The sequence below is a fragment of the Pongo pygmaeus genome, chromosome 20, assembly GCF_028885625.2.
Source record: "Pongo pygmaeus isolate AG05252 chromosome 20, NHGRI_mPonPyg2-v2.0_pri, whole genome shotgun sequence".
NCBI lineage: Eukaryota > Metazoa > Chordata > Mammalia > Primates > Hominidae > Pongo > Pongo pygmaeus.
In genome coordinates, this window is record NC_072393.2 from 19,271,298 (window position 1) to 19,405,280 (window position 133,983).

Here is a 133,983-nt window from a genome sequence, read left to right on the forward strand (position 1 = left end):
ATATGTATATATGTATGTATGTATGTATATATGTATATATGTATATATGTGTATATATCTATATATATCTCAGCAGCAACCATATATCATATAAGAGGAATAAATGAGCTACTAGTCACTCTATTAATATATATGAACATAAATAAATATATATTAATATACACACACACATAGGATCTCTGTCATCCAGGCTGGAGTGCAGTGGCACAATCATAGCTCACCACAGCCTCAAACTCCTGGGCTCAAGTGATTCTCTTGCCTCTACCTCCTAAAGTGCTGGGATTTCAGGAAAGAGCCACCTTGCCCAGGTTTCCTAGCCCACCTTACTGGCAACAGAAACCCTAGGCTCAGAGAGGTTAAGCCACTTGTATAATTTCACACAGCTGATAAGTGGTCAGGTCTAGATTCCACCACAGGCCATGTGCTTCCAGTTGTTTTGCTGTATATGTCCACTAAATAATAATCATAGCAAAAATAGTAATGGTATAATAACAGCGGCAGAGGCATCAGGAACAGCAGCAACCATCATTTCCAAGTGCCAGGCCCAGTACGTAAGACTATCCCCATTCATTTATTTTTACTTATTTATGAGACAGGGTCTTGCTCTGTCATCCAGGCTGGAGTGCAGTGGTGCAATCTCGGCTTACTGCAGCCTCAACTTCCCAGGGTCTAGCGATCCTCCCACCTCAGCCTCCCTAGTAGCTGGGACTACAAGTGTGAACCACCATGCTTAGCTAAATTTTTTTTTTTTTTTTTTTTTGAGACAGAGTCTCACTCTGTTGCCCAGGCTGGTGTGCAGTGGTGCAATCTTGGCTCACTGCAACTTCCGCCTCCTGGGTTCAAGCGATTCTCCTGCCTCAGCCTCCCAAGTAGCTGGGACTACAGGCTCGTGCCACCACGCCTGGCTAATTTTTTGTATTTTTAGTGAAGACGCGGTTTCACCATGTTAGCCAGGATGGTCTCGATCTCCCGACCTCATGATCCACCCGCCTCGGCCTCCCAAAGTGCTGGGATTACAGGCGTGAGCCACTGCGCCCGGCCTAATTTTTGTATTTTTTGTAGAGATGGAGTCTCACTCTGTCTCCCAGGCTGGTCTCGAACTCCTGGGTTCAAGCAGTTCTCCCGCTTCAGCCTCCGAGTGTTGGGATTACAGGTGTGACCACCGCGCCGAGCCCCACTCCCTTATTAAACCAATGCACAAGGAGCATCTACTATGTGCGAGGCACCCTCCATTTTACAGATAGGGAAACTGAGTTCCAAGCAGCTTTTGTCAGGAGTGGGAGCGAACCGTCCCCGCCCAGCCTCTCCAGTTGGGCGTTCCGAGACCACCTATGTAGGGTATTCGGCTAGCGCTCAATTAAACCGAAACACTGTCGCAGCGACCACAGGTGCAGACCACCAAGTCCACACCGCCCGCCGCCCGGGAGTCCCCGATTAGCAGTTGGGGCGGGACCAAGTCCTCGAGCTCCCGCCGCCACAGCGGTTGAAAGCCCCACCCCCTGCGCGTGCGCGGTGCGCGTCCCGTCCTCCTGCTGGGCACCCGGCGTCCGCGAAGAGCGCGCGCGCTTCCGCCGGCGTCGGGCTCGCGCACGCGCACGGCGACGGCGGCGGTGGCGGCAGTTCCTGCTCTAGGCTGCGAGCGGCGGGCGGCTTCGAGGGGAGCTGAGGCGCGGAGGGGCTCGGCGGCAGCGGCGGCGGCTCGGCAGTGTTACCTCTCGGTCCGGCTGGCGCCGGAGCGGGCGGTTCGGTCCTTTCCGGGCGCGCGGGGGCGACAGCGGCAGCGACCCGAGGCCTGCGGCCTAGGCCTCAGCGCGGCGGCGGGCTCTAGTGCAGCGCGGAACCGGCCCGAGGGCCCTACCCGGCGGCACCATGAGCGTGGAGGCGTACGGGCCCAGCTCGCAGACTCTCACTTTCCTGGACACGGAGGAGGCCGAGCTGCTTGGCGCCGACACACAGGGCTCCGAGTTCGAGTTCACCGACTTTACTCTTCCTAGCCAGACGCAGACGCCCCCCGGCGGCCCCGGCGGCCCGGGCGGTGGCGGCGCGGGAGGCCCGGGCGGCGCGGGCGCGGGCGCTGCGGCGGGACAGCTCGACGCGCAGGTGAGCGGCACATGGCGGCGCCGGAAGCCCGGGCCCGGCCTCGGCGCCTGAGACCTTTCCCGAACCCGCCTCGGGCCCGGCCTGGGTTTGCTCGGAGTCCCCCATCGCGGCCGGGCTTGGGGCGACCTGTCCCGGGTCCCCTACTCTGGCTGGGCCTGAACTTACCTGCCCCAAGTCCTGCAATCTGCCCGGGCCTGGCCTGATCTGCCCCGGATCCCCCGCTCCGGCCGCGACCTGGCTGAGTTCCTTCGGCCCTCAACTCCTGGGCCGGGCAGACTTGCCTCGAGTCCTCCACTTCGTTCGGGTCCGAGCTAACCTGACCCTTTTCCTTTACCCCGGCTGGGTTTGCTCCCCGCCTGGGCCTGGGCTGACCTGCCTTGTGTCCCACAACCAGTCTGGCCTGGAGTAACCTGCTGCCTGACTTATCTGAGTTCTTCCATTCCATCCGGGCTAGGGTGACCTGCCCTGGTCCCTCTTTCGCAGGTCTCGGTATTCTGCCTCGAGTTCCCCTAAGACCTGGGCCGGGTCTTGCTCAGGCCGGATCTTGAGTGACTTCCCTCAGTCCCCTTCCGGGAGTATCCAGGGTGACCTGCCCTAATCCTGTCTCTGGCCTGGTCCGGGGGTCCCGCCCGGTCTCCCCACTGGTGGGTCCGGCCGCCTGTCCCACCTCCCCCATCTGTGGTCGCAGCCATCTGGGCACCCCCCCTTTCCCAGTCACGGAGCGTAGGTTCGACTTTCCCCATGCATAGGGGCGCTGGCCAGCGGAAGGTTGAGGTAGAGAAGAATTTTTGCCTCCCATGGAGGAGCACATATTGGCTGGCTATTAAGATCATTCAGGAAGCAGGTTGTATTTTGTTTTTTCTTGCATCGCCTGTTGCTGAAACCGACCTGTTACATAACTCCACAACTCTTGCCTTGGAAAAGTTGGGTTTGAGTTTTGTTCCTCCAATAAGACAGCAATAATGGGTTTACATAAATGAGTCTGCCACGTTGGAAACTTTTATTTTTAATGATGTGGATGTTTAGAGAAGGTGACTTAGGTATTTTAAATGGGGGCTTGGGTTGGGAGAAGTATCGGGCATGCATTTCCTGGTCCTGGGTGCTGCTTGCCTGGGGTGGGAGAGGGGCTGGGGGTGCGCGTGTTGCACCGGGGTCTTGGGGAATGTCCTCATCACTCTCTGGATTTCAGGTTGCTTTCACCTTAGGCTTGCTTTGTGCCTGACCTCTCGCTCAGGTTTATTTTCTGAATGCTCCGACAGGGAGAAGCTCCGAGGCTCACCTTGGCACAGGTGTCCCTTGGCGTATGCTGGTGTTTCAGAGCTGAGGGAACCACTCCTTGCTCATCCAGAGTGAGCTCAGACCCTGTCCTTGCATGGGGGCTTACGTGGTAGTCGATTGAGTCACTCCCGTGGGTAGACCACCCACTTGGGCTTTCTTTTAGCCCCTAATGGAAGCAAAAAACATTTGACTCATTCTAACCCCATATTCCTTAAAATAGAAAGTGGGGTATGAGGAGAACAGGTGTGCACGTATGGGTGTTTTTTTCAGTTTTGTTTACATTTTGTGAAGGGAGGGAGGGAGAGAGGAGAGTTCTCCTGAAGAAAGGAGCCTGAGCTGCGGAGGCCCCACCTCCTTGTAGTTTTCATGCCCTGTAGACCTTTCTGCTTCCGCAGCTGTGAAATGGGGGTGGCAGTTAGATTTTTATTCCTTTTAAACATAAAGGAAACCTAGATCCATGTGTGAGTCGACTGTAAAGGCTGTCTGTAATCTGACGTCCAGCCTGTCGGGGAGACTCGGTAAAGATCTCTGTGGAGCAGTGAGCCATGAGCGTGACAGCGCGGATGGGGGGGTTGGCTGGGTGTGAAAGGTAATCTTTTTCTTGTGAATCCTTTTAACTGTAGCCAGCATAAAACAGCAAACCTGGGGCAGCCTTTAGTTCTGCTTTTGTTTCTGGCATTCCGTTTGGGATTAATTGTGGGGCATGTCCTTCTCTTTCAGTTGAAGGAATTGATTTTTTTTCCTGCACCTGAACACACTGGGCTGTACAAAAGGAGAGCATTAAAACGCTCCCCTGGAGGTAAACATTGCAGTTGAGCTCACTAGAGTTCTGACGACATCAGAGGGTTTGTCCTGTGCTACTTTTAATTGACCCAGATGCCCCACCCACCTGTTACCTGTAATTTGGATTTGTTTGTGGGGAATGGGAGTGGCACCCCTTTGCATCACAAGGGGAAGACCGGAATTTGGGGGCAAGGAAGTCTATGAATACCATTCAAGGGAAAGCGGAAGAAAGTTATCTCTTGTGTGGATTGATGGCAGTGTCTGCTAAGACATTTGGGAAGACTTTCTCTGTTTGTCCTCAGGAGTTGGCCGTGTAACCAGCTGTTAAGTTGGGGGCTCTTGGAAGGACCCAGAAAGCCTCTCATTCTGCTTTTTTAATTTTTATTTTACTGGGCAAGTGGCTATCGGCTGTCAAGTGCCCTGCAGTCACTTTTGCTTAACGGCTTTATTGAAATAGAATTCACTTGTCACAACATACAGTTTACCCATTTAAAGTGTACAGTTCGGCGGCTTTTATTTAGTATATTCAGAGTTGTGCAGCCATTACCACAGTAAACTTTAGAACATTTTTGTCACCCCAGAAATAAACCCTGCACCCCTTAGCCCATCCGTCTTACCTCCACAGCCCCAGGCAACCACTCACCTGCTTTCTGTCTCAAGATGTGCCTGTTCTGGGCATTTCAAATGAACGGAATCATATCATATATGGTGTTTTGTGTCTGGCTCCTTTCACTCTACCTGATGTGTGAGAGGTAGCTACAAGGTGAGCTTCGTAGCTGTTCCCTGGCCGAGCATTCAGGAAAATGAACCTGATCGAGGTTCATCCACGCTGTGGTATGTGTCATCATTTCATTACTTTTTTTTTTTTTTTTTGAGACAGAGTCTTGCTCTGTTGCCTAGGCTGGAGTGCAGTGGCGCGATCTCGGCTCACTGCAACCTACGCCTCCCAGGTTCAAGCGATTCTCCTGCCTCAGCCTCCCCAGTAGCTGGGATTACGGGTGCGAACCACCACACCCGGCTGATTTTTGTATTTTTGGTAGAGACGGGGTTTCACCATGTTGGCCAGATGGTCTCGATCTCCTGACCTTGTGGTCCGCCCGCCTCGGCCTCCCAAAGTGCTGGGATTACAAGCGTGAGCCACCGCGCCTGGCCAGCATTTCATTCCTTTTTAAGGCTGAGTAATATTCCATCGGTGGAATGGTCCAGATGGATGGACCATGTTCTGTTTATCTCGTCATCTGTTGATGGACATTTGGGTTGTTTCCACCTCTTGGCTTTTGTGAATAGCGCTGCTGTGGCCATGCGTGTACGGGTTTCTGCATGGATGTGTTTATAGACGTACTGGGCCGCGTAGTAACTCTGGGTTTAATGGTTTCAGCAACTGCGAGACTATTTTCCAGTGTGTAGCCACTTTCCATACCAACCCTACCTTAACTGGTTTTGCACAGTTGGTTTTCCCTTAATGTGTGTTGAAAGAGAGTGTGTCCCCACCGGGATGGGAAAGTGGCAGCAGGGGTGACTCCCTGCACTCAGGGCTGGTTCAGATAACACTCCTTTTCTTGTTTATGAAATGAAACTGATATTTATCAAAGCCCTTGAGATCCTGAGATGAAAAGCACTGACACAGTATTGCCAAGTGTCCTTAAGATAAAGGGACAGTTTTCGAGCATCTGTCCCTTTCCTGGGCCCTTCTCTGCCGCCACTTCTGCTCCCAGGACAGTGAAGGTAATTTCAGAAGTCCTTTGCATAATAGCTGGTGTTACAAGCCTTTTGGTCTGCCTGGTTGGAATATTGCCTCTTGACTGTAGCTTCTGCCCTGCATCCTTCAAACGGGAATTAGAGTGAAACTCTTTAAGAGTTGGAAATACTGCTCAGTATTAAGAAGGAACAAACTGTTGATACCTGCAACAACATGGATGTGTCTCATAATAATTACTTTTTTGAATATGTCATTCATCATATGATTTAATTCATAAAAAAATTCTAGAAAGTGCCAGCTAGCCTACAGCAATAGAAAGCAGACCAGTGGTGGCTGGACAGAAGGGTGGGAAAGGGGAGGCAGGTGACAAAGGGCACAGGAAACTTGGGGGTGATGGATGTTTTTATTATCGTGATTGTAGTGATAGTTTTATGGGTGTTTAAGTACATTGACGTATGTCAGTTTCTAAAATGGCACACTAAACATTTGCAGCTTATGGTATGTCAGTTATGCCTCAATGAAACTGGAAAGAAAAGTCAGGGAGATACCACTATCCACCCATGTTTTTTTTTTTTTTTTTTTTTGAGATGGAGTCTCGCTCTGTTGCCTAGGCTGGAGTGCGGTGGCACAATCTTGGCTCACTGCAACCTCCACCTCCTGGGTTCAAGCAATTCTCCTGCCTTAGCCTCTCGAGTAGCTGGGACTACAGGTGTGTGCTACCATGCCTGGCTAATTTTTTGTATTTTTATAGAGGCAGGGTTTCACCATGTTAGTCAGGATGGTCTTGATCTCCTGACTTTGTGTTCCGCCCTCCCCTACCTCCTAAAGTGCTGGGATTACAGGCGTGAGCCACTGCGCCCGGCCTGGCACACTTTTTTTAAAAGGCTGAAAGTGCTACTTGGGTTTTTTGTTTTTGTTTTAAGGCAAAGTCTCATTCTGTCACCCAGGCTGTAGTGCAGTGGCGTGATCATGGGTCACTGCAGCCTCGACCTCCTGGGCTCAAGCGATCCTCCCACCTCAGCCTCCCAAGTAGCTGAGACTACAGGTGTGTGCCACCACGTCTGGCTGATTTTTCTTTCTTTGTAGAGATGGGGTTTTGCCATGTTACCCAGGCTGGTCTTGAACTCCTGGGCCTAAGAGATCCTCTCACCTCAGGCCTCCCAAGTGATGGGATTACAGAGTGAGCCATTGAGCCTGGCGAAAGTGCTGCCTGGAACTCTCATGCCATACACCTACCTGTGACCTTAGCAGAGATGAAGGTGTGCGTACATAGGGCTGTGCCAAATGCTGACAGCATCTCTATTCATGAGAACCCCAAACCGGAAGCAGCCCCAGTGGCCATCAGCAGATGAATGGGTAAACAAAGCATTGTGTACATTCAGTGGGAAAAATGTGTGCCTATTGGTTTGACTTGCTTTTCTTAGCTCACCTGAAAGTATGAGGTCTGTGGGTAGGTACAGACCTTTTAGGCAGCAACACGCATGTTTTTGTGCAGGTGCTCTGGGTGACCTTGTAGATAGATGCTGCTTGGTACTGGTCCCACTTTGTTCCTTCATCCTCAGGTCAGGTCTGCACTGCCTGTTCCCTCTCCACTCCTGGTAGCCTGTGGGAGTCACAGCTGAATAGTCATCTCGTACTGGGATTTTACTCTGAGTGCATGAGTTGTTTCCCCAGGAAAAACATGCTGTCTTTCTGGATTGTAAGGGACAACTAGCTAAAGCTCCTAGCCGACCTATTGTCCAGCCCTCACTCTCCTCCTGCCAGACTTCTCTGTATTGCCTCCACTTCTCTTGAGTGTATAAACCTGGGCTCATTTTTCCTTTTGAAGTGGTAAAATACTCAGGATAGAAAGTTGCTACTTTGTCTTCAAAGCCATTGTCCTGACCCATCCTTGACTGTCCAGGTGAACACACCATCTTCTGCTGAGCCCTGAGATTATGACCAAGGCGGGGTGAGTTCCATGCAGTCTTGGGTTCCTAAAAGTGGTGAGTTTAAAATTTGCACATGTGGCTGGGCACAATGGCCTATGCCTGTAATCCCAGTACTTTGGGAGGCTGAGGCAGGCAGATCATTTGAGCTCAGGAGTTAGAGACCAGCCTGGGCAAAATGGTGAAACCCTATCTGTACAAAAAAAAAAAAAAAAAAAAGAAAAATTAGCTGGGCCTGGTGGCGCCCGCGCCTGTGGCCTCAGCTACTCAGGAGGCTGAGGTGGGAGGATCTCTTGAGCCTGGGAGGCAGAGGTTGCAGTGATCCATGATCGCACCACTGCACTCCAGCCTGGGCGACAGAGTGAGACCTTGTCTTAATAAAAAGAAGAAAATCCAGGCCAGGCTTCGTGGCTCACGCCTGTAATCTCAACACTTTGAGAGGCCGAGGCCGGCGAATCACCGGAGGTCAGGAGTTCAAGACCAGCTTGACCAACATGGAGAAATCCCGTCTCTACTAAAAATACAAAATTAGCTGGGTGTGGTGGCACATGCCTGTAATCCCAGTTACTTGGGAGGCTGAGGCAGGAGAATCGCTTGAACCCGGGAGGTGGAGGTTGCGGTGAGCTGAGATCGTGCCATTGCACTCCAGCCTGGGCAGCAAGAGCAAAACTCCATCTAAAAAAAAAATGCTCATGACTTCATTTTGGCTTTTTGAATCCTCGGGTAGCCCGGGTGTGGTTTTAGGGTGCCAGAACATTGGAGATAAGATGCCATTTACCTGGAGGAGTGTTGGCAAGTGTTTGGTTAGCACTTACCCCTTAGTAGACTTATTAGTGTGTTTTCAAATTGTTAGGAGTCTCCCAGTGATTATGTGAAAGTGACCTGAGCTGACACTTAATAGTTAGTGGTGAATACACGAAACAATTTCTATTTTTATCACAATTAATTACCCGGATTCAGGATGACGGGTTGGGGGGTTATGACTAATACTATACCAGGACTAACTAAAAAAAGAGTTCCCTCTCAGCCTAGCTACCACCACCACAAAAGCTTACCACCATCAGCTACCACCACATTTCTCTCATTGCTTGATTGAAGTCTGATGACCTACCAGGGAACCCCCTTCTTTTCTTTTTAGACGGAGTCTCGCACGGTCGCCCAGGCTGGAGTGCAGTGGCGCGATCTTGGCTCACTACAACCTCTGCCTCCCGGGTTTAAGTGATTTTCCTGCCTCAGCCTCCCGAGTAGCTGGGATTGCAGGTGCGCACCACCATGCCCAACTAATTTTTTTGTATTTTTAGTAGAGACGGGGTTTCACCATGTTGGCCAGGCTGGTCTGGAGCTCCTGACCTCAGGTGATCTGCCCACCTTGGCCTTCCAAGGTGCTGAGATTACAGGCATGAGCCACCACACCTGGCCCCTTTAAGTGTACAACTTAGTGCTGTTTCGTAAATTTATGGAATTGGGCAGCCACCACAGCAGTGCCTTGCTGTCTCTGATTTCTCTGGTTTCTCTTTTGCTCCTTTCCGCTTCCTCCCCACCACCCCTTGTCAGACCCTGTGCTCATGCCCAAAGTCACCACCCGTTAGGGAGGTATGTCCACTGCCTCAGATTGAGCCCTGCCCTGGGGAGGTCAGAAACATGGCCAAGCCCTGGCCCCATGCTCCCGCCTTTGAGCCCCGTGTCTGTTAACTTTTGCACCTTCTGTGAGCTGCCGGGCAACCTCTTCAGCCTGGCCCTGGACTCCAGGCATCCCCTGCTGTTTTCTTACTTCCTGGCCTTGCTGTGCTTGTGGGACTGAGGGCAGTGAGGCCAGCAGAGGGAGAGTGAAGCCTTTGACCCCCGCGGTTGCACTGTTAGAAGACAGCACATGCCGCCTGGCCAGGGTGCTGTGAGGGCCCCAGGAGTAGGAGTGGGCTCCCCTGTTAAGGGAAAGCCTGTGGGAATGGCGCCTCTGGAGTTGTTCAGAAGCTGCACCTGCCAGGCAGAGGGGTGGGCACAGCACTTTGCCTAGAAGGAGGGAGGGTGGATGTGGGGCCAGTGGGGCCAGTGGGGCCAGGGCAGGGGCCGGGCTGTGTCCTGGAGCCTTTAGGAGCTGCTGGGGTGCCTTGACCAAGGCTGGGAGGAGGGCTCTGAGATGGCAGTGGCGGGGGTTAGGGGAGGGGCTGTGGTATTGGAGGTTGGGCAGTGTGGCCCAGGTTGGACCCCGAACGGATGGAGGGGCCACGGGGCAGTGGAGACGGAGGACACCGGGATCAGGGCTGTGTGTGTACATGTGTGTATGCATGAGTAAGTGTGTAAGTGTGTGTGCCTGTAGGAACCGCCAGGGTACCGGGTGCCCCCTCCCAGTCCTCACAAGGAGCCACAGACTTAAAAAGCAGCTCCAGCTCCTGCCTGTGGTCTCATCAGGGTCCATAATTCCCCAGGCTGAGCCGGGGCTCTCTCCACTGGGGAGTCACCGTCCTGAGGGCCTTGTGAGAGGGAGAGGCCTCCCCAGAGCGGCTGCAAGGAAGCTAAAGGGCACATGCTAGGCAGCAGCTCACAACTGAGGGGCAGTTTGTGCTTGTCATGGTGGTGAGAGTGCTTTCATGGTGGTGGGGATAGTCTAGCTTGGCAGAGAAGGGCCGTGACACCCAGCTATGCTCTGTGGCATTCAGAGCCGAGGGGCCTGGCTGGAGGGGCTGGTGGGAAAGGTGGGTCCGGGCCCTGGCACCAGTGCTGTTCAGGGCTCCGCTGTCACGGAGGGTTCATGGCCTTGAACTGTCCTTGCTGGAGCACGTACCTATGAGAGCAAAGTTCTGCTTTCTCTGATACGTGGAGGGCTGCTGGGTCCTGGAGTCCGGTGGCTGGCAGCAGGTCCTCGTACCTTTTTCTGTGTTGGTCAAATAGCAGCTTAAGAGCCAGGTAACTCAGCCGGGCTTCTCAGGTCCTGTGGGCCTTTGCCAGGATGGTGTCTAGATGTGTAAGGGTGGCTCATTGGGCTCTGGAGAGCCCTTGAGACAGTGAGCATGGCATCTTCCTGAAACATCAGCTCCTTGCAGAGCGAGTGCAGGCTCCTGGCGGCCCCGGGAGAGGGGGCTGCAGATCCCAGGCAGAGGTGTTTGGTCAGAGCTGCGCTGCCTGCACCGTCCTCACCTCTTTTTCAGTATGGGGATCCATGGCGCATAGCTTGCAGCCCCGCTGCATCCTCGGTGTAGAAATGTCTACGATGAATTCTTTAACATACAAGAGCTGGTGAGCCCTGTGCCTCCGTCTCCCTGATGTGACAGTTGTGAAGGTTTTCTTCTCCCTGTTTTCTTTTTTTTTCTTCACTGGTGTGTGTTTTTAAAGCAAGTCTTTTGTGTCCTTTCACCTTTGCGTCTGAGGTGGAGCCCTGTGAATTGGCGATACTCAGCCATTTTGACCTGCAATATGTAGTATGCATTTCTAGAAGCAAAAAAGGGCGCCTATCCTGAATAGCTGCAGCGCCGTTATCAGACAAGCAGCGTCAACAATGGCTTTTCACGATTGTCCGATATGTAGGGACAGTTGGCCTCTCTCCATAGTCAGATTCTTTCCTGGGATCCTGGAGGTCCGCTGTTGAGATGACGGCTGTCTCTGGGCCCTGCTTTCTGAGCGGCCTCTCCCGCTGCTTTTCATCCCGCAAAGCTGCAGTCTGGTCTGGGTTGTTGTCCTGTGAGGTGTGCAGCTTCTGGACTGAACCCCTCATTGTCACACTTCAGCTTCTTGCTGCAGGTGTGGAGTGGATTTCATCTCAGGCTGTGGGCTCCTGGGAGAGTGGCTGATCCCTGGGCTGGGAAGGCAGGGGCGGCCTGAGGTGAGCTGGGGATGCCTTGCACACTCGGCCCGTTGACATGAACCTCACGCGGACTCTAGCACACCTGGCTGGAACAAGGGTCTGCCGGTCCACACAGGTGCCATTGGTGAGAGGGGAGGCAAGAGGCACTTCCTCTTTGGGAAGAATAAACGTGAGCCTAGGCAACATATTGAAAAATTAAAAAACTTTCCAGGCGTCATGCACACCTGTAGTCGCAGCTACTTGGGACGCTGGGGCAAGAGGATCTCTTAAGTTCAGGAGTTTGAGGATGCGGTGAGCTATGATTCTACCACCACACTCGAGCCTGGGTGGCAGAGCAAGACCCTGTCTCAAAAAAATAAAGGAATGGAGAGCCTGGGGACCGCTCTGTTGGGTGGTGGGACTATGTGAAAGATGGTCAACTCCTAGCAGTTTCACGTGGTTCAAACTAATAGATTAAAGGAGGCTAAAGAGACATCACAAATCACGTGCAGTCATTAACTGGGACTTGGATTTTTAAAAACCTGTAAAAGACATTATGAAGACATTGGGGTGATGGGTGAATGTGTATTAGCCAACAGTGTGGCAGGCTGGGTGCGCTCATGAGCCAGCTGTTTTGTGGGGATGCGGAGAAAGCCCTCCCCCTGGGGCCCGCCACTGTGAAGTGGGTCAGGAAAAGATAAGTGTGTGAGAGCAAGAGGGGGAGTCGGAGTGCAGGGGGATGTGATGGAGAGTGTCCAGCTGGAGGGGTGTGGGGGTCCGATTTCTGTAGCTTTGGAATTTTTCAAAATAAGAGGAAATATCAGGGCAGAATCCTTCCAGTTTGGGGGCCAGACCTCCTGGCAACCCTCTGCCTTGAGAGGGCTCAGAGACCCTGCAGCTTCTTGGCAGTCATCACTCTGAGGGTGTGGTGAACTTCCTATTCCCTCCCCTTTTTTTCTTTTACAATTTTTTTAATTAAAAAAAATTTTGGGGGGGTGCTGGGTGCGGTGGCTCACACCTATAATCCCAGCATTTTGGGAGGCTGAGGCGGGTGGATCACCTGAGGTTGGGAGTTCGAGACCAGCCAGACCAACATGGAGAAACCCTGTCTCTACTAAAAATAGGCGTGGTGGCGCATGCCTGTAATCCCAGCTACTTGGGAGGCTGAGGCAGGAGAATCGCTTGAACCTGGGAGGCAGAGGTTGCGGTGAGCCGAGATTGCGCCATTGCACTCCAGCGTAGGCAACGAGAGTGAAACTCCGTCTCAAAAAAAAAAAAAAAAAAAAATTTAAATAGAGATGGGGCCTCACTATGTTGCCCAGGCTATTCTCGAACCCTGGGCTCAAGATCCTCCTGTCTTGGCCTCCCAGAGTGCTGGGATTACAGGTATGAGCCACCACGCCTGGCCTCCTGCCCTCTCTTTTATTTAAGCCTTGGACTTAGAGAATCACAACGAGCTGCTTTGCCTTTTGAGCTTGGCCTTTAGCCAACAATGTTGAGGGCCTCCTGGGGTGCAGGCTCCATCTAGGTGCTGGGCTCATGGCAGGGAGTAGGACAGACAATGCCCCACGGGGGCCCTGAGGTGGGGTCAGAGGATGCCTGCCTGAGAGGCACCCTGTGGACCTCACCCTGAGGCTGAGGGAACAGCAGGTGCAAGGCCTGCACGCTGGCAAATGCAGACAGTGGTGCAAAGGTTGGAGTAGATGTCTGTGGCCTGGGAGTTTATGATGGCACATTTGGGGGGATTTTTGAGTTTCTGAATTTGAATTTCTGTGGTTTTCGTCTGTAGGAATGAAGTGACTTTCTTTTTTTTTTTTTTTTTTTTTTTTTGAGACAGAGTCTTGCTCTGTCACTGAGGCTGGAGTGCAGTGGTGTGATCTCGGCTCACTGCAGCCTCCGCCTCCTGGGTTCAAGCGATTCTCCTGCACGGGGATTACAGGTGCGCATCACCATGCCCAGCTAATATTTTCTATTTTTAGTAGAGACGGGGTTTTGCCATGTTGGCCAGGCTGTGTGTGTGTGTGTGTGTGTGTGTGTGTGTGTGTGTGTTGTTAAGAGAGACAGGGTCTTGGTCTGTTGCTCAGGCTAAAGTTCAGTGGTACCATCATAGCTCACAGCAGCCTTGACCTGCTGGGGTCAAGCAATCCTCCAGCCTCAACCTCCTGATTAGCTGGGACTACAAGTGCGCGCCACCACACCTGGCTCATTTGTGTATTTTTTTGTGGAGACAGGATCTTGGCTGTGTTGCCCAGGCTGGTTTCAAGAACTCCTGGGCTCAAGCGATCCTCCCAAAGTGTTGGGATGACAGGTGTGAGCCACCATTCCTAGCCTTGAAGTGACCTACTGTTGTGCTGCCCTGATGCATGGTCTGAGTTCTGGAGCGTGTCTATGGGCAGAAAGCCCCTGTATAGCTCTTAGATGGACTTCCAGAATGTGGTTTTAGTCGTAGCTAGGTTCACATCCAGAACTAAAGGAGTTAGAGACCCCAGTTCTGGGGCCTCGTGTATGACTAGGAAGTGGGAATTCTAGGATATGTCTTTAAATACTGTGTCCAGAGCAGAGGTGATGGGAGAAGCTGCTGTTTTTGTTTTTGTTTTTTTTTTTTTTTGAGATGGAGTTTCGCTCTTGTTGCCCAAGGTGGAGTGTGCAGTGGCACGGTCTCAGCTCACTGCAACCTCCGCCTCCTGGGTTCAAGCGATTCTCCTGTCTCAGCCTCCCGAGTAGCTGAGATTACAGGCATGTGGCACCACGTCCGGCTAATTTTTTTTTTTTTTTTTTTTTTTTTTTTTGTATTTTTAGTAAAAACGGGGTTTCACCATGTTGGCCAGGTTGGTCTCGAACTCCTGACCTCAGGTGATCTGCCCTGCCGAGGAGCTGCTTCTTGGGCTTCCCAGCCCAGTGGTGAATGCCTGGGATGGGTACAGGGAGGCCTTGCCCCTCCAGAGCCTCCCTGGTGAGGGGATAAGTTGACAGCCTCAAAGGACTTTATTGGAGTGGCAGCTCTGTGCCAGCTGAAGATGATGACCCTCTTGTCCTTCACCCATCATGTCCCCTGGTGTGGGCTGTGGAACTTCTCTGTGCCAGGCACTGTCCCCTACTGCTGTTTTAGCTCATTTCATGATAGTTCCTAGGGTCAAATGTATTTTTGAAATTAATGTTTTATCTTGAAACTTTTCAGAGAGTGAAGGGAGAAGTTAACCCAGAAGTCAGCTTGTGTTGTGACCAGATCACTGCAGGGCAGCAGTGGGCCCAGTGTGCATCTGCGCGTGCAGGTAGCACGTGCCCACGCACCCCAGCCAGGCGGGCTGGAGGGGCCTCTGTGGGGTGCTGCTCCCCATGAGCACCTGTCCCTAGGCTCGCACAGGTGCTGCATCACACAGCAAGGGCATTAGGCCGAGGGGCTGCCTGGGGTGCCGGGACTGGCAGTGGGGAGATTTGGTGCCGTCCCTAGGGGAGCTCCCATCACTCCTCCCTGGCCCTTAATTTTGTGCCACCTTGTGTTCCGCCATGACACAGTGCTCCCGCTGCCTGACCCCGTGCTGGGGTTAGGTGGCCTATGGGGGCCATGCCAGGGACTGTTGGCCATGTCATTTGAGGTGCTGGTACTTGGGAGCGGCATGAGGAGCCCCAGTGGCTGTGTGGTCTCCTTGCAGGTGTCCTGTGCAGTTGTGGCCTGATGACTTAGAGCCATGCGCTGTCTGCCTTTGCTGAACATGGAAGAGGCGCCTTCAGTGAGGGTGTGGCCTGGGTTGCCAAGGGTATTTCAGTGTTCAGTTTCTACTTCATCCTCAGGAAAGGGCTGCCTTGAAGAGATGGGGAGGGTGAGGTGGCAGTGGATGTGGCCAGTAACATTTCCACATCCGCATGGGTGGCAGCCTCGTAGTGTTTGATGAGCCTTACACCGTGGTGGGTCTGGCATCATGAAGCTGTCCTCAGGGCACACTGCTGTCAGTCTGTAAAAGTCACCCTGCTCGTTGTGGTCCTCAGTCATGGGAAAGAAGCGTCTTCCTAGGCATCCTGGTTGTGGGCATGGACGTGGCTCTGTGGCTAGGCGGGAGTTAGACCAGCTGTGTGGGGGACCAGGGGGTGCAGGAGGCCACCAGTGGCCCTTTTTTGGCCAGGTAGATTTGCTAGAGAAGAGTGAAATCCAGTCAGAACAAGGGAAACTGTCACAAAGCAGAGATGAGGCCAGGGTGTCACACCAGACTCATCGAGGCTGGTTCTTCTGCACTGAGTTCTGGAAGCTGCAGCCTCACTCAGGTGACACTGCGTTCTGCTGCAGGTTGGGCCCGAAGGCATCCTGCAGAACGGGGCTGTGGACGACAGTGTAGCCAAGACCAGCCAGTTGTTGGCTGAGTTGAACTTCGAGGAAGATGAAGAAGACACCTATTACACGAAGGACCTCCCCATACACGCCTGCAGGTGAGCTGGGCTCAGCTGGGCCTGGGCATGTGCTGGACAGGTGGGTGCCTCTGGCACGAGCCTGGGACACTCACCTCCCAGGTACAGGGTGGCGCCCTTGTGCTGTGACTCTGGGTGGCGGTGTCCTCAGGAGTAAGGAAATTGCTCAGGCCATGTGCACAGCCAGGGCCTGTTACCGGTCGGAAGGTGGGCTCAGCAACCTCCGACACCCTGAATTCACCAGCTGGTGGGAAGTTTTCCTTCCTTTGGCCTCCTCAGACCCTGGGGGCATTGCCTGGTACCTGCGCACTCACTCATAGAAAGAATTTGTCATGGCATTGGGTGAGCATCTGGGGTGGGAGAGTGAGTGGAGCAGCTGAGATACCCTCACAAAGCGGTTGCTGCAGGGTTCTGGGGCATCCCTGCCTCCCGCTGCCTTGGCCGTGCCTGGAGAATTGGACGTGAAGACAGTAGTTAGTGGATAGACCTGCATGTTGACAAATTTAGAATTCTCATCTTGAGTGGGATCGTCCCTTGTTGAGGCTTATTTCTGTATTTTTGTGACACACAAGTGAGGAAATGTAGATTAGAAGAGGGGAGAAGGTTTTGGCCAGGCACGGTGGCTCACTCCTGTAATCCCAGCACTTTGGGAGGCCGAGGCGGGCAGATCACGAGGTCAGGAGATCGAGACCATCCTGGCTAACACGGTGAAACCCCGTCTCCACTAAAAATACAAAAAATTAGCCAGGCATGGTGGCGGGCACCTGTAGTCCCAGCTAGCTACTTGGGAGGCTGAGGCAGGAGAAGAATGACATGAACCCAGGAGGCGGAGGTTGCAGTGAGCTGAGATCACACCACTTCACTCCAGCCTGAGCGACAGGGCAGGTTTGGGCCTGAGCCCTGCCTCTGTCTGTGGCCACCCACCTGGGCCCCTCCCTGCAGCTCCTCGCCCGCGTGCTGCCCAGTGCTCCGGGAATGAGGCTGCTCTTCGCTAGGCTTGGTGGGCAGGCGCTCTTTCCTGCATCTCAGCTCTTCACTCATTCTCATTTACAGATGTTTTCATGTATGTAATTGTGTTCTCTTAACACACAGAGATGGCTATAAGTCCTGGTGCAGCTCTGGGGAGCTAGCATTTTGGGGTTTGGTATGTGGATTTTCAGAAAACCACAGCCAGTGGTGGGGTGAGGCTCTCCTGAGGCTCCTCGCTTGGGCTTCAGGGCCTGAGCTTGAGGGCGCTGCCGACCCAGGGTCTGTGCCCAGCTCCCTGGGAGCACAGTGCCCTCTGCTGGAGCCCAGAGCTCACCATGACCACTGGGTCTGAGGCTGGGTTCCTGAATTTCAGGCCAAAGAACGGGGACTAGAATGGCCCTGGAGGAGTGAGGCCTTCCTCCAGCAGGACTCTCCTTGGAGGTGGCTTTGCTCCTCATCCCCTCGGAGTTTCTGCCACATACCCAACCCCTTCCCTGCATTCTTGGATTTGGGAAGCCCTGGTTAACTGGTTTGATTTGGTTACTGGGATTGTTGGGGTTGAGTATGTGTTTAATGAAGAACTTAAAAATGTTGTCAGAGGAAAGAATTTTACATCTTGCCAAATGAAAACCAGAGAGCAAGCTTCCAGCTGTGACTGTCGCTGTTTTGATTTTTTAGTTACTGTGGAATACACGATCCTGCCTGTGTGGTTTACTGTAATACCAGCAAGAAGTGGTTCTGCAACGGACGTGGAAATACTTCTGGCAGGTAGATAATCAGACCATGCATGTGTCTTTAATCAGTGCTGTGCTCAGATTTGTGTGTAAATTATGGAAATGTTGAAGCAAAGCGCAATATAAAATCACGCTAACAAACCTGGTTTTTTTCCTCCTCTGTGACTGGTTTAACTTGAAACAGATGGTGGTGTGTGAATGCCTTAATGTATTTACCCTTGATTTATTCTCTGTGGCTCTTTTTATTATGCAAGTAGGGTTGGCTTAATTCTCCTTCCCAGTTTTTATTTCGATTTTTCTGCAAGATGAGCTCTTGGCACACCCGCTGATCTTCATTAATGGGAGGATGTTCCCAAGGCAGTAACGGGCATCCAGGGGCGCTGGTTCCTGAGCAGGCTCGCTCTGGCCTGAGCTCATCGGAGCTGTCCGGAGGCTAATTCAGGCCAGATCCTGAATCATCGGCTTCAATTAAGTTCACTTGACCGTCGGCGCTGGGCTTGCCTTCCTGATGTTGATCAGCTGCAGCTGGACTGGGTCGCTTGTTCTGTGTTTGGGACAGGACAGTGTTCTCCTGGTGCGCAAATTCCAGGGGGGGGAGTTCGATGGTCTTGCCCGAGTGGTGGGACTCTCGTCCTGGTGGGTCCCGTGCCAGCGGCTCCCCTTCCCCTCCAGGTTGCTGTGTACAGGTCACTCCACTGCTGGAGAGGATGGAGCAGAGCCTGGGAGGCAGAGCTCCGAGGTCCTAGCAAGGAAGTGTGGGGTCTTTTTCTGAGCTTCACGTTCTGGAGAAAGAAAATGACCAAAGCCCAGAGGCAGGCTTACTTGCGCTGACACAAGCCCCTCGTGTGCCTTTGACAGCTGTGGGTCTCGGAGGGTTACAGATGGAGCAGTCAGATCTCATGGCATCTCTGAGTTAGTAACTTGAAATATGGTGTTATGAGCAAGGCGAGAAAGGGGCTGCTGTTTTTGAAAAGATTTTAAAGAGGAGTATCTTCTGGATAACCAAAAGACGTTCTTGTCCCATTTTCAGAATCTTCTGGGTAATTTAAGTGTTGCTATGTTTGCATTTAGTTCCTCTTGTGCAGGAAAAGCAACTAAATAAAACTTCTCTTAGCTGGCAACCCCAGCTTCCGGTCAGCATAGCCAAGAACAGGGAAGTGAGCAAAAGGGCCTCTGAGAAACAACAGGCTCGAGCCAAGCACCACTGAGCATTCTGTGCGAGGCCCAGGGGAAGGTGAGGAAGCAGCCGCTGGCCCTCAGGGAGCTTGGCTGTGACAGGGTGAGGATGCATGGGAAGACACGGAGACAGCTGATTTTACCCACGTGGCCGGCAGGGCTCCAGAGTGGAGTCGGGCTTTGGAGATGCCCAGAGCGACCATGGCTGGTTAGAGAATCCTGGGCCTCGTGGCAGGGAGAAGGGTTAGAAGATTAGCTGAGCTGAAGCTTTTGGCAGGAATGGTTTTCCAGAGGGGAAGAGAGAGGGCGCAGTGAGGAAGGCTGGGAGGCCCTGCAGGCGTGTTCAGAGCTGCTGGAGACACCGAAAGAGCCCAAAGGCAGAGTAGCTGGGCATCCTTGTTGGATACGGCAGATAGGTGCTGGAGGGTGGCTGGCTTGGGCCAGGGCAGGGTTCAGCCCAGACTGCGGTTTAGGTGAGCAGTGTCCTGGCCACGTCGCAGCAAGGAAGGAGCCGAGCCAGCCAGGGCTTCACACACAGCCCTGGGCTTCCGCAGAACAGCCCCTGCCTCTGCTCAGCCCTTTTATGCTTTTTATGGGGGTTTCCAGTCGCCTGCTTATCAGATTTCCTGGCCTGCAGCAAAGCAGGAGGGACTGTTGCTCCTGCAAGTAGGCACAGGGCCTCTGAGGAGTGATTTCAGAAGAAGCCACAGAAGATGGCGGCGGGGGGTGACCTTGGAAAGAAGGGGCCGGGGCCTTGTGGGAAATGTCTCCGACCCCACGGCAGCCCTGGGCCAACAATGGGTTAAATTAGGCCTGGTAAGTTGGATTTAAGAAAGCAGGATTTTTTAAAAAGGCAGGAACTATGTGAACCGTGTTAAGGAAGTTTTCCTTAAAAGTGGTTCAAGTTGGGATTGATTTTTGTGCTCAGTGGGGAGCTAGTTTGGGGGAGGGCTGGTCCCCAGAGATGCCAGATGGATGAGGTGTGACTGCCTCTGCTAATGGACCGTGAACGGTACCGGAACTTTTAACAGGGGCCCGAAAATTGGAAGTGGTGAAAAGCCAAACTTTGGGTGTTAACCGTTTATCATTTCCTGGTTTCAGCCACATTGTAAATCACCTTGTGAGGGCAAAATGCAAAGAGGTGACCCTGCACAAGGACGGGCCCCTGGGGGAGACAGTCCTGGAGTGCTACAACTGCGGCTGTCGCAACGTCTTCCTCCTCGGCTTCATCCCGGCCAAAGCTGACTCAGTGGTGGTGCTGCTGTGCAGGTGAGTGGTCCCCAGATGTCTCCTGGGGGTGACCTTTAAGCTCCAGCCGTCTCCTCACAAGCCTTGGCCCAGCCCAGCCCAGCCCAGCCGTGGCTCTAACTCCAGGGAGTTGTCCTCCAAAGATGGTTTTTGCTGAAGGGTGAGGCATGAGAGCGTTTAGGGCTGAGGCTTGTTAAGGAGTTGGCAGTGCCGTGTAACTCTTTTGGGGCATTCTGGCTAAGTCATAAAAACAATTCTGTAAAAACAAAGTCTGTTCTGAGTTTTAAGAGTTCAGAGCTCAAGTGCACGGGGAGATGCGATTTATTACTAACAGTTTGAAGGTAATGTGATCACATAATAAAACGCAGGGCACGCCCCTTTGGGTGAAAGGTCAGCATGGGAGGGGGCCCTCCCTGCTCTGGGGCTTCAGGGAGGGGAGCTGGTCCTCACGGCCCCCTCCCGCTCTGCAGGCAGCCCTGTGCCAGCCAGAGCAGCCTCAAGGACATCAACTGGGACAGCTCGCAGTGGCAGCCGCTGATCCAGGACCGCTGCTTCCTGTCCTGGCTGGTCAAGATCCCCTCCGAGCAGGAGCAGCTGCGGGCACGCCAGATCACGGCACAGCAGATCAACAAGCTGGAGGAGCTGTGGAAGGTGGGGCTGCCCAGCGGGCCGACCCGTGCCTTCGTGTGGTTTCTAGTTGCGGGGAGGGGAGTGTCTTCAGAGACGGCTTGACCCAGTGAGACCGCTGGAGATTCTCTGAAAGGAACTCAGGCAGACCTCTGCCACCTCTACGTGGAATGACCTCAGGGCACCTTGGTCACCTTCCATCCAGGCAGCCTTACCTGACCGAGAAGATCCTGGCCTTGGGGAAAGGAAAGCTCTGGCTGCTGGAATTTTTGTCTTGCCGGGGTGAGGATGGGTGGTGGGAGGGAAGAATGGGGCTGGCTGTGGGCAGAGCCTGGACCTGCACAGACAGGTGGGCTGCGAGAGTGTCCTGGGGAAATAGGTTGGTGTCGAGATCGGCACAGTCAGCTGAGACAGAGGGGAGAGGAGAGGGTGCCGGGTCAAGTAGTGGGTGCCTGGCCCTCCTTCAACAGACAGCCCTCACTTTTCCCCCACGGAAGCCTTTCTGTGATTCCAGCTGTTTAGGATTTTGTGATAAAGTAGTTCTAATAACTAGGCTAGAAGTTTTCATTTGCCTCCCATTCAGTCAGAAATCTCACATAGGAACCGAAGTGCAAGTTAAAATATTTTTTTAAGCATTGTTCAGCCGGGTACCTTTCCACTTGGATTTTCGGGTTGCCAGATGATTTCATCATTCCCATTTATATCTGAACAGACCAGAAAATGTCCTATCCCCACCAGCTTGGCACTCACTGAGGGAGCTGGCCCCCAGGGGAAGAGCTGCGGGCCCATGTTGGTCTGGCTCAGGATTAGCAGACGTGGGAGACAGGCCTCCCAGGCTGTGGACACAGCGAGAGAAACCGGTGGTCTTTGTGGCAGCCTGCGAGGAGGGTTAGCTGCTCTCGTTCACAAGCTGGGCATGCTTGGAGGAGGCAGCTGGCTCTGAAGGTGCCTTCTGCTGTGGACAGTGTCAGGCTGGCGCCTGGGGCTTTGTAGGCAGGTTCACCCAAGTACCGGAACCCCGCTGGGGTGAGGAGCAGCAGCTGAGGCCCAGGCATGGGCCAGGCCGGTGTGCAGCTCCCTGTGTGGCATGGAGTTCCCGTTCCCAGGGTTCTCCTTGCAGGTGGGGCTGCGCCAGAACCCCTCCATGCCACCCACCATGGCCCATTCTGAGAAGTGGCATGTGTGCTCCATCCCTCTGGTGCCTCTGCGCCCTCGTTCATTTGCATGTAGGGAAAAACAGGATGAGTGTGGCGCGGTGTTGTTGTCTTCTAGGAAAACCCTTCTGCCACGCTGGAGGACCTGGAGAAGCCGGGGGTGGACGAGGAGCCGCAGCATGTCCTCCTGCGGTACGAGGACGCCTACCAGTACCAGAACATATTCGGGCCCCTGGTCAAGCTGGAGGCCGACTACGACAAGAAACTGAAGGAGTCCCAGGTGATGTGTGCAAGAGGGCTTGGCCTGGGCTGGGCTCTGGCTCTCACAGCTCTCTCCTCAGGCTTCCAGAGGGAGGTTTTCTCTCCAGGCTGTGGGAGCTGATGTGGGCTGCAGCCGCGACGCCTGAGAGTTGGAGCTTGCGGATCCGGGCCTGGCAGCCCGGTGGTCTGGACCCCCACCCTCAGATCTGACATCAGCCTCAGTGTTTTCTGTTTAAATCCAACACATCTTTCCCGGTGGGGTCCACAGCTTTGCCCACAGTTGCAAGAGTTAGACTTGGGCGTGATCCCTGTGAAGACCACATTTAGGCAGCGGGAGCCCTGGAGCGCTGACCTCCCCTCCCTCCCTCCCCTCCTCTTTCTGTCCCTCCCTCCCCTTCTCTGTCTCTTCCTCCCTCCCACAGCAGCTGCTCCCTGGCCACGGATGCCTCTGGTGTGCGGTGAAGCCTTCAGACGGGATCGGCCCGTGTGTGTTCCGGGGACTCCTAATGGCTTCTCTTTCAGATGTGCCCTTGGTGGCATTTGGGGCTGTCAGGTGCCACTCACGGCGCCTGCTCATGGCAGAGGCTTGCTGTAGGGCCCGCTTCATGGGGCCTCGGGCATCTGGAGGCCAGGCCCGGGCCTGTGCTGGAGGCTAACCGGGGCTCTTGTTTTTCATGTGCTCAGACTCAAGATAACATCACGGTCAGGTGGGACCTGGGCCTTAACAAGAAGAGAATCGCCTACTTCACTTTGCCCAAGACTGACTCTGGTAATGAGGATTTAGTCATAATTTGGTTAAGAGGTGATTTTAAGTTTTAAAATATTTGTGACCATAAGTAGCATAAAATTCCTAGTTCCACCCTTGTAAAGTGCCCCTTAATTTGAACTCTCCCTGGTGGAAGCGACGGCATGGGTTAAAATGGCCACCTCTCTCACTTTTTTACCGCAAGACATGCGGCTCATGCAGGGGGATGAGATATGCCTGCGGTACAAAGGGGACCTTGCGCCCCTGTGGAAAGGGATCGGCCACGTCATCAAGGTCCCTGATAGTATCCTTCATGTGAAGAGGGTGGGACCGGCTGGTGGGAGAGGAAAGTGGGGGCATCACGTGGAGGCCACCGTGGATTTGATGCTCACTGCTGGGCCAGCATCTCATGCTCTGTGGTGGGTGCTGGTTGGCATCGCCCTCCACTGCTCTTAGGAGAATCGCAGGGCCTTCACCTTCAGGGGACAGCTGGTTATATGGTTGTTTCCCCTCTGCCCGAATGGTGATGTTGGTGATGCCACTTGTGTGGTGCGTCCCTGGACTGACTCGAGATTAATGTGGCTGCAGGAGCGCCTTACCTGGACGCTGACCCTGCACACGGAGGTTCCAGAAGCCAGTGGTCACATGCAGACCCTCTGAGCACACACTTGCTCCCAGGCCACGTTTGGGAATGTGCAGTGACCTCATGGTGACGCAGGCTGCCGGCCAGAGTGGTGCAACTATAAGGCACAGGTGCAGTTAGAGGCCTGGGGCGGGGATGGGTCCTAGGAGAAGACACCGCGGGTCGGACTGAGGCTGCCTCTTGGTGACTGGCCAGTGCTGCTGGGGCCTGACCATTCAGCGGTGGGCTCCACAGGGGTAGGGAGAGTTGTCTCCCACACCCACCCTGGGCCTGACAAGCTCATCCTGAACACGTGAGACCAGTTTTGGGGCTCGGGGTCGAGGGAAGGGTGTTGCCTACCCGCCACAGCCTCCTGGAGGGCAGGTTGCTTGTGTATGTGGAGCCCTGTGCTTGGCCGTACTGGGAGAGGCGTTGTTTCCGTGGAACTGTGAGAAGAGCTGCTCTGGCCAAAGCTGGGTTCCCCGAGCTCTGCCTGCCCCTGCTGGCCACATGTGCAGGAGCTCCTGGCGAGGTCCTGGGGCCCTGGATGTTGCTGCTCCCTGCTGGTGAGCGCTGCTGGCTTCACTGCCGCCCTCTGCATCTCTGAAAGGGGCCTAGATGGGTGGCTGGGAGTGGCAAGGAGGAACTCCAGGCTGGCTGGGGGTGGGACACCGGCTCATGGTGAGGTAGAGTCTTTCCTCAAGGATGCTGTCCTTCTGGTCTCTGGTCTGGTGTTGGCTGCACGTTTTTAGCGTTTGGTGCAGAGCCAGCGGTGTCTTAAGTAACTAAATTTTAAAAACGCTGTTTAAAGAGCGTGTACCAAGGGCGGCCCAGAAAGGTCAGCCCGGCTTTTGACAAGGATGCAAACTTAACTCAGCACACAGATTATGGCGATGAGATCGCCATTGAGCTGCGGAGCAGCGTGGGTGCACCTGTGGAGGTGACTCACAACTTCCAGGTGGATTTTGTGTGGAAGTCGACCTCCTTTGACAGGTAAGTCTTCTCATCGCTGCCGCCTGTTCCCTGGTTGCCACCCGTGGCATCTTTATGAGCCCTCCCCATCACTGTGGAGTGGGGTTCCCCACCCAGCTCTGCAAACTCAGGATGCCGGTGAGGCGGCCACGGCTGTGCATGTCGCCAACCCCAAACCCTCCTCACAGGATGCAGAGCGCATTGAAAACGTTTGCCGTGGACGAGACTTCGGTGTCTGGCTACATCTACCACAAGCTGCTGGGCCACGAGGTGGAGGACGTAATCATCAAGTGCCAGCTGCCCAAGCGCTTCACGGCGCAGGGCCTCCCTGACCTCAACCACTCCCAGGTGCGCGCCGTCCTCAGCGCGCGGGGCCTCGCCCACGGGCCGGGACACAAGCGGAGGCTGCCCCTAACGGCCGCTTGTATTGAAGGTTTATGCCGTGAAGACTGTGCTGCAAAGACCGCTGAGCCTGATCCAGGGTCCGCCAGGCACGGGGAAGACGGTGACGTCGGCCACCATCGTCTACCACCTGGCCCGGCAAGGCAACGGGTAGGGCTGACACAGCCCCTGCGGGCAAGACCTGGGAGGGCTTTAGGGTAGCCAGATAGAAGGCCTGCTGCTGGGAGCCTCGGGCTCTGTCACACCGAAGAGAGCACGTGGCGGGTAGTGTCGCTATGGTGCCTACCGCTCTCTATGTGACATTATTCGTGTCAGCTCCAGCCTTGGGATTGCATTTTAGTAACCAGATCTGCTACTGGTTTAGAAAACTGGGGGCAGGGGGGGCATGGCTGCAGCAGCATGAGTTCCATGTGTGGCACTTTATAGCATGGCGGGAGGGTGCAAGTTCCAGCCTTGGCATTGCTTGCAGTGGGTAGAGCTGTGAAGGCTGGGCTGTTTGGATCTGAGCTCCTTCAGTATCGTGTCATTACTGCCTGTTAAAAATGACAGGAGTTTAAGGCCAGCCTGAACAGGGTGAGACGTCTCTACAAAAAAAAAATTCAGAAATTAGCTGGGGGTAGTGGCGTGCACCTGTGGTCCCAGCTACTCAGGAGGCTGGGGTGGGAGGATCGCTTGAGCCCAGGATGTTGAGGCTGCAATTAGCTGAAATCACACCACTGCACTCCAGCCTGGGCAACAGAGCAAGAAAGACCCTGTCTCAAAAAACAGAGTCTTGGCTTATTACGTTCACCGAGCTTCCTCTGGGTAAGCACTGAGCCGCCCCAATGGTGTTGCAGGCCGGTGCTGGTGTGTGCTCCGAGCAACATCGCCGTGGACCAGCTAACGGAGAAGATCCACCAGACGGGGCTAAAGGTCGTGCGCCTCTGCGCCAAGAGCCGTGAGGCCATCGACTCCCCGGTGTCTTTTCTGGCCCTGCACAACCAGATCAGGAACATGGACAGGTGTGTGTCGAGGCCATCCCTCCCAGTTGGTCCCTGAGCTTCTGCGGGTGACGTGTACAGAGCTCAGGCACCCTGCTGACCCGCATGTGCTTCCAGCATGCCTGAGCTGCAGAAGCTGCAGCAGCTGAAAGACGAGACTGGGGAGCTGTCGTCTGCCGACGAGAAGCGGTACCGGGCCTTGAAGCGCACCGCAGAGAGAGAGCTGCTGATGGTGAGTGCCCCTCCCGCCTGCAAAAGGGCCTGTGGGCTGGCAGCCTGATGGTTTTTGTTTGGGCCAAAGCACCTATTTGAATTGTTGCTTTGCTTCTGGAAAGAGAACTTAGATGCTCTCTACTTGGCCTCTCTGTGCTCAGTTGTACAGTAAATTAGGGACATCTTGCTGCCTGGAACACGGTCTTCTAGGGAGTCTCCACTCCCTGCTAGCCTCCACTGGGATCCGGCAGTGGATCTAGAACACTCCTGCTCTTTCATAACCAACCAGCCTGAACTGGAATCAGCCTGAGTGCAGGTTCCAGCAGCTCAGCACTGCCCCTTGGAGGTTGTCGTGAGGCACAGAGCTCTTGGTGTGGAGGGGTTGCCTTCTGTGAAACATGACCGTTTAAGGACCTTAAAAGTTTGTAATCACCACAGCCTGGACCACGTATCTTGTCCGGGAGGGACAGCTTGTTTTTTATAGTGTCAGGGAGGGTGAGAGACAGGAGAGCTTCTGTGTCCTGTCCCACCTGCCCTCCGGGGTCTGGTGGCGTTTACAGTGCAGGTGCCCTGATGCCTCTGCACCCTTCCCCAGAACGCAGATGTCATCTGCTGCACGTGTGTGGGCGCCGGTGACCCGAGGCTGGCCAAGATGCAGTTCCGCTCCATTTTAATCGACGAAAGCACCCAGGCCACCGAGCCGGAGTGCATGGTTCCCGTGGTCCTCGGGGCCAAGCAGGTGGGCTGCCTCCCCTGCCCTCTCCTGTGTGAAAACTCGTGTGTGTGATTCTTGGTGTTTGTCTTTTAAAACACCTTGTATTGACGCAGGATGCCCAGCAGAGTGTGCACACATGGGGCTCCCTGAGGGGTTTATAGAGGGTGGGCTCTGCCAGCTGCACGTCCAGTGTGTGTGGTGAGCAATGCCCCTGTGGCCAGGTGGTGTCCTGTGCACCCTGGGGCCCCTACTTCCTTGCTAGTGTGTGTTAAGGCCGATTCACACCTGAGCTTCTTGACTTGTGGGGGCCCCTGTTCCTACAGCTGATCCTTGTAGGTGACCACTGCCAGCTGGGCCCAGTGGTGATGTGCAAGAAGGCGGCCAAGGCCGGGCTGTCACAGTCGCTCTTCGAGCGCCTGGTGGTGCTGGGCATCCGGCCCATCCGCCTGCAGGTCCAGTACCGGATGCACCCTGCACTCAGCGCCTTCCCATCCAACATCTTCTACGAGGGCTCCCTCCAGAATGGTGTCACTGCAGGTAACAGGGCTCTGCCCAGGGCAGGGGCTTTTACAGAGAAGTGGCATCAAGGGAATGTGGACTGGGGAGAAGGAACTGGCCCATCAGTTTCCCCTGAGTGGCTTCACATAGCCACTGCTTGAGTTCAGGGCACTTTGTGCCCAAGGTCTTGGTGGTATGGTCTTGGATCAAGTGGTGTCTCTGGGGCATGTGGGGAGCCTGTGTTCTCTGTAAAACTCAGTCATTGCCTGAGAATTCATCCAAGCCTCATGTGGCAGCATGCACAGCAGCCAGGACAGGCTGTTAGGGGAGCTGAGCCCAGGCCTTAACATGGGCCATGTGTTCAGTGCTTCATGAAGAACAGCTGTTCTCAGGGCCTTGGCCCCTGGGGTCCACAAGACTGTGTCCGGCTTCCCTGGATAACACAGAGGCCTCACCTGCCCTTTTTCACTCTGCCGACGCTCGCACTGCTGGTGACCCACTGGTGCTTCTGCAGGAGTCGGCCCAGAGCAGCCAGACTGTGCCTGGATCACAGTAAGAAACGCCCTGGATGAGGAAGTGAACAGTACATCTTACTAAGCCTCGAGTGTTTCACTGTGACCAGATAAAATTTCTTGTGACACCTTTGGGTATGCCGGCGCTTGAAGGAAGGCCTTGTGGACACACCCTGGGTATTCATCCCAAGGCGTTGGGCAGACTTTTTCCAAAAATGATCGAACCTGTCGCTTCATGGAGAACAAGTGGCAACATCTGTTACAGTAGTAAAATTCAAGTGAAAACCAGAATTTTGGAAAACTTAACGTTGCTTGCCATGAGCTTGGTGTCTTCCCAGCACCTAGAGACTTTTCTGGTGAGGTCTTTGGGGGTGACAGATGGAATGTTTCCACCATTGCCGGTGAAATGTGTCAGCCTTTGGAAGACCTACTTGACTCAGTGGGAGATCCTTCCTAAAAATGACCAATGTAGTGTCACGAAGTCACATGGGGATGGAGCGGCAAAGAGTTGTCACAGGCGTGCGGAAACCCATCTCTGTCCAGCTTGATGTGGCTTCGGGGCTGGAGACTCCCAGCCGTGCAGAAAGGCTGTAAAAACAAACCCATCTTCCTTTCCAGCCACAGGCATCCATGAGGCCTGGCTTCCCCACGGCATCCCCAGAGCCCAGGAGGGTGGACTGAGCAGAGGCAGACCCCAGGGCCCAGCTGCCTCCGATTCAGCCAGATAGTAAGGAGATTTGCAGAAATGTGAGACAGGACCACTTTTCTTACTTAGCTTATTTTTGGAGAAATAACTAACATGTAATGGGTTATTTTTAAATGAATTAATATATTTTTTAAATTTCCAAGTTTAGAGAATACAGTTATCCTTATAGCTGTTTGGACTCCCTAACTTTTGAGAGTGTAAAGGGTCCTGAAAGCTGCCGACACAGCACCTCATGAACTCCAAACCTGTGGGGTTGGTATTGTCAGGCCTAGTTACAGGAGAAAGTGAGGCTCAGAGCCCACCACCCGGGTTGGGCCGCACCACTCTGCCGAGTGGCAGGTCGTGGGAGTTGACACCACTGTTGACATCGCAGGGACACCGCTGTTCCCAGCGCATGGCAAGGCTGAAAACAAGCCCGCAGAGACCTCGCTTACGCTCTGGGGTGTCTGAGCACTGGCTGGGAAAGGCGTGGCTCGGCGGGCGCAGGCTCAGACCCCTGATGGTCCCCAGGGCATCGGCCCAGAGGGCAGACGCTGGTGCACACTGCTCTCTAATTGATGCACAGCACATAGTTCACACCCAGTAAGTACATTTTAGGAAATTCTCTATTGAAGTGTAAACATGTGGCCACATTACAAGTGTCTGGCTCAGTGAGTGGTTACTAAGTGAGCATATTTGGATAGCCAGCACCTGAAGCCAGAACCACCTGACCAGCTGTGAGAAGCCGCCTCATCCCTGCAGGTGGCCACCATCCAGGAGTGCGCATCCACAGCAGCCCTTGGGCTGAGGGACTTCTGAGCTCATCCGGCGGCCCCTGCGCTCACCGTAACAACAGTGATCCACTTACAATGATCCACACATACGGTGATCCACACATAACGGTGTGTCCTGGCATGTCTGGCTTCCTCTGTCCATGTCAGGCTGGTGCTGTGCAAAAACACCGGTTTTCTCACACTGATCGAAGCTCCCAGTAGAGTGAGGAGGGCACCTGTGAATTGAGAAACTGAATTTACCGTTTTAAGGAAACGCAACAGGGCCCAGAAAAGCCAAGATGAGCACGAAGAGCCCGAAGAAAGTGGCTGCTCACACAGCAGGACGCCCCGGCCCCCCAGCTGCAGTGTTGGGCCCCGGCCCAGGAGGGAGCCCAGAGACAGAGCCACCGGTCCACAGGCCCTCAGCAGGAATGGACAAGGCTGAAGGGCAGGGGCACACAGTTGGCTCAACAGTGTCACACACAAGTCAGTTGTAGGGGCTGTGGCGCCTTTAAGGCAAGCTTCTGGAAGGAAGCAGGAGAATAGCCTGTATCCTAGGGTTGGCAGAGATCCAGGCTGCAGGAAAGCCCTGGCTGAGACCCTGTTCCCTGTTCAGGGGCTGAGCCAGCTCTGTGCTGGCCATGGTGCTCTCGGTGGCCTCTCCTCAGCCTTGCCCAATCCTGGGCATCTCTGGCCGGGGGACCGGCTCAGGTGACCTCACCAGGGCCTCACAGATCGAGGTCTCCTGCCCCAGGACCTGCAGCGCTGTAGTGTAGCATCTACATTGCGCTGTATCTGAACTCAGTTGAGGCAGGCTAGGGCTTTTGAAGTGTTACCTCTTTCCCTCCCCTCACAGCGGATCGTGTGAAGAAGGGATTTGACTTCCAGTGGCCCCAACCCGATAAACCGATGTTCTTCTACGTGACCCAGGGCCAAGAGGAGATTGCTAGCTCGGGCACCTCCTACCTGAATAGGTGAGCAGGGACAGGCCCACCAGCATCTGCAGGCCTTGGGGACAGCTTGAGAGGTTGCTGACTCATTCTACTTATTTTATTTTTAACATGGGACTGAAACTTTTTTTGCCTTCATCCCCTGTTTAGACTCTAAACCATGTTGTTTCTGCCTCCTTTTCCATTGTACTTGTTTTTTATTGGGCAGATACTTGCTAATCCCACATGGCAGCCTTTTCTGCCCCTCGAGACTCCCCTGGTGAAAGCTGGGGAAGCTCAGCCGTGCAAACGCCAGTGATGGCAGCTGCCTTCCCGCAGGGTGTCATGTGTCTGCACCCCTCACGGCCTCCAGCCTCAGGGCTCGGGATCCCACAGGTGGAGCCCAGCACTGAGAGCCTGGGTTTCTTAGGACCGAGGCTGCGAACGTGGAGAAGATCACCACGAAGTTGCTGAAGGCAGGCGCCAAGCCGGACCAGATTGGCATCATCACGCCCTACGAGGGCCAGCGCTCCTACCTGGTGCAGTACATGCAGTTCAGCGGCTCCCTGCACACCAAGCTCTACCAGGTGCGCCGCACCCTCGGGCACACTTGGTCTCCTGGGTCATGCAGGGGTATTGACCCTTGACCTTTAAGTTACCTCCCCAAGAGGGGCCCATCCTGGCTGGAGCTCAGAGTGGCCCAGGAAGCACCAGCTGGCCCACCCTCTGGGGAGGGCACAGACAGCACATCCCCACGGACCCTGCGAAATTCCACATGGTCAGGACAGAGACGTTGAGAAATATGTCACAGGGATCAGAAACACGGGCTAAGATTGGCACATCAAGGTGTTTTCTCGGGACAGTTGAAACAAGTCCAAGGTGGAACGGCAGTGGTCTGTGCCTGCTACGCAGTGGATGTTGTGCTGTGGAGACCATGGTGTTAACACCTTTATTGACACCCGGATGAAACACCCACCGCGGGTGTGTGGGGAGGAGGCACAGCTCTGCCTCCACGGGGAAATGAGCCCAAGTGCTGAGTCTCAGTGGCTACATGGCAGTGGTTTCTGTTCTGTTTTTGAGCACGGCTCAGGTGCTCTGGGATGAGCACGTGTGCTCTTAGTGCTGAGAAACAAATCCCTGTGGCTAAAAGAGAACAGGCTGGGTGTCATGGCCCACACCTGGAGTCCCAGCACTTTGGGAGGCCGAGGTGGGGGAGTCGCTTGAGCCTAGGAGTTCCAGACCAACCTGGGCAACGTAGGGAGACCCTGCCTCCACCAAAAAAAATAATAACTGGGTATGGTGGCATGTGCCTATGGTCCCAGCTACTCAGGAGACTGAGGTAGGATCAGCTGAGCCTGGGAGGTCAAGGCTGCAGCGAGCTGAGATCGTACCACTGTACTCTAGCCTGGGTGACAGAGCAAGACCCTGTCTCTAAAGAAAACAAAACAAAATGGCAGCAGAGCCAGGACAGCCCCTAGGTGCGGTGAGCAGGCACCAGGCCCCAAGCTCCCGGGTGGGATTTGAGGGTGGGTCTTGGTGTGTTTCCTGCATTTTGGGGGGACTGGGAAGGCAGCCTGCTGGCTTATAGTGACCACAAAGCTCCCTTCCAGGAGGTGGAGATCGCCAGTGTGGACGCCTTTCAGGGACGCGAGAAGGACTTCATCATCCTGTCCTGTGTGCGGGCCAACGAGCACCAAGGCATTGGGTTTTTAAATGACCCCAGGCGTCTGAACGTGGCCCTGACCAGAGCAAGGTAGGGAGGCTGCCTGCTGCGTGCTGCCCAGCCGCTCTAATCGGTCCTCACTTCCCAGGGAATTTGGGGCTAGGGTTTGGGGGTTGCCAGGGCCAGAGGTCAGAGGACTCTGAGCAGCAGTTGAGAAACAATGTCTCACTGCAGAGATCTTTGTTTCCGTGTCCTGGGGGTGTGCTGTGGCCCCTGTGCCTCAGCCCAGCAGGATGTATTTTTCCAGGCCCTTCTGGTCTGATTCAAATAAATCTTGTGTGTGTCTGTCAAGTTGTTTAATCTGAGAGCCTGTAAGTTTTGGTCCTGTCCACTATTTTTGGTTCTAAAATACGACTTTTGTGAACTGCTGATAGCAGAAGGGACCCCGAGAACAAGGTGTCCATTCTGTCATCCCACATAAAACTAGACATCAGGCCGGGCGCGGTGTCTCATACCTGTAATCCCAGCACTTTGGGAGGCCGAGGCAGGTGGATCACCTGAGGTCAGGAGTTCTCGACCAGCCTAACATGGTGAAACCTCGTCTCTACTAAATACAAAAAAATTAGCCGGTCGTGGTGGCACATGTCTGTAGTCTGAGCTACTTGGGAGGCTGAAACAGGAGAATCGCTTGTACCTGGGAGGCGGAGGTTGTGGTGAGCCGAGATCGCACCATTGCACTCCAGCCACTGGGCAACAAGAGCAAAACTCTGTCTCCAAAGAAAAAAAAAAAAAAAAACACTAGACAGCAAGGACCCATTCACCAGCTGGAAGTCGGGGGGACCTGGCCCGTGGCTCCACCCAGCACAGGGAGAGAGCCTGGCGCTCCTTCCGGCTCACATGTGCGGTGGTTCTCCTCTAGGTCACCATGGCTTTGTCATTGGTTACTCCCTCTTTCTAAGGCGCCCTCTTGTTTGGTGGGCAGTATTGGGTGGGTCCCCCCACAGCTGCGTGAGGTGGGCTAGAGGAGCTGGGCATCGGGTCAGTGCCCCAGCCTGCTGGGGGCCCTGTGGGGCCGCCTGTGCCCCGGTGCCTGGAAGGCCGACTCTTGACAGCAGGTCTTCTCTTCAAATGTATCCACCCAGCCAGTTGTCTGCCCTGGGGCTGCTTAGAGTCGGCCACAAAATCAACCTGTGTGCAGGGTCAGTGGCTTGGCATTGGGCTGTGGGGCCTGTCCCTGTGGCTGGCAGCCTGCCTGCTGCCCGGTCCATGCCTCTGTTGCCTTGGATTTGGGTTCTGAGTGAATGCAGCCTTGCCTCTTGGACCGTCCTGTGAGACGGGCAGCTCTCCACCTGCGTTCTCAGCACTGCGCCCTTGTTGCAGGTATGGCGTCATCATTGTGGGCAACCCGAAGGCACTGTCGAAGCAGCCGCTCTGGAACCACCTGCTGAACTACTACAAGGAGCAGAAGGTGCTGGTGGAGGGGCCGCTCAACAACCTGCGCGAGAGCCTCATGCAGTTCAGCAAGCCGCGGAAGCTGGTCAACACCATCAACCCGGTGAGCGCCTGCGCAGGACAGCAGGGCAGCACGGAGAAACCCGGGCCCGAAACACTGCTGGGAATGTGCCAGCTTGGCCCGTGTGCCCGTGAGCTGAGGGAGGGCTCTCCTAGGGGAGGGTGGGCCAGCCCACTTCCTGTCACCCAAGCTGTGTGTGGCATTTTTGGCTTGGGGCTGCTAAGTCCTGGGTGGCCTCTGGGAATTGGGCTCAGGGTTGCTGTGCTGCATGCAGCAGCCTGGGACCTTGGACACGGGCAGTTGGAAGCTTTGCAAGCCCAGGGTGCCTTGGTAGTGAGGGGGTGTGAAGCTTCCTGAGCTGAGGCCCAAGGGTCAGCATCAGAGCCCAGGTCTGCCGAGGAGGGCAGGCGAGACCCAGAGGCCATGAGACAGCAGCTCCCTCCTGTCTCCAGGGAGAGCCCCTGGCACAGTGTCAACATCCCACAGCTGCATACCTGCCACCTCCCAGGCCACTGGGCCCATGGGAAGTTGTTCCTTCTGTTGAGATGACAAATTCCTCACCTATCTAAACCTTCGCAGGGAGCCCGCTTCATGACCACAGCCATGTATGATGCCCGGGAGGCCATCATCCCAGGCTCCGTCTATGATCGGAGCAGCCAGGGTGAGTTGCTCAGCAGGGGACCTGGCCGACCCCTCGTCCTCACACCGGGATGCTGGCCATTCCCACCGCTGCAGCTTTAGGTGCCCCCATCTTTCCTCCTCTTCAAGGGCGGTGCCTGGCTCCCTTGGCCTCCCCGCCCCTAGGGCATCTCTAGCCCCGGAGCACCCCTAGGGTGTTTGTCTTTAGCTAGAGTTTATTCATTTGTGTTTCCTGGTGATCAAGCTAGTTAGCTTTTTCTTGCCTTTTGGTAGGGCAGGGACTGCATGTAGTACAAATAGAACATTTACATAAAAAGGATTTTTTTTTTCCTTTGGTAAATGCAGGGTGATTTTCATTTATTTTAGTTTTTTTGTTTAGAGACAGGGTCTCGCTATGTTGTCCAGGCTGGTCTCGAACTCCTGCCTCAAGCAGTCCTCCCGCTCAGCCTCCCCAAGTGCTGGGATTACAGGCGTGAGTCACTGCACTTGGCAAATTTGCAGGTTGTTTTTTTTTTTTGTTTGTTTGTTTGTTTTTTTTTGGGAGACCGAGTAGTATCGCTCTGTCGCCCAAGCTGGAGTACAGTGGTGTGATCTTGGCTCACTGCAACCTCCCCCTCTGGGTTCAAGCGATTTTCCTGCCTTGGCCTCCCGAGTAGCTGGGATTACAAGCACCCACCACAATGCCCGGCTAATTTTTGTGTTTTTAGTAGAGACGAGGTTTCGCCATGTTGGCCTGGCTGGTCTCAAACTCCTGATCTCAGGTGGTCCACCCACCTCGGCTTCCCAAAGTGCTGGGATTATAGGCTTGAGCCAACACGCCCGGCCCCAATTTTCAGTTTTTAAGATCTGTGTAGGCCAGTGATTCCCAGCAGACTCTCCTCGGGGAAGGTGCCTACCCAAGCACCCAGCCCCAGGCAGGCTGCTGTAGTTAACATGGAGTCCTGCGAATCCGCATCTTCAGCCTGGGCAGAGCCAGGACAGGTGTGCAGCTCCGGCAGACTGGCTGGTGGGGTGGGTCGGGCATCGCTGGGGTTTGACCGAGGCAGGTGATACCTGCCGTGTTCCACTGTGATTTGCAGGCCGGCCTTCCAGCATGTACTTCCAGACCCATGACCAGATTGGCATGATCAGTGCCGGCCCTAGCCACGTTGCTGCCATGAACATTCCCATCCCCTTCAACCTGGTCATGCCACCCATGCCACCACCTGGCTATTTTGGACAAGCCAACGGGCCCGCTGCAGGTGAGCATCCATGGCTGCGGCTGGGTGTGGCCCTCCCGAGAGCTCTCGAGGGTGTGCTTGTCTATGAGGCGCTGACCTCCTTCGGATCACCCTGGACTGCTGTCTTTCAGGGCGAGGCACCCCGAAAGGCAAGACTGGTCGTGGGGGACGCCAGAAGAACCGCTTTGGGCTTCCTGGACCCAGCCAGACCAACCTCCCCAACAGCCAAGCCAGCCAGGATGTGGCGTCACAGCCCTTCTCTCAGGGCGCCCTGACGCAGGGCTACATCTCCATGAGCCAGCCTTCCCAGATGAGCCAGCCCGGCCTCTCCCAGCCGGAGCTGTCCCAGGTGAGCCCACCCCACGTACAGAGCCCTGGGACGGGACTTACCTGAGTGAGGGTGGGGCTATGCACCTGAAACATGCCCTCTGAAGAGCCCCAGAGAGCTGGCCTGGCCCATGTCCACTGTCTGAATTACCTGTCCCTGAGCTGGGATCATCAGAGTGGGTCTCCTCCTGGGTGTTAGTTTGGGGACGGGTTTTCCATTCTTTTCTCTGGGGCTGCTGAGGGCTGGGTGGATGTGAGCACCCTTGGCCTGTGGCTTGCTTACCTCCCAACCTTGTCTTTCAGGACAGTTACCTTGGTGACGAGTTTAAATCACAAATCGACGTGGCACTCTCGCAGGATTCCACGTACCAGGGAGAGCGGGCTTACCAGCATGGCGGGGTGACGGGGCTGTCCCAGTATTAAAAGGCAAGCCCCCCTGGAGCAGGCCTGGCCCCACCCCAGCCTCAAGGAGAAGGATGGGAGGGGGCTCTCCCCAGGGAGCTGCACTGGAGGGGTGCTATCTGGAAATGTGTGCTGTGCCTGGTGGGGGTCACAGGCCTCCAGGGTCAGCTTGGCCTGTGCCCTTCACCGCTAGTCAGGGTGGCTCCCCACGGAAAGGGATGTGGAGGCCCCTCACCCCACCCTACCCCATCCTGTCTGCTCCGGGGATCACCGCAGGACCTCAGTTTCCTCATCAGAGTTGGGGAGGGCAGCTCGGGCTCTCCCTCACTGTCCTGTGTGCTGGGTACCTGTGGGGCTCAGGTCGCAGCCTCTCACCGCCTCCTGCCCTTCTCCCTCCTGACAGGTGGCGGCGGAAGAGCTAAGCAATGTGGCTTAGTCCATCAGCATCTTATTCTGGGTAATAAAAAATAAAAATAAACGGATACCTGTTTTCCACTGCTAAAACTGAAGCACCACTGTGTGAGCGACAGGAAGGGAGAGCGCACGAGGGAGAGGAGCCGAGGCCGAGCGCCCCCTGCTGGCCCGCGGCGGCGAGGAGCAGAGGGAGCGGAGGAGGGGCCGGCCCGCGGGAGCCGCGGCCACCAGGAGGCCCCGCTCCGTCCCACCGGGGCTGCGGCCAGGGCGGAGGGAGGAAGACCCTCATCTCAGAGTAGCCCTTTCCTCTGTTCTTTTATTTCTTTTTCTCTTTGATTGAAAGGGGACTACGTCTTAGCAGGAAAAAACTTCGCATTTCTGTGCCCGAGCAGGCTCCTTGCAAAGACAGCAGCGTGCGGGGCAGAGCCCCGGGAGGGCGCGTCTGTCCACGCCTACCGGACGCGCGTCGCACTGCCTGTGTTCTCCGAGGGCCTTCATTTAAAGAAAATAAGGGTGTTTGGGGTTTTTCTGTTTGTTTTTTTCAAGATTCTTTTAAAGGAGTACTGAAGAATACTTTCCTAAGTTTGTCTCTCAAATCTTAGCGGTGGACCTGGGAGATGTGAGAAGCTTCCAGAAACAGTTTAAATAAGCCAGCGCCACTGGAGAAGAGGAGCAACACCTGTGCCGTGGCCGGAGGAGGATTTTTGTTGTTGGTTTTAGCTTCCAGTGGCTTCTTGCTGCGGGGCATCGGGCCGCTGGGGTAGCCGCCCGCCGAGCCTGGAAGCTGCTCGTTCTCCGCTGGACTCAGAAGCCAAGCTGCTTCCCACCTGGACTCGGCGCAGGGCCCCGCACCTGTGAGGAAGGTGCTTTTGGCCCCATTGCGAGGGGCCTTGGCCAGGACTGGCCCTGTGGCCAGGAGGCGAGAAGGTGGCTGTTCCCGGATTGACGGCTTTTTCCTGGGGGCCTTTGTGGAAGATTTGGTGGAAGGACAAGAGGGCCTGTCCCTGTCCCCATCCCCAGGAGGTACCGACGGTCCCTGTGCTGGTTAGACACACGGAGCACTGCATACCGAAAGCCCAAATTGGGAGCTCTGCCTGCCGGCAACTTTGCTGATGGGGTGATTGCTGCTTCTAGGGGGTAAGGAAACAAGTTACAGAAATTACCGCGTTCTGTGTGAAGGGGCTGAGGGTGTGGTGTCATTGGCAGAGGGTCATTTTAGGAGAGCTGCCCCAGCCCCTCGAACGCCTGGCTTGGGGTGTCATTCTGCCTGGCAGCCAGGCCTCCAGCCTCCCCTGGCCCGGGCCTGGGGCCGTCACTGGCCCTGATCCGAACACCTCCAGATTCCGGCTTCTACATGGGACAGACGGGGACGCACAGGCCACCTTCCTTCTGGCAGGGACTCTTATTTATTCCCATTGCTCTAGGGCTTTCGGTTTCCCCTTCTTCCGGTAGGCCGCGTAGAGGCATGCACTGGGTAGGTTTCCGCGGTGACTCCGCGGCGGCCTGAGGGACGCCCCCTGCCCCATCCCGGCTGTTGGGCTGGGCCGCTTTGCCTCTGCTTCGCCCTGTGCTGTGTTCTCCAGCTTTGTAGCAGCAGCCTTGACAAACCCAGGCGCACTGTACCAAGGCAATGTAACTTTTGATTTTCGGTCAATTTAAGTTCTTTTGTCACCAATAAAATATTAATAAACAGTTTTGACTTCACACCAAGGTTGGATAAAATGCAGGGGGTGGAGGGTGCTGGGGTTGGTGCCCTGGCTGAGTGAGGGGTTGGGGTGTGAAGGAGGCCACAGGGCGACAGGCAAAGCCCAGAAGGGACAGGTCTGCCTTGCAGGACTGAAGAAGGGCGACCCCTGCCCCTGGGCCCCTCCCGTAGGCAGCACCTGGGCCCGTCGGAGCGGCTCCCCGGAGTGGCGCGTTAGGCCTCTGGCAGGTGGCCTGGAGGTGGAAAAGCCTATCCGATCACCAAGGCTGAGGGGCGCCCTCCCCATCCCCAGGCAAGGAGTCCAAGGAGACCAGCGGAACAGACCACGCGGCGTTTATTGTTGGGTCCGCGTCCCCGCCCGCCCCGGGTTAGCGGCAGCCGCACTCGTCCACCACCATGTCCTCATACTGCCGCAGCACCACGTTGTCGCTGTTGTCAAAGAAGAGCACGGAGATGGGCGACAGGCGCGCGGGCACGCAGCAGGGCAGGTCGGCGGCTCCCGGGGCGGCCGCGTGCATGAGCGCGCGCAGCACAGCGTGGTTGAGCGCCGGCGGCCCCCCGGACCCCGACAGCGCGACGGGCAGCGCGCACTGACCCTGGCAGTAGTTGGCCAGGAAGCCGCGCGGTGCGATGACCCAGCGGTGCCAGCCCACCTCGCGGAAGCTCACGTACAGCCGCCGCGCGCGACAAGCGCCCCCAGGGCCGCCGCCCAACACGGGTTCGGCGTCGCGCCGCGGCCGGGCCAGGGGGTGGCACAGGCGCGGGTCGAGGGTCACCAGCAGCAGCGAGGCCTCGGCCAGGCGCGCGCAGGCGGCAGGGGCCCGGGGGCGCAGCGCCAGCGCCAGGCGGAGGCTGCGCGGCCATGAGGCGTTGAGAGCCCAAGCGGCGCCCAGTAGCTCCGCGCGCACTGGCGGCCCCAGGGCGGGCACCAACTGGCGGAGCAGCACCGGCCCGGGGTCCGCGCCCGCGCCCTGGCCCGCTTGCGCCACGCTCAGCTCCCAGCCGCCCTCCGGGGCCGCCGCCGCCGCCGCGAAACGCAGCTCCAGGCGGGCCCGGCTCGGGCGCTCAGCGGGTTCCACAGCCGACAGGTCGAAGACGACTGTCCACTCAGGGCAATGCCCCGCGGCCGAGGCAGGCTCCGAGGCCCGGGTGGGCGCACCTGGCGAGGTAGGGACAGGACTTGGCTCGCGCTGCGTCCCCGGCCTGCCCATGGGGTCTCGGTTAGGGACAGGGAGGAAGGTGAACGCTGGGGCTTGGGGCGCACCGTCCGTGGGAAGGCTGTGAAGCGGCGGGGTGGGCTGATGGAGTGGGGGCAGGGCATGAGTTCCAAGGAAGGCGCCCTGCGGGGTGCGGCGTGGGGGTGGGCTGCCCTCGGCGGGGGGCTTAGGAGGAGGGGTGGCCGAAGTGGGAGACATGAGCCAGAACCTGGGCCCCTGGGGAAGCCATGCTAGGGTGTGGGGGTGGCATCTACACGAAGGCATTAGTGTCAAGAGGTGGGGGTGGGGATGGGGTGGGGATGGGGTTGGGACAGGGCTTCAGCATCAAGCAGAAGGACTGGTCTTGGGAACCCCCTGACATGTGTCCCCGGCGTGCAGCAGAGGACGAGGAAAGGGTGGGGTGCGGTGGCCGAAGTTGCTAGTAGCCTGGACAGGGCGGGTGGGCACCCTCGGAGCCGCTCGGGCATCCCCGGGCCACTCTCGAGGCTCGCCCTGCGAGGTCTGGCCTCCAGGACCAGTGCCCCCAGCGAAAGCCCCACTCACCGCGGTCCGGGATGTGGCGCACGATGTTTCCGGCGACCCCCAGCTCCTCCACGTGGCACGGTTGCAGGGTGACCCCTGGGAACGTCCGCCGCGAGCCAGACCTGGTCTCCTGGGGGTCCCGGCGTCGAAACAGGCGCCACATGACCGGGGGAACCGGCCGGAGCCTGGGGGCACCCTGGGGCTCATCGCGCAGCCCGAGAGCCTGGAGCAGGGCGGCGGCTGGGCCTGGGGGCACGGGGGCGCTGGTCGGGGGCAGCGAGGGCAGCAGCAGGGCCAGGAGGAGGAGGAGGTGGTGGCCGCAGGGACCTTGCCGCGGCGGTGGCATCTTCCTCCCAGGCGATGACCAGAGAGTGCGCAGGGTCCGCGGCGGCCGGGGACCAGTGGGCTGAGGGCGGGGCCGGTGTCCCCGGAGGGGCAGGGGTCCTGGGGGGGCGTGGCCGGGAAATGGAGGCAGGATGAGGGGGCGGGGTCCCAGGGGAGGTGGCGGCGGCCCTAGAGGAGCAGAGTTGGAGGGGGTGGAGGGGCGCCAAGGACGGGGGGTGTGGGCGGGGTATTCGGGGTGGGGCCGGGTCCACGGGGGCGGGGCCGAGGGGTTCAGAAGCGCTTGTCCTTCACTAGGCCGTTCCTCAGTGGCTTCCTGGGGGTCAGAACCGGGGCAGGTTAGCCTGGGAGCCCCACGCGGCCGCCTGGCCCTCTTTCCTGCTTCTTCTCTGGCCGTTTCACACCCCCTGGCTCCTTTTACCTGGCCAGGCCCGGGCCTCGCCTTCACCCTGCCTCTTCTTCAACCTGACCCGTAGGCACGTATGTTCCTCCTGGCACCCTGGCACTTCCTCCTTGCTACCCCCTCTCCAATTAAACCTTCCTCTTCCCCTCCTCCCTGCCTCTCCAGGCCGCTGGAGGGCAAAAGCCACGTACCAGCCTGGGCCTGACAACTCCACCGCCTCCACAGTGGGACCCTGCACATCCTCCTCTCCTCCACCACCCACCCCACGAAGGCTAGTCCTTGACTCCAGTGGCCCTGGCTGGCATCTGCTGTCCCTACTTACTTCCCTTCCATGTTCTTTTCTTTTTTTTTTTTTTTTTTTCGGTCTTACTCTGTGCTCCAGGCTAGAGCTGTGGCACGACTTCCAAGGCTCAATGGATCCTCCCACCTCAGCCTCCAGAGTAGCTGGGATTACAGGGGCATGCCACCACTCCCAGCTTTTTTTTTTTTTTTTTTTTTTTGAGACAGAATCTTGCTCTGTTGCCCAGTCTGGAGTGTGGTGGCACAATCTCAGCTCACTGGAACCTCTGCCTACTGAGTTCAAGCGATTCTCCTGCCTCAGCCTCCTGAGTAGTGTGGTGGCACCTGCCACCACACCCAGCTAATTTTTGTATTTTTAGTAGAGACAGGGTTTCACCATATCACCCAAGCTGGTCTTGAACTCCTGACCTCAGGTGATCCGTCCACCTTGGCCTCCCAAAGTGCTGGGATTACAGACGTGAGCCACCGCTCCTGGCCCCAGCTAACTTTTTTATTGTTTGTTGAGGTGAGGTCGCTATGTTGCCCAGGCTGGTCTCAAACTCCTGGGCTCAAGCAGTCAGCCCTCCTCCGCCTCCCAAAGGGCTTCTGTCACTTTAATTCGCTCTTCTCTTAGGCTGAAGCTCAGCTTCTCTGCATGCATTTCACAGCCAACTGGCTGTCCCCATCCAAGGACTGTTGGTCTTTATCTGAAAGGAGATAAGCCTTGCTTGGACCTCCCATCTGTCACTTGTCTTCTGATTTTGCCTGCGATCCTTGAGACCGTAAGTGGTGTTTCTTCGTCCACCCTTGTGGCTTCTCGATTCTTCCCGTAAGTGACACACTCTCCCCTTTTGGCTCTCGGAATGACTCCAGGGATTCCATTTCTGCATCAACACCTTTGGTATAAGGTGGGGGTTTGCCCTGAGGCTTACGGGAAACAAAGACACACCCTGACTGTTTTCCAGAGGGTTCCCGTGCTTTCCATTCCTGCCCTCCAGGATGGTCTTTAGTATTTGCTAAAGGTTTTAAGGTCTTAGGTCAGTTTCTCCACTCAGTTCCCACAGAGAGTATAGATTCCTCTAATGGTAAAGTTTAGCATCGGCGCTTTTTATCAGAGCTTTCCTGCTGATTCTTGTTTGTTTTTTCTGCAAAAGCTTCAAAGTGTTCTCTACCCACTCAGAAACAGCTGTCAGTATTTGCCTTTTGGGGTGTGGGTGGGGGTGTACCCACCTTGGGGGAGATAGCTTTTCTCTGTTATCTTTTTTTCTTGTTTTTTGTTTTTTTTTTTGAGACGGAGTCTCGCTCTGTCGCCCAGGCTGGAGTGCAGTGGCACAATCTTGGCTCACTGCAACCTCTGCCTCCCAGGTTCACAGGATTCTCCTGCCTCAGCCTCCCGAGTAGCTGGGATTACAGGCATGCACCACCATGCCCGGGGTAAATTTTTTTTTTTTTTTTTTTGAGACGAAGTCTCGCTCTTGTCCCCCAGGCTGGAATGCGGTGGCATGATCTTGGCTCACTGCAACCTCTGCATCCTGGGTTCAAGCGATTCTCCTGCCTCAGCCCCCCAAGTAGCTGGGATTACAGGTGCCTGCCACCACGCCCAGCTAATTTTTGTATTTTTAGTAGAGATGGGGTTTTATCATGTTGGCTAGGCTGGTCTAGAACTCCTGACCTCAGGTGATCCACCCGCCTCGGCCTCCCAAAGTGCTGGGATTACAGGCGTGAGCACCGCGCCCCGCCAATTTTTATATTTTTAGTAGAGACGGGATTTCACCATGTTGGCCAGGCTGATCTCGAGCTCCTGACCTCAGGTGATCCATCCGCCTCAGCCTCTCAAAGTGCTGAGACTTATGGGCGTGAGCCACCATGCCGGGCCCAGATGGCCTTACTCTGATTGACACCTTTCGGCTTCTATCCACCACTGTGGTGAAAAGAGTCAGAGCGAGGGTGCAGAGAGAGAAGGATGATGCAGGCACTTTCTAGATGTTTCTTCATAGATGAGGAGGAGAGGGAGACAGAGGAGACAGGGCCCCCTGGGGTCTTGCAAGGGTTTTGCCCCAAATTGCTGTCAACACTGAGAGACTAGTGTTGACACTAGTCTATCACTAGAGAGGGAGTCTGGGGTGAAATTGGGGGCTGATTTGAGATATTTTAGAAGATGCTGGAAATGTCAAACATGGGAGATGGAGAATGACACTCAGCGGAGCTTCGTGGCTAGGAGAGAAATGTGGGAGTTGGTGTGGATTAAGTGTGGGCAGAGAAAGGGCCCCAGAAGAGGAAGAGGCCAGCCAGGAGGCCAGAGAGACAGAGCAGGAGTGCAGAGCAAATAAAGGGCTTCAAGGGCCAGGAGCAGTGGCTCACGCCTGTAATCCCAGCACTTTGGGAGGCCGAGCCAGGCGGATCACCTGACCCTAGGAGTTCGAGATCAGGCTGGGCAACACAGTGAGACCCCCATCTCTACAAAAATTTTAAACATAGCCGGGGCCAAGCATGGTGGCTCATACCTGTAATCCTAGCACTTTGGGAGGCCGAGATGGGTGGATCACCTGAGGTCAGGTGTTCAAGACCAGCCTGGGCCAACATTGTGAAACCTCATCTCTACTAACAAAAATACAACAATTAGCCAGGTGTGGTGCACAGGCCTGTAATCCCAGCTACTCGGGAGGCTGAGGCAGGAGAATCGCTTGAACCTGGAAGGCAGAGGTTGCAGTGAGCCGAGATCTCACCACTGTACTCCAGCCTGGGTGACAGAGCGAGACTGTCTCGAAAAAAAAAAAAAAAAAAAAGAATAAGAAGAAGAAGGGGAGGGGACTCTCTGGGGTTAGCACCAAGAGAGCCACATGGGAGCTGGACAGGAGTGGTCTTCCGGATGAGGGGAGGAAGACTGGGCACAGCTGGGCTTGAGGAAGACCCAGGAGGATCTAGGAATTCTGCTACAAGGGAGGGAAACAGGCTGATGAGGCCAGTGGTGGAGAAGAGCAGAGAGCACGTTCTCTCCTGGGTTGAAATGTCCTTGAATAGGCAAAGCTGGGTGAACATCCCTAGCCTCAGAGAGAGAGGGACTGTTGTCCACTGTAGCAGCAGGTGGACGTCCTCACCCGGCCACTCCTGCTTTCTTGGGGACATGTTGGCCAGATTATCAGTGCAGGAGATGATGATGATGGGGACAGCTGGTGCCCAGGAACCCTCAGGAGGGAAGATGCTCCTACATGGGCCAGACATAGGCGCTGAAGTTCACAGTTTTCTATTTTTATTTTTTGAGACAGGGTCTTGCTCTGTTACCGCAGCTGGGGTGCAGTGGTGCAGTCGTGGCTCACTGCAGCCTTGACCTCCTGGGCTCAAGCCATCCTCCAGCCTCGGCCTCCCAAAGTGCTGGGATTACAGGTGTGCGTCACCGTGCCCAGCCCAGTTCTTTAGAACTGCTGCAGGGGCGGTGGCAGGTGCAGCAGAGGTGAAAATGGGATTTACGGAGTATTGGGTGCAGGTCACCAGATCCAGAGAGAGGTGAGAGTGTCTCAATGGATGGCTGGTCCCGGCAGCCCCTGAGAGGGCAATGGGGACTTTGGACAGAGGGGCTGGGTCATGACAAGGACATGGGAGTGACCACAAGGAAGCTACGGGCATCAGTGTAGGAGAGAAGGGTACTGGCTACCCACATCACCAGGGGTCCCCTGAGGGCCATGAGGAGGACAGGGAATTCAGGGGAAGGGGTACAGATGAGGGGACCCTGGAGATGAGGCTGCTCAAGAAGCAGCAGTGGGGTGCAATGGGGTGAGGAAGAGATCAAGCCAATTAATTGCTCTCTGATGTGCTTCATGCCTCCTGAGTTATCTAAAAGTGGTTCTCGGTCTTGGTTTTCTGAAGGGTTCCAATCCTGATTGGATTTTCGGAACCAGGCAGTGGCTCATGCCTGTAATGCCAGCACTTTGGGAGGCTGAGGTGGGAGGATTGCTTGAGGCCAGGAGTTTGAGACCAGACTGGGTAATATAGTGAGATCTCGTCTCTACAAAAACACTTTAAAATTAGCTGGATATGATGGTGGGTGCCTGTGGTTCCAGCTACTTGGGAGGCTGAGGCGGGAGGATCACTTAAGCCCAGGAGGTTGAGGCTGCAGTGAACTATGATTGAGCCAGTGCACTCCAGCATGGGCAACAGAGTGGGGCCCTGTCGCTAAAAAAAAAAAAAAAAAAAAAAAAAAAAAAGAGAAAGAAGAAACAGGCTGGGCGCGGTGGCTCACGCCTACAATCCCAACACTTTGGGAGGCTGAGGCAGGAGGAACACTTGAGGTCAGGAGTTCAAGACCAGCCTGGCCAACATGGTGAAACCCCATTTGTAAAAATACAAAAATTAGCTGGGTCTGGTGACACATGCCTGTAGTCCCAGCTACTCAGGAGGCTGAGGCAGGAGAATTGCTTGAACCTGGGAGGCGGAGGTTACAGTGAGCTGAGATCACACCACTGCACTCCAGCCTGGGCGACAGAGCAAGACACTGTCTCAAAAAAAAAAAAAAAAAAAAAAAAGAAGCTTTTGGATTCAACTGTTAAAACGGTAATCCACCTGGAATCCTCTCTCTGCTGTGGAGAGCTTTCTTTTATTAAACTTTTGCTCCAACCTCAGACTTTGTGTCCACGTTCCTTGATTTTCTTGGTCGTGAGACCACAAGCTCAGACAACACCTTAGACAATAAGACCAGTGACCCTGACCTGCTTCACCATTGACAAGTGTCCTTATAAGAGAGAAGAGAGACGGAAGAGAAGAAGAGAAAGCCCTGGGAAGACAGAGACTGAGACTGGAGTGATACAGCCACAAAACAAGAAATGCCTGGAGCCACCAGAAGCCCAAGAGTCAAGGAGGGATCCTCGCCTAGAGTTCCCAGAGGGAGCACCGCCCAGCTGACCTTGATTTTCAACATCTGTCATCCAGAAATATTAGAGAATAAGTTCCTGTGGTTTTAAGTCACAAGTTTGTGTTACTTTTGTTGTTATAGAGTCCCTGGGAAAGTAACATTCAATGCCTTTTTTTCACTGCAACCTCTGCCTCCCAAGTTCAAGCGATTCTCCTGCCTCAGCCTCCTTAGTAGCTGGGATTGCAGGCGTGCGTCATCATGCCTGGATAATTTTTTGTATTTTTAGTAGAGACGGGGTTTCACCATGTTAGCCAGGCTGGTCTCCAACTCCTGACTTCAAGTGATGCACCTGCCTTGGCCTCCCAAAGTGCTGGGATTACAGGCGTGAGCCACCGCACCTGGCCTTCAATGCCATTTTTGATGGTCTCTCATACCTGTTTTTAAAATAAACTTTTTTGTTTGTTTTGGTTTGGTTTTTTTCTTTGTTTTGAGACAGGGTCTTGCTCTGTTGCTCTGGAGTATAGTGGTGTGATCACGGCTCACTGCAGCTCCCTGGCTTAAGCAATCCTCCTACCTCAGCCTCCTGAGTAGCTGGGACTATAGGTGTGTGCCACAACACATGGCTGGGTTTTTTTGGTTTTTTGGGTTGTGTGTGTGTGTATGTGTGTGTAGAAACTGGATATCCCTATATTGCCCAGGCTGGTCTTGAACACCTGGCCTCAAGCCATCCTCCTGCCTTGGCCTCCCAAAGTGCTGGGATTACAGACGTGAGCCACCACGCCTGGCCAAACACTTTTTTATTTTAGAATAATTTTAGATTTACAGAGATGCTACAAAGGGAGTAGAGGGAGCTCATGTCACCTCCATCCAGCTTCCCTGACATTACAGCTTACATTTCCATGGCACATGGGTCGCAGCTAAAGAAACCAACATTGGTGCTTTGCTATTAACTAAACTCTCCATATGATTTGAATTCACCAGCTTCTTGGTGAAGGTCCCTTTCCTGGTCCAGGAGCCCATGCTGCAGGTGGCATCTGTCTCCTTGGTCTCCTCTGACCCTGGATTGTTCCTCAGTCTTTCCCTGTTTCCCATGATCTTGACAGTTTCTGGGCATCCTGACAGGCTCTTTTGGAAGACGTCTCTCAGCCTGACTGCCTTCATCCCATCCTGTTTTATACCCAACTGCGCTAACTCCGGCTGTCCTTGGAGGAATTGAATTCTGCTGGTGGTGCCTATGGGATCAATCATCGCAGGATGTTCCCTGATACACTCTGGCACTTCTGTGCAGAGTCCATGCTTTGCCGTCCTAGAGGACATGCCAGCTCTTACCCTGTGTTCTGATGAGACATCCTCAGCGGGGACAGAGCCAGACACTGGTGGGGCTGGGAGGTCTGGCTTCCTCTTGTTCTGGGTTCTGCACCTCCAAGGATGTCCCCACCATGAGCTCACTGTTCTACAGCAAGAGGACCTTCCTGGTGTCTAGATGTGGCCAAACTGGTGCCCCCTTTAGCCATTGCCACCTTTGGAAGACTCCTTGGGGAGACCTAGCTGATCTCTGGAGAATTCCCGACTCAGGCCAGCTGCAGTGGCTCATGCCTGTAATCCCAGCAGCTTTGGGAGGCTAAGGCATGTGGATCACTTGAGCCCAGGTGTTTGAGACCAGCCTGAGGAACATGAGGAAACCCCAGCTCTACAAAAAATACAAAAGTTAGCACAGCATGGTGGTGCATGCCTGTGGTCCCAGCTACTTGGGAGGCTGAGGCAGGAGGATCACTTCCTGGGCCTGGGAGGCGGAGGTTGCAGCGAGCCGAGATCGTGCCACCGCACACTCCAGCCTGGACGACAGAGTGAGACCCTGTCTCAAAAAAAAAAAAGAATTCTTGACTCATGCTCAAAGGACAGTGCAATCTAACACCCTCAAAAGGAGGCTCCTAATGCCGCATCTGCCAGAACCCATGTGACCCTGCCCCAATCCCATTTCAGTCAATACCAGCTCGAGCCAAAAGTCTTGAGTCGTCTTTGATTCTTTTATTTCTGTTTCATCTACACCCAAGGCGAATCTGATGGGTTCTCCCTTCCAAACAGGGTGGGGGGTCTGATGCTCCTCTGCCTGGCTACAGCCCCGGATGTGTTAAATGTCTGCATCTCACACCTCCCGTTCCAAAAAATGTCACGGAGCTCTGAGCCACTGCTTCCCTGAAACCATCGTTCCCACGTCACTGATGGCCCCCACTGGCCAAATCAGAGGGCCTGGCTGATCAGCACCTTCCAGGGCCTTCCACAACCTCCTGCCCTGGCTCCTGCTCAAACACTCCTCACGTTGCCTATGAGACACTGCACACCCCGACTCTGCTTGTTACCCAATTCGGCCTCCATTCATCCCTGGCCCAGGCACCCACTGCCTGCCCCAGGCCTGGGGCTTCGGACACCATCTGGCTGTCACCCAGGGCTGGTGAGGCTCGTGGGCTGTCTCCTTCCCCAGGACTCCCTCCTGGGCTGGACTGAGTCTGAGCTCCCAGCCCCAGCTCCTGTTTGACTGGGCAGTGGGCTCCCCTGTCAGACTCGGAGGCCAGATGTCTCAGCCCAGATGGAGCCTGGGCTCTCTCTGCGGCCCTTGGCGTTCCTTCCTCCCCAGCCCCACTGCCACCAGCTCCAGTGGCGACATGGGTCAGAGGTCGTCATCCAGCCTGGCCAACAACTACTCCTCACCACCCATGGGGCCCTGGCTCGCCACTCCGGCCACGCCAGCCACTAGGCCTGGCCCTCAGTGTCCCTACCGCCAAGACCCTGCCTGTCGCCCTGCCTGCCCCTCCCCAGCCTCTCCCTCCCCTTCCTCACTGTCCTGTCCTTCAGGGTACTGGCCACATCATCCACGCCTTTATTGCAAGTCTCTGTTTTGGAGTAGGCTTGGGGGGCAGCATCCGCGTCGGCCTCATCTGCTGCTGGGTCTTGGGGGCCTGCCCACAAGCACGCTTGGACGGGTGACACTAAAGGAGGGAACGCAGGGCGCGGGCCCCTCCACACTCACTCGGCTTTGCTGGGCTTCAGGCTCTGGGCCTCGGCTGTGTCATACTCTCGCAGGTCCTTCAGCTCGCGCACCTGGCCTGTCAACACCTTGGCTGCAAATGCCACGATGTACTGCGAGAGGGGAGGGAGGTGCCAGTGAGAAGAAAGCCCGCCACGCCACTGCCCTGCTGACAGCTGTATGCTCCTGTCCCAGGCCCTCCACACAGGCTGTCTGTCACCTAAGGTGCCCCTCCCCGGGACTGCCTGAGGAAGGGACAGGGATTGGGACGAGGACGGGACCGCCACTGTGGAGGAGAGCTGGGGCCAACTCACCAGGAACCAGTAGAGGTTCATAAGGGTGAGCAGCAGCAGGAGCGCATTGAAGAAGAAGTAGAAGGGGATGTCAGGCACTGCCCGCAGACTGCAGTGACTGGTGGCATACAGGACCTTGAGCGGGAACCAGTAGAGGCGGAACCAGAACCTGCGGTGGGAGGAGTCAGGAGGCCGTGGGTGGAGGGGGACGGTGCCCTACCCAGTCCCTGTCCTATCCCGTCCTAGACCCACCCTTGCCCCCTTGTCCCATCCTTGCCCACCTCTGCCCACCTATTTCTTTTCTACTACTGCTCTGTCCCCCTCCCCTGCCATGCCCCACCCACCTTGCCAAGGCCCCACATCCTTCCCTGCCCAGCGCCCCCTTCCCTGCCAGGCCTCACCCACCTCGCCAAGGCCCTACCTCCTTCCCTGACCAGTCCCTCTCCTTCCCTGCCAGGCTCCGCCCACCTCACCATGGCCCCACCTCCTTCCCTGCCAGGCCCCACCCACCTGACCAAGGCCCCACCTCCTTCCCGGCCCAGTCCCTCCCCTTCTCTGCCAGGCCCCGCCCACCTCACCAAGCCCCCACCTCCTTCCCTGCACAGCGCCTCCCTTTCTCTGTCAGGTCTTCCCCACCACACCAAAGCCCTACCTCTTTCTCTGCCTAGCCCTACCCCAACCCTGCTTGGCCCCACCTCTGGCTTGCTCTGTATTAGTCTAGCTCCTCCCCTTCCACGCCTGGCCCAACCCATCTCACCAGGCCCCTCCCCTTCCTGGATCCACCCACCTCACCTGGCTTATCCTTTTCTGCCCAGCCCCACTCCTAGCTCAGTTGGCCCCACCCTAGTCCTACTCCTTTCCTGTAAAGCCCCGCCTCTTCACAGTCCCACCCAAATCATGAGGCCCCTCCCTTGTCATGCCACACCCACCTCACTGGGCCCCGTCTCCTTCCCTGCCTGGTCCCGCCCCTTTTCTGGCCACACCCACCTCACCAGGCCACACCTCCCTCCCTGCCCAGCACTCCCTACCACTCACCAGCTGAAGCCGAAGCTGAGGCAGCCCAGGTCTGCTGCCAAGGCATGCAGCCGATGGTAGGAGCCGCCGCGGGACTTGAAGTAAATGTTGAGCTTGGTGAACTCAAGCTGCACGTCACTGATATCGTGCAGGAAGAGCACAAGGATGCCCACATTGTGGTACCTGGGGGAGCAGCAGGCAGAGAGGAGAGGGCGGCTCACACTGGGGGACCTCCACTCTGCACTAAGGCCCCCAGCACAAAGTCCCTGGGCTACACCTCAGGCTCCCCGTGGGCCTCTTCAAAGCCACCCTTCCTGGCTTGCCTGCCCTGCCCATCTCCACTTCCCAGGATGCCCTTTCCTCACTGTCCCCCACTTAGCTGTGCACCCCCCAACCAGACCCTCATCTTCCTTGCCTCAGTGTCCCCGTGTGGCCCAGGGGGCTCCCTGGAAGTTTATTTTTCTTTTGAGACAGGGTCTTGCTCTGTGACCCAGGCTGGGGTGCAGTGGTGTGATCGGGCCCACTACAGCCTCAAACTCCTAGGCTCAAGTGATCCTCCCACCTCAGCCCCCGCAGGAGCTGGGACTACAGGAAAGCAACACCACACCCGGCTAATTTTTTTAATTTTTAGTAGAGACTGGGTCTCGCTATGTTGCCCAGAATGGCCTCAAACTCCTGGGCTCAAGCGATCTTCTCACTTTGGCCTCCCAAAGTGCTGGGATTACAGGCGGGAGCCACTGTGCCCAGTCTTGGAAGTTCCTTGCTGGCCCCTCCTCATCTTGGTGACCTCTGACCCTCTATGACCTCCGACTCTCACAGGCCTGGGCCACTCTATGTCCAGATCCTCCATGAACTTGTCCCTCACTTTGGACACCACCACCATGGTGAGACTTCCAGGTCTGTACGTGCAGCCTGGCCATCGCTGCAGGAAAGGCCTCTGCCACAGCCCATTAGGATCCTTTTTTTTTTTTAATTTTTTTTTTTTTGAGACAGAGTCTTGCTCTTGTTGCCCAGCCTGGAGTGCAATGACACGATCTCAGCTCACCGCAACCTCCACCTCCCGGGTTCAAGCAATTCTCCTGCCTCAGCTTTCCCAAGTAGCTGGCATTACAGGTATGCGCCACCACGCCCAGTTAATTTTGTATTTTTAGTAAAGACGGGGTTTCACCATGTTGGTCAGGCTGATCTCGAACTCCCAACCTCATGTGACCCACCTGCCTTGGCCTCCCAAAGTGCTGGGATTACAGGTGTGAGCCACCGTGCCCAGCCCCATTAGAATCTTAATAAGCCCAAAGACCATCCCCTGTCCTTCCGCAGAGTCTCCACCTGACAGATGCACTGCCCGAGGGGCCTGGATTCACCCTGGACTTGGGGAAGTGTCTCTCACCAAGTCCCTGTTCCTTGCTCTGTCTCCTGCCACAGGTCCTTTGCACGTGCTGTCCCCATGACCCAGCATGCCAGTGCCTGGTGTTCAGCACCTCCCTTCACTCCTTTCAGTCTCTGCTCATCTGCTCATCTGTCACCCCCAGACCAACGCACCTACACCTAACACCTGCAGCCACAGTTTTTTTTTGGAGACACAGCCTCGCTCTGTTGCCCAGGCCGGAATGCAGTGGTGAGATCTCGGCTCACTGCCACCTCCGCCTCCCGGGTTCAAGCAATTCTCCCACCTCAGCCTCTTGAGTAGCTTGGACTACAGGCACTCATCACCATGCCCAGCTAATCAGCTCATTTTTTTATTTTTAGCAGACACAGGGTTTCACCATGTTGGCCAGGCTGTTCTCGAACTCCTGACCTCAGGTGATCCGCCCACCTCGGCCTCCCAAAGTGCTGGGATTACAGGCATGAGCCACTGCACCTGGCCTTTTCTCCGTAATCCTTATCACCTTCAAATGAACTGTTCCTTCCTTCCTTTTTGGTTCTATCATCTGATTCTGCCCTCTAGAGAGCCTTGTCTGATAGAACTTTCTAGAACTATGGCAACGTTCTAAACCTGTATTGTCCAACATGGGAGCCACCAGCCACTTGTGGCCACTGAGCCCTTGAACTGTGGCTTGTGTGGCTGAGGAATGGAATGGGGGCTTTTTAAAATTATTTTTTAAACTAACCAGACGTGGTGGCTCACACCTGTAATCCCAGCACTTTGGGAGGCTGAGGCAGGTGGATCACTTGAGGTCAGGAGTTCAAGTCCAGCCTGGCCAATATGGAGAAACTCCATCTCTACTAAAAATATAATAATTAGCTGGTGTGATGGTATACCCCTGTAATCCCAGCTACTTGGGAGGCTGAGGCGAGGCGGGAGGATTGCTTGAACCTGGGAGCCGGAGGTTGCAGTGAGCCAATATCATGGCACTGCACTCCAGCCTGGGCGACAGAGCGAGACCCTGTCTCAAAAAAATAAGTAAGTAAATTAATAAATAAGATAAAGTAATTTAAAAAATATATTTATGTATGTGTTTATTTATTTTTGAGACGGAGTCTCACTCTGTCGCCCAGGCTGGAGTGCAGTGGCATGATCTCGGCTCACTGCAACCTCCGCCTCCCGGGTTCATGCCATTCTCCTGTCTCAGCCTCCTGAGTAGCTGGGACTACAGGCGCCCACCACCACGCCCAGCTAGTTTTTTGTATTTTTAGTAGAGACAGGGTTTCACTGTGTTAGCCAGGATGGTCTCGATCTCCTGACGTCGTGATCCGCTCGCCTCGGCCTCACAAAGTGCTGGGATTACAGGCATGAGCCACTGCGCCCAGCCTAAAAATTTATTTATTAGAGACAGGGTCTCCCTATGTTGCCTAGGTTGAACTCAAACTCCTGGGTTCAAGCAATCCTCCTGACTCAGCCTCCTAAGTAGCTGGGGGACTACAGGCATGAGCTACTGCTCCTGGAGTTTTATTTAAGTCTAATTAAAGTTGAAAGGGCCACCTCTTTGTTGCTCTATATTTGTGGGGCGTGGCTACTCTATTATCGCAGCTAGAGTGGCTAGTCCCGTAGGAATAGTATATGAGCAGTGTATTTCATTTTAAAGTTTCTGTCGGCCACATTTAACAAGAAAGAGAAAACAGGTAATATTAATTTTAATAATGCATTCTAATTAATTCAGTATATCCAAAATATTGTCATTTCAATATGGAGTCGAGATAACAAGGCCAGGCGTGGTGGCGCACGCCTGTAATCCCCGCACTTCAGGGAGCTGAGTTGGGAGGATCACTTGAGCCCAGGAGGTCCAGGCTGCAGTGAGCTATGGTCACGCCACTGCAATCCAGCCTGGGTGACAGAGCGAGACCTTGTCTCAAAAAAAAAAAAAGAGAGAAATAAAAGGGTGGATAAGATATTTTCACTCGGTTGTATACAAAGGCTTTGAAGCCGGGGTGGGTTTTATGCACACAGCACGGTGAGGTTTGGACAGACTCCATCTGAAAGGCTCACTGACGGCCGTGGTTGGCTCTAGAACATCAGGGTGTGTCAGCTGCGTTCACAGCCGTGCCCCCATTGCTTGGGCATGGCAGGTACTCAGGAACTCCTGGGTGTGTGACCTGGCTGGTCAAGGGCAGCGTCTGAGGAGCTGGGTGGGTGAGTGGGGTGGGGTGGCTATGGCTCTCTGGGCCTGTTTCACCCCATCCCTGCGGAATCTCCCTCAGGAATCTCCAGGCCCACATCCCCTCCTCAGCCTTCCTCCCTCTGGTCTGTCCCCTCGTCGGACCCCTGAGCACTCCGACCTGATGTGATCCCCTCCACGGCCTCCTCTGTGCCCTGCAGCAACATCATCAGCCTCCGCACTCTGTGTGGGCTGTGCCTCGGCCCCCTGCCACCCGATCCTGTCCTTACCGGAAGGCGTAGGAGGAGACGATGAGGATGAGAGTGACCACGTGGTGGAGCAGCATAACCACCGAGTCCTTGCGCCAGGTGTCCATGTATAGCGTAGCGTAGATGGAGTGGCCGTAGAAGCTTCCCTGGAGCAGGTAGGCGGCTGCAATGTCCCGTGGCACTGCCATGCCCGGCATCCAGTCTGCGGAGAGCCAAATCTCACAGTCAGGGCGCTGCGAAGCCTCTAGACAACCGCCTCCATGACCCGATGACACCCTCCAAGCCACACACGTCCTCCCAGTACCCAGGTAACCGTGAGTGTCTGATTGCTGGCTTTCCATTTCCAATTCTTTTTTTTTTTTTTTCGAGACAGAGTCTCCCTCTGTCGCCCAGGCTGGAGTGCAGTGGCGTGATCTCAGCTCCACGTCCTGGGTTCAAACGATTCTCCTGCTTCAGCCTCCTAAGTAGCTGGGACTACAGGTGCATGCCACCAAGCCCAGCTGACTTTTTGTATTTTTAGTAGAGACGGGGTTTCACTGTGTTAGCCAGGATGGTCTCGATCTCCTGACCTCATGATTCGCCCGCCTCGGCCTCCCAAAGTTCTGGGATTACAGGCGTGAGCCACCACGCCCAGCCATCTTTTTTTTTTTTTTTTTTTTTTTTTTTGAGACACAGTCTCGCTCTGTCACCAGACTGGAGTGCAGCGGCACGATCTCAGCTTACTGCAACCTCCACCTCCCAGGTTCAAGTGATTCTCCTGCCTCAGCCTCCAGAGTAGCTGGGATTACAGGTGCCGGACACCATGCCCGGCTAATTTTTTTGTATTTTTAGTAGAGATGGGCTTTTGCCATGTTGGACAGACTGGACCCGAACTCCTGACCTCAGGTGGTCTACCCGCCTCGGCCTCCCAAAGTGCTGGGATTACAGGTGTGAGCCACTGTGCCCGGCCAGGAGGGATTTTTATTTTAGGAAGAGTTTTGGGTTTCTAGAAAAATTGAGCAGATAGGACAGAAAGTTCCTTTCTCTCTTCTGCCCCAACACACCCACGGATTTCCATTTCCCTGGCTTTAAGTGGCATATTTGCTACAAATGCTGAACTAATATAGACACATTATTATCATTATATACATTTTAAATTTTTTATATATATTTTTAGAGTAGGTCTTGCTCTGCGGCCCATGCTGGAGTGCAGTGGTGTGATCATAGCTCACTGCAGCCTCGACCTCCTGGGCTCAAGTGATCCTCCCAGCTCAGCCTCCTGAGTAGCTGGGACCACAGGCACCCATCACCATGCCTGGATAATTTATTTATTTTTTAATTTTTGTGTTGCCATGTTGCCCAGGCTGGTCTCGAACTCCTGGGCTCAAGCAATCCTCCTGCCTTGGCCTCCCAAAGTGCTGGGATTACAGGCATGAGCCACCTCAACCAGCCCAGTGCCCCTTCTCGTTTTTTTGTTTTTTTTCTTGAGCTGGAGTCTTGCTCTGTAGCCCAGGCTAGAGTGCAGTGGCGGGATCTCGGCTCACTCCAACCTCCATATCCTGGGTTCAAGTGATTCTCCTGCCTCAGCATCCCGAGTCGCTGGGATTATAGGCACCCACCACCATGCCCAGCTAATTTTTTTTTTTCAGTAGAGACAGGGTTTCATTGTGTTGGCCAGGCTGGTCTTGAACTCCTGACCTCAGGTGATCTGCCCGCCTCGGCCTCCCAAAGTGCTGGGACTATGGGCATGAGCCACTGCGCCCGGCCCTCTTCCTGTCTTTGTCTTAACAGGTCCCTGGCTTGCGGGTGTCCTGGGCCCACTCCCTGCAAATCCCTGGCCCTGACAGAGGCGGCTGCCCATGGAGTCTTGCCATGCCTAGGCACACCATGCCACCAAGCGCAGGGTCTCCCACCAAGCGGGTCCTGCCTCACCTTCCCCTCCTCCTGCCTCCTGGTGCACCTGGCCACCACACTCAGGTGATGGGTCACACACCAGCCCACCTCACCACGTCCACCTCCTCCTCTCCTCAGCCACATCCCCAGAGGCTGCCAGACACCGAAGTCAAGGGCTATGCTCTGGATGGGCACGGTGGCTCACACCTGTAATCCCAGCACTTTGAGAGGCCGAGGCAGGAGAGTTGCTTGAGTCCAGGAGTTCGAGACCAGCCTGGACAACATGGTGAGATGTTGTCTCTGCAAAAAAAATATAAAAATTAGCCGGGGCCGGGCATAGTGGCTCACGCCTGTAATCCCAGTACTCTGGGAGGCCGAGGTGGGCGGATCACAAGGTCAGGAGATCGAGACCATCCTGGCTAACACAGTGAAACCCCGTCTCTACTAAAAATACAAAAAATTAGCTGGGTGTGGTGGCGAGCGCCTGTGGTCCCACCTACTCGGGAGGCTGAGGCAGGAGAATGGCATGAACCTGGGAGGCGGAGCATGCAGTGAGCCGAGATCGCGCCACTGCACTCCAGTCTGGGCGACAGAGCGAGACTCTGTCGCAAAAAAAAACAAAAAACAAAAAAAAACCCGGGTGAGGTGTTGTATGCCTGTAGTCCCAGCTACTCGGAGGCTGAGATGGGAGGATCACTTAAGTCCTGGAGGGAGGCAGAGGTGGTGGCAGAAGCTAAGATGTTGCCACTGCACTCCAGCCTGGGAGACACAGCCAGACCCTGTCTCAAAACAAAACAAAACAAAACAAACAAACAAAAAACAAAAAAAGGCGGGAAGCCATGCTGTGCTCTGCTCATACCAACCTGGAACTCTCTGGGTTGCTCCCCGTTCTCTGGCCACTCCCTTTCTGCAGACCCCCGAGACAGACCCTCCAGCCTCCATCTGCGGCTTCCTAGCCCCTGCCTTGGTGACCTGCCCTGCAGCCCAGCTGCCTCCAGATGCCCCATGAACCACCTCTGCGACAACTTTCATCTCGGCCTGGCCCCTTCTGCAGCCGAGTTACACTAGGACCCCCATCCAGGGTCCCCTCTTTGGCCCATGCCACCCCCACCCCAGTCCAGGCACTGTTGTCTCCTGCCCACATCTCTCCAGCGATCCCTGGCCTCCATGACTGTTTGTCCACTGTCCTCACTCAGCCCTGATGGCCATGTACACACAAACGGTCACCATGACCCAGCAAGTCCACTAGGGTGTGTGCCTGACAATGGAAAACAGGGACTCAAAGAGATACTCATGTGTCCCTGTCCACAGCAGCACACAACCAAACAGCAGACACAACCCGAATGTGCATTAGTGGATGGATGAAGAATAGACAGGCTACCTCCACACAGTGGAATACTATGCAGCCATGAAAAAGAATGAAGCACGGATCCATGCTACAATGTGGGTGAACCCCAAAAACATGATGCTGAGTAAGAGAAGCCAAACACAAAAGGTCACACAGTGTGAGACTCCAGTGATCTGAAATGCCCAGAACAGGCAAATCTACAGAGACAGGAAGCAGATTGGTGGCTGCCAGGGGCTGGGGGAGAGGACTGGTGAGTGACTGCTAATGGGACGGGGTTTCTTTTTGTGGGGGATGATAATGTTCCAGACCTAGACAGAGGGGGTGGTTGAACAACACTGTGAATGGACTAAAAGCTGATGAACTGTTCGCTTTAAAATGGTCAATTTTTGGCCAGGAGGCGGAGGCAGGTGGATCACCTGAGGTCAGGAGTTGGAGACCAGCCTGGCCAACATGGCGAAACCCTGTCTGTACTAAAAATACAAAAATTAGCTGGGCATGGTGGCGCATGCCTGTAATCCCAGGTACTCGGAAGGCTGAGGCAGGAGAATCACTTAAACCCAGGAGGCGGAGGTTGCGGTGAGCCGAGATCACGCCATTGCACTCCAGCCTGGGCAGCAAGAGTGAAACTCCATCTCCCAAAAAAAAAAAAAAAAAAAAAAAAAAAAATTGTGGTAAGATTTATATGGCAAAAACTTACCATCTAAGCCATCTGTTAAGTACACATTGTTGTGCAACCGTCACCAGCAGCCATCTCCAGAACACTCTCCTCTTCCCCAATGGAACAGTCCTCTGTCCCCATTAAACAGTCTCTCCCCATTCCCCTCCCCCCTCCCCCAGCCCCTGGCACCCCCCCATCCCACTTTCTGTCTCTATGAGTGGGATGACTTGTAGGAACCTCATATAAGTGGAATCACATAGTATTTGTCTTTTTGTGATTGGCTAAAATGCCTGATTTCAAGTTACATACATTTTACCTCAATAAAAAATGGAGGCCAACTGAGGTGGCTCACGCCTGTAATCCCACCACTTTGGGAGGCCAAGGTGGGTGGATCACTTGAGGTCAGAAGTTCAAGACCAGCCTGGCCAACATGGTGAAACCCCAGCTCTACTAAAAATACAAAAATTAGCCAGACGTGGTGATGCACACCTGTAGTCCCAGCTATTCGGGAGGCTGAGGCAGGAGAATCACTTGAACCTGGGAGGTGGAGGTTGCAGTGAGCTGAGATGGTGCCACCGCACTCCAGCCTGGGTGACACAGCGAGACTCCGTCTCAAAAAAAAAAATTAGCTGGGTGTGGTGGCTCGTGCCTGTAATCCCAGCTACTCACGAGGCTAAGGCAGGAGAATCCCTTGAACCTAGAAGGCAAAGGTTCCAGTGAGCTGAGATCACACCACTGCACTCCAGCCTGGGCGACAGAGTGAGACCCTGTCTCTAAAAAAAAAAAAAACTAAACAGGCTAGGTGAGGTGGCTCACGCCTGTAATCCCAGCACTTTGGGAGGCCGAGGCAGGCAGATCACCTGAAGTCGGGAGTTCAAGACCAGCCTGACCAACATGGTGAAACCCTGTCTGTACTAAAAATACAAAATTAGCCAGGTGTGGTAGTGCATGCCTGTAATCCCAGCTACTCCGGAGGCTGAGGCAGGAGAACTGCTTGAACCCAGGAGGCAGAGGCTGTGGTGAGCCAAGAGCGTGCCATTGCAACAAGAACCTGGCAACAAGAGCGAAACTCCGTCTCAAAAAAACAAACAACAAACAAACAAACAAAAAACCCTCCCCTATTCCACACCCTATTCCAGAATTTCCTTTTTTTTTTTTTTGAGACAGAGTCTTGCTCTGTCGCCTAGGCTGGAGTGCAGTAGCGTGATCTCGACTCACTGTAACCTCTACCTCCCAGGTTCAAGCGATTCTCTTGCCTCAGCCTGCCGAGTAACTGGGATTACAGGCATGCATCCCCACGCCTGGCTAATTTTTGTATTTTTAGTAGAGACAGGGTTTCACCATGTTGGCCAGGCTGGTCTCGAACTCCCGGCCTCAAGTGATCCGCCCACCTCAGCCTCCCAAAATGCTAGGATTACAGGTGTGAGCCACTGCGCCCAGCCCTCTTCGGCCCTCTTCCAGAATTTCAATGAAAATTGTTTGAAACTCTGAAATGCCCTGATCGTCTCCATCCTGACTCTCCAGAAACATGTGAGCCCGAGCTTTTGCCCAGGGCCACCTTGCTGGATCTGTTGCCCACCTTTCCAACAGGGGCCCCTCAACCCTCCTGTAGCTTTACCTCCCCACAGGATAGGGGGGAAGTCCTGGCTTAGTTCAGGGGTCTCAAATCTCCTCTCCCTCCTTTTGTTTTTTGAGAAAGGGCCTCACTCTGTCACCCTGGCTGGAATGTAGTGGTGCAATCTTGGCTCACTGCAGCCTCGACCTCCGGGCTCAAGCCTCAGCCTCAGCCTCCTGCCTCAGCCTCCCCAGGAGCTGGGACCACAGACACACGCCACCATATCCATCTAAGCCATTTGTTAGCTGATTTTATCTTTTTATTTTTTGTAGAGATGGCGTCTCACTATATTCCCAAGGTTGGTCTCGAACTCCTGGGCTCAAGTGATCCTCCCACCTTGGTCTCCCAAAGTACTGGGATTCCAGGAGTGAGCCACCATGCCTGGCCTGTCCCACCATGCCTGGCCTGTCCCACCTCTTCATACTCGTATCCCACCTGCTGTTGGGACACTCAGTGCCATCCCTGCCTTGTCTCCATCCCTGAATCCAGAATCTTGGTCTCCCTGACCAGCCCCCATCTCACAAGACCCTAGCATCATCCTCACCCTCTTCCTTTCATACCACCTGTAGGGTGGCAGCAAATACTATCAGCTCTGCCTTCTAAACATTTCTAAAATTGGCCACTTTGCTCCCATCCCTTCCCCTCAGCTCAGTCCTGGTGGGAGTCCCTTCAGGCTCCAGCTCCTGCTGTCAGCCCCCTCCTGGACCCCTGGGGTAGATGCCCAACCCAGGGTGACATCCCTCCTCTGCTCCCAGCCCACAGATAAGTAACAAATCCTGACCGTGGCCTCCGAGTCCTGGATGGCATGGCCCCCACTCGCCTGGACAGCAGTCCCTGCCTCTCCTGCCTGCCCCAGGCACCTCCAGGCCCTCACTCAGTCCCCTTCAGTGGGGCCACCCCTGTCCCTGCTAAAAACTGCCCCTCCCCACCTCCCCAACACAGCACACTGCCTCTTCTCTCCACACAAGTTTTCTCGTCCACACTTATTGCTGTTGATAGACCGCATACTGCACTGTCTGTCGCCCCTGCCACATGGCCAGCTTCATGAGGGCACAGGGCTTTCTCTGACCCGTTACTAGCTGTGTCTCAGCTGTGGCATACAGTAGTCGCTCAATAAATGCACATGGAAATAATCAGCTAACGTGAGTGTCATTTACAAAAAGCAACTAAGGCTGGACGAGGTGGCTCATGCCTGTAATCCCACCACTTTGGGAGGCTGAGGTGGGAGGACTGCTTGAGGCCAGGAGTTCAAGACCAGCCTGGCCAACATAGTGAGACCCCATCTCTACCAAAAAATACAAAAAAATTCGCTGGGAGTGGTGGCACACACCTGTGTCCCAGCTACTCAGAAGGCTGAGGTGGGATGATTGCTTGAGCCCAGGAGGTCCAGGCTGCAGTGAGCCATGATCGCACCACTGTACTCCAGCCTGAGCAACAGAGTAAGACCCCGTCTGGGAAAAAAAAAAAAGAAGCTAAAGGCAAATCCATTCCAAAATGTTAAGAGAGGCCAGGCACGGTGGCTCATGCCTGTAATCCCAACACTTTGGGAGGCTGAGGCGGGCGGATCACCTGAGGTCAGGAGTTTGAGACCAGTCTGGCCAACATGATGAAACCTCGTCTCTACCAAAAATACAAAAATTAGCCGAGTGTGGTGGCACGTGCCTATAATCCCAGCTACTCAGGAGGCTGAGGTAGGAGAATCGCTTGAACCTGCGAGATGGAGATTGCAGTGAGCCAAGATCGTGCCATCGCACTCCAGACTGGGTGACAGAGTGAGACCATCTCAAAAAAAAAAAAAAAAAAAAAAAAGTTATGAGAGTTTGATCATGGGTCATCCGTCTAGAAGAAAAACTGAGCAACAGCTAACACCTCCCTCTAGGAGATCAAGGTGTGTTACATGGGAAAAGTGGCCCCACAGGTGGCACATCCACTGTACACTCTGGGCTCTGTGCCACCAGGAGCCCTCTAGGCTGTTCCCATCACATGGCAGGAAACAGCTATCATGTGTCTCCCTGGCCCACAGCCCTGGTGGTCCTCGCAGGGCAGAGAAGCCGCAGCCCCCACTGCCCCATTGCGGATGGGGTTTCCTGCATCAGCCTGCCCAGTGGCGATGCCGGCCCTGCCCTGCATTCTCTGCCAGGACAGGTCACACAGAGCGCGCTGCAGCCACCTCCCTGCCCAGCCCACCCGGAGCCCAGGCCACATCCACTCCAATCAACTGGACACAGCCACTTCTTATCATCTTCCCCTCCACCCCCCCACCCCCAGACAGGGTCTCGCTCTGTTGCCCAGGCTGGAGTGCAGTGCCATGACCTCAACTCACTTCAACCTCCACCTACCGGGTTCAAGCAATTCTCCCACCTCAGCCTCCCAAGTAGCTGGTACTACAGACGTGCCCCACCACACCAGGCTAATTTTTGGTAGAGATGGAGGTCTCAGCATGCTGCCCCAGCTGCTCTTGAACTCCTGTGCTCAAGTAATCCTCCCACCTCCGCCTCCCAAAGTGTTAGGATTACAGGTGTGAGCCAGTGAGCCACCACGCCCAGCCCACTTCTCATTCTCATCATCTTTTTTTTTTTTTTTTTTGGAAATGAAGTCTTGCTCTGTCACCCAGGCTGGAGTACAGTGGCACCATCTCAGCTCACTGCAACCTCCGCCTCCCGGGTTCAAGCTATTCTCCTGCCTCAGCCTCCCAAGTAGCTGGGATTACAGGCACATGCCACCATGCCTGGCTAATTTTTGTATTTTTAGTAGAGAAGGGGTTTCACTATGTTGGCTATGCTGGTCTTGAACTCCTGACCTCAAGTGATCCACCTGCCTCAGCCTCCCAAAGTGCTGGGATTACAGGTGTGAGCCATTGCACCAGGCCTCATCATGTTTATCTCCTCACCAAGATGGTGCAAACCAAGGGGACCCTCTCACCTCCACAGGGCAGCCAGAGGAAGCATTTTGTCATCCACAAAACCCAATCCTCTCCATGCTGTGCTTAAAAACATCACATTCAGGCCTGGCGCGGTGGCTCACACCTGTAATCCCAGCACTTTGGGAGGCCGAGGCGGGCAGATCATGAGGTCAGGAGATTGAGACCATCCTGGCTAACACGGTGAAACCCTGTCTCTACTAAAAATACAAAAAATTAGCCAGGCATGGTGGCGGGCGCCTGTAGTCCCAGCTACTCAGGAGGCTGAGGCAGGAGAATGGCGTGAACCTGGGAGGCGGAGCTTGCAGTGAGCCGAGATCGCGCCACTGCACTCCAGCCTGGGCGACAGAGCGAGACTCTGTCTCAAAAAAAAACAAAAAAACCCACCACATTCAGGAGGAACTCAAACTGCTGCCTCAGCTCTCTGCTGCCACCCTCCTCCTGTCCCCATGCAATGTGAGTGCCTCCGGGCCTTCGCACATGCTGTTACCGACACCTGGAATGCCTGCCTGGACCCACACAGGGGTCCCTCCAGGATGTCTTCCCTGAGCTCCAACACGGCCAGATACCCCCTTTCCTGTCCCCAGGGATCACCTTTGTCTTGGGGCTGGCTTAACTTCTGAGACACCCATAGGAGCTCTGATTCTGATAAGCATCCCCTTACACTGTTCTTTTTTTCTTTTCTTTTCTTTTTTTAATACGGAGTCTCGCTCTGTCACCCAGGCTGGAGTGCAGTGGCGCGATCACGGCTCACTGCAACCTCTGCCTCCCAGGTTCAAGCGACTCTCCTGCCTCAGCCTCCCGAGTAGCTGGGATTACAGGCGTCCACCACACCCAGCTAATTTTTTGTATTTTTAGTAGAGACGGGGTTTCACCGTGTTAGCCAGGATGGTCTCGATCTCCTGACCTCGTGATCCGTGATCCACCCACCTTGGCCTCCCAAAGTGCTGGGATTACAGGCGTGAGCCACTGCGCCCGGCCCTCTTTTTCTTTTTGGATACAAGACAGTGTCTCACTCTGTCGCCCAGGCTGGAGTGCAGTGGCATGCTCATAGCTCCCCTTGGCCTCTAACTCCTGGGCTCCAGCGATCCTCCTGCTTCTGCCTCATGAGTAGCTGGGACCACAAGCCTGGCGTCTTTGTGTTTTAAGCAGAGCCCTCCTGGCCATCCCCTCAGGGCCTACCGTGGAAGACAGATGGCGGGTCATGGAAAAAGGGGTAGTCGGTGCCAAACAGCAGGTAGGCACTGTAGCTCCAGCTGCCCAGGTAGAAGAGAAACTTCCAAGCGCTCTCGGGCATCTTGGCGGCATCTCTGGGCTGGAGGCGGCACCGCTTCGCCAGGGGCTATGAGGGAGAAGACGGGCGGGCAGCCATTGGTGCTGGGGGCCAGAGACTGCTCCTTCAGGGTGGGGAAACTGAGGCCCAGGGACTCCCCAGGCCGGGCAGCACTGGGAAGGCCTGTCCCCCATGCCCACAGCCACCTGGAGCATAAACAGAGCCCACAGGCGCCTGCCAAGGCTAAACTTAGTGCCCAGCTGTCCGGCCGCGGCGGTGCTGGGAGGGGAGTGAGGGGGGAGGCCCCGAGGGGAGCAGGAGGGCTCTGGGGGCCGGGAGGGGGACACTTGGGCTTACGGTGAGGGAGACAGATGGATGCGTCAGCCCAAGGGAGTTGGGCTGGAAGTGACCCTTGAAGGGAACATGGAGGGGTTATATGGGGGCATCTTGGGAAACACAGAGAGCCCCATGGGACCGACACATAGGGGAGAGGAAGAACTTGTGAGGAAGCCGCCCCTTCAGTGCGGGAATCTGGAGAGACCAGAGGCTAGGGGGCTGGGAGAGACTGGGGGGAAGGTGTGGGGGGGACATGGGAACTTGGGGGCGATGAAAGGGGAGGAGGGGCTGGAGGCAAAAAAAGGGGACAAGAGACGGAAAAGGTGTCACAGGCGAGCTGAGACCCTGAGGGGGTATTGGGAGTGCAGAGGAAGCTGCTGGCTCCAAGGCAGGGGTTGGGGAGTGCGGTGGGTGGGTGCGGGGGGCTCAAGCTCCCTGGGGGCGGGGCTCCAGAGCTGCCCGGCCAAGCCCCGCCCCTGGACAAGTCCCACCCCCTTCCCAGAGGCTGAGGGGGCCGGAGCCCAGAGCACCCAACAGTTGTCATGGAGACAGCTGGAGCCGGCTCCGGTAACCCCTGGCAACGAGGCTGCTGCCAAGAAGATGAGCTTCGGAACACCCGGCAGCCCCTCCACCCATTTCTGAGGAAGGGCGAGCCTCGAAATGGGGCGAGCACCCCACCCAAGGGGCTGGGGAGGGCCCCCGGGCTCCGCCCTGGTAGTCTACCAGCCGCCACATCCTCCTGTCCAGCGAGGGTGGGGGGCCGCTTGCCCTCCTGGGTCTCGGACTTCCCAGCTGGAAATCGGGAAGAAGGCAGGGGCAACAAGCAGGATAAAGACCACTGCGGACCCAGGGAGGAGCCCTGGACAGCCCTGTCTCCCCCTCCCACAGCAGGGGTGTGGCTGGGGTCTCTCCCCCATGTGGGTGATATGGGGACGGGAGTGGGGAGAGTGGCAGTCAGACAACAGCCCATCATCGACCTCACAAGGGCCAGCCTCTTCCCGGCCAGCAGAGAAAGGCCCCTTTGTTGGCGCTGGGCACACTGTCCCTGCACCCTCCAGCCAGGCGGGCGGGGTGATACCAGCTGGTCCACGGGGGTGTCCAGGCCAAGCTAAAGGCCCAAACACCTTCCAACCAGCTCCTGCCACAGCGACCCCTCCCCAGGGAAGTGAGTGGGGTCAGGCGCTAATGTCACCATCATGGTCACTCTCTCGTAGGGGCGATGGTCTCAGCAGAAACTGGGGAATTCTGCTGTCGCCTCTTGGAGGCAGCACTGTCCAACCCTGAAGCCCCGGGCCATGTCACCTCCAAGGGAGCGACCACTGGCGTGGACAGAGCACCCAGGCCCTTGCCATCCCTGGTCGGAGGGTGGCGCTGACCCCAGACAGGCACAAGGCAGCGACCCGGCAGCTCCTGCCTCTTCCCGATTGCAGCGGGCAAGCCGGCCCCGCCGCCGCACGGACCCCGCAGAAAACCGGCAGCAGACCTCGCTCCAGGCCAGCGCGCAGCCCGCATGGCAGGGAGGCGCATGGCGCAGGCCGCGGTGCGCCGATCCCTCCCGTTCCCGGTCCTGGGCTTCTCAATGTCTGGCTCGGCCCTGCCGGAAAGAGCGCGCGGTGGCCGGAGCCATCCACCGCGCGAGGCCCCCTGGTCCCAAACTGACCGGAAAGGGCCGTGCCTCGGTCCCCCACGTCTCAAACATCCCACCTGTCTCGGGCCCCCCCATGTCCCAGACTCACCCCAGCCCGGCCACACCCCCGCATCCACCCGGTTCCCCCACGCCGCACTGTCTGAAGGGGGCGCGCGGCGGCCCGAGAGACCTTATCCTGGGGCTCCAACGTCCTGGGCCTCTCCAGCCCGAGGCCCCCACCCACGTTCCGGCGACCCCTTCATCCGCAGCAGCCAGCACTGGAAGAAAGGAACGCGCCGGCGGCCCCAGGTCCCCGGTCCCGGCTTCCCCCAGTCCGGGGTCCCCTCGTCCCGGACCCCCGCCACACTGACCCGAAAGAGGCGCGCAGTGGCCGCGGAGCGCAGCGCGGTCCAGCCCAGCGCGCCGAGCGCCAGCAGCAGCAGCTCGGGCGGCGCCAGGTGCGCGTGCTCAGCCAGGCCGCGACGCGCCAGCCCCCAGCCGCAGTCCGTGCAGCCTCGCGCCGCCGCCAGCGCGCTGCCCCAGCCGCGCTGCACTAGCTGCGCGTAGCTCGGCATGGGCTCGGGCCCCGTCGGCCCCGCCGCGGGCCCTGCCGCCGCCATACCGCCCGCTAGCCCGCCGTGCCCGTCGCCTGCGCCCGCCCGCGGTAGCCGACGGAGCCGCGCGCCCCGCGTCACGCGCCGCAGCTGGGCCGGGGGCGCGCGGGCGGGAGAGCGGAGGGCGGAGGGGCGGGACCGGCGCAAGCTCCGCCCCGCCGGGGGCGCGGCTGGGGGGCGGCCGGTGGGGACGCGGGGCGCCCTGGAGGCGGGCCCGCGCCCCTGCCCATTTCCCAGCAGAGAAACTCAGGCGTGGGGAGACGGGGGCCGGAGCTGGGGGCCCGTTGGACCTGGACCCCGAGAGACCCCGCGCACCGCCGTGTCGCGCCCCCATGCCTGCCCCGCGCGCCGCCCGCTCCCCCACCCCACCGCGCCGTGCCCGTGACGGGGGGCACGGGGGACACTAGCAGGCAGTCCCCTCAACTGGCGACTTCCGCTCCTCCCGGCCCTCCAGCACGCCACGCCGCTCCCGCTCCATCGCCCCGGCCCGCTCCGACCTCACCGTTCTTGGAGCCCTCGCTCCTCCTCAAGGACCCGAGGCCTGGCACGCCTTGGCACAGTCTTGGGACCATCCCGTGGCCTTCCCGCATTCAGGAGGCGTAGGCTCAATGAAACATTCTCATTCTTCAAAAGGACACGGCCCACGCCAGGGCGTTGGGAGGCGCACCTAGTGGAGACGCAGCTCTCTGCCCTACACCAGGAGCTTGGCAATGGGGTTCCAGCCTGGACGCGGGGACCCTGGGCACTTCCCAGGCATCTTCTTCTGCAGGTCTGCAGAGCGGGCTACTGGGACAAAGGTGTGATGGGGGCTGCTGAGATGAGGGGGTTCTCTGAGGGTCACTTGCTGCTGTTTGTGACCCTGGGGAACCCGGGGGGTGGCTCCCCAACATCAGGTTAATACAGGAATTGCAGAGAGGCTGCAGGAGTGGCTGCCAACGTGGGAGGGACTCCCAATCTGGATCGACTGTGACATCACTGGGACCACCATAAGTGACTTTCCAATGCACTGTTCATTGACAAGGCCCTATGCCCAAAGCCACTGAAGGCCATCGAGGAAGACACTGGTCACCTCTGTTAGGACCATCTCCCCAGGCACTGCTGCACCCCCCCATCCTAACCCCCAGGATGTCCCCACACCTGGCCTTCAAGGTGCAGGATGCAGGGATGAGTCCTGCAGCAGCCGCGCTGGCTCCCACACACCTGCACCTGACCTTCAGGGGCACAGGTGAACACACCTAGTCCCCACACCCAGTCCCCTACACACATCCAGGTGGCCCTGCATGTGGCCACTTCTCTGCATCTGCACAGCCTTGCCCCACCCCCCACCCCCCCACCACTACCCTCTAGGACCCTCTAGGGTTCTGTCTGGTATCCTGGCTTCCTTCTCACCCCACAGAGGCGAGAAGGTGGCTGCGACACTGTTGGCCTGTTCCTCCTCTGCTTGCAGCCCTCCATGGCTCCCATCCCACCCAGGGAAAGCCCAGGTCCTCACTGGCCGCCCTCACAGTGCCCTGTTTCCCTCTACCTGTGGGCTTTCCTGCTGTTCTTCCAACATGCCAAGCTCTGTCCTGCCTCAGGGCCTTTGCACTAGCTGTTCCCCCTTCCTGAAATGCTGTTCCCCTAGGTACCTGCATGGCTCTTCTGCCACCTGCTCAGGCTGCCCCCGACTCTGAAGTCCCACACACCCCTCATGTCTTTTATGTCTGCTTGGCACTTGTCACCATCTGCCCCTACATACATACAGCTCCTCATTTTTTTTTTTTTTTTTTGAGTTGGAGTCTCGCTCTGTTGCCCACACTGGAGTGCAGTGGTGCAATCTCAGCTGACTGCAACCTCCGCCTCCCAGGTCGATTCTCCTGCCTCAGTCTCCCGAGTAGCTGGGATTACAGGCGACTGCTACCACACCCAGCTAATTTTTGTATTTTCAGTAGAGACAGGGTTTCGCCATATTGGACGGGCTGGTCTCGAACTCCTGACCTCAAGTAATCTGCCCACCTTTGCCTCCCAAAGTGCTGGGATTACAGGCATGAGCCACCGTGCCTGGCCTCACTCTTTATTCTTGAACGTGGACTCCATATGGACTAGGGGCCTAGTGTAGGGGCAGGGCACTAGGCCTGGCCTGGTCAATAGTTCAGGTCCAGCCGGAGGCCAGAGATGTGACTAACGCCACAACCTGCCTGGCAGGCAGAGGGGGACGAGGGGGATATGCTCTCAAAGGTCCAGCCAGGCCTGTGGGGCAGCCGTGGACAGTCCCAGCCACCTCCCTCCACCCTCTCGGCCAGCACTATCTGGTCACCATGGTGCCCATCGGTCATGGGAGAGGCGCCACCCGCCCACCCACTGGCCCCAGCTCAGCCTCGAATTTCTTTTTGGCGGGTCCAGCCAGGAGGCTGCCAACGGGTGGGTGCAGGGCAGGAATGGAAGGTGGCTCTACTGGCAGCTGGGGACCAGGCACCCAAGGTTGGGCAGAGGTCAGTCTTGAGGCCGATGTCCCCCCACCCACCCCAAGGTCTCCTCCCTCCAGGAAGCTCGGCCTGGACCCTTCCTAATGTCCCTGCCCAGGGAGTTCTCTTTTGCCACTTCCCTCCCCTACCAGGCTGGGGGTGGGGGTTGCTTGCTGTCCTGCCCTGGCAACCAGAGACAGGGTCTGGTTTCAAATGAATAGGCCTGGGTGTGTGGCTTGGGGAAACCCAGTGTCTTATCTTTTCCCTGGGGGATAAGCCCAGGCCAGGCTCAGAGGTCAAAGGGCATGCATCCCCATCCAGCGCCCCTTGACCTCACAGCCCTGTGCCACTGAGGGACCTCTGCACCGGTCATGCCCACTGCCGGGGTGCCTGTCCCCCAGAACCTAGCCTGGCAGCTCCTTTTTGTTGTTTGGGTGGGCACAGCTCAATGGTGACCTCATCTGGGAGGCTCCGGCCAGCCCACTGCCACCCACCCACCTCCCTCCCTAAATGGTGTGGCCGCCTCTCATCGTGGCTGGGTGCTTGGCCCCAGGACCCCGGCCACAGCAGGACTCTGCCTTGGAGGAGGGTTTGCGGGGCAGCAGGAGCAGCGCCTGGGGTTAATGCTGACCCCACACGGCCCCTCTGGCTTTGCTGAGCTGAGGCCTGAGTTTTTCCTGCCCTGGCCCCCACTTCTTCCAGGCCACTAGGGGTTCTCATTTTGAATCTTGGTGCCCCTCATGATAGCGGCATGACTTCTCTGTGCCTCAGTTTCCCCCGATGCCAACCAGGGCTGCTCAGTGGCCTCTAGGGGCCAGGGTGAAGCATGGGGACAGGGCTGTACTGCCTCTGGCCTGGCAGGAGCAGGTTGTGGCTGTGTGAGGGGCGGGGTGGGGGTCTGCACAGCTGCTGATCGTCACAGACCCTGGTCTCCAGGAACAGCCCTGGACGCCAGTGCCCCAGGACTCTCCCTGAGCGTCAGCTCCCACATGCCCCCAGCAAAGTGACCAGAGCACATCATCAGGTGGAACACCCTGGAGTTGAGATATTTATTAACAGATGGGGGTGCTGAGGGTGGGCTCCTGCCCCCAGAGGGGTGGATGCCAGGTGGGAAGGGCTGCAGGGCTCCTGGCCTCTGTCCTGGCTTCGTGGTCCTGACAGCTCTGAGCCAGCCTCAGGCGCTGGGAGCGTACTGTAGCACCAGCCTGTCAAAGTCGTTCTCCTTTAGCAAGACACATGGCAACACAGGGTGGGGGCGGGGTGTGGGGAGACAGGTGGAGGGAGAGAGAGGGCGCATGTGAGCATAGGCTGAGCTCCAGATGCCCCCTGGCCTGGCTTTCGGGGACAGGCCACCCCCGCCGCTCACCTTGGCCTGGTACTCCTTGATGAAGGGATGGGACCTGTGGGCGTCCTTCAGCTGGGACAGGTATCGGTTTGTCACCTGCAGGGGAGGCAGGGAGGCAGGTGAGCCGAACACGGGGACCCCACGGTGGCTCTGACCTGCAGGACAGGGGTGGATGGGGGTGAGAGCCACAGTACCCCAGGGGGCTCCTCACCCTGCCTTGGGACTGGGCTGATCTCGGAGAACCTTCAGGGTGGGGGTGGAGGGATGGGCCTGCCCCTGGAGAGGCGCTGGCATGGAGCTGGCCTCCGTACATGGTGGGGGATGTATCGTGGTGTTCAGGGGAGCAGGTTGGGCAGGGCCCCAGGTGAGGATGGGTTGGGGGGCACAGGGTTTGTGAGGGAGGTGGGCTGCGGTGGGCACACTGTATACAGAGTTTTCCCAGGGGCCTAGAGATTAGGGCCTGGACCCTAGGCTGGGGTCCCAGGGTCTGGACATTAGGGTTGGCCTGGAGCCCTGGGGACCGCTTACCTCAGGGGGCTTGCCCAGGTGCTGGGACAGGACGATGAGGTTGACCAGCGTCTCCGGGTAGCCACTATCCTGGTGACACAGGCAGACATGGGGAGGCAGGGTCAGCCACTCCAGCCCCCATGCCTGCCCGTCACCCCCACCTCAGGCAGCACCACACAAGGTCACCTCCTCAGAGGTGGGGTGGGACTGACACTGCCCACCGCTCTGCAAGGTGGAGATCTCAGATGATACGGTGCCAAGGGGCCAGCCGTCTCACTGAGCCTCAGTTTCCCCATCTGTGGTCCAGCCTGGGGTGCGACCCCTTGTTTATAAAGATTTGGGAAGGTTGTATTTGTCCCACACACCTCAAAGCCACGGGGCCCAGACCCAGATGGCTTCAACTCCTGCTGTACAATGAACCCCGAGGCCATGGGCGGACCTGCCACCCCTGCACCGGCTCCCAAGGAGCCTTGAAAGAAACCTCAGCAGGGGACCTTGCCTGACCCACTCACTCTAGGCTCCCAGCACACAGGACCCTAGGAAACATCTAGGCCAGGAGACCCAACCAGAGCCCCGGTGTCTGCTTGGAGCACAGACACACCAACCAGGATGCGCCCGGAGCCCGACCTGCCCACGGCGGCCCATGGCAGGGCACCTTTTTGGAGACTGGACTTTTCTGAGCCTCAGTCTCCACCATGAAGGGGGACACCAGCTTGCGCTCACAGGAACAGCCATGAGGTGGCTACAAAGGGAAGCGGGGGGACCTGAGTGCCTCCCAAAACCCAGCAAGAATGCAGGGTGACGTGAGTCACGGAACATGTCACCTGAGAGGTATAACAAAAGCCCCCAGAGGATGCGGCCATGAACACAACACGCATCCAAGTGTTCTCAGGTGGCAGGGAGGGGTAGGGTGGTGGAGAAGGGTGCCAGTCTCACCCCTGGGGCAGCGAGAGACACACAGCCGGTCTGAGATTGCACATCAGGCTGGGAGTTCCTGACCAGCCCAGACTGCTCAGAGCTAAAGATGGACCCTGCTCAGGAGGAGCAGTACCCGGCCTGTGATGGGGCCAGCCTGATACCCCTTGGCCTGCCCCGCTCTGCAAACAACTTTCTGATGATAACTCAGCCCCTGGAAAGTCAGACAGGGAGGTGGGCTTCACCAGTGTTTGTCAGTAGATTAGAAGTGCTTCTCAGCTGGGCGCACTGGTGCACGTCTATCATCCCAGCACTTTAGAAGGCCAAGGAAGGTGAGAATTGCTTGAGCCCAGGAGTTCAAGACTAACCTGGACAACACAGTGAGACCCCATTTCTAACAAAAAATACAAAAATTAGCCACACATGGTGGCATACCCTGTTTCAAAAAACAAACAAAAAACCCCCCAAAATTCATTTCTCCAGAATGGAAAAAGCTTTGATGTCCTTTGTGATTATAAAAATAATAATCCAGGCCGGGCACAGTGGCTCACGCCTGTAATCCCAGCACTTTGGGAAGCTGAGGTGGGCGGATCATGAGGTCAGGAGATCGAGACCATCCTGGCTAACACGGCAAAACCCCGTCTCTACTAAAAATATAAAAAATTAGCTGGGCGTGGTGGTGGGCGCCTGTAGTCCCAGCTACTCGGGAAGCTGAGGCAGGAGACTGACATGAACCCGGGAGGCAGAGCTTGCAGTGAGCCGAGATCACACCACTGCACTCCAGCCTGGGCAACAGAGCAAGACTCTATCTCCAAAAAAAAAAAAGAATTCCACCAAGCATGGTGGCTCACACCTATAATCCTAATGCTTTGGGAGGCTGAAGTGGGACGATCACTTGAGGCCAGGAGTTCGAGACCAACCTGGGCAACACAGCAAGAACAACCCCGTCTTTACAAAATATATATATATTTCTAATTTAACATAACATAAACTCTTCATAAAGACTGCAGATAGCCAGGCGTGGTGGCTCATGCCTATAATCCCAGCACTTTCAGAGGCTGAGGCGGGTGGATCACCTGAGGTCAGGAGTTTGAGACCAGCCTGACCAACATGGCGAAACCCCGTCTCTACTAAAAATACAAAAATTGGCCAGGTGTGGTGGCAGGTGCCTATAATCCCAGCTACTTGGGAGGCTGAGGCAAAAGAATCACTTGAACCCAGGAGGCGGAGGTTGCAGTGAGCTGAGATGAAACCACTGCATTCCAGCCTGGGTGACAGAGTGAGACTCCATCTCAAAAAAAAAAAAAAAAAAAAAAAAAAAAAAGAAGAAAGGAAAGAAAGGAAAGGAAGGAAGGAAGGAAAGAAAGAAAGAAAGGAAGGAAAGAAAGGGAAGAAAGGGAAGGGAAGGAAGGAAGAGAAGGAGGGAGGGAGGAAGGGAAGGAAGGAAGGAAGGAAGGAAGGACTGCAGACACCAGGCTGGAGATGACTGCAGCCACCCTGGGCAGGCAGCGCTCTCTCAACGAACAGCTCCTGTCCACAGCATGCTCTCCCCTAAATAAGGACTGGGAGTGTCTCTCCAATACCGAATATGTACTCAGGTGAGGGGTCCATGTGCAGGCCCCGGGCAGGCAGCTGAGGTGACAACAAGGTCGGCTCAGACCACTGAGGCCCAGGCTGCCCAGATGCCCCATTTCTGTGAGGCCGGAATCTGGATTTCTTTGCAGGTGAGATCCCTGCTTTGTGGATCTCGCTGCTGACTGGGCCTTAGAAGCCCTGTGGGGCCGCACGCACACCCAGGGGGTCTCTGCTATACTTGTTTCTGTCCGCCCTGACCCTGCCCTCTGGCCGCCTGGCCTTCCCTCCGTCCCCACTCTGGGACAGGCTTGTGCCTACCTTGTCTAGAGCCTCCTGCAGCAGGCCCTCGGCGGCCTCCCAGCGGCCCTGGGCCATGTGGCAGGCTGCCTGCCCATTGAGCAGCAGCAGGGTGGGCGAGCACTTGTCAGCCATCTCCTGGAAGATGTAGTAGGCATCCTGCAGCTTCTCACCGCCCTGCAGGGAGGGTCCCGCATCATCGCCTGTGCCCCTGCTGCCCGGCCCTTCCCCCATCGGCCTCCTCCCCTAGCGGGGGGACTCCAGCACTGCACAGAGACGAATCTGGTGTGCCTGGTTCAAGGCACAGCCACTCCACCATGGGGACTGCCCGTAACTTGTACTCTGCTGATGGGGCCTAAAGACTTGCGGCCGCCTCCCGCCCCACCTCCCATCCAGCTCCCGGAGTGCTGAGTACACAGAGGTGGAATCTGGGGCTTCCAAGGCCTCAGTGCACAGGTGGCTGGGCCAGGGTCTGAGTGGGCACCACTGAGTCACTGGGCATGTCAGAGGAGGAGGAGTCAGCTCTGTGACCAGCAGCCCTGACCTGTCCACTTGCTCAGAACAGCGGGACACTTGCAGGGGGAGCCTGAGGCCAAGGCGGGCTGTGAAAACAGCTCAAACTACCCGAGAGGGCTGGCGGGGCCTGTCCTACTACACTAGACGGTCACTGGAAGTCCGTCTGGGTGAGGCTCCAGTCCCGTGGCGGGCAGGGACGGGGAGCACATTTTTTTTTTTCTTTCCCAGAGTTTCGCTCTTGTTGCTCAGGCTGGAGAGCAATGGTGCGATCTTGGCTCACCACAACCTCCGCCTCCTAGGTTCAAGCGATTCTCCTGCCTCAGCCTCCCGAGTAGCTGGGTTTACAGGTGCATGCCACCAAGCCCAACTAATTTTGTATTTTTAGTAAAGATGGGGTTTCTCCATGTTGGTCAGGCTGGTCTCGAACTCCCAAGCTCACATGATCCACCCGCCTCGGCCTCCCAAAGTGCTGGGATTACAGGCGTGAGCCACTGTGCCCGGCCAGGAAGCACATTTTAACAGGCCCGCACAAAAGAGTGGCTCAGAAGGGGGCCAAGTCCCAGATACCAGGAGAGGGGCTGTTGCCAGGCGGAGGCGCCCAGGCCTGGTAGCTGAGGACATCTCCACCGCTGCTATGGGAACACTGAACTCCGTCCCTGGCTGGTGACCAGGACCCTGGAGAGCAAAGCTGAGTCGCAGAAAACCCCAGGAAGCCCTGAGGGGAGGAGGGCCTGCCAGGCCAACCCAGACCCTCGAGTACCCCCGCACCTCAGGCTCAGGAACCCGTTCCCGCCCCCACCATCTCTTCGCTCTGGCTCTGGCCAAGTCGCTTGGCTGTGAGAAGCCCGGAATGGAGTCAAGGCTGAGTTGTGCCAGGCTGGCAGGGAGCCATGGCCTGATCCTGGAGCCCCACTGGAGTGGCCAGTAGCCTAGGCACAGGTGGGGGTGCCCACAGACCCTGCTCAGCCAGGTGCCCGCAATGCCCGCCCACCTCATGGCCCAGGGCTCACCGTGGCCAGGCTGACCCAGGCAGTGGCGAGCTGGGTGAGGGTGGCATCCTCGTCCAGGTCCTGCATTCTCTTCAGCTCCTTCCTGGGGCGGGGACAGATGACGGAGGGGCTGAGTGGCCGAGGGCCCTGGCCTGGCCATCCCTGCCTTGTTCCCACTTGGGGCCCACCGGAGCCTGGGGATGGTCCCCGCTTTGTGCTCCACTGCATGCTCATACCCCACGACTAAGTGCCCGAGCCACCCTGCCCGTCCGACCATGTGCAGGCTCCGGGAAGGTGGGACTGGCGCCAGCTATGGTCCCCCGGGGTGGCCAGCACAAGGTAAGGCTCGGGAGAGACTCACTCCACGGAGGATGGAACGCAGGGAAGGACGACGGAACTACAGTGTGAACAACTCTGAGGCAGGGGAGTCCTGGACCCCCAGCCATGGCCTCCAACCTGGTGATGCCATGTGCAGGCCCCGCCAGCCCCATGGCACAGTTAAAAGCTGGCCAAGTAACATGCTGCTCCGGGCACAACGTCCACTCTCCCTCCATGAAGCCCACCCTCACCCTGTGGGAGAGGCCTGCCACCTACTGCATAGAGAGAAACTGAGGCACAGAGAGCCATGGCCCTCCTCCCTGGCAACATACTGCAGGGAAGGGCTGAGTGACGGCAAGCTACCCCCATGGAAAGGAAAGACAACAAGAGTAATGACAGCACCACAGACGCTCTGGGCCGTGGCTCAGTGCGGGTGGAGAGGGGCGGGAGGGCTCACCGGGCGAGGTCCAGGCGGTCTAGCTTCAGCAGGATCTGTACTGTCATGGCTGTGCTGCAGGACAGGGCCAGGGGGCGGTCAGCGGGTGGCCACAGACACATTGCCTGGCCGCTCCACACCCAGGGCTCACTGTGTGTGTCTAGGATGTTCCTAAGTCCTGTGCTTAGGACCACCAGCACCCCCCAGCAGAGGGGGACACCCTCACTCCCATATTTCACCACTCAGCTTCCTCGGGCCTGGGAGCTGTGGGCGGGTACCGAGGACAGGGTTCCAGGCCCCGGCCCACTCACTGCCTATCTGGAGAAGCAGCCTCCATGGGCTGTGCTTGCAGATGGAGGGCCCTGCCCGGACTCAACACCCAGGAGGCGGTTGACGCTCAGGAACAAGGCCCTAGCGGAGGGCCACACACCCACCCCTGCACCAGAGCCCTGGGGCCACCCACTCTCTGCAGGTCCCCTCATCCCCTCATCCCTCTCAGCCCCAGGCGGCTGTGACCACGAATTACTCGTGAGGCCTCTTGTTCTTGTTTTCCCGCCAACAGGAGCCAGCACCTGGACCAGCACCGAGTCCGCCGGCTTGCTGACAGCGTGACATCCCTATTTATTTTCTTTTTTGTGTATGAGACAGGGTCTGGCTCTGCCACCCAGGCTGGAGTGCAGTGGCACCATCACGGCTCACTGCAACCTCCACCTCCCAGGCTCAAGAGATACTCCTGCTTCCCCCTCCCAAGTAGCTGGAAACATAGGTGCATGTCACCATGCCTGGCTGCGCCCTGCAATTCTAAGCCCTCCATGGATGGAGGTGGGATGGGAGCAGATCCATAGCGACCATGAAATGCCCAGCTTGCAACTCACAGTGGAAGGCAGGCACTGCAGGGACAGCTCACGGGGCAGAACTGACACACTTTCTGTGACCAGTGCCCTGGACATGGCCCAGAGTCACATCCTAGGGTGGAGGGGGGCACCAACCTTGCAGGGCTTCAGCACCCCAACCCCAGAGGGCCCTGGAGGAGAGCCGGTGTGGGGGGCCCGGGGAGGCCCGAGAGACTGGGCCCAGGGCCGAGACACAGAAGGCTTCATGGGGGGTTGGGACACAGAAACCAAGCAGAGACAAAGCCGCTTTCTGCTCTGCCCTTGGGAACAGAGGGTTTGCAGCCTGGGCACCGTGTCCTTGGATCCGCAGCCTGGTGCGCAGATGGGAGTGCCTCCCACACTGGGCAGGGGGGCTGGAGCCTGGACAGCAGGCCAGGGCCTCATTTCAGCACTGCCTCATTCTCTGCTCCCACGACGACAGCCAGCGAGGCCGTGCGCAGCCTGGAGATGTGGCAGGGGGCACTTGCCTCCCTGGGCTGGCCCCAGAGCAGGGCGGCCACTCACCACTCCAGGCTGTCCCCCTGGTGCAACGCACGCAGGGCGGCATCTGGGTTCTGGTCGTGGAGATAGATGGAAGCGGCCATGAGGAGGAAGGTGGTGTTGGTCACGTCCACGCTCCTGCTCATCTCTCGGTCCAGCTCGGCCACAATGCTGTCCCTGCAAGACACAGATGCTCAGGACCCACAGCTGGGGTGGCCTCTGTGGGACCTCGAAGGGTCCCCTTCCTTGGGAGCAGACAGGTCCAGAGAGAGTGAGCCAGGCCCTGCGGGTGCAGAGCAGCAGCAGGCTGAGCATTGAGCTGTCCCGACACGTCCTCCCCCTGTTCCTATGAAGCACCTCTCATGCTGGGCCAGGCAAGGACCCGAGGCCGGGAGATGTGGGGTGGGGCGCTCCAAGGGGACATGAGGAGGCAACGCCAGTCTCACACCAACCTCACCCACCTTCCTGAGGAGGCTGGTGGGCCCAGCTGGGACTCCTGACCATAACCCATCAGCCCTGTGGGCTTCAAGGCCACGTCTTCTAGCAGGAGGTCGGCCTGGGTGCCGAGGGGCCGTGCAGAAGGATGGGAGTCCTGGTGCACCCCCACTGCTGGGGCAGCTGCCCTCAGTCCCTGAGAGCCCAGTGTGCTGGCTGCACCCTGAAGATGGCCAGTGCGCTGCGGGTCAGGGCCAGGCTTGAGCCCAGGCGAGGCTGAGGACCAGCTCGGCTCCGAGGGCACAGGTCACCCATGCCTCCGTGTCCCTAACTGGATCCAGACCCTCCATTCCCCCATGGCTGTTGAGCAGCTAAAAAGAGAAGGCAGGGGAGGGGGCCACCCTAGACCAAAGCTGGTGTTCTTCTGGATTCACACGCAGCTCTGTGACCACATAAGCATCCACACGCGTCTGGGGGCTGTCTGCCCAGGGCCTGTGTCTGAGGTGTCACTGAGGGCATGGTATGTCTGATACCAACCAGGCTCCACTGAGGGCTCGCCACAGTGCCAGGCCCGACAGACAAGTGACTTCAGGTCTGAGTCTGTTTCCCCATGCTGAGGGACCATGTTACAGGGATCATGCGGGGGAGGAGCAAGGAGCTCCCAAGACCACCTTACAAAGCTTCCTGAGGCTCCAGCACACAAGGGTGCGTAAACACTGCCAGCTGTTGTAGCGTTGGTACTGTAATGTTGTCATCCTAAGGTGTTACAATTACCAATGGGGCCAGGCACTGGGGCTCACACCTGTAACCCCAGCGCTTTGGGAGGCCAAGGCAGGAGGATCGCTTAAGCCCAGGAGTTCAAGACCACCCTGGGCAACATAGTAGGACCCCTTTTACTACAAAAAAGTAAAAAAGTCAGCTGGGCCTGGTGGCACCTGTAGTCCCAACTACTTGGGAGGCTGAGGCAGGAGGATGGCTTCAGCCCGGGAGGTTGAAGCTGCAGTGAGCTGTGGTCACACCTCTGCACTCCAGCCTGGGTGACAGAGGAAGACCATCTCAAAAACAAACAACAGCAACAAAACCAATTACTGGGTGGATAGCTTGAGCCCAGGAGTTTGAGACCAGCCTGGGCAACATGGCAAAACCCCATCTCTTTTTTTTTTTTTTTTGAGACGGAGGCTCGCACTCGCACTTTCACCCAGGCTGGAGTGCAGTGGCACAATCTCGGCTCACTGCAAGCTCCTCCTCCCGGGTTCACGCCATTCTCCTGCCTCAGCCTCCCGAATAGCTGGGACTACAGGCGCCCGCCACCACCCCCGGCTAATTTTTTTTGTATTTTTAGTAGAGACGGGGTTTCACATGTTAGCCAGGATGGTCTCGATCTCCTGACCTCGTGATCCGCCCGCCTCGGCCTCCCAAAGTGCTGGGATTACAGGCGGGAGCCACTGCGCCCGGCCCGGCAAAACCCCATCTCTAAAAAACATACAAATTAGCCAGGCATGGTGATGCGTGCCTGTAGTCCCAGCTACTCAGGAGGCTGAGGTGGGAGGATCACTTGAGCCTGGGAGATCAAGGCTGCAGTGAGCCAAGACTGTGCCACTGTATGCCAGGCCGAGCGACAGAGCAAGACCGTATCTCAAGAAAAGAAAACAAAATCAAAACCAAAACCAATTACTAATGGATGCTCCTGGTCCCCGGGGTGACCTGTCAATGAGGTCGCGGCTGTGCAGCCAGATGAACGCACCACAAGCCCCTGCCTGGACCGCCTGCTCTCCGGGGCTGCTTTTCTGTGATGCTCACAGCAGCTGCTGCTCCTGGGGGACCCAGGGTTCCCTGCCTTCACTCCAGCTGGTGAAGCGCAGGGTGGGAGAAACAGTGGCCCTGGGAGGTCACCCGTCCGAATGTCCTGGAGCTGCTGTGGCAAAGCACCACAGCCCGGGCGGTTAAGGACAACAGGGCTTCGTTCCTCACAGCTCCGGAGGCTGCAAGTCTGAAGTCAAGGTGGCAGCAGGGCTGGCTCCAACTGGAGGCTGGAGGGCAAGGCCGTTCCAGGCCTCTCTCCCAGCTCTGGTGGCTGCCGGCCATTCGTGCTGCTCCTTGGCTAGCAGACATGTCACTCCAGTCTGTCTCTGTTGTCACATGGGCTTAACTCTGTGGGCCTCTGTCTTCTTTTATCTTTTTTTTTTTTTTTTTTAAGACAGTCTCCCTCTGTCACCCAGGCTGGAGTACACTGATGCGATCTTGGCTCACTGCAACCTCTGCCTCCCGGGTTCAAGCGATTCTCCTGCCTTAGCCTCCCAAGTAGCTGGAATCACAGACACCATATCCTGTTAATTCTGTATTTTTAGTAGAAATGAGGTTTCACCACATTGGCCAGGCTGGTCTCGAAAACTCCTGACCTCAGGTGATCTGCCCACCTCGGCCTCCCAAAGTGCTGGGATTACAAGTATGAGCCGCTGCACCCAGCCCTCCTTTTATCTCTTAAAAGGACATAAGTCCTTGGCTTTGGGGCCCACCCTAAATCCAGCATGTCTTCATCTCCTTATCTCTTAATTTGATCGGCAAAGATCCTTTTTCCAAATGATACCATATTCACAAGCATGTGGGATAGGATATGGACGTATCTTCTGGGGGACACCATTCACCCCACCATGCTGCCTCTGCAAATAAGTCAGCTCCTAGGAAGCCCAGGTTTCTTTGAGTGAAGGAAGGCGGTAGTCGGGGCACTGCCTCCGTGGGCCAAGGAAGAGCAGGATCACAGCGGAGTCTCCCCGTGCCAGACCCTCACTCCGACCCCACAGCAGGAGGGGGCAAAGTTCCTGGGTCTCTACAGCCCAGCCCTCTCTCCCCTTGGCTGCCACCCATGGGCGTTTGACCAACACTGGCCTGTGGCTCAGGGGCAGGACAGGCGTGGCCTCACCCGCCCTCCCACTGGGCTCCAGGGGAGACACTGGCAGGTTGCAGTCCCTGACTAGCTGGGACTAGTCGGGAGGCTGAGGTGGGCAGACCGCCTGAGCTCAGGAGTTCGAGACCACCCTGGGCAACATGGTGAAACCCAGTCTCTGCTAAAATACAAAAATTAGCTGGGCGTGGTGGCACACGGCTGTAGTCCTAGCTACTCAGGAGGCTGAGGCACAAGAATCACTTGAACCCAGGAGGCGGAGGTTGCAGTGAGCCGAGATCGCACCACTGCACTCCAGCCTGGTGACAGAGTGAGACTCTGTCTCTAAGTAAATAAATAAGAAAACTGATGGGAGGGCCCTGCCCCCGCTGCGCCCTGGGCTATCTTGGGGCTCTGGGTGGTGCAGAGGGCTGCTCGGTAATTGGTATTTTCAGTTCTAGGTTCAGAGAGTGCCTTGTGGTCCATGAGGGCGTGTGCACACACAGCACTGTCTCTGACCCTCCTCTTTGAAGCAGGACCCATCACCAGCCCCCCACTGCTGTGCAGGTGAGGGAAACTGAGGCACAAAGCAGCAAGGAGCAGAGGGGAGACGCGCCTAATCTGAGGGATGCTGTGCGCTGCACGCCATGCCCCCGCCCACCCAGGTTCATAACCAACAGGCCTTGGAGAAGGCCCCGCGCCCCAGGCCAACCCATTCTCCGGGGCCTCACCTCCGGCTCTCATGGGCGAGGTAGTCAGCGAACATGCGCACAGCCTGGAGCTCAGGGGCCGAGGAGGGCTTGATCTCGTCCAGGACCACGCCGAACTTCCTCTGTAGCAGGGACAAGGCGTCAGCTGCACCCGTCCACCCCAGAGGATTTCCATGTCTTCAGCTTGGCAGGGAGAGCCCCAGACAGGAAGCCCCTGCCCCACCAGGGACCCCTCAGCCCAGCAAGGGCCACCCCTACTGCAGTACACTGTGGAGGTCGGCGTGGCGTCACCTGTCATGAGCAGCCAGGTGTGCCCTCATCTGCAGGGCCACACTGCCCATGCCTTGAGCTGGGGACCCTGGTAGGTAACTGTCTGTCCCCCGGCAGCTGTCCACCTCTGGTGGTGAGGTAAAGGGCGTGTCACCTGGGGGCAGGGCAGCAGCAGTTATGGGGGTTGTGAGATGCGCTTCTATAAAGCAGGACATGCCCCCAGCCAGCCCTGCCCACCTACTGGCCCTCCAAGGATGCCCAGACTGATACCACTGTCACATCTGCAGCCGGGGGCCCGTCCGTCCCTCACTGTGTTCCCTCCTAGATGGTTCCCCCTTCTTTTTTTTTTTTTTTGAGATGGAGTCTCGCTCTGTTGCCCAGGCTGGAGTGCAGTGGCATGATCTCGGCTCACAGCAAGCTCCGCCTCCTGGGTTCATGCCATTCTCCTGCCTCAGCCTCCTGAGTAGCTGGGACTACAGGTGCCCGCCACCACGCCCGGTTAATTTTTTTGTATTTTTAGTAGAGACGGGGTTTCACTGTGTTAGCCAGGATGGTCTCAATCTCCTGACCTTGTGATCCACCCACCTCGGCCTCCCAAAGTGCTGGGATTACAGGCGTGAGCCAACCACGCCCAGCCTTTTTTTTTTTTTTTTTGAGATGGAGTTTCGCTCTTGTTGCCTAGGCTGGAGTGCAATGGCATGACCTCGGCTCATCGAAACCTCTGCCTCCCAGGTTCAAGCAATTCTCCTGCCTCAGCCTCCCGAGTAGCTGGGATTACAGGCATGCACCACCACACCCGGCTAATTCTGTATTTTTAGTAGAGACAGCGTTTCTCCATGTTGAGGCTGGTCTCGAACTCCTGACCTCAGGTGATCCGCCTGCCTCGGCCTCCCAAAGTGCTGGGATTACAGGCGTCAACCACCGGACCCAGCCCTCATTCTTATTTTTTTAGAGACAAGGTCTTGCTCTGTTGTCCAGGCTGGAGTGCAATGGCGTGATCACAGCTCACTGCAGTCTTGACCTCCTGGGCTCAACCGATCCTCCTGCCACAGCCTCCCAAGTAGCTGGGACTCCAGGCACATGCCACCATGACTGGCTTATTTTTTAATTTTTTTTGTAGAGATGGAGGTCTCACTATGTTGCCCAGGCTGGTCTTGAACTCCTGGCTTCAAGCGATCCTCCCACCTCAGCCTCCCAAAGTGCTGGGATTACAGGTGTGAGCCACTGTGCCTGGCTCCTACCAATTATTTTAGAAAAAAAAAAATTGGCTGGGCACATTGAATCACGCCTGTAATCCCAGCACTTTGGGAGGCTGAGGCAGGTGGATCACGAGGTCAGGAGTTCGAGACCACCCTGGCTAATGTGGTGAAACCACGTGTTTATTAAAAATATAAAAATTAGCCGGGCGTGGTGGCACGCGCCTGTAGTCCCAGCTACTTGGGAGGCTGAGACAGGAGAGTCACTTGAACCTAGGAGGCAGAGGTTGCAGTGAGCTGAGATCGAGTATGACAGAGCGAGAGACTGTCTCAAAAAAAAAAAAAAAATCAAGAAGCTGTGACCCAGGTCCCCTGGCCTGGCAGTCTCGGGCCTCCATGACACAGCCACCTTCACATGCTGGCTGTTCACAGTCACTGGACGCTGCAGGCCTGGGTCCCTGCTTTGTTTACTGTCCCTGCCACCCACTCTGTGGTGCCTTCCTGTCCCCAGCCCCATCCTCTACTCTGTTCATCACTCTCGCCCCCCGCCAAGGCCCGCACTCACCTGCGCAAGGTACGCTCTATACAGGAAGACGTCCCTCTCCACATCTGTCTCTGGGCTTGACAACTGTGGGAACCAATGTGAGTCAGGACGCACAGTGGGAGGCCCGGCGCAGCCCACACAGGGTAAGCATGACAGACAGGCCCCTGTACACTGGGGACAGGTGGCTTCTCTGGCAGGGTTAGAGGTCTGAGTCCCAGCCCTGATCTTCCACAGCCCGAGTGGCCTCTGCTGGGGGTACCCTACACGGGGGGTGCCTGATCTCATCCCGCGCTGACACCACCCCAGGAAGGAGGCTTGCTCCCAAGTTCAGTGTCTGCTCCAGCCACACTTAAGAAGCCAGGGTGGCGCCCGCACCTCTAACTTCTGGACATGGGGCCATTGTGGCTTGATTCTGTTCTGCTTTTGTCTCAAGACATTTTGAGCTCAGTTTGGCTGCCCCAGTGTGGTGACATCTGTGTCCTGCCCTGGCCAGGGGAGACCCTGGAACGGCTCTGTACTTGGGCCACACCCCCACAGCCCAGCCACTGCACAGAACTGAGGAGCAAGAGGGAGGTGCCCTGTGGCAACATCCATTTTGGGACGATAAGGAAGCTGCCCCTGAGCCCAGGCCAGGCAGGGAGGCTGGGGCCCCTCCTCCAGAACACAGCTTTGCATGCTGCCCCCGGAGGCTGGCTGACTTCCCGGGGTGCCCATGGCAGGTGGGCACAGTGCAGCTCAGCCCGTGGCCTGAGGGTGCTTGCTCAGGCCCCTGGGGGCTTCGAGAGGAAAGTACAGCTGGGAAGGGGCCCAGCCACCTTGGCATCGCCACTCCAACAACCTCTAAACAGAGGGAACTGAGAAGGCTGTCAGCAAGAGGGCCTGCCAGCTGTCAAGACACAGGGTCAAAGGACCCGGTGCCCGAACCAGGGGGAGTCACTCTGCCCTGTCCTCTGAAGCCGAGAACCACAGATTCCAAGCCACATCTCTTCCTTCTCCCCAGCCTGAGGGAGGAGCGTGGATGTCTAACGTGTCCTCACCCCAGGCCACCGCAGACCTGACTCAGGCTGCCATTGCCAAGAGGCCCCAGCAGCTTCTGCTCAGGCCCTGGTGGCCAGAGTGGGTATCTGGCTATGATTTGGAACAAGATGCCATCTAAATAAATAACTCCTAGAAGAATGTCAAAGGCATGCGGAGGGTGGAGGCTGCAGAAATCGAGCCCCACCTGCAAATGGGATGGACAGGTGAAAGATGTACCTTCTCAAGTATGCAAAGAAACATATTATAGGCCGGGCATGGTGGCTCACGCCTATAATCCCAGCACTTTGGGAGGCCGAGGTGGGTGGATCATTAGAGGTCAGGAGTTCCAGACCAGCCTGGCCAACATGGTGAAATCTGTGGTTCTCGGCTTCAGAGGACAGGGCAGAGTGACTCCCCCTGGTTCGGGCACCGGGTCCTCTACTTAAAAATACAAAAATTAGCCAGTTGTGGTGGCAGGCACCTGTAATCCCAGCTACTCAGGAGGCTGAGGCAAGAGAATCACTTGAACCCGTGAGGTGGAGGCTATAGTAAGCTGAGATCACGCCATTGCACTCCAGCCTAGGCGACAGAGCAAGACTCCGTCTCAAGAAAAAATAAATAAGTAACTCTCAATCAACCTTCCGAGATGGACATCAGTTAGGTGACCAGCCCAGGGCCGCATGCCACCGTCAGTTAAAAAAGAGACAGGACAGGTGTGGTGGCTCACACCTGTAATCCCAGTGCTTTGGGAGGCCAAAGCAGGAGCACTGCTTGAGCCCAGGAGTTTGAGATCAGCACAGGCAACATAGCAAAAAGCATAGTCTTTTTTTTTTTCTTTTTTTTTTTTTTTTTTTTGATGGAGTCTTGCTCTGTCACCCAGGCTGGAGTGCAGTGGCATGATCCCGGCTCACTACAACCTCTGCTGCCCGGGTTCAAGAGATTCTTCTGCCTCAGCCTCCTGAGTAGCAGGGACTATATGTATTTTCAGTAGAGACGGGGTTTCACCATATTGGCCAGGCTGGTCTTGAACTCCTGACCTTGTGAATCAGCTGCCTCGGCCTCCCAAAGTGCTGGGATTATAGGCATGAGCCACCGCGCCCGGTCTGAGACCCTGTGTCCATAAAAAAATTTTAAATATTAGCGGGGTGTGGTAGCGTGCACCTGTAGTCCCAGCGACTCGGGAGGCTCATGAAGGAGGATCGCTTGAGCCTGGGAGGTCGAGGCTACAGTGGACTATGATCATGCCACTGCACTGCACTCTGGCCTGGGTGACAGACTGAGACCTTGTCTATCTTTAGGGAAAAAAAAGAGACAAAAGCTGGCTGTTGGGCTTTCAAAGTGAGAACACAGTGGGGCACCATGGGGGGCACCAGGGTGGCCTCAGCCGCCCCTGTGTGAAACGCAGGTGCCCAGGAGACTGTGCGTGCAGAAGTGCTCAGAGGCTGCAGAGTGCACTGGAGAGACAAGAGTGCCGGGAAGCATAACAACAACAAATGTGCAGACCGTGACCCTGATGTGAGGCTCTGGAACCGTTATGGTTTTCCTCGACTCCCAGGGACGATCCTACCATCAGGACACATGTGTGTCCCCAGGGTGGGAGAGCACTGCTCTTCAACCCCAAGGGCTCACTAGGATCACCTGGGAGCCCAGAAACCAGCAAAGCCAGGAGACCACGTCCACCAAGGTCACTTGGCCCTAGGATGGCCCCAGCACTGGCCCCAGGTGGCTTAAGATGTGGCCACGGTCAAGGAATCAGGGTACTGTTTGGGAAGGCGGGTGACAGGATGGGGGCCCTGTAGCCAGAAACCTTGGGGGTAGTAACTCTCCCTTCTGTCCCTGTAGCCAGAAACCTTGGGGGTAGTAACTCTCCCTTCTGTCCCTGTAGCCAGTAACCTGACCACACTCGGCCGTCAGCAACTCAAGGCCTATGAGCTACTTCAACCCCAACAGCTGGGCGGTGCCTGCCACCTTGTGGGCAACTGGCAAATGTCTGAGAAACCCAGAAATGTCATGATGGGAGCCTAGTGCTGGGGCAGCAAAGGGCAAAGACATGCCAGGCGCTCTCCCTGGGGCCACCTCAGGTGGGGCTGAGGTTGCTCAGGCCACTGTCATGAACTACCACAGACCAGATGGCTTAAAAAATGTATTCCTCAAAAATTAGCCAGGTGTGGTGGCACACGCCTGTAATCCCACCTACTCGGGAGGCTGAGGCAGGAGAATCGCTTGAACCCAAGAGGCAGAGGTTGTGGTGAGCTGAGATCATGCCACCACACTCCAGCCTGGGCAACAGAGCAAGACTCCATCTCAAAAACAAAAAAACAAAAATTAGCTGGGCGTGGTGGCGGGCACCTGTAATCCCAGCTACTCAGGAGGTTGAGGCAGGAGAATCGCTTGAACCCAGGAGGAGGAGGATGCAGTGAGCTGAGATTGTGCCACTGCACTCCAGCCTGGGTGACAGAGTTAGACTCTGTCTCAAGAAAAAAAAAAAAAAAAAAAAATAGTATTCCTGGCCAGGCGCGGTGGCTCACGCCTGTAATCCCAGCACTTTGGGAGGCTGAGGTGGGCAGATCACTTGAGGTCAGGAGTTCGAGATCAGCCTGACCAACATGGTAAAACCCTGTCTCTACTAAAAATACAAAAATTAGTCCAGGAATGGTAATTCATGCCTATAATCCCAGCACTTTGGGAGGCTGAGGCAGGCAGATCACGAGGTCAGGAGTTAGAGACGAGCCTGGCCAACACAGTGAAACCCCATCACTAGTAAAAATACAAAAATTAGCTGGGTGTGATGGCACACGCCTGTAGTCCCAGCTACTAGGGAGGCTGAGGCAGGAAAACCACTTAAACCCGGGAGGCAGAGGTTGTGGTGAGCTGAGATGGTGCCACTGCACTCCAACCTGGGCAACAGAGCAAGACTCCATCTCAAAAACAAAAAAACAAAAAAAGTTAGCTGGGTGTGGTGGCGGGCACCTGTAATCCTAGCCACTTGGGAGGCTGAGGCAGGAGAATCGCTTGAACCCAGGAGGAGGAGGATGCAGTGAGCTGAGATTGTGCCACTGCACTCCAGCCTGGGTGACACAGAGTGAGACCCTGTCTCAAAAAAAAAAAAAAAAAAAAAAGTGTTCCTTGACAGTCACAGTCCTGGAGGCCAGAAGTCCCAAATCAAGGTGTCAGCAGGGCCACACTCCTTCCAAAAGTTCTAGGGGAGGATACTTCCCTGCCTCTCCCAGCTTTTGGTGATGGTGACATTCCTCAGCTTGTAGCCACATCACTCCCATCTCTGCCTCCATCTACTGTGTGTCTCAAATCTCCCTCTGCCTGTTTTTTTTTTTTTTTCTTTTTCCGGTGGCGGGTTCTGGTGAAGACAAGAAAGCCTACTAGAAACATTCTTTTTTTTTTTTTTTTTTTTTTTTTTGAGATAGGGTCTCACTTTTGACACAGCAAGAGCACCAACATCTCAGACAAACACTGCCACTTTAAGTTCCAGCTCCCTTTCTAGCCTCATGCATTTTAAGGAAATTTCTTTTTTCTTTTCTTTTTTTTTTTTTTAGAGAAGTCTCGCTCTTGTCCCCCAGGCTTGAATGCAACGGCTGGATCTCGGCTCACTGCAACCTCCGCCTCCTGGGTTCAAACGATTCTCCTGCCTCTGCCTCCCAAGTAGCTGGGATTAAGGCGCCTGCCACCATGCCCGGCTAATTTTTGTATTTTTTAGTAGAGATGGGGGTTTCAGGTCAGGCTGGTCTCGAACTCCTGACCTCAGGTGATCCGCCTGCCTCGGCCTCCCAAAGTGCTGGGATTACAGGTGTGAACCACCGTGCCCGGCCAGGAAATCACTTCTAACTACAAGCAGTCAGAAAGAGGAGACAGTAAAACACAGAAAGACAGCTCAGGCAGAGAGAGAGTGGGGAGAAACGTTTCTTGGGTAACTGCCAAACTTCACCCTCATACAATGGGCCCCAGTAAAACAGTGGGCCTTAATAAGCACATTCCTTTCCCTTCAGGTGCACTAAAATAGGGAAGCTAAAAACAGACTAGGGGGGTATGCCTGCAGCTGCAGAAAGATGTATGGGAGGCTGCAGAAAGATGTATGGAGGCAGAAAGATGTTAGTACGGTGGCTAACACCTGTAATCCCAACACTTTGGTAGGCCAAGGCGGGCAGATCACAAGGTCAAAAGATGGAGACCAGCCTGGCCAACATGGTGAAACCCCGTCTCTACTAAAAATACAAAAATTAGCTGGGCCATGGTGGCGCGCGCCTGTAATCCCAGCTACTCGGGAGGCTGAGAAAGGAGAATTGCTTGAACCTGGGAGGCGGAGGTTGCAGTGAGCCGAAATCATGCCACTGCACTCCAGCCTGGCGACAGCGCGAGACTCTATCTCAAAAAAAAAAAAGAAAAGAAAAAGAAAAAAGACGTACGGGAACAGACACACAACTCTCCCTCCCAGATAAGCACAACAAAGAGACACAGAAGCAGTCCAAGCCTCTGATAAACTCTCCGACCCTGAATCCTTAAAAACTCTTAGTCTGTAAAAGAGTATGCCTCTGATCCAACTCGGCCAGAAGGCGCCTCTCAGGTTTGTTTTCTCTAAAATAAACCTGTCTTGACTGGCAAGCCACCTTTCGTGTTTCTTTACTCTTTAATTCTTACAACTTTGTCACCCAGGCTGGAGTGCAGTGGCGCGATCTCGGTTCACTGCAACCTCGGCCTCCGGGTTGTAGCGATTCTCCTGTCTCAGCCTCCCGGTAGCTGAGATTACAGGTGCCCGCCACCACGCCCGGCTAATTTTTGTATTTTTGGTAGACCCATGGTTTCTCCATGTAGCCCAAGCTGGTCTCGAACTCCTGGGCGCATGCGATCCGCCCGCCTCGGCCTCCTAAAGCACCAGAATTACAGGCGTTTAAGCCACTGCGCTGGGAAACTGTCTGTGTTATCATTCTGAGTCCAGCGGAATACATTGCCCGTCCATAAAAGTGCTCAATGAAGAATGAATGTACGAATGGGTAAGCTCTGGGAGAAATAACCAGGCTCGATGAGCAGGGAAACGTCCTTCACTGAAATTTAGGGTTCTCATCCGTAAAATGAGGATAAGCAACAGTCTCCATCTCACGGGAACTGAAGGTATGGCTGAACAAAATACACTTATTGTCACTACAGTGGCATAAACACCTGCCTTACTCAAAATGCCTTCAAGGGCGCAGAGCGAACGCTGTACGAGTGAGCAGTACCGTAAACTGTTACTGCTCTGGGTTCTGCCATGGGACAGTGATTACTCCTCACTGAACTGTGGAAGAGGTGCCCAAAAAACGCGAGAAGAAAAGAGAAAGTTTTTAGACGCAGAACGCGGCTCGCGGCCATCAGGCAGCGTCCTCCGCCTCCGCCCCCAGCGTCCCCGCGCCCCTGCGCGGCCGCACCTTCACCCGCTGCGCCTCGTTTATGCACTGCTGGTAGCTGCCGATGTAGAAGGCGTTCTTCACGTCGAACAGCTCGTCTACCTCCCCGGAGCCGCCGGAGGTCGGGCCGGGGGCCGGAGGCGCCATGTCGCTGTCTTCTCCCCGCTCCTCTTCCTGAAAGACACGTCGGCAGGAACCAAGACACCTCCACGGGCACGCTGGGAAATGTAGTTTACTTTTTCCGAGTGGCGGCGAAGTAAGCCAATGGGAAGCTCCACAATAATAAGCAAGGGGGCGGAAGACGTAAGTGCGTCACGCAGAGCATCTCGGGAATTGTAGTGTGTTTCTGCAAGCCAATGGGATCCGGGGAAACAGGATAAGGATGCGGTCGAGGCTGGGAATGGGCTGAGGGAGCCGGAGAGGGTGGGACCTCGCAGAAGGCAGATCCAATAAACAGGAAGATTTTTCTCGTGACGTCGTCGGCGCGCGCCGGAAGCGCGAATCACACGGGCCCCTACACGGCTGGCCACAAGGATGGCAGGCTTCGCGGAGCTCGGGCTGTCATCGTGGCTCGTGGAACAATGTCGGCAGCTGGGTTTGAAGCAGCCCACGCCCGTGCAGCTCGGCTGCATCCCAGCCATCCTGGAGGGTGAGTATGGCCTGGGGCCTTCCCCAAGAGGCGTCTGCGCTCTTCTCGACTCCTTTCCCTTCTCGCAGCCTTTGCTCATTCCGGTCCCACGAGGCGAAGGGCAACCTCGGACGTTACAGGAGATCCGGGATTCCGGAGGACGACTGGACAGTGTTGGCATTTAGGTTGCATGACTGACTCGCTTTGTGTCCGTACGCAAGTGATGTAATGTGTGAAATTTTCATAGTCTCAGCACAGGGAGGGTTTGATGAATGACTAAAAGATAGTATCGCAAAATCCTGCAGACCTGGTACTGCTATCTTTATTTTACAAATAGAATTTGAGGCTCTCAAAATTGCTGGTAGATCCAGGACTCCTTGGTTCTGTGATTGCTCCTCTAGCCCAACCCAGTTTGACCATTAAAGAGAGGCCCACAGGAAGCCTAAGAGTGACAAGTCAGGGATTAAATAAACAAATGAAGGGGTCAACAGGGAGCACAAGATGCATTGAGGGAAGGGAATTCTGGGTTCCGCAAGTTCACGTGCTCCTGGACGGAGTTAGAATGAGGTGGTGGGAAGCTGTGGGTATCTCGGGTCAAATGGATATGGGTTCCAGTCCAGCCTGCCACTCACTGGCTGTGTGTCCTGGGCAGGTCTCTGAAACCCAGCTGTCCACACATGGAGGGTGTTGATGCTGCTTTATCTCCAACCCAGGTCGAGACTGCTTGGGCTGTGCCAAGACAGGCAGTGGGAAGACAGCAGCGTTTGTCCTTCCCATCTTGCAGAAGCTGTCTGAGGATCCCTATGGCATCTTCTGCCTCGTCCTGACACCCACCAGGTGAGCCCCCAGCAGTCCTCCTGGGTATGGGTTAACCAGCTGTGCTCTCTTGGGCAAGCACCTTTCCCTCTCTGAGCGCCTTTTTCCCACATGTGAGATGAGGATGAACATCTTGCTACCCACTTCTTAGGGGTCCTGCAGAGTTAAACAAGATGGCCCGGGTGCAGTGGCTCACACCTGTAATCCCAGCACTTTGGGAGCTCCAGGTGAGCGGATCACTTGAGGCCAGGAGTTCCAGACCAGCCTGACCAACATGGAGAAACCCCGTCTCTACTAAAAATACAAAAAATTAGCTGGGCATGGTAGCGCATGCTTGTAATCCCAGCTACTCAGGAGGCCGAGGCAGGAGAATCACTTGAACCCAGGAGGCGGAGGTTGCGGTGAGCCAAGATCGCGCCATTGCACTCCAGCCTAGGCAACAAGAGTAAAACTCTGTCTCAAAAAAAAAAAAGAAAGAAAGAAAGAGGCAGGCAGCAGAAAGGGTACTGGGGCCTGGGCATATTGGAGCCAGTTTGAGAAAGGCCTTGAATGCCAGGCGGAGTGTTAGAATTAATTCTCGGGTGTGTGAGCAGGAAAGGTCGTGGGCCAGGCAGAGGCCAGGACAGAGTTGGTTGGGGGCAGAAAGGAGGCTGATGCTTGAGACCCTCTGGCTGGGGCAACTGGCTGGTGGTGAGGCCATTGCTGAGAGGCGAACTGGGAGAAGGCACAGGTTTGGGATAGGAAGAGATGCTGAGGCCAGCTTGGGTTGGGCTGGTGAAGGAGGGATGTTCCAGGCTGAGCCTGGCGAGGGGGCAGGGGCCACAACGGCCTCCAAGGCTTCAGCATCAGAGCCTTTGTGAACAGGACCGGGCAAGTCAGGAGCTTGGGAGCTCAGGGAGGAACCCTGGGGATGGAGAGGGGAATGGGGGGCAGGCCCAGAACCACTACCTGACCCAGCCTGGCCCCTTCACACCCACAGGGAGCTGGCCTACCAGATCGCAGAGCAGTTCCGGGTCCTGGGGAAGCCTCTAGGGCTGAAAGACTGCATCATCGTCGGTGGCATGGGTATGGGAGCTGGGAGGCGGGGGAAGCCCCAGCATGGGACCCTAGCAGCTTTGGACCACCTGCCCAGCCCTGCCTCTCATGCTCTGTTCCCCAGACATGGTGGCCCAGGCGCTGGAGCTCTCTCGGAAACCGCACGTGGTCATCGCCACGCCAGGGCGCCTGGCAGATCACCTGCGCAGCTCCAACACTTTTAGTATAAAGAAGATCCGCTTCCTGGTGAGTTCGCCCCGCCCCTGCAGACCTCAGGAGCTGGGCTCGGAGCCTCCAGGCCCAGCATCAGAGCCTGGGGCACCATCTCATCCATTTAGGAAACGTATGTCCCTTAGACTGTCCGGTAAAATGCTAGGAACAGTGACAAGGACCGTTCAAGGACCAACAAGAGCAAGAGGGGGCCCAGTCCTAGCAATGTTATTTGGGGGTAGGGCCTTGCTGAGACTTGGGTGAGGGGCAGGCCTCCCTTGGAAGGAGGTACTCCAGGGCATAGGGTCCACGTCCACGCCTCTCAAAGAGGCCTGTTTCAGGAGTGTCCAAGACCCAGGGCCATGTATGGCACCCTCACCCCTGCCCCCATTGGCACGGCAGGTGATGGATGAGGCAGACCGGCTGCTGGAACAGGGCTGCACTGACTTCACCGTGGACCTGGAGGCCATCCTGGCAGCCGTGCCAGCCCACAGGCAGACACTGCTGTTCAGCGCCACGCTGACCGACACGCTCCGGGAGCTGCAGGGCCTGGCCACCAACCAGCCCTTCTTCTGGGAGGCACAGGCCCCGTGAGTCCACAGCCCAGACAGCGTGGGGAGGGCAGCCCCATCCTACAGACAGGGACACTGAGGCGTGGCGGTCTACCTGTCCATCCCCAGGGTGAGCACCGTGGAGCAGCTGGACCAGCGCTACCTGCTGGTGCCTGAGAAGGTCAAGGACGCCTATCTGGTCCACCTGATCCAGCGCTTCCAGGATGAGCACGAGGACTGGTCCATTATCATCTTCACCAACACGTGCAAGTGAGCGGGGCCCGCCTCTCCCCTCCCACCGCCCTTCAAGGGAGGAGGTGGCCCGATGTCTTTGGTCTGGGACACACAGCCAGTCTCAGCACTCCCCAGCCTCTGCTCAGCCTGGAGGTCATGGGGGCTTCCCTCAAGGAGCCAAGATCCCTCAATCTGAAGGTGCAGCCGGCCTTAGGGGTTCCTCAGCCCAGCCCTTGATGGAAGGGCCAGGAAACCCCTGCAAGCAGCTGTTTGAGCAGCCCATTCGCTGTGTTCTGGGGGTGTCACTGAGCTTTCCCGGGCATCTAGTCCCATCTCAGAGGAAGTTGTGACAACTAACAGGCCTGGTGTGCGTCTGCGCAGACAGAGACCCCTGGGGAGGGCAGTTCACATCTTCTTCATTGAGCTGTTTGGGAAGGTCATGGAGAAGCTGGAGGCTCTGCCAGCACGAGCCAGGATAGAAGGGCGGAAATCAAGGCGCTTTAAACGTGTTACCTCCCAGAAGAGAAAAGCTGGGACTGGGCGCGGTGGCTCACGCCTGTAATCCCAGCGCTTTGGGAGGCTGAGGTAGGCGGATCACCTGAGGTCAGGAGTTCGAGACCAGCCTGCCCAACGTGGTGAAACCTCATCTCAACTAAAAATACAAAAATTAGCCAGGCATGGTGGCGAGCACCTGTAGTCCCAGCTACTGGGGAAGGTGAGGCGGGAGAATCACTTGAACCCGGTAGGTGGAGGTTACAGTGAGCCGAGATCGCGCCACTGCACTCCATCCTGGGAGACAGAGCGAGACTGTCTCAGGGAAAAAGAGAAAAGTTTGGCTGTAGGGTGGCTGTCAGGCACGGCAGGATCCAGCAGCTTATGTGATGGTCCCCATCCTTTCTCCCTGTGCTGCTCTTTCTCCTCTGTTTTCCTCTGCTGGCTCCTTCTTGGCCTTCTTGGTAACAGTGACCACCCCTAGCAAGTCAGTTTCCAGACTTCCAGCCCTGCAGTCCCAGGGCCAACTCTTGTCAGTTCCAGCTCCAGGGAGGGATCAGCAGAGAGGACATCAGGCAGGCGAGGCGTCTGCCAACCCTCATCCTGCCTCTTCTTTTTTTTTTTTGAGAGTCTCACGCTGTCCCCCAGGCTGGAGTGCAATGGCGCAGTCTCGGCTCACTGCAACCTCTGTCTCCTGGGTTCAAACAATTCTCCTGCCTCAGCCTCCTGAGTAGCTGGGGCTACAGTCATATGCCACCATGCCTGGCTAATTTTTGTATTTTTAGTACAGATGGGGTTTTGCCATGTTGGGCAGGCTGGTCTTGAACTCCTGGCCTCAAGTGATCCACCCGCCTCAGTCTCCCAAAGTGCTGGGATTACAGGCGTGAGCCACCGTGCTTGGCCTGCTGCCTCTCCTTTCTAAGCTGCATGAGGCCACTGTGCTAGGTGTCTTGAGTGGGTGGGGGCAGGAACACCTTCCCAGAACCTGAGAGGTGGAGGGGTTGACATGCTAGGTGTCTTGAGTGGGTGGGGGCAGGAACACCTTCCCAGAACCTGAGAGGTGGAGGGGTTGACAGGCACATCCTTCCCGCCAGGACCTGCCAGATTCTGTGCATGATGCTGCGCAAGTTCAGCTTCCCCACCGTGGCTCTGCACTCCATGATGAAGCAGGTGAGGTGACCCCGGGGCCCGCCAGCCTTACCCTGGGACACCTCCCCACCTCAGACATTGGCCCCGATCCTTCCTTCTGCCGGGTGCCTTCTTCCTGCCGCCTGGTCTCTTCTGGTCCCAAAATATCGCAGCTCGAGAGGCCCTCCCTGACCATGTCTCTTTTAGCCGTCATTCATTTGTCCTGGTCTGACTTCTCATGGCCATCTTCCTCAATGGACGGCTGGGGACTGTCCTGGCCTCCACCCTGTCCCCAGGCCTCACACAGAAAACCCTGCCTTCATGCATTCCTGATTTTCTTCCCAACCCTGTGCAGAAAGAACGCTTTGCCGCCCTAGCCAAGTTCAAGTCCAGCATCTACCGGATCCTGATTGCAACAGACGTGGCCTCCCGGTGAGCAGCCCCCAGTCCCCTGCCAAGGGCACTCCCTCTTTTACTACAAAGCCCCAGAGATGAGAAGGCTGACCTCAGGCATGTCAGGCAGCCCCAGCCTCCCTGCTGAGTGACCCTGGGTGAGTCCTAGCCTCGGTTTCCCATGTCAGTGGAGCTGACCAGCCATCTCTGCCTCCAGGGGCCTGGACATCCCTACGGTACAGGTGGTCATCAACCACAACACCCCTGGGCTCCCCAAGATCTACATCCACCGAGTCGGCCGGACAGCACGTGCAGGTGAGCAGTGGAGGGGGAGGCCGAGCCTTGGGCCTCTGTCCCTCCAGCCTGCCCAGCAAATTCAGGTGGTAGGCCGTGGGTAGGGTGCAGCCCACAGATGAGAGCTACTCGGGGCCATGTTTGCAAGTTGGGGAGTTGTCCTTTCTAAAGCAAAGATGAATCCCAGCTACTCGGGAGGCGGAGGCAGGAAAATCACTTGAACCTGGGAGGTTGCAGTGAGCCGAGATTGCACCATTGCACCCCAGCCTGGGCAAAAAGAGCAAAACTCTGTCTCAAAAAAATAAAATAAAATAGGCCAGGTGCGGTGGCTCACGCCTGTAATCTCAGCACTTTGGGAGGCCGAGAAGGGTGGATCACGAGGTCAGGAGTTCGAGACCAGCCTGGCCAACATAGTGAAATGCTGTCTTACTAAAAATACAAAAAAATTAGCCAGGCATGGTGGAGGGCGCCTGTAATCCCAGCTACTCAGGAGGCCGAGGCAGGAGAATTGCTTGAACCCGGGAAGCGGAGGTTGCAATGAGCGGAGATCGTACAATTGCACTCCAGCCTGGGCGACAGTGTAAGACTCTTTCTCAAAAAATAATAATAAACTAAAATAAGTAAATAAAATAAAAATGTAAAATAAAGCAAACGCAAGTGAGATGCTGCCTTCACCCAAGCCAGGTGATGAACTGAGCAGTGTGGGGCTGCCCCCCGGGAGGGTGCATACACAGCCCCAGCCCCCACTACTTGCTGCTGCCTCGTCAGGGAGGGGCACGGTGTCCATGAGATGCTCTCAGTTCTGGAGCCAGGAAAGATGTGGTTGCTGGGGTCAGACTGGGCCTGGACCTTCTATCCTGACCCTGTGGTGCTGGGCAGGTTACTTCCGCTCCCCAGACCTCACATGGCGGATAATGAAAATGGTGACATCCACGTGGGGCTGCCATGAGGGTCACGGACCTTGTCCACCATCAGTGCAGTTTCGGCCCTAGTCACCGTCACAGAAGCAGCAAGCAGAGATCTTGGGCTGAGGCCCGTCAGGGCTAATGGCTGGCATTACTTAGACTTGGTTCCCTGGCAGCCAAGCCAAAAAGGGAAATCGGGCAGTAACTAACTCCTGTGTAAGGCCAGACTGGCAGACCTGCCTCCCCCCAGCGACCCGTCCTCCACACAGTGGTCCTGCTTGGGGTCAAGCCCAGACACTCTGGGCTGATCCCTCCCAAGCACAAGCCCTTGTTCAGCATCTCCAGGAGGACCCCTGAGCTGCGCAGCTGTCAGGATCTACCCTTATTTGCCCCATGTCCTGACCCCCAGCACATAGCAGATAACTGGCACATCCCCACAGGGCGGCAGGGTCAGGCCATCACGCTGGTGACACAGTATGACATCCACCTGGTGCACGCCATTGAGGAGCAGATCAGTGAGTGGGGTGGGGGGGGGGGGTGGGCAGAGGTGGGCACCTTGGGGTGAGACTCATTTTCCCCTGTGAGACACCAGCTGGCCTGCTCCTGTGAGCAGATTTAGGCTGGGGCTTCCTTCCCTAGGCACCCCCAAAACAAGTTCTTTTGCCCATTTATTGAAACAAACTCCCGATAGTTGCCGCCAGCAGCTGAAAGCCACATCAGTCAGGAGGGGACTTGGGTTTCTCAGACTGAGGTGTGTGGAAGGTCCCTGAGATGTCAGAGGCCCCATTGACAGGGTCTGGGCCTGCTAAAAACCCCTGGGAGTGGTTTCATATGCAGCCAAGACAGACACTTCCTTAGGTATCTCTGATCACTGCATAGACTGTCCTGAAATTTAGAAACATCTGGACTTGGCCAGGCACAGTGGCTCACACCTGTAATCCTAGCACTCTGGGAGGCCGAGGTGGGTGGATCACTTGAGCCCAGGAGTTTGAGATCAGCCTGGGCAACGTGGAGAAACCCTGCCTCTCCAAAAAATACAGAAACTAGCAGCACACGCCCGTAGTTCCAACTACTCAAGAGGCTGAGGTTGGAAGATTGCTTGAGCGGAGGCTACAGTGATCTGATTGAGCCACCACGCTCCAGCGTGGGCGACAGAGTAAGACCCTGTCTTCAAAAAAAAAGAAAAAAATATCTGGATTTTAAAGGACACTGTTTGCAAGAAATTAATATTCATGGTTAAACTCATAATGCTGCTAACACCGAAAAAAAATTGGGAGGGGAGGCTGAGGCACGAGAATGACTTGAACCCGGGAGGCGGATGTTGCAGTGAGCCAAGATAGTGCCACTGCATTCCAGCTTGGGTGACCGTGAGACTCTGAAAGACAGCGGTCCGTACCTTCCTTACCTCAGAAATCCCTGATCTTGCTCAGCTGACCCTTACCTGATATGACCCCAGATGGCCTTGCATACCCCACAGCATGGGGAACTCACTACTTGGCTGAACTCCCTCTCCGTGTCACGTCTCCTCCCCACCCCCACCCCCGGCTTTGCTGTCCCCACAGAGAAGAAGCTAGAGGAATTCTCCGTGGAAGAGGCCGAGGTGCTACAGATCCTCACGCAGGTCAACGTGGTGCGAAGAGAGTGTGAGATCGTGAGTGTCAGAGGCGGGCGGGGACTAAGGTGCTCTCCAGGGCCGGGGGTGCTCCCTTCCAGGTGGGTCCCCCGTGACCAGCATCTCCTTACCCCACTTTCCCCCACCAGAAACTGGAGGCGGCCCACTTTGACGAAAAGAAGGAGATCAACAAACGGAAGCAGCTGATCCTGGAGGGGAAGGTGAGGGCCGAGCCGGCAGGTAGGGGGTGGGTGGCCAGGTTCCCTGGGTGGGGCCACCAGCTCAGCCATCCCCTGGTCCTCCCTGTGCCAGGACCCTGACCTGGAGGCCAAGCGCAAGGCCGAGCTGGCCAAGATCAAGCAGAAGAACTGGCGCTTCAAGGAGAAGGTGGAGGAGACGCTGAAGCGACAGAAGGCCGGCAGGGCTGGCCACAAGGGGCGTCCACCCAGGACCCCGCCTGGGTCCCACTCAGGCCCAGTCCCCTCCCAGGGCCCAGCCTGAGCCCCACACGGCCATCTGCCCAGTCCTGGACTCCTCCATGGAGCTGAGGGTTGGAGGAACCTTCCTTGGGGGCAGCGGCCCTTCCCGGGGGCCTACCCAGTGCCCCGCAGCGGAACCTGTGGGCGCTCATGTTGCACGGGCCCTGCTCCTCTGCCCCGAAACCACTGGCTGGCCCCTTCCCCGAGCCTTGGCCAAGATTCAGGCTGCAGGGGAAGAAAGAACATGACCGGGAGGTTGTGACCCCAACCCAAGGTCACCCCCCAGGGGTGCCGCATACAGGAGGTGCTCAATAAACGGGTCTTTTGACTTCCTCAGTCTGACTTTTGAAGAGCAGGGGGACAGGAGAGGTGGAGTGCAGCCTCTGGTGTTTCTCAGGTGTCTGCCCAGAACACCACGTCCGTTTCCACCAGGCAGGCCCAAAGTTTTGCAGACAAACTACCTGCTCGAACGGCCATGGGATTTTGGGTCCTGAAGCCCCTTCTCTGGGCTTCCAGTTTCCTCACCCGGAGAATGGGCATAGCAACTGCCCTGCTCTCCGGAGGCAGCTGTGAGGCTTCGGTGAGGTCAGTTCTGTGCCAAATGGGCACAGCTATGAGTTTCCCTGGCCACCCACCTGGCCACATCTGGGGGTTGTGGCCAGAGTGAAGGGGCCATGAAAGTCCAAACTTGGCCAGACAATGTGGGCTAAGCCCAAGGGGACAGGCAGAGAGACACCAGAGCCAGGTTCCTGGCTGTATGGCCTGGGCACCTCCCTCGGACTCCAAGCCTCACCCCTCATCTGCAAGTGGCTTATAACTGCCACGTGGATTCAGGGGCACCCAAAAAGAGGCAGGGAAAGGGGCCAGCGACATGTTAGGTGCCCAGATACCCACATACCACACACACACAGCCACGCTTAGAAATGTAATCTGGGGATCTAGAAATTCTACACAATGAGAAGCTCAAAAACAGCCCCCAAGCTGCCAACAGCCAGAGCCAACTGGGGCCCACCCCAGCCCGGCCCAGCCCACCCAGGGCTAAGTTGGGACCCCCAGTCCCTTTCCAGGACGAATGTGCCCAACTATGTCGCCTGCAGCCTGGCCTGCATCCCAGGCCGGAATCGTTCATAGAAAACCAGCCCCAGCTCAGGGCGCAGCCTCAGCCAGGCGGGCCAGGCCCTCACGCAGCTCACTCAGCTCAAACAGCCTGACGTCCAGCAGCTGCGCTGCCCGGCCCACCTCGGCCCGCGCCCGCTCCCGCTCTGCCCGTGCCTCCTCCAGGCTGCGCTCCGTCGCCCGCAGCTGGTGCTCCAGCTCCGCATTGCGGGTCTCCAGGTCCTGCCAGGAAAGGGTGGGCAGGGTTGGGGGCCCCAACAAATCACCAGTCCTGCCCGAGGCGTCCAGAGTCTGACCACCTTCATGTCCCTCTTCCACCCAGAGCCATCCTAGGGTGCCCATCACACCAGGAATAAAATGCACACCCCACAGGGGCCTAGCTTCTGCCCTCATTTCGTTTGTTTGTTTTTGAGATGGAATTTCGCTCTTGTCACCCAGGCTGGAGTGCAATGGCGTGATCTCGGCTCACTGCAACCTCCGCCTCCCAGGTTCAAGCAATTCTCGTGCCTCAGCCTCCCAAGTAGCTGGGATTACAGGCATACACCACCATGCCCAGCAATGGCTCACACCTGTAATCCCAGAACTTTGGGAGGTGGAGGCAGGTGGATCCCCTGAGGTCAGGAGTTCGAGACCAGCTTGGCCAACATGGTAAACACCCATCTCTACTAAAAATACAAAAATTAGCTGGGCATGGTGGTGCACACCTGTAGTCCCAGCTACTCTAGAGGCTGAGGCAGGAGAATCGCTTGAGCCCAGAAGGCGGAGCTTGCAGTGAGCCGAGATCACGCCACTGCACTCCAGCCTGGGTGACAGAGTGAGACTCCATCTCAAAAAAAAAAAAAAAAGTCCGGGCTCGGTGGCTTACGCCTGTAATGCCAGCACTTTGGGAGGCCAAGGCAAGCGGATCACGAGGTCAGGAAATCGAGACTATCCTGGCTAACATGGTGAAACCCCGTCTCTACTAAAAAATACAAAAAATTAGCCGGGCGTGGTGGCGAGCACCTGTAGTCCCAGCTACTCGGGAGGCTGAGGCAGGAGAATGGAGCGAACCTGGGAGGCGGAGCTTGCAGTGAGCCGAGATTGCGCCACTGCACTCCAGCCTGGGCAACAGAGAGAGACTCCGTCTCAAAAAAAAAAAAGTACCCCCTGAACATTTCTCAGATAAAGCCTTTAGCAAAAGCCAAGCCAAGGCCGGGCGTGGTGACTCACGCCTATAATCCCAGCACTTTGGGAGGCCGAGGGCAGATTGCTCAAGGTCAGGAGTTCGAGACCAGCCTGGCCAACATGAGGAAACCCCATCTCTACTAAAAACACAAAAAATGCCCGGGCATGGTGGCACATGTCTATAACCCCAGCACTTTGGGAGGCCGAGGGCAGATTGCTCAAGGTCAGGAGTTCGAGACCAGCCTGGCCAACATGAGGAAACCCCATCTCTACTAAAAACACAAAAAATGCCCGGGCATGGTGGCACATGTCTATAATCCCAGCACTTTGGGAGGCCGAGGCGGGCAAATCATGAGATCAGGAGTTGAGACCAGCCTGGCCAACATGGTGAAACCCTGTCTCTACTAAAAATACAAAAAATTAGCTGGGTGTAGTGGCAGGCGCCTGTAATCCCAGCTACTCAGGAGGCTGAGGCAGGAGAATCGCTTGAACCCGGGAGGTGGAGGTTGCAGTGAGCTGAGATCGTGCCATTGCACTCCAGCCTGGGCAACAGAGCGAGACTCCATCTCAAAGAATTAAAAAAAAAAAAAAAGCCAAGCCAAGCCAGACCTGGTTCCAACGCGGGCTCTGTGATCTCAGGCTGAGAACAGGAGGAATTGATGGGGTCTGGCATAGGAATGCAGCAGGGACTCAAGCATTGCTTGTTGAACCCATAGATGGATATGAAACTGTACCAATAGCCACTGTTCACACGGCACCTGCTGGGCATCAGGCCTTTCACGGGACCGGGCCTCTCAATACTTTATCGTCTTAGGTAGATATCGTCCTGATTGTCTGTTGAGGTGACTGTCACCCACCGTCACCCCACCTCCTGGTGCCCACACACACCTGCACCTTCTGCTGAGTCTCCTCGCGCTCCGCAGCCTCCGGGGCCTCGCGGGGCCCCCCAGTCTGACTCTTCAGGGTCTGAATCTCCTAGAGGAGAAGAGTTCCCAGGGTCTGTTGCGGGGGTCCTGGCTTTCCCGCAGGAGGTGAGGGAAGGCGAGGCCCAGGAACCACACTTGGCACTCACCTGGTCCTTGGTTTGCACCAGAGCTTCCAGCTGTTCCAGCGACTGGCCCTGACCCGGCCCCTCCTTCTCGCTGGCGGGGGTCACCTCTGAAGCTGCCTGAGCCTCCAGCTCAGCCACCTGTGGGACAGGAATAGCAGCCTCTAACGCCCCCGCCTGCACTCTCCGTTGCTTGCCCAACCTCTAGGGAATCTGCCTCCTGTCTGGCCACGCCCAGGACCGAGCATCCAACTTCCTTGGTTGGTGCCACCACCCCCCTCTGCACAGCTTGGACTTTAGGTTCTGATCACCCTCTGAGGTTGGCATTGTCTCAAACCCATTTTACAGAGCAAGAAACTGAGGCTGGGTCGGTGACCTGCTGAGGTCACACAGCCAGTCCATGAACCCAGGGCAGATGGGAACTGCGGAGGCGCGGGCTCCACAGTTGCCCGGGCCAGGTGGGGGTCTCTCGGAGGGAGGGGTGCCCTCACCCGCTGCCGCAGCCGCTCGGCCTCTGCACGCTGAGCCTCCAGCTGCTGCCTCCACTGGGCTGCGGCGGCGTTGGCCTCTCGCAGGGCGCCTGCCAGCTTGTTGTTGCTGTCTTGCAGTGCGAAAAACTCGGCCTCCCACTGTACCTCGCCCACGGAGCTGCAGGGACACGAGGTCGGCAGTGGGTGACACAGGGCTGGGGGGCGGAGTCGGGCGATGCTGGGCTAGGGGGCGGGGCCAGGGGTGGGATAGCTCTGGGCTTAGGTCAGGGCGAAGGCTGGCGAGGGTGCGGAGTCGGGCGCAAAGTTGGACTAGGGGGCGGGGCCAGGGTGGAGTGGCACTGGGCTGGGGGCGGAGTCATTGGCAATGCTCGGCTAGGGGGCGGGGCCAGGGTGGGTGGCGCTGGGGTGAGGCGGAGTCACGGGCGATGCCGGGCTAGGGGGCGGGGCCAGAGGAGGGGTGGCTCTGGGCTAGGGCACGGAGTCAGGGCCACGCAGGGCTGGGGACGTGGCGACAATGAGCGCTGAGCTTAGGGATGGGGCAGTCCCGCAGAAGCGGGGTCTTGTCGAGGACTGAGTCAAAGAAGGGGGCACGTGGAGACCGCCCAGTGACACTGTGGAATGTTGAGGGAGGGATGGGGGGTTGGGGAGAGTCAGCCGATGGGGGCGTGGTCAGGGTGGTTATCCTAAGCCCAGAGAGGCATCGACGGGGCGAGGTTAGCAGCGAGAAGAGACAGGGGTGGGGGTCAAAACGGAGGGGCGTGGCCAACGCAGGGTAGGGGCGGGGTCGGCTCGGATGGGGCAGCATTCAGATCCTCGTCCCCTTCCCCAGGTCTTGAGTCCACAGTTAGATCCCACCGTCCTGGCACTCCCTTGGCTTCCGAGAACCGCCTCCTTGTCCCCCACCCCTACCCCTGCCCCCCGCCCCTGCCACGCCCCCAAGTCCCGCCCCTCACCCCTCAGACAACATCTTCTTTAGCCGCTCGCGCTCTGTGGGGCCGGGGGCATCAGCGCTCTGGCTGCGGAACAGTTTTTCCTCGCCGGGGCCGTTGGCACTGACGAGAGGGCTCGGGGGCACCTATGCACGGGGAAAAGAGTAGGTCACGACCCCACATCAGCTGGGATCAAGGCTGATGTGACTGGGGTCGTCACATCGGGGGTGCAATTGACCTATGCACCCTAAGCAGGTCCTTCACAGCACAGGATCCAGAGTGTGTCCCTCCCCACCTCACCCACCCTCCTATGGCCCCTAGGCTGGGAGTTCCATGCCCACGCCCTCAACCTTGCCTTCCTGGGTTTTCACCACCCCCAGGAGCAAGTCTGATGCAGGTTAGTCTAAACCAAGATACTTGGAACCTATAAGGTAGGGGAGGGGGACAATCGGACAGCTCCCTGCTGTTCCCTTCCCTGCGGCCGAACTTCAACATCCCGTTTAGGATTTCAGCAGGAAGCACTGCCCAGGCGGAATTCGTGTTTCATGAGCAACCCCACTGCCTGGACCACTGGCTCTGGGCGTAGACAAGCTGGCGGGTGCCCTGCAAGAGGCCAACGCCACTGCAGCCCAGTGGAGGCAGCAGCTGGAGGCTCATGCTTTTTTCATCTCTGCAACCCCTGTGCACAGCCCTGGGCTTGGTACACAGCAGGTGCTCAATAAATAATGCTGAATAAATTAATGTGGGAAAACACGCAGGGACAGTTCGTTGTTCTGCCTCACACTTAGCCATTTCTTTCTTTTTTTCTTCGAGACAGAGTCACACTCTGTCACCCAGGCTGGAGTGCAGTGGCACGATCTCGGCTCACTGCAACCTCCATCTCCTGGGTTCAAGCGATTCTCCTGCCTCAGCCTCCCGAGCAGCTGGGACTACAGGTGCATGCTACCACGCCTGGCTAATTTTTGTATTTTTTAGTAGAGAGGGAGTATCACCATGTTGGCTAGGCTGGTCTCGAACTTCTGGCCTCAAGTGATCCTCCCACCTCAGCCTCCCAAATTGCTGGGATTACAGGCGTGAGCCACCGCGCCCGGCCACACTTAGCCATTTCAATTTCTAGTCTTCCATCCGGCCATCTGAGCTGGTTTTGCTACTGGGACCTACTGGGTGCACCCCACCGGCCCCAGGCAAGGTCCAGACCCTCTATGACACGCTCCACACTGCTCCTCCGTGGTCCCTGCCGTGGGTCTTTTAGGTCATCTGGAAGCATTGGGTCTTGAGGACCAGCAGAGTGCCCCGGTCTCCCAATATCAAGGTCCCCCAATATCAGTTGAGCGCCTGGCTGACTCACAGGTGCCCAGGCAGGCATAGGGGAGTAGGGAGTGCTGACCTGGTGGGAGGCGAGCCCCAGGGCTGGACTGGTGAGCTCCCCGCCATCCTGAGATTTCTCCCTGGCCAGCCTGGCTGCTTCCTTCACTTCCTGGAACTTCTCAGCAAACTAAGGGAGTGGGGAGGAAAAGACAGTAAAACCCCAGCCCATCCTCCCAAACAGGTCACCATCACTCAGTGACAGCCCCGCCACTTTCGAACTGTACCCATCCCCTTATCACACACCTTGGAAGAAGGAGAGAAAGTTTGAAAAATGATGTACCACGGTGGGTGGGCAGGTGGCATCAGATCACAGAGGTGGCATTTAAATACACTGGGCCACACTGAGAAAGGGAAAGGAATTCTCATTTCCTCTTTTTAGGAAAGGGTCTCACTTTGTCACCCAGGCTGCAGTGCAGTGGCATGATCTTGGCTCACTGCAGCCTTGACCTCCCTGGCTCAAGTGACCCTTCCACCTTACCCCTCCACCAAGGAGCTGGGACTACAGGTGTGTGCCATCATGCCTGGCTAATTTTTTCTAGAGATGGGGTCTAGCCGTGTTCCCCAGAATGGCCCTTTTCCTGTTATTTTTATTTATTTATTTATTTTGAGATGGAGTCTTGCTCTGTTGCCCAGGCTGGAGTGCAGTGACATGATCTTGGCTCACTGCAGCCTCTGCTTCAGCCTCCCGAGTAGCTGGGATTACAGGCATGCACCAGCATACCTGGCTAATTTTCATATTTTTAGTAGAGATGTGGTTTTCACCATGTTGGCCAGGCTGATCGTAAATTCCCGGCTTGAAGTGATCCGCCTGCCTCAGCCTCCCAAAGTGCTGGGATTACAGGCACAGCACCCATCCTTTTTTTTTTTTTGAGACGGAATCTCGCTGTCATCCAGGCTGGAGTGCAGTGGCACCATCTCAGCTCACTGCAACCTCTGCCTCCCAGGTTCAAGCGATTCTTCTGCCTCAACCTCCCGAGTAGCTGGGACTACAGGCCCGCACCACCACGCCCAGCTAATTTTTGTATTTAGTACAGATGGGTTTTCATCATATTGGCCATGCTGGTCTCGAACTCCTGACCTCGTGATCCACCCACCTCGGCCTCCCAAAGTGTGAGAATGACAGGTATGAGCCAACACGTCAGGTCCCTTTTAATCTTTATCAGGGCTATTTCAACAAAGAGAGCCTCAGGTGGGTGCTAATCTGTCTTTAACACCTGTTATTATTCCTTTATAACAAAGAGATTAGGTCTCAGGCTCTGAGAGACATCAGAAGTCAATGAGAAAGTAATCATCTCATTCTTGTTTTTGTTTTATTAAATGTTTACATGTTTACATTTACCACCTATTTATGACAAAGCAATACCAGTTTTCCAGTTAGGATAGGATATGATTCCCCCCACCACCCCGGTCTTAAAATAAATTTCCTTAGTTTAAAAATAATTTTTTAGGCCGGGTGCGGTGGCTCACACCTGTAATCCCAGCACTTTGGGAGACCGAGGCGGGCGGATCATTTCAGGTCAGGAGTTCGAAACCAGCCTGGCCAACATGGTGAAACCCCATCTCTACTAAAAACACAAAAATTAGCCCGGCATGGTGGTGGGCGCCTATAATCCTAGTACTTGGGAGGCTGAGGCAGGAGAATTGCTTGAGCCCAGAAGGTGGAGGCTGCAGTGAGCCGAGATTGTGCCATTGCACTCCAGCCTGGGTGACAGAGCAAACCTCCATCTCAAAATAAATAAATAAGGCCATGTGTGGTGGCTCACGCTTGTAATCCCAGCACTTTGGGAGGCCGAGGCAGGTGGATCATGAGGTTAGGAGTTCAAGATCAGCCTGACCAACATGGTGAACCCCCATCTCTACTAAAATTACAAAATCAGCCGGGCATGATGGTGCGTGACTGTAATCCCAGCTACTTGGGAGGCTGAGGAAGGAGAATCGCTTGAACCGGGGAGGCGGAAGTTGCGGTGAGCCGAGATCGCGCCATTGCACTCCAGCCTGGGGGACAAGAGCGAAACTCTGTCTCAAAAAAATATAAATAAATGATTTTTTAGGCCGGGCGCAGTGGCTCACACCTGTAATCCCAGCACTTTGGGAGCCTGAGGCAGGCGGATCACCTGAAGTCAGGAGTTTGAAACCAGCCTGGCCAACATAGTGAAACCCTGTCTCTGCTAAGAATACAAAAATTTTAAAAACAAGAATTTTGTAAAAATACAAAAATTAGCCACATGTGGTGTGTCTGTAATCCCAACTACTTGGGAAGCTGAGGCAGGAGAATTGCTTGAACCTGGAGGGAAGAGGTTGCAGTGAGCCGAGATCAGGCCACTGCACTCCAGCCTGGCAACAGAGCTAGACTCTGTCTCCAAAAAAAAAAAAGATGTAAATTAGAAAGGTAAATTGTCAGGGCCGGGCGCAGTGACTCATGCCTGTAATCCCAGCACTTTGGGAGGCTGAGGCGGGTGGATCACGGGGTCAGGAGATCGAGACCATCCTGACTAACATGGTGAAACCCCGTCTCTACTAAAAATACAAAAAAAATTAGGCGGGCGTGGTGGCAGGCACCTGTAGTCCCAGCTACTTGGGAGGCTGAGGCAGGAGAATGGTGCGAACCTGGGAGGCGGAGCTTGCAGTGAGCCAAGATCACGCCACTGCACTCCAGCCTGGGCAACAGAGCGAGACTCCGTCTCAAAAAAAAAAAAAAAAGTAAATTGTCTGGGTGCAGTGGCTCAAGCCTGTAATCCCAGCACTTTGGGAGGCCAAAGTGAGAGGCTTGCTTGAGGCCAGGAGTCAAGAACAGCCTGGACAACATAGTGAGATCCTGTCTCTACAAAAAATAAAAATAAGAATAAAGACATTAGCTAGGCATGTTGGCATGTGCCTATAGTCTCAGCTAGTCAGGAGGCTGAGGTGGGAGGATCCCTTGTGCCCAGGAGTTTGAGGCTACAGTGAGCCATGACTGCACTGCTTCACTCCAGCCTGGACAACAGAACAAGATCTTGTTAAAAAAAAAAAAAAAAAAAGAAGAAGGGAGGGAGGGAGGGAAAAAAAAAAAAGAAAGGTAAATTCTAAAGCTTCTAGAAGAAAACAAAGAAAGCCTGGTGTGGTAGCTCATGCCTGTAATCCCAGCACTTTGGGAGGCCGAGGCAGGTGGATCATCTGAGGTCAGGAGTTCAAGACCAGCCTGGCCAACAAAATCCCATCTCTACTAAAAATACAAAAATTAGCTGGGCGAGGTGGCGGGTGCCTGTAATCCCAGCTACTCCAGAGGCTGAGGCAGGAGAATCGGAAGGTGGAGGTTGCAGTGAGCCGAGATCGTGCCACTGCACTCCAGCCTGGGGGACAGAGCAAGGCATTATCTCCAAAAAAAAAAAAAAAAAGAAGAAGAAGATCTTCGTGAAAGCGCTCATCATCAACAAAACCACGGATAAAGATAATAATGGAAGTATAGAGACGGCACAGGGTGGAGGGAGGTGAGGATGAAGATATTGCTGGGGCATGTGGGAAAGTGCCCAGCCCAGCCCAGCCACCCATTTGATGTCCCAAAGAGGAGCAGGGTGTGTCCAAAATTAGAGCTAGAGGCAGTAGAACTAGGACTCAAGAGCAGGTGCAGTGGCTCATGCCTGTAATTGCAGCACTTTGGGAGGCCGAGGCGGGCAGACCATTTGAGGTCAGGAGTTCGAGACCAGCCTGGCCAACATGGTGAAACCCTGTCTCTAATAAAATACAAAAAATTAGCCGGGCATGGTGGTGGACTCCTGTAGTCCCAGCTACTTGGGAGGCTGAGGCAGGAGAATCGCTTGAACCCGGGAGGTGGAGGTTGCAGTGAGCCAAGATCACTCCAGCCCATCTCAAAAAACAAACAAACAAACAAACAAACAGAAAAATGAACTAGGAATCAAACCAGGGAAGCTTAAAGGGGCTTCAGTCTCATCTCATCCTACAATCCCATCCTGCAGATGGGAAGACAGAGGACCTGCCCAAGATCCCAGAGTGAGCCCAGGAGAAGACTTGGGCCCAGTCTCATCCGTTCCCTCCACTCTCCCCATCACCTGGCCCACCTGTGTCAGATGCTGTTCAGAGGCAAAGCCCAGGCCGTAGACTGTGTTGGCGCGACTGTCCGCCCACTGCCCGAACTTCTGGGAAGTTTTGGTGAAGGTCATGTTGGGAGTGACAGTGCTGTTGATGATGGCCTAGGGTCAGGGAACAAAGTTCAAGGTCGATGGGACAGATACTAACAAACATGAAACCCCCCAGGTATCACCTTGTATTAGAGTCTTGAAGGTCTTTACTCTGAACCATTTCAGGAGATAGAGACTAGGGCCTGGGAAGGCTCAGGGTTTCCCATCCCTTGGGCACACAGCAAGCCAGCCACCAGACCCAGGGTTGTCACCAGCACTCCTGGTGCCTCTGCAACACCCAGACCCCACCCGGACCTTGGCGCCCCCGATGCTGATGATGCGGTACACATTGCGGGTGGCATCGTAGAAATAGGAGACAGTGAGTGCGTGCTTGCCCGCCGGGATCCAGTTTCGTTTGGTGGCTGGGTCGATTTGGAACACGTGCGCCCGTGTGCTGAAGATTGGCTGCTCCCTGTGTGGGGAGAGGGTGTTTGGTTGGGGCCAGGCACCCCCCACTTAGAAAGCTCAGGGCCAGGCTGGGGGAAGTGGGAGCTCACCTGGCTGTGGACATTGGTCAGGCTGGGATGGGCAGGCTCTAGGGGGCGGCCAGAGAGGAGGCAGGAGCACTGGTTTGGCCTCTAGGGAGAGAGGAGGGACTATGAGTGTCCCTCAGGCCAGGCTGAGGGAGGCCAAGCAGGTTCCATCTCAGGACCCATCACCAGGTGTGCCCATCATGGAACTTTCAATCAAAAAGGCAGGAGAGGCCCAAAGTACACCTGGTGCTTTGGGAGGCTGAGTCAGGAGGATCCTTTGATCCCAGGAGTTCGAGACCATCCTGAGCAACGTGGAGAGACCCCATCTCTACCAAAAATTTAAACAATTAGCCGGGTGTGGTGGCATGTGCCTGTGGTCCCAGCTACTCGGGAGGCTGAGGTGGGAGAATCGCTTGAGCCCAGGAGGTCAAGGCTGCAGTGCAGTGAGCTATGGTCACGCCACTGCACTCCAGCTTGGACAAGAGAGTGAGACCCTGTCTCAAAAAAGAAAGAAATTATAAAAAGAAACAAAAAGGCAAGATAATTATTATAGATAACTCAGAGCAAGCGGACCCCATCTTTCTTTGTCTAGGGGAAGCCCCCACAACACCCTGTACAGGAGATGGCCCTCTGAGAGGAGCCTGGTGGCCGCTGACATCCAGATGTAAATTGTCCCGGTTATTGCACCCCCGTAAAGTCCCCTCCATCCTGGGCTGAGCTGTGGAGGCCAAATCTCTGCTGAGTTCTTTCCACCACATTCACCCATGACTGGCCAGAGCGGGGCTCTCCATCAAAAAATGGGCCATTGAGAGGTGTGTGGTACCAGGAGACCAGTTCCCCACTACACCCTGCAGAGGGACCCCACCCCCAGCAGCTCCCACCCTAGGGCAGAGGCACACCTTGAAGTCCAGAGTCCAAATCCCCAAGGAGCCCCCAGCCAAGTTAAAAAGACAAGAAGTAGACAAACAGCCAATCCCAATGCCCACCATGGGGGGCGGAGCAGAATCCACATTGGGAGACCAGGGCTCCCCAACCTCCCCATTGGGCCATTCAGCAACCCCGAATGTGCAGGGGACCAAGGAGGAGTTTGGAGGAGGGGGAAGACAGGTGGGGGAGGGGAAGCCCCGGCCCAGCGGCCTCTGTGGTCAAAGGGGAGATGCCCCCCCCATCCTGTCCTGGGCAGCTGCTGTCCTGGTCACAGGGTCTGAAACCGGAGCCCCTGAGTGGGGGTGGGGCGGCAGCTCTGGCCTGGACTGGGAGCGGGTCCTGCGCCGGGTGGGAGTTGGGGAACACAGGGGTCCTCGGAACCCAGGCCCTTCCGGTCCGGCAGCTCCTGCTGCGACTTGCAGCGTTTGGGGAAAGTTACTCACCAACTAGTCATGCGCCTCGGATGCCGCCGGCCACAGGGCTCCCGGAGGGGGGTCCGACACCGCCCGGTGCCCGGGATCCCCAATCTGGCCGGTGGATGAGGCCCCATCCCATGCACCCCAGTACGGGGGACGGGGGAGTTAATATTAATTCAGGATCCCATCCCCACCCGAGGCAGGAGGACACCCAGTGCACGCCCCAACTCCGGGACGCGCGCTCTGACCCTGGAACTTCCGAGATTCCCGCGACGCCCCCTGTCCCTGGGTCCAGAACTTAGGGGGACACCTCTTCTGTCTCCTCCAACCCCAGGTCGGTAACTCCGGGGACTCCCTCCATGCCTCCTCCTCTAACCGGGTCCGGGACCCCGGTCCTCCGCGTTGTCCTAGACTCCTAAACTTCGAGGACCCCCTGCCCCCCCACCAGTCCCTGGGTCCGGGACGTCCGGACCCCTCCCACGCCAGTACCCCACCCCAGGTCCGCAGCTTTGGGGACCTCTTCGCAGCCTCCTCCAACGCCGGGTCCAGAACTTTGGGAACCTCCCGCGCAGTCCCCTCTCAGACCCTGAATCCAGAACTTCGGGACCCCCGCGCTCCCTCCAGCCCTGGAACTTGGGGACCCCTCACGCCGCTCCCAGTCCCGGGTCCGGAACTTCTGGGGAACCCCCACGCCCTCCCCTTGGCCCTGGGACTTCGAGGCCCCCGCGCTCCCGGCGCAGGCTCGGCAGGCCGGGCTCACCCTGCCAGGTCGGCGCCCCGCGAGTGTCCAGGCGCGAGTCGGGTGCGGCCCCCGCGGCGCTGACTCCGCGCTGCCGGGCGCCCCGCTCGCTCCCTGGCTCCCGGGCCCGCGCCCTCCGCGCCGCCCTCCGCGCCGCCCGCGCCTTTGTCTGCGCCGCCGCCGCCGCCGCCGCCCGCGCCGCCTCCGGTCCCATCGCGGCCGGTCCCGACGCGGCCGCCGCCCGCCCCGCCTCCCCGGGCCGCCAAGGCCGCCCGGCTGCGCCCCCTGCCGGCTTTTTGCACGGGGAGGGGTAGGGGGGAAGGGCGGGGGCCGGGACTGGGGAAGGGACGGAGGATTGGGGGAGGGGGCTGAGGCGGTGGAGGGGGATGGGGGGGTTGCGTGGGGTCGAGGTTGGGAGCAGAGGGTGGGGACAGAAAGACAGACGGAGAGGGACATCTGGGATGACAAAGAGACCCAGAAACAGAGACACGGGGGAGACAGGCGGAGAGATAGGAAGCAGATGGAGAGAGTTGCAGGGACAGCGATGTGACCTCACCCTCCTGTCACCTTCTCAGGGGACAGCTGCCTCTGTCCCCACTACCTGAGGTCATAACTTTGGACCTGTGAGGGAGGTCAGGTCACTCCCGGGCTGACATGGGTGGCCCAGTGAGGTTGGGGAGGGGGCAGTGGGTCTCAGGGTCTGCATACAGTAAGTGCTCAATGGGTGTTGCCAGGAAACGGAAGAGATCAACTTTGGGAGAGAACGGGAAGCAAGACAAAGAGAGAGAAGCCTCTGTTCTCCTGCCCGCTCCATCCCTAAGCAGGGACGTCTGTCCACCTCTGTCCCTCCCAAGACGATGGTAAAAATGCCCACAATGGTTGGATTAAGGTTATCTTTGCTGTTGTTTGAGGGTTCCAAAATCCAAAGGCTGAGAGAATGTCTCCAAAGCATGGTTGTTTCCCCTCAGCCTCCACTGGCCTGGGTTTGTCACCTCTGGTCACAGGGAGCACCCCCTTCCCACATTTGCCAGGAGAGCGTCCTTCCGGAATTGAACTAGGATCCACCTCCCCAGCCCCAAGCCCATGTGTCCCACTTGTCAATCCTGGTGCCACCCCCTCTCTGGCACTGTCTCCAAAATCACATGGTGCCGTTGGTTCGTTTGTGGACAGAGGTCCTGCAGCTCCCTGGAACCAAGGCCTGTGGCGCCCTAAAGCTCTGATCTTACATTTGAGTTTTTCTTCTTTCTTCTTTTTTTTTTTTTTGAGACAAAGTCTCACTCTGTTGCCCAGGCTGGAGTGCAGTGGCACAATCTTGGCTTACTGCAGCCTCTGCCTCCCAGATTCAAGTGATTCTCCTGCCTCAGCCTCCCGAGTAGTTGGGACTACAGGTGCATGCCACCACACCTGGCTGATTTTTGTATTTTTAGTAGAGATGGGGTTTCACCATGTTGGCCAGTCTGGTCTCGAACTCCTGACCTCAAGTGATCTACCACCCTCGGCTTCCCAAAGTCCTGGGATTACAGACGTGAGCCACCACACCTGGCCGACACTTGAGTGTTTTGGCAACTTCAGAGAGGCTTTTGCTTTTCATCTCCAAGACCTCTGCTCCTGTTTCCTTTCCCTGTTCCTTTATTTCTGTTTCCTTCTAAGAAGAATAGTATATCTGAGCTGGCAGTTACGTTACATTCAAATTACCTTTAGGTGAATTCCAGGTCAGATTGTTTTTGGAGATTGACTCCTGGGCCAAGATCTGAGTCTTCCCCCATCCAGGCCTTTGCCCAAACTGTTCCTTCCACCTGGAATGCCCTCTCTGCAGGCATCTCTTCTGCCTTGTCCTTCCAGGCTCAGCGCCACCACCCTGTCTCCTCCTCCAGGAAGCCTCTCTGACTGCCCTGGCTTTGGAAGGGATCTTGCCCTCTCCTGTCCCAATCCCTGTGACTCTTTTCTTTTTTAAAGTTTTTTAGAGACGAGGTCTCACTATGTTGCCCAGGCTGGTCTCAAACTCCTGAGCTCAAGTGATCCTCCCACCTCGGCCTCCCAAAGTGCTGGGATGACAGGCGTGAGCCCAGACCCTTTCTGTGACTCTTATGTTACCTGTTTATTACATGACCAGGTCTGGGTGCTCCTCTAGGGCTGGCCCATCCCCATCCTGAAGCCCCAGTCTGACCAAGCACAAGAGCGACAGTTCATCCCACAGGGGAAACTGAGGCACAGACTTGGTTTCTCTGGCTGCTTCTAACTTCACGAGGCATCTGCACAAGGGAAGGATTTGGCTCTGTTCTCAGGCCAGAAGCCACGAAATGCTTGAACATTGTGGGGAGCAAAGAAAATACCGTCTGTTCTGTGCAAAAAATGACTTTTCTTTATTACCAACAAAATAATGGAAAAAATAAAAAAGTATCTGGGAAAGGTGCTGGCATGGCCAAGACTTCTAGGAGCTGTTTAGAGTTTGCCGAGTGCAGAACTGGGGCCATGTGGCTATTCTACAGGGGCAGCTGGGCGAGGGGCCCAGGCAGACTTTGCCCTTTGTGTGGGCAGAAAGCAACAGTGAAAGAGACAGTGAAGGGCTGAGTTGCTTCCCTGAGCACCGTCTCTGGTCTCTGGGAGGGGCTGGGACAGGGCTGGCCTTGAGCAGCCCCAACCTGAAGCTGGATTAGCCAAGTCTATGCTGAGGCAGTGGCTTCCTCAGTGTGGGCCTCAGTTTTCTCATCTGGAAAATGGGCCAATGCTTGCAGGGCTTCTAGTAGAGGGAGAAACATGAAGGATTCAGTCAATATCAGCAGCCGTCCTCTGGGGTGCCTACCATTAGGTTCGTGGGCAAAGGCCCTGCCACTCTTTGCTGCAGCTGGGGAAACTGAGTCTGTGCCTCAGTTTCCCTGCTGGGATGAACAGTCACTTTTATGCTGGGTCAGACTGAGGCTTCAGGATGGATGGGCCAGCCCTAGAGGAGCACCTAGACCTGTTTCATATAATAAACAGGTAACAAAAGAGTCATAGAAAGGGGCTGGGCTCATGCCTGTCATCCCAGCACTTTGGGAGGCCGAGGCTGGAGGATCGCTTGAGCTCAGGAGTTCGAGACCAGCCTGGGCAACATAGTGAGACCTCATCTCTAACGAGGGCTGTCCTGAGCTGCTGCCCCCACCCCAGTCTGGGCCCTCTTCTTCCTAGGTCTGGAGGCCTCTTTCTAAAGAACTGGGCTGGGTGCAGTGGCTCATGCCTGTAATCCCAGCACTTTGAGAGGCTGAGGCAGGCAGATCACCTGAGGTCAGGAGTTTGGGACCAGCCTGGCCAAAACATGGTGAAACCCCGTCTCTACTAAAAATACAAAAATTAGCCGCGTGTGATGGTGCACATCTGTAATCCCAGCTACTCGGGAGGCTGAGGCAGGAGAACTGCTTGAACTCAGGAGGCAGAAGTTGCAGTGAGCTGAGATCAGGCCACTGTACTCCAGCCTGGGTGACAGAGGGAGAGTCTGTCTCAAAAAAAAAAAAAAAAAAAAAAAAAAAAAGTTGGGGGAGAAAGGAAGGAAGGAAGGAACAGACTTGGGATGTCCTTGCAGGGCAGGCAGAGGCCACCACCCCAAGGTGGCTGACTAGGAAAGCAACTTTCCTTTGGGGCTGAAAAATGGTGTGGGAGAATGAGCTTCCCACCTTAAAGGGGAAACCAAGCGGGAGCCCGAACAGCTCATTCAGCACTAAGAAAACTGCATTTGCAGAATGGCTTTTATGGCTTAGGCTCTGGTCTCTGCCTAGTTAGATCTGATCCAGCCTTTGGAGTGAGGCTAAAGAGTCTCTCCTCTCCAGAGGCTTTCTGTGCCACCAGAGCAGGGACAGTCCAGCTGCTCTTCCCCAAAGCTGGGTGCCCACCTCCCAGTGAAGGTCTCGGTGACTACTTCAGGTCTGTTTATGGCATGATTTGGTTACTGTTCACCTCTTACATGGATTTGTCCCTGCACCTAGAACAAGCCTGACCTGTGACAACTTTCTTTTTTTCTTTTTTTTGAGACGGAGTCTCACTCCGTTGCCAGGCTGGAGTGCAGTGGCACGATGTCGGCTCACTGCAACCTCCAATTCCTGGGTTCAAGCTATTCTTCTGCCTCAGCCTCCCGAGTAGCTGGGATTACAGGCACTCACCGCCACACCCAGCTAATTTTTGTATTTTTTTTTTAGTAGAGATGGGATTTCACCATGTTGGCCAGGATGGTCTCAATCTCCTGACTTCGTGATCTGCCCACCTTGGCCTCCCAAAGTGCTGGGATTACAGACGTGAGCCACCGCACTTGGCCCCTGTGACAGCTTTCTATGAGCACTTTCAGAAGTAGGAGATCCCCAGGTTCCAGCTTTCGACTTGGTGGCTTTCAGAATCACATGAGCCAGGGAGTGAATCCCAGCCCTGCCGCTTACCAGCAGTGCCACCCTGAAGAAGTCACTTTCCCTTCTTTGTGCCTCAGGTTCCCCATCCATAAAATGGGCATATGAATGGTGTTCACTTCTGAGGTTTACTGTAAGGATCTAATGAGTTCTTTCTTTTTCTTTTCTTTTTTTCTTTTGAGACAGAATCTTGCTCTGTCACCCAGGCTGGAGTGCAGTGACACAATCTCGGCTTGCTGCAATCTCTGCCTTCCAGGTTCAAGCGATTCTCCTGCCTCGGCCTCCCTAGTAGCTGGGATTACAGGTGCACGCCACCACACCCGGCTAAATTTTTGTATTTTTAGTAGAGACAGGGGTTTCACCATGTTGGCCAGGCTGGTCTCCAACTCCTGGACTCAAGTGATCCACCCGCCTTGGCCTCCCAAACTGTTGGGATTACAGATGTGAGCCACCATGCCCACCCCCCCCCTTTTTTTTTTTTTTTTTTTTGAGACAGGGCCTCACTCTGTTGCCCAGGCTGGAGTGCAGTGGCTCAATCATGGCTCACTGCAGCCTCAACTTTCTGGGTTCAAGCAATCCTCCCACTTCAGACTCCTGAGTGGCTGGGACTACAGGTGCACACCACTACGCCTGGCTAATTTTTGTATTTTTTGTAGAGATGGGGTGTCACTATGTTGCCCAGGCTGGTCTCCAGCTCCTGGACTCAAATGATCTGCCTGCCTCAGCCTCTCAAAGGGCTGAGATAACAGATGTAAGCCACTGCACCCGGCCTCCAATGAGTTGTTATGTGAAGAGAACATGATTGTAGGTGCTTAATAAATGCTTGCTATTATAAACATCATATTTATTTTTGGTATGTGATTTTGATCCTGAACCAACTTCTTACTCTTTTCTTTTTCAGAAGTTAGAGGACTCCAACCAGGCCTGAACTCTCAAGGACAGAAATGGGTCCAACCTAGCATGACATCCTCTAAATCTTTAGCTCCCGGCCCCTCAGGTGCCCCCTCCAGCTACCTCCCTCTTCCTTCTCTTCATTCCCCAAGCCATAGCTGGTTGGGCCAACCTTCAGACATTAGCCTCTTTGCAAACTCCTATTCATCCCTCAAAGCCTTACCTTCAATGCTCTCCTCCCCAAGAAGCTCTCTCCTCCCCAAGAAGCTCTCTCCTCTACCTCTAGACCTTCTCCAGCCCTCTTCCCTCTTTCTGGCCCAGCCCTGACTCCTGGGAGTGTCTGTGTGCAGCTTTGACTCCCCCAGTCTGAGTGTCCCTCAAGGGCTGAGACCAGGGCCGATGTTTCCCTAGAGTTTGTCATCTTCCAGCATAGGGTGGACACATGGGGGTCAGGCAAAGGGGAGTTTGATGACTCAATACTATTGGTGATTTTGCATCACTTGAAGGAGACCCTGCCTTAAATTCAGAACTTGACTTCTGCCCACGGCTAAAGTTAATTCATTCAACAACCCCCCATGAAGCAACGGAGCCAGGCTCCCTCAGGCCCAGGCAAGAAAGGGTGGTGGAGTTGGGGTTGCCAGCACTGGTTTATGGATTTGAGGACCTAGGACAAGAGTGAGTTGGGGATGGGAGGAGGCAGTGCTTGAGGCCCCTCTGAGCACCAAACCTGGACCCGAGGTTCAGTTCCCGCAGACCTAATTACCCTAATTTGCCGCATGCACTAATTACCTCCCGGGTGCCAGGTGGCTGGGCGGGGCTGCCCCAATTTCCGGAGGTAGGTCGGGGCCCGATTATTTTTGGCTGTGGCGTCCTTGAAGGCTCTGCCATCAGTAGCGCTTGAAGGGCAGAAAGTGGGGCGGAGAAATTGAGGCCACATCAGGGGAGGCACCGCGGGAATTGGGGGTCGGCTGGCCTTGGAGCTCCCTGAACAGGGGGCCTTGGACCCAAGGCCTGAGAGTCTTTGGCACCTAGCCAGAGGTGGCAAGATCTGGAGGGGCATGGCCAGGCACGATGGCTCACGCCTGTAATCCCAGCACTTTGAGAGGCTGAGGCAGGTGGATCACGAGGTCAGGAGTTCAACACCAGCCTGGCCAATGTGGTGAAACCCTGTCTCTATTAAAAATATAAAAAATTAGCCGGGCATGGTGGCGCATTCCTGTAGTCGCAGCTACTCAGGAGGTTGAGGCAAGAGAATCGCTTGAACTTGGGAGGCAGAGGTTGCAGTGAGCCGAGATCCTGCCACTGTACTCTAGCCTGGGCGGCAGAGCGAGACTCTTGTCTCAAAAAATAAAAATCTGGAGGGGTTGAGAATCAGCCAGCTCCATGGTGGATTGGTCTTAAGTCTTTTTGTTTTGTTTTGAGACAGAGTCTCGCTCTGTCATCCAGGCTGGAGTGCAGTGGCACAATCTCGGCTCACTGCAATCTCCCCCTCTCAGGTTCAAGCAATTCTGCTGCCTCAGCCTCCCGAGTAGCTGGGACTACAGGCGCGTGCTGCCACACCCAGCTAATTTTTTCATTTTTAGTAGAGATGGGGTTTCACCATGTTGGCTAGGCTGGTCTCAAACACCTAACTTCAGGTGATCCGCCCGCCTTGGCCTCCCAAATTGCTGGGATTACAGGCGTGAGACACCGCGCCCGGCCCAGGTCTGTTTTTGATGTGATACTATGGCCGGGAAAGGAGCTGCCAGGGGGTGGGGGTGGGGTTAGTCAGATGGGCGTGGTTTCATATCCCAAGTCCCACCAGCTTGCTGTGTGTTCCTGGGCATATAACCTTTCATGAACTCTTTGCACCTTTCCTGAGGGATGAAACAGGTGTAATTTAAAAAGGGTGCTTTAGGCACTGGGGGTCGGAGCATGGGCAAAGGCCCTGAGGTGGGGCCAGGCAGGCCATGTTGCTGGAACATTAGAGAGGTGTCTAGAGTGGAGTAAGTGGGAGAAAAGCTTATGGGATTGCTGAGACCTAGGGGGTCACAGGAACTGAGCAGAGCCTCATGGGTCTTGGTGAGTTGTGTGGGTTTCATTCTGAAGGCACTGGGGAGCCGTGGGAGAGTTTGGAGCCAGAGAGAGACGGAGTTATCACATTGACACTGCAGGTCCTGGGTGGGGTTTCAGCTCTTAGGACAGAACGAGGTGTCTGTCCGTGTGCAGAATGGTCGCAGACCCTACCATTCTCTGAGCCTCAGTTTCCCCACCCTGAGCAGAGTCCTGAGACTAGGGCAGCCCCAGAACACAGTGGGCCCTCTGCCGGGGAAGCCCCACTCTACCCCGGAGCTCCCAAATGCTGGCTGTGCAGCCTACACAGCCTCCTCCCTGCCTGTCCCCGCATCCCACGCTCCTTCTGTGGCCCTGAGGGAGAGCTGTGGGAACAGAGAGCAGAAGCCCGTGGGGAAGGCAGCTCAGAGGGACTCTGGGGGCCGTGTTCCTACTTGATGACAGCCCACGCGGGGCTGCCGCACGCCGAATGTTCTCACAGCAGCCGGGTGACTCACATGCTACAGCCTCTTCCCTGGGTCTACCAGAGGGAGAGTATTCCTAGTCCCTAGGCACAGGCCGGGGTCTCTGTTTTGGCCACCTGTGCCCTGGCTATGCCCTGGCTAGGATCCCCCCAACCAACACACACCAAGGGACCCCTCTAACCGGCGGTGCTGCCCACCTCCTTGCTCCAGCATCTTCCGTGGCTCTCCTGGACACCTCAGAGAGAGGCTCAAGCTCCTCATTGCCCATTGGTCAAGCTGCTCAGCCCCACTTCAGAGCACTTGTACTGGGTCCCACGTATGGCCTGAAATGCCAGCTCTAAGGCTGTCTCCTCCAGGAAGCCTTCCAGCCCTCCCCACAACTCTGACAATCCTGACCGCCAGGACGAGGATGCGTCTGTGTCTGGCCCTGCCTCCCTCCCAGACTGGGGGCTCCCTGAAGTTCAGGCCCAGGACCCAGGCCTCTCAGGGGCTCCACTGTTATCCAGTATAGGAGTGCACAGAAGGGGCTCTGGGGGAGGAAGGCAAGGTCCAAGGCTGGACCCCATGGGCCTGACATGTAACCACATTATTTATGTATTTATTTATTTTTATTTATTTATTTTTTTTGAGACGGAGTCTCGCTCTGTCACCCAGGCTGGAGCGCAGTGGCGCAATCTCGGCTCACTGCAACCTCCGTCTCACAGGTTCAAGCAATTCTCGTGCCTCAGCCTCCTGAGTAGCTGGGACTACAGGCATGTGCCACCACACCCGGCTAAATTTTTTTTGTATTTTTAGTAGAGATGGGGTTTCACTGTGTTAGCCACAATGGTCTCAATTTCCTGACCTCGTGATCCACCTGCCTCAGCCTTCCAAAGTGCTGAGATTACAGGCATGAGCCACCACGCCTGGCATTAATTTTTATTTTTTTAGAGACAAGGTCTAACTCTGCTGCCCAGGCTGGAGTGCAGTGGTGCGATCTCAGCTCACTGCAGCCTCAGCCTCCTGGGCTCAAGTGATTCTCCTGCCTCAGCCTCCTGAGTCACTGGGATTAGAGGTGTGAGTCACCAAGCCTGGCTAATTTTTTAATATTTTGTAGAGATGGGGTCTCCCTATGTTGTCCAAGCTGGTCTCTAACTCCTGGGCTCAAGCAATCCTCCTGCCTTAGCCTCCCGCAGTGCGGAGATTACAGGCATGAGCCACTGCACCTAGCTAACCCCAGTTTCATAGAAGAGAAAACTGAGGCTCAGGGAGCTTGTCAGTTCCCCAAAGTAAAAGTCAGCAGAAGGCTGGAGGTGGTGGCTCATGCCTGTAATCCCAGCTCTTTGGGAGGCGGAGGCAGGCGGCTCACCTGAGGTCAGGAGTTCAAGACCAGCCTGGCCAACATAGTGGAACCCCGTCTCTACAAAAGTACAAACAAATGGGCCGGCCACAGTGGCTCACACCTGTAATCCCAGCACTTTGGGAGGCTGAGGAGGGCGGATCACGAGGTCAGGAGATAAAGACCATCCTGGCTAACACCGTGAAACCCCGTCTCTACTAAAAATACAAAAAATTAGCCGGGCGTGGTGACAGGCGCCTGTGGTCCCAGCTGCTTGGGAGGCTGAGGCAGGAGAATGATGTGAACCCGAGAGGCGGAGCTTGCAGTGAGCCAAGATCGCGCCACTGCACTCCAGCCTGGGTGACAGAGCAAGACTCTGTCTCAAAAAAAAAGAAAGAAAAAGAAAAAAATAGCCAGGCACGGTAGCTCATGCCTGTACTCCCAGCACTTTGGGAGGCCGAGGTGGGTGAATCACCTGAGATCAGGAGTTCAAGACCAGCCTGACCAACATGGTGAAACCCTGTCTATACTAAAAATACAAAAATTAGCTGAGTGTGGTGGCACACGCCTGTAAGTCCCAGCTACTCGGGAGGCTGAGGCAGGATAATCACTTGAACCCTTGAACCCAGGAGGCAGAGGTTGCAGTGAGCCAAGATCACGCCATTGCACTCTAGCTTGGGTGACGGAGTGAGACTTCATCTTAAAAAAAAAAAAAAAGGCCGGGCGTGGTGGCTCACGCCTGTAATCCCAGCACTTTGGGAAGCCGAGGCGGGTGGATCACGAGGTCAGGAGATAGAGACCATCCTGACTAACACGGTGAAACCCAGTTTCTACTAAAAATACAAAAAATTAGCCGAGTGTGGTGGCAGGCACCTGTAGTCCCAGCTACTCGGGAAGCTGAGGCAGGAGAATGGCGAGAACCTGGGAGGTGGAGCTTGCAGTGAGCTGAGATGGCGCCACTGCGCTCCAGCCTGGGCGACAGAGTGAGACTCTGTCTCAAAAAAAGAAAAAAAAAAGTCACCAGGAGGCTGGAGGTGGTGACTCATGCCTGTAATCCCAGCACTTTGGGAGGCCAAACCAGGCAGATCACTTGAGGTCAGGAATTCGAGACCTGCCTGGCCAACATGGCGAAAACCTGCCTCTACTAAAAACACAAAAAATTACCCGGGCGTGGTGGTGTGCACCTGTAACCCCAGCTACTCAGGAGGCTGAGGTGGGAGGATCGCTTGAACCCAGGAGTTAGAGGTTGCAGTGAGCCCAGATCACACCACTCCACTCCAGCCTGGACGACAGAGTGAGACTTTGTCTCAAAACAACAACAAAAAGTCAGCAGAGAGGAAAGGCTGGTCCTGGAACCCCAGTCTGAGAGGCCAAGTCTGCTCCTTGCAACCTTTGGAGCTTTGCTTACCCAGGGAGCAGGTTGGGGGGTTCGCTCATCCACCTGCAGGTAGATTTGGTGTAGCCTGGGCTCAAACTCAAGGGGTCCAACGGCCCTTCCTCTCTGAGCCTCTATTTCCTCCTCTGTAAAGCAAGGATTATTCATCATTAATCATGTTTATTAAGCACTTAAGGCATCCAGGTCTGTTAGGACACCCTGCCCTCAGGGACCTCATGTCTGGTAGACAAGGGAACAAGGAAATGACTTCTGACAGGATTTTGCAAAAGAAAGAAAACCAGGCAAAGCACCAGGCCAAGACTGCAGTGGTTGCTGAAGGCTACTTTGTGGAGTTGGTGATTCAGGGCAATAGCACGCCCAAAGGCCCTGAGGCGGGGATGTGTTCAGCCCCTTGGGACAGCATTGAGGAGGCGGCTGTGAATGAAGCAAAGTGAGTTGGGGAGAGTGGGGAGGGCACCATGTAGGCTGGGAGGGCTACAGGCTGGGCATCAGGGACCTGTGGGTCCCCAGCAAGGAATGCAGACTTTATACTTAGAGCACTGGGGAGCCACGTAAGGCTTTTGAGCAGGAGAGGGCATGATCTGCTTTTTTTTTTTTTAGACAAGGTCTCACGCTTTCACCCAGGCTGAAGTGCAGTGGCGTGATCATGGCTCACTGCAGCTTCGACCTCCTGGTCTCAGGTGATCCTCCCACCTCAGCCTCCCAGGTAGCTGGGACTACAGGTGTGTGCCACTATGCCCAGTTGTGATCTTCTTTTGTGTTTAAATATTTGCAGCCGGGTGCGGTGGCTCATGTCTGTAATCCCAGCACTTTGGGAGGCCGAGGCAGGAGGATCACTTGAGTCCAGGAGTTCAAGACCAGCCTGGCCAACGTGGTGAAACCCTATCTCTACTAAAAATACAAAAATTAGCCAGGTGTGATGGTACATGCCTGTGGTCCCAGCTATTCGGGAGGCTGAGGCAGGAAAATCACTTGAACCTGGAAGGTGGAGGTTGCAGTGAGCCGAGATCGCACCATTGCACAATAGCCTGGGAAACAGCAAGACTCTGTCTCAAAAAAAAAAAAAAAAGATTTGCAGCCAGGCGCAGTGGCTCACACCTGTAATCCCAGGGCCTGAGGGAGGAAACTGGTCTCGCATAGCCCTTTCCCATCTTCCTCTGTCTCTCACGAGGTCCTGGATGCCAGCCTCCCGGTCTTATCGCTGAAATCTCAGGCCTCCAACAGCAGGGAAACATCTGCTTTCCGGAGTGCAAGGATCTTCCAGGCCAGAGGGAGGTCACGGGGCAAGAGGATTGCTGAAACAAAGAGAAAGGGTCACACGTTGGGCGCTGACCGCATCAACAGGGGAGACACTGGCCGGGTGTGGTGGCTCACTCCTCTAATCCCAGCACTTTGGGAGGCCAAGACGGGTGGATAATTTGAGGTCAGGAGTTCGAGACAAGCCTGGGCAACATGGTGAAACCCCATCTCTACTAAAAATACAAAAAAAAAATTAGCCGGACATTGTGGCACACACCTGTAATCCCAGCTACTCAGGAGGCTGAGTCAAGAGAATTGCTTGAACCTGGGAGGCGGAGGTTTCAGTGAGCCAAGATCACGCCGCTGCACTCCAGCCTGGGTGACAGAGTGAGACTCCACCTCAGAAAAATAAAAACACACAAACAAAAATTAGCTGGGCGTGGTGGCACACCCAGTAGTCCCAACTACTGGGGGGGGCTGGAACAGGACAATTGCTTGAGCCCAGGAGGTCAAGGCTGCAGTGAGCTCAAATTGCACTGCTGCACTCTAGCATGGGGGACAGAGCGAGACCTGTCTTGAAAAACAACAAAGAAAAAAAAAAAAAGAAAAACAACAAAGAAACAAATCCCAAAGTCAATGGGGACCAGAGTCGGGGGAAGGGTTTCAGTACCCCCACATCTTGGGGTCCCCCCTAACACCTTGGGGTCCCTCAGGCTTTAGCATCTATCCTGGGACCCAGGAGGGATGTAGCTGCTGGTGGCTGGGCCAAGCCCTTGGGGGTAACCCTACTGTTCTGGGGGGTACCACTCAGGGAGGTCATGACCAGTAGCTGAGGGGTTCCTGCAGGGCCCATCCAGGTGGTAGGTGCTCAGAAGTTGGCTGTTAACAGGTCAGGAGAGTGAGAAACAGAAAGAAATATAGACATACAGACTTGGAGAGCAGCTGCTTGGGGGCTGGCCTCTCGCTTCTAGATGAGACCCTCTCCTGGGGGGCCACTCAGAGTCCATCTGGGACACCACAGCCATGCCCACATGCAAAACAGACATTGTGTAGCTGGCCAGTGACCTCCAAGTCACATCTGCCAGAGCCCTCCACCTTCCAGCAGTCACAGGGCCCAGGGTGGGTGTTGAGCAGCATCTGGACCTGGCTCGAGGGCAGGTGTCTGGAGTCCTGTGGGAGGAGGGGCTGGCCCTTGAAAAGGCACCTGGGGAGACCACGTTGGATACAGGGATGCAAGGCACAGGCGCACTAGGGCCACTACCAGTGTGACAGTCTACACTGGGCTCTTCGAAGGGTAGGCAGGGTGCTTAGAGAGTGTTGGGGCTCAAGCTACACCTTTCCACTTCCTCACATGTTCATGCACCCACTCAAGCCTATCCATCCATCCACCCACCCATCCACCCATCCACTCATTCGCCCATCCATCCATCTATCCATCCATCCATCCACCCACCCACCCATCTGCCTATCCATCCATCCATCCATCCATCCAAACACCCACCCACCCATCCATCCATACACCCATCCATCTTCCCATCCATCCAACCATCTATCCGTCCACCCATTCTTCCATTCATCCATCCATCCATCCATCCACCCACCCATCCATACATACATACACCTATTCATCTGCCCATCCATCCACTCATCCACCCACCCATCCATCCATCCATACACCCATCCATCTTCCCATCCATCCAACCATCCATCCATCCACACATTTACCTATCCATCCACATATCCACCCACCCATCCATCCATTCACCTATCCATCTTCCCATCCATCCAACCATCCATCCACCCACCCATCCACCCATCCACTCATCCACCCATCCATCCATCCACCCACCCATCCATCCATCCATACACCTATCCATCTGCTCATCCATCCACCCATCCACCCACCCACCCAGCCATCCATACACCCATCCGTCTTCCCAACCATCCAACCATCCATCTATCCATCCATCCATCCACCCATCCACCCATCCATCCATCCACCCGCCCATCCATACATACATACACCCATCCATCTCCCCAACTATCCAACCATCTATCCTTCCACCCATTCATCCGTCCATCCATCCATCCATCCATCCACCCATCCACCCACCCATCCATCCATCTATACACCTATCCATCTGCCCATCCATCCACCCATCCACCCACCCATCCATCCATCCATACACCCATCTGTCTTCCCATTCATCCATCTACCCATTCACCCACCCTCCACCCATCCACCCACCCATTCATCTGTCCATACACCCATCCATCTTCCCATCCATCCACCCATCCACCCATCCATCCATCTATCCATCCATCCATTCACCCAGCCATCTTCCCATCCATCCAACTATCCATTCATCCATTTACTATCCATTTATCCATCTATACACCCACCCATCCAACCATCCAACCATCCAACCATGTGTACACTCATCTTCCCATATATTCATCCATTCATCAATCCATTATTTATCCATCCATCTGCCCATCCATCCACCCAGTCACCCATCCAGTCATTTATCCTCCATCCTCCATCTATCCCCATCCATCCCACCATTCACCAATCCCCCATTCCTATCCCATCCATCCATCCTTCCATCCATACACCTATCCATCTGCCCATCCATCCACCCATCCACCCACCCATTCATCTGTCCATACACCCATCCATCTTCCCATCCATCCACCCATCCACCCATCCATCCATCTATCCATCCATCCATTCACCCAGCCATCTTCCCATCCATCCAACTATCCATTCATCCATTTACTATCCATTTATCCATCTATACACCCACCCATCCAACCATCCAACCATCCAACCATGTGTACACTCATCTTCCCATATATTCATCCATTCATCAATCCATTATTTATCCATCCATCTGCCCATCCATCCACCCAGTCACCCATCCAGTCATTTATCTTCCATCCTCCATCTATCCCCATCCATCCCACCATTCACCAATCCCCCATTCCTATCCCATCCATCCATCCTTCCATCCATCCACCCTCATATGCAGGCATGATCCACGATCCACCCAACTCTACTTCCACTTCTCATACTTCTACTCATTCTTCAAGCCCCAACTCCATGTGCCTTCCTCCTTGCAGCCCTTGGTGTGGCCCAGACCCTCCCTGTCCCTTCCTCTCACCCAGGCCCGACCCCATGGAGCTAAGAGTGAATGCACCTGGCTCAGCTTTCAGACTAGAGGCTGCTTGAGAGCAAGGCCTGGGGCTGAGGCTTCTTGGGGGCCCAGCAGCACCAGTATGAGGGGGCACCGAGGAGAAGACCAGCAATTTCTGCCTGTGGGCCATTGAGGCATCAGGCCCCCAGGTCGGGGGGGATACCACCCCACCCACCAATAATAAAGCCCCTGTGATTTAAGCCCAATAAAAAGGCCCGGGGAAGGAATTCAGGCTTGGCCTGAGACCACTCCGGGGTCAGTAAGAGCTCTGGGGACAGAGATATCTGGGTTTGTGCTCCACTTTGTCACATATGCACTGTGTGACACTGAACAGGTCACTTTACCTCTCTGAGCCTCAGTTTTCCCATTTGGAAATCAATCTGTCTCATGTTAATTGCACATTTACAAGGAGTTGAGGCCCACATCAGGCCCCATCAGCTGGGATGTATCAGCTCCTCTCCAGGGGACAGGCCAGGAGGAGCTGGAGCGAGGAGAACAGGAAGGGAGGTTGAGAAGGTGGATGGGGCCAGGTGCAGTGGCTTATGCCTATAATCCCAACACTTTTGGAGGCTGAGGCAGAAGGATCATTTGGGGCCAGGAGCTTGAGACCAGCCTGGGCAACATAGCGAGACCCCATATCTACAAAATATAAAAAGATTAGCTGGGCATGATAGTGTACACCAGTGGTCCCAGCTACTCGGGAGGTCGAAGTGGGAGGATGGCTTGAGCCTGGGAGGTCGAGGCTGCAGTGAGCCATGATGGTGCTACTGTATTCTAGTCTGGATGACACAGTGAGACCCTATCTCAAAAAAAAAAAAAAAAAAAAAAAGGTGGATGGCACTGGTGGGGGGATGGGAGGGGTGTGGGACATAGGTGTATGTTTCCTAATGGATTCAGAGTTCTGTATTTTCTTTTTCTTTTCTTTTCTTTTTTTTTGAGATGGAGTCTCACTCTGTCACCCAGGCTGGAGCGCAATGGGATGACCTCGGTTCACTGCAACCTCCGCCTCCCATGTTCAAGCAATTCTCCTGCCTCAGCCTCCCTAGTAGCTGGGATTACAGGCATGTGCCATCACGCCCAGCTTTTTTTTTTTTTTTTTTTTGGAGACAGAATCTCGCTCTCTCGCTCTGTCACACAGCTAGAATGCAGTGGCGCAATCTCAGCTCACTGCAACCTCTGCTTCCTGGGTTCAAGCGTTTCTCCTGCCTCAGCCTCCCCAGTAGCTGGGATTACAGGCACTCACCACTATGCCCAGCTATTTTTTTTTTTTTTTTTTTTGGTATTTTTAGTAGAGACGGGGTTTCACCATGTTGGTCAGGCTGGTCTTGAACTCCTGACCTCATGATCTGCCCACCTTGGCCTTCCAAAGTGCTGGGATTACAGGCATGAGCCACCACACCCAGCCAATTTTTGTATTTTTTAGTAGAGACCGGGTTTCACTATGTTGGCCAGGCTGGTCTCGAACTCCTGACCTCAAATGATGTGTCCGCCTCAGTCTTCTAAAGTGCTGGGATTGCAGGTGTAAGCCACCGTGCTGGCCTCTTTTCTGATTCTCCAAATAATGTGTGCTCATTGTAAAAAGAGTTTTAGAAAGCACAGACACGTGTAATGTAAATAATCTAAATAGGTCCCTTGTCACAGCATTTAATTTCCTTTATGAATTTTTAATACCTATTTACTTTATGCCTGGTGCTTATTGGTAAATTTTAAAATGTTGGCACAGGAAACAAGCTAAGTAAACAAATTCAGATGCCATCCTTGCCCTTGGCCCTAGCTGACACGGACCAGGTGCTCTGTAAATATCTGTTGAGTGAACAAAATTTTAAAAATAAAATCAATGCCCAGAAATAACTGTTACTAACACGATGGTCTATTTCCATCTAGATTTTTTTTTTCTTTCTTTTTTTTCTTAGCCCAAATGGAATTATACTATACACATGATTTGTCAGTCAAGGCCAAATTCCAGTGTACATTCTTGAGTTTAGAGACTTCAGCATCACTCACCTTGAAGCTTTTCTATGGTTTGTTAAACAGATCTCCTATGGTTGGACATCTAGGTCACTCTCTGGGGACAGCCTAACAAATAGAATAACACATTTTCTTTTTTTTTTCTGAGACAGAGTCTTACTCTGTCACCCAGGCTGGAGTGCAGTGGTGCCATCTCAGCTCACTGCAACCTCCACCTCCTGGGTTCAAGTGATTCTCCTGCCTCAGCCTCCCAAGTAGCTGGGACTACAGGCACCCACCACCACGGCCGGCTAAGTTTTGTGTTTTTAGTAGAGATGGGATTTTACCATGTTGGACAGGCTGTTCTCAAATTCCTGACCTCAAGTGATCACCGGCCTCGGCCTCCAAAAATGTTGAGTTTACAGGCATGAGCCACCGAGCCCAGCCAAACACACGTTGTCAATTTTTCTCCTTCTCCTTTTCCTTTTTTTTTTTTTGAGACTGGGTCTCAGTATGTTTCCCGTCTGGAGTGCAGTGGCTATTCACAGGTGTGATCCCACTACTGATCAGCACAAGAATTTTACCTACTTAGTTTCCAACCTGGGCCAGTTCACCTCTCCTTAGGCAACCTGGTGGTGGTCTCCCGCTCCCCGGGAGGTCACAATATTAACACGAAACTTACTGTAGTCACCCAATTGGCATAGTGCACTACAGCCCAGAACTCCCGGATTCAAGTGATTCTTCCACCTCAGTCTCCTGCGTAGCTGGGACTACAGGCATTCGTCACTGAACCCAGCTTTTCAGCATTTTTGATGAATACTTAAGACCACACCACCTTCCATGCAGGGGACCTTACTTGGCTCCCAGCAGTGATGGGTGAGTGTGTCCATTTCTCTGAATGTCTGACATTTGCAAATAAATGTTAGAGATATTTGCTTTGCAAGATGTAGATTAAAATCAGAAGCCATAAACCAGACATGGCGCCTCGTGCCTATAATCCCAGCACTTTGGGGGGCCCAGGATGGAGGATCACTTGAGTCCAGGAGTTCGAGACCAGCCTGGGCAACATGGCAAGATCCTGTCTCTACCAAAAAAAAGTTTTTGTTTTTGTTTTTGTTTTTTTGAGACAGAGTCTCACTCTGTCATCTAGGCTGGCGTGCAATGGCATGATCTTGGTTCACTGCAACCTCCGTCTCCCAGGTTCAAGCGATTCTCTCACCTCTGCCTTACGAGTAGCTGGGACCACAGGCGCGCACGACCATGTCTGACTAATTTTTGTATTTTTAGCAGAGACGAGGTTTCACCATGTTGGCCAGGCTGGTCTTGAACTCCCGACCTCAGGTGATTCGCCCACCTCCTTGGCCGCCCAAAGTTCTGGGATTGATTACACACGTTTCCAAACAGTGGATCCCACAAGAAAAGAAGGTGTCATCGTAGGTGACAGAATGGAGGTCCCTCTCTGAGGGAGGGACCACTGAGCCTCGAGTGAGAAGGCTACAAGGCTGGCAGGGAGGTCACCCCGTCCTATGGCCTAAGATTGTCCCCAAACATAAAGCTTGAACCCTGAGACCCCTTGGTTCATTTCCTTGGTCCTTGGCCAGCATTTAAACTCTCCCTTTTTTTATTTTCTTGAGACAGTTTCTCACTCTGTCACCCAGGCTAGAGTACAGGGCACAATCTTGGCTCACTGCAACCTCCGCCTGTTGGGTTCAAGTGATTCTCCTGTCTCAGCCCCCACGAGTAGCTGGGGCTACAGACAGGCGCCTCCATGCCCTGCTAATTTTTGTATTTTTAGTAGTAACAGGGTTTCACCATGTTGATCAGGCTGGTCTCGAACTCCTGACCTCAAGTGATCCACCTGCCTCAGCCTCTCAAAGTGCTGGGATTACAAGGGTGAGCCACTGCGCCCAGCCTACACTCTCTTGACAAAGGTTTTTATAAATCCCAGTTTGGCTGGGTGCCATGGCTCATCCTTGTAATCTCAGTACTTTGGGAGGCTGGGACCAGGGGATCACTTGAGCCCAGGAGATCGAAACCAGTCTGGGGCAACATGGCAAAACCCATTTCTACAAAAAATAAAATAAAATTAGCCAGGTATGGTGGTGCGTGCCTGTGGTCCCAGCTTCTTGGGAGGCTGATGTGGGAGGATCGCTTGAGCCCAGGAATTAGAGGCTGCAGTGAGCCATGATTTTACCACTGCACTCCAGCCTGGGTGACACAGTGAGACCCTGTCTCAGAAAAAAAAAAATAAATAAATAAAAGACTGTCCGGGCCAGGTGCCGAGGCTCACGCCTGTAATCCCAGCACTTTGGGGGGCTGAGGCAGGCAGATTGCTTGAGCCTGGCAGTTTGAGACCAGCCTGGCCATCATAGTGAAATCCCATCTCTACTAAAAATAAAAAAATTAGTTGGGTGTAGTGGCACACATCGATAGTCCCAGCTACTTGGGAGACTAAGGTGGGAGAATCACTTGAGCCTGGGATCGAGGCTGCAGTGAGCCATGATCGCACCACTGCACTCCAGCCTGTGTGACAGAGTGAGGCTCTGTCTCAAAATGCCACCAACGACAAGAAAACCCATGACCAGCCAGGCGCAGTGGCTCATGCCTGCAATCCCAGCACTTTGTGAGGCCGAGGTGGACGGATTGCGAGGTCAGGGGTTCAAGACTAGCCTCCTGGCCAGCATGGTGAAACCCCATCACTACTAAAGATACAAAAAATTAGCCGGGCGTGGTGGCATGCGCCTGTAATCCCAGCTACACAGGAGGCTGAGGTAGAAGAATCGCTTGAACCCGGGAGGCGGAGGTTGCAGGGAGGCGGAGTTTGCAGTGAGCCGAGATCACGCCATTGCGCTCCAGTCTGGGTGACAGAGCCAGACTTTGTCTCAAAAAAAAAAAAAAAAAAGAAAAAGAAAAAGAAAAAAGAAAAACAAAAAGAAAATCCATGAGCACTCAGACCTGCAGCCAGTGAAGGCAAGGTAGAGATGGGACCCCACCCTTCAGCCTGTGTCTTACATTTTTAGGGGGCTAATTTAATTTAGAATGTCCAGCAGGGAAGTGTGTCTAGCTGGCCAGTGAGGGGCGCCTCAAGCTATCTTCCCACCTTGGCCTCCCAAACCACTGGGATTACAGGCATGAGTCACTGTACCCGGCCTGAAGGTCCCTTTTATAGATAAGAAAACTGAGGTTCAGAGCCGGCTTCTGCCCCTGCCCAACCTGCTGGCTTCTTCCTCAGCCAGCCCTCTCCACCTACTGCCTATTTCTTTCTTTCTTTCTTTTATTTATTTTATTTTTTTTTGAGACGGAGTCTCGCTCTGTCGCCAAGGCTGGAGTGCAATGGCATGATCTCGGCTCACTGCAACCTCTGCCTCCCAGGTTCAAGTGATTCTCCTGCCTCAGCCTCCTGAATAGCTGGGATTACAGGCGTGCGCCACCACGCCTGGATAATTTTTTTTTTGAGAGGGAGTCTCGCTCTGTTGACAGCCCAGGCTGGAGTGCAGTGGTGCGATCTCGGCTCACTGCAAGCTCCGCCTCCCGGGTTCACGCCATTCTCCCGCCGCAGCCTCCCGAGTAGCTGGGACTACAGGCGCCCGCCACCACGCCTGGCTAATTGTGTTTTTGTATTTTTAGTAGAGACGGGGTTTCACCGTGTTAGCCAGGATGGTCTTGATCTCCTGACCTCGTGATCCGCCCGCCTCGGCCTCCCAAAGTGCTGGGATTACAGGCGTGAGCCACAGCGCCCGGCTCTTTTTTTTTTTTTTTTTTTTTTTTGAGACAAAGTCTCACTGTTGCCCAGGCTGGAGTGCAGTGGCTCCGTCTCGGCTCACTGCAACCTCCGCCTCCTGAGTTCAAGCGATTCTCCTGCCTTGGCCTCCCTAGTAGGTGGGATTACAGGCGTGCACAACCACGCCCTGTTAATGTTTGTATTTTTAGTAGAGACGGGGTTTCACCATGTTGGCCAGGCTGGTCTCGAACTCCTGACCTCAGGTGATCCACCCGCCTCGGCCTCCCAAAGTGTTGGGATTACAAGCGTGAGCCATCATGGCCAGCCACTACAGCCTATTTCTGCATCTTCTGTTCCAGACAAACGGAAGAAACAAGGCCATTTATTGAGCGCCGGTGGTATGCTGAGCGCTCAACCTGCATCCTCAAAGAACCTCCATCCAACAGCCTGCTAGGAGTGGATCAACCGAGTCACAGAGGGGGCTCGACCCCCACTCACTGTAGAGAGGGGAAAGCTGAGGTTCAGAGAGGTGAAACGACACTCCCAGGGTCACACAGCAAGGACATGCAGGGGCAGGTTTGGGGGCGAGGCTATTCCTGCATCCACGGTATAGAAAGGGAAGGCGAGGCGCGAAGGTCAGCCAGTGCTGGAGACCAGACGGCGGCTCACAGGGATGAGTGGACTTGGGTCCCGCAATGCGCCTGATGGGGCGGGGCTATCCTCATTGCGTGGGCGGTGCCGGACCAAGCTGCCCCTATCAGGTGGAAGCGGGGCGGAGTGCACCTGGGCAGAGGGCTTGGGGGCGTGGCTAGAGGCTGAGATGCGCCGGGTGGGCTGAGGCTGGGGCTGGGGCCGGGGCCGGGGCCACGGCCATGGCTAGGGCTGGGCGGAGCAGGCGGCTCAGCACTGCAGCGGAAGAGCTTTCTTGCTACACGCAGTTGAGGCTAAGCTACCAGCAGGATGAAAGGGTCCTGCTGTGGGTGATCGTGCACAAATAAGGCTGCGAGGTCACGTTGTCCATGCACTGAGAGAAACGAGAGGAGCCCCGGCCTCAGCTCCTAGTCCAGCAAATGGAGCCACCATCCTTGACTCCTGTCTGTGCCTGTCTGCGCCTCAGCAAGCCTCAGTCTCTGTATCTGTCGAATGGGCATGCCGAGATGGAAGGGACCTTTTGTGTACCAGAGCTGGTCCCTTCCCTGTGCCCCCATAGCCTCAGAATAAAGCCAAACACCTCACCTGTCCACCCTCAACTCCCTCCACCATCCCCCTTATTCACTGTACTCCAGCGACAGGCTTCCCAGTTGGTCTTTGCACAGGGCAACAACATTACCGCCCCAGAGCCTTTGCATATGCTATCTGAGCCGCCTACTCTCAGTTCTTCCCTATGACTAACTACTCCTTTAGGAGTCGACTAAATGCTACCATCCTGGCCAAAATAGCTTCCCCTCTCTGCAGTTTCAAATCCATGGAGGGAGTGGATTTTGGGCTAACTGGATACTACTACCAAAAAATATACATATATATGCCCGGTGCAGTGGCTCACGCCTGTAATCCCAGCATTTTGGGAGGCCGAAGCAGGTGAATCACCTGAGATCAGGAGTTCGAGACCCGCCTGGCCAACATGGCAAAACCCTATCTCTACTAAAAATACAAATAAATTAGCCGGATATGGTGGCACACGCCTATAATCCCAGCTACTTGGGAGGCTGAGGCAGGGGAATCGCTTGAACTGGGGAGGCGGAGATTGCAATGAGCCAAGATCGCGCCACTGCACTCCCTGGGGGATAGAGCGAGACTCTGTCTCCAAAAAATAAAATAATAATAATTCCAAATGGACCTGAGATGTGAATATGCACCCTGCAAACACTAGAAGAGGCTATGTGCGGCCAGGTGCAGTGGTGCATGCCTGTAATCCTAGCACTTTGGGAGACTGAGGCGGACGGATCACCTGAGGTCAGGAGTTCAAGACCAGCCTGGCCAACATGGTGAAACACTGTCTCTACTAAAAATACAAAAACTTAGCCGGTCATGATGGCAGGTGCCTGTAATCCCAGCTACTCCAGAGGCTGACCCAGAAGAATTGCTTGAACCCGGGAGGCAGAGGTTGCAGTGAGCCGAGGTCGTGCCACTGTACCCCAGCCTGGGCAACAAGAGCAAAACTCTGTCTCAAAAAAGAATAATAATAATAAGAGGGTATGTGTGTGTTTCTTTAAGGTCTGGGAAGGGAAAGATCTTTCATAATGATCAATCAGAGCCCAGGAGCAACAATGGGAAGGACGTGTGTATTCATATATGTATGTGTGTGTGTAAGAGTAAAATAGGCCGGGCACGGTGGCTCATGCCTGTAATCCCAGCACTTTGGGAGGCCGAGGCAGGCAGATCACTTGAGTTCAGGAGTTCGAGACCAGCCTGGCCAACATGGTAAACCCTGTCTCTACTAAAAATACAAAAATTAGCCAGGCATGATGGCGCGTGCCTGTAATCCCAGGCACTCAGGAGGCTGAGGCAGGAGAATCGCTTGAACCCAGGAGGC

General features: G+C 55.7%; 6 protein-coding genes and 1 long non-coding RNA gene across 16 annotated transcripts; 3 read left to right on the plus strand and 4 right to left on the minus strand.

The window, feature by feature from the left end:
• Positions 1 to 1,584: 1,584 nt before the first annotated feature.
• UPF1 (UPF1 RNA helicase and ATPase) lies at positions 1,585 to 38,064 on the plus strand. 2 transcript variants are annotated; one of them, XM_054465003.2, is made up of 24 exons: positions 1,585 to 2,100; positions 15,849 to 15,988; positions 17,615 to 17,704; positions 19,948 to 20,115; positions 20,565 to 20,745; positions 21,994 to 22,155; positions 22,821 to 22,938; positions 23,087 to 23,185; positions 24,388 to 24,496; positions 24,664 to 24,823; positions 24,909 to 25,027; positions 25,714 to 25,878; positions 25,975 to 26,089; positions 26,666 to 26,809; positions 27,109 to 27,322; positions 30,110 to 30,227; positions 30,613 to 30,769; positions 31,793 to 31,935; positions 33,226 to 33,400; positions 33,938 to 34,019; positions 35,077 to 35,238; positions 35,349 to 35,566; positions 35,848 to 35,970; positions 36,350 to 38,064. In XM_054465003.2, exons 1-23 carry the CDS (start codon positions 1,870 to 1,872, stop codon positions 35,965 to 35,967), a joined length of 3,390 nt encoding a protein of 1,129 aa, XP_054320978.1. In that variant the 5' UTR covers positions 1,585 to 1,869; the 3' UTR covers positions 35,968 to 35,970; positions 36,350 to 38,064. The 2 variants fall into 2 exon arrangements, with proteins under 2 accessions (XP_054320978.1, XP_054320979.1); XM_054465004.2 differs by having other exon boundaries at positions 22,821 to 22,905.
• A 317-nt stretch (positions 38,065 to 38,381) lies between these two features.
• On the minus strand, positions 38,382 to 40,150 carry GDF1 (growth differentiation factor 1). Its single transcript, XM_054465009.2, has 2 exons — positions 39,826 to 40,150; positions 38,382 to 39,224 (listed from the first exon to the last, which is right to left on the minus strand). The coding sequence occupies exons 1-2, from the start codon at positions 40,148 to 40,150 to the stop codon at positions 38,434 to 38,436; spliced, it is 1,116 nt and encodes a 371-aa protein (XP_054320984.2). The 3' UTR covers positions 38,382 to 38,433.
• A 171-nt stretch (positions 40,151 to 40,321) lies between these two features.
• On the minus strand, positions 40,322 to 66,248 carry CERS1 (ceramide synthase 1). Of its 3 annotated transcripts, none has more exons than XM_054465005.2 (7): positions 65,829 to 66,242; positions 63,404 to 63,563; positions 53,830 to 54,010; positions 50,028 to 50,189; positions 49,014 to 49,161; positions 48,703 to 48,812; positions 40,322 to 40,462 (listed from the first exon to the last, which is right to left on the minus strand). In XM_054465005.2, the coding sequence occupies exons 1-7, from the start codon at positions 66,075 to 66,077 to the stop codon at positions 40,420 to 40,422; spliced, it is 1,053 nt and encodes a 350-aa protein (XP_054320980.1). In that variant the 5' UTR covers positions 66,078 to 66,242; the 3' UTR covers positions 40,322 to 40,419. The 3 variants fall into 3 exon arrangements, with proteins under 3 accessions (XP_054320980.1, XP_054320981.1, XP_054320982.1); XM_054465006.2 differs by lacking the exon at positions 40,322 to 40,462 and adding an exon at positions 40,472 to 41,535 and having other exon boundaries at positions 65,829 to 66,244; XM_054465007.2 differs by lacking the exon at positions 40,322 to 40,462 and adding an exon at positions 45,359 to 47,870 and having other exon boundaries at positions 65,829 to 66,248.
• Positions 66,249 to 69,535: 3,287 nt separating this feature from the next.
• Positions 69,536 to 89,401, minus strand: COPE (COPI coat complex subunit epsilon). 4 transcript variants are annotated; one of them, XM_054465030.2, is made up of 10 exons: positions 89,254 to 89,401; positions 82,844 to 82,906; positions 80,834 to 80,934; positions 76,811 to 76,963; positions 75,435 to 75,488; positions 74,681 to 74,762; positions 73,176 to 73,331; positions 70,389 to 70,457; positions 69,882 to 69,956; positions 69,536 to 69,737 (listed from the first exon to the last, which is right to left on the minus strand). In XM_054465030.2, exons 1-10 carry the CDS (start codon positions 89,377 to 89,379, stop codon positions 69,690 to 69,692), a joined length of 927 nt encoding a protein of 308 aa, XP_054321005.1. In that variant the 5' UTR covers positions 89,380 to 89,401; the 3' UTR covers positions 69,536 to 69,689. The 4 variants fall into 4 exon arrangements, with proteins under 4 accessions (XP_054321005.1, XP_054321004.1, XP_054321006.1 ...); XM_054465029.2 differs by having other exon boundaries at positions 69,536 to 69,720; positions 89,254 to 89,388; XM_054465031.2 differs by lacking the exon at positions 73,176 to 73,331 and having other exon boundaries at positions 69,536 to 69,720; positions 89,254 to 89,388.
• Positions 89,402 to 89,454: 53 nt separating this feature from the next.
• Positions 89,455 to 98,345, plus strand: DDX49 (DEAD-box helicase 49). 4 transcript variants are annotated; one of them, XM_054465018.2, is made up of 14 exons: positions 89,455 to 89,881; positions 89,950 to 90,045; positions 90,574 to 90,697; positions 91,656 to 91,741; positions 91,836 to 91,957; positions 92,324 to 92,511; positions 92,602 to 92,742; positions 94,293 to 94,368; positions 94,682 to 94,758; positions 94,937 to 95,034; positions 96,359 to 96,433; positions 97,481 to 97,569; positions 97,680 to 97,751; positions 97,843 to 98,345. In XM_054465018.2, exons 1-14 carry the CDS (start codon positions 89,767 to 89,769, stop codon positions 98,029 to 98,031), a joined length of 1,548 nt encoding a protein of 515 aa, XP_054320993.2. In that variant the 5' UTR covers positions 89,455 to 89,766; the 3' UTR covers positions 98,032 to 98,345. The 4 variants fall into 4 exon arrangements, with proteins under 4 accessions (XP_054320993.2, XP_054320994.2, XP_054320995.2 ...); XM_054465019.2 differs by lacking the exon at positions 96,359 to 96,433; XM_054465020.2 differs by lacking the exon at positions 89,950 to 90,045.
• A 576-nt stretch (positions 98,346 to 98,921) lies between these two features.
• HOMER3 (homer scaffold protein 3) lies at positions 98,922 to 111,067 on the minus strand. The gene is made up of 10 exons (XM_054465028.2): positions 110,877 to 111,067; positions 108,798 to 108,878; positions 108,556 to 108,712; positions 108,181 to 108,312; positions 104,145 to 104,252; positions 102,782 to 102,903; positions 101,829 to 101,985; positions 101,362 to 101,478; positions 101,178 to 101,264; positions 98,922 to 99,347 (listed from the first exon to the last, which is right to left on the minus strand). Exons 2-10 carry the CDS (start codon positions 108,809 to 108,811, stop codon positions 99,156 to 99,158), a joined length of 1,086 nt encoding a protein of 361 aa, XP_054321003.1. The 5' UTR covers positions 108,812 to 108,878; positions 110,877 to 111,067; the 3' UTR covers positions 98,922 to 99,155.
• Positions 110,077 to 116,650, plus strand: LOC129020540 (uncharacterized). Its single transcript, XR_010125077.1, has 3 exons — positions 110,077 to 110,450; positions 115,882 to 116,033; positions 116,127 to 116,650. It is a non-coding gene; the product is annotated as an uncharacterized LOC129020540 (long non-coding RNA).
• The last annotated feature ends 17,333 nt before the right edge of the window (positions 116,651 to 133,983 follow it).

Coding starts and splice junctions, on each gene's coding strand:
- UPF1 (XM_054465003.2), top strand. CDS start 1,870: ATGAGCGTGGAGGCGTACGGGCCCAGCTCGCAGACTCTCACTTTCCTG. Junction 25,028..25,713: donor CTGGCCCGGCAAGGCAACGG/GTAGGGCTGACA, acceptor ATGGTGTTGCAG/GCCGGTGCTGGTGTGTGCTC. Junction 35,239..35,348: donor AGCCAACGGGCCCGCTGCAG/GTGAGCATCCAT, acceptor GCTGTCTTTCAG/GGCGAGGCACCCCGAAAGGC.
- GDF1 (XM_054465009.2), bottom strand. CDS start 40,150: ATGCCACCGCCGCGGCAAGGTCCCTGCGGCCACCACCTCCTCCTCCTC. Junction 39,225..39,825: donor GCGCCACATCCCGGACCGCG/GTGAGTGGGGCT, acceptor CTACCTCGCCAG/GTGCGCCCACCCGGGCCTCG.
- CERS1 (XM_054465007.2), bottom strand. CDS start 66,077: ATGGCGGCGGCAGGGCCCGCGGCGGGGCCGACGGGGCCCGAGCCCATG. Junction 50,190..53,829: donor GTCTCCTCCTACGCCTTCCG/GTAAGGACAGGA, acceptor CTGCTCCCCCAG/GTACCACAATGTGGGCATCC. Junction 49,162..50,027: donor CTCAGCTTCGGCTTCAGCTG/GTGAGTGGTAGG, acceptor CTCCCACCGCAG/GTTCTGGTTCCGCCTCTACT.
- COPE (XM_054465029.2), bottom strand. CDS start 89,379: ATGGCGCCTCCGGCCCCCGGCCCGACCTCCGGCGGCTCCGGGGAGGTA. Junction 80,935..82,843: donor ATAGAGCGTACCTTGCGCAG/GTGAGTGCGGGC, acceptor TCCCTGCTACAG/AGGAAGTTCGGCGTGGTCCT. Junction 76,964..80,833: donor CTCGCCCATGAGAGCCGGAG/GTGAGGCCCCGG, acceptor TGTGTCTTGCAG/GGACAGCATTGTGGCCGAGC.
- DDX49 (XM_054465018.2), top strand. CDS start 89,767: ATGGCAGGCTTCGCGGAGCTCGGGCTGTCATCGTGGCTCGTGGAACAA. Junction 90,698..91,655: donor CTCGTCCTGACACCCACCAG/GTGAGCCCCCAG, acceptor TCACACCCACAG/GGAGCTGGCCTACCAGATCG. Junction 95,035..96,358: donor CGGCCGGACAGCACGTGCAG/GTGAGCAGTGGA, acceptor ACATCCCCACAG/GGCGGCAGGGTCAGGCCATC.
- HOMER3 (XM_054465028.2), bottom strand. Junction 101,479..101,828: donor CCGAGCGGCTGCGGCAGCGG/GTGAGGGCACCC, acceptor CCTGTCCCACAG/GTGGCTGAGCTGGAGGCTCA. Junction 99,348..101,177: donor AGACTCAGCAGAAGGTGCAG/GTGTGTGTGGGC, acceptor CTTTCCTGGCAG/GACCTGGAGACCCGCAATGC.